Source organism: Tenrec ecaudatus, chromosome 5 (genome assembly GCF_050624435.1).
Source record: "Tenrec ecaudatus isolate mTenEca1 chromosome 5, mTenEca1.hap1, whole genome shotgun sequence".
Lineage (NCBI taxonomy): Eukaryota > Metazoa > Chordata > Mammalia > Afrosoricida > Tenrecidae > Tenrec > Tenrec ecaudatus.
In genome coordinates, this window is record NC_134534.1 from 102,948,449 (window position 1) to 103,068,681 (window position 120,233).

Below are 120,233 nucleotides of genomic sequence, written 5' to 3' on the forward strand. Positions count from 1 at the left end.
AACCACCAGCCACTCATAGGGAGAAAGATGAGACTTTCGACTGCAATAAAGAGCTACAGCTTTGGAAACTCGAGGGAGCAGTTCTACACTTGTCCTAGAGGAGGATGTCCAACTCACTGAAAACGCAGGCCATCTGGTGCAACAGGCAAGATTCACGTGGGCCACATCACGTTTACAAATTTTGTAAAATTTATATTTTGAAGTGGGGATTCAGGACTATGGATAGAATAAAACACTATACGATTGCTTTTATTTAAACATTTATTTTATTTAATCTATTTATGAAATGAAAAATTATTCTTTTTTTACCCAAAACTTGCCAGCACTTTCCTCCTCCTAAATGTTACTTATCTCTTATGTTGTGATTGGAAAATATAACAAAGTAACTAATAAAAAACACAAAACGTCGGACAGCTGACAAACGTGATGCACAATTGTAATGGTTTCAGTCTAAAAATGTTAACTAGCACTGCCGCAAGGTATGATTCATAACAGCACAACCCAGAACGCTCTTTTGAACCTTTTCGCTATTGGGATCTGTTTACATTATGCAACACAGAGTGGCAGATATATCACATCCAAATGTCACCAGAACTGAGTCAGCGCGTTCATACATGGCCATAGGCCCCCAGGAAAGGCACTGGGCCACGTGTATACTTGTCTTCAGTAGTTAAAGGGTTAGCAGGGGAATTGTGTGTATGGAATTGCCTCCATCTCCCCTAAGTGCTTTTTCCCTTATAACAATTTTTTTCTATTTTCATTTTATTTCAGAGCATCGCGGGGCAAAAAAAATTACCGCAGGGGCCTCATGGGGCCCGCGGGCTGCCAGTGTGACACCCCCGTCCTAGAGGGGCATTATGAGTCAGAACTGATTCAATGGCAATAAGCTGTGCGTTTTCTAGTGATTAGACTTTGCTAGTGAAGTGTCCGAAGTGAATGTCTTGCTTCATTCTGGTTGCAGTTCTTCTAAGACTTTTGGCAGTATATGGTGGATACCCAGCAAATATCATCTCAGAATGATGAAAATTGAATGAGAAATGGTTGCCACGCTGACTACAATCCCTTCTTACCCTGACATTTCCACCTAAAGTCAGTGGGGTCTCAGGTCAACTTGAGAACGCTTCCTGACTTCACAGGACAAATCTTAGACCTTGTTCTTTCTGAATCACTTGGAACGGTCACAGGGAGCTTCAAACTGCTTTATACCTTAAAGTCCCCAGGACCAGGAACCAGCCAGCACTTATGCCCAATTACTGACCCTGTAAAAATTTCTGGGATTGGACAGGCATCGGTAGCCACTTCGATCCTTGTCCCAGGAGGTCACCTACAAGTACCTCTTGCAATGCCCAGATACCACCAGGACTGGGGAAGGGCTCATAGGAAATCCTTACTAGCCATGAGCTGGCTTGTTCAGTTTTAGGAGCGTTAACCCATAAAGAGGGTTTAGGACTTCAGCGTACTGGTAACAAGGCAAAAACCCACCCTGGTTACACACAGAGATTAAATACTCAGGAGCTAACCAAAAGATCCACAGTTGGAACCCACGAACTGCGCTGCTCGAGAAAGGCATAGGACTCTTCGTTCACATAGTTTACAGGCCTTGTCACCCTATGGAGCAGTTTAATTCTGTCCTAGAGCGTGGCTTGAGTCCAAATCATGTAAATGGCAATGGGTTTGGGAGCAGGAAACGTTCCCACACCAACCTGAGATCCCATCAATGAGCAGGTATTAGATCCCCAATTTGTAGCCAAATTGGAAGCAATTTTTCCCTTTAATCAATAATAATCAGATGACAATAACCAATAAGTTGCAATGATACTTACTGACATATACTACATAAAGAACAAATAAAACATCTTAGAAGAGATACAACCAGGATGCTCCTAGATGAGAGAATAGTGAGACTGGAATTTGTGAACTTACAATATATTCACAAATAGCAAACCCAAGCAAATTCACTGTCAGTGAGACAATTCTATAGGGCAGAGTAGAACTGGTTCTTCAGGTATTTCCAGATAAGGAAGGCATTTCACCTTCAAACTCTATATACATATGGTTACTAAACAGAGGGCACTGGCAAGATGGCTACAGAAGATCAAAGGGATAAGCCTGACTTCAATGGTTAAAACCTTGTCAGTTGATTCCCCCCTCTGATGCATGCTAGACCGGATCTGGTTTTGAACATTTTTTATTTGTTCATATAGGGAGCTATTTCAGATTTATCATATCATTGGGAGCCACCCTCTTGTATTTGAATTTTTCTGGTTTTCAGTATATGAAACCCAGGATTGATGAACCTATAGGGACAGCAAGTAAAATAAGAGTTTCAGGGGGTGGGGAGGGGGGCAAAAAAGCCAATGTCAAGGAGTTCAGAAAGGAAAAAGAATATTTGGAAACTGATTGTGGTAGCAACTGTACAATACTGCTTGATGTGACTGAACTATGAATGATAAGATATATGTATTAACTCATAATTTTAAGAAAAAGAACAATGAAATTTTTCCACTAAAAAAATCCCAAAATATTTTCTTGGGTTTTATTAACTATGCAAAAGTGTTCAATTGTGTGGATGATGGCAAACTATAAATAACATTGCAAAGAATGGGAATTACTCAACACTTAATTGTACTCATGTGGAACCTATACACAGAACAAGGGTATACCCACCCCAGAAAACAAAACAAACAATAAAACCTCCAACTTCACTGCCATCAAGTTGATACAACTCTTGTTGAGCTGTAGGATAGTGTAGAACTTCTCCCCTGAGTTTCAAAGGCTGTAACTCTTTATGGGTTTTGAAAGCCTTTCTTTCTCCCATTGAGAAACTAGAGGTTTCAAACCACTGATCTTGTGTTTCACAGCCCAACCATAGTCACTACACCACCAGAGTCCCTAAGGAGAGACTGCAAAAGTTCAAAATCAAGAAAAGTATATGTCATGGGTATATGCTTTCACCATATTTTTCAATCTGTATTTTTAACAAATAAATAATCCCAGAAGTTAGGCAATATGAAGCAGAACATGGCATCAGGAATGGAGGAAGGATCATGAACAACTTACAATAGACAGATGATACAACCCTGCTTACTTGAAGCATTGCTGATGAAGACCAAAGCCTACAGTTTTCGTTATGTAATGAATACAAATATCTTCCCACTTGGGCCAATAGATTGGGGGAAAATGGAAATCATCAAGGATTTCATTTTACTTATATCCACAATCAACAGAGTAACAGTCAAGAAATTTAAATATTTCTGAGGGATAGATAAGATGGCTGCCGGATAACAAGGACAAGAAGATTTCCTCAACAACTCCCAGAGAAGATCAACTAGGAGGGATATCCAGCACTTCCTGACAGCTGGAATCTCAACATAAAGCTAAATAGACCAAGTTTCTTTCTTTTTTTAAAAATCATTTTTATTAGGGACTCATTTAACTCCTATTACAATACTATTACAATACATCAATTGTGTAAAGCACATTTGTACATTCATTTCCCTAATCATTCTTAGAACATTTTCTCTCCACCAAAGCCCCTGACATCAGGTCCTCATTTTCCCTCTCCATCCCCCCTCCCCACTCCCTCATGAACCCTTAATAATTTATAAATTATTTTTTGTCATATCTTGCTCTGTCCCACGTCTCCCTTCCCCCACTTTTCTGTTGCATGTCCCCAAGGGAGGAGATCACATGTAGATCGTTGAAATAGGTTTCCCCTTTCCAACTCACCCTCCCTAGGCCCTCCCAGTATCACCACTCACACCACTGGTCCTGAGGGCATCATCTGCCCTGGCTTCCTTGTGTTTCCAGTTCTCATCTGTATCAGTGTACATCTTCTGGTCTAGTCAGACTTGCAAGGAAAGATTCGGATCATGACAGTGGGAGGGGGAAGAGGGAGGAAGCATTTAGGAACTAGAGGAAAGTTGTATTTTTCATCGTTGCTATATCGCACCTTGACTGTCTCATCTCCTCCCCAAGACTATAAGGGGATGTCCAGTGGCCTGCAGATGGCCTTTGGGTTTCCACTCCACACTCCCCCACTCATTCATTATGTTAATATTTTTGTTCTGATGATACCTGATCCCTTGACACCTTGTGATCACACAGGCTGGTGTGCTTCTTCCATGTGGGCTTTGTTGCTTCTGAGCTAGATGGCCTCTTGTTTACCTTCAAGCCTTTAAGACCCCAGACACTATATCTTTTGATAGCTGGGCACCATCAGTTTTCTTCACCACATTTGCTTAAGTACCCATTTGTCTTCAGCGATCATATCATGGAAATGAGCATGCAATGTAATGATTTTTTGTTCTTTGGAGTGGGAGAGCAGCAACTCATGCTGTCAAGCTCACCTTTACCATTGACCAGTGACATGATCAACTTCTGGGAGCTCTGCTCCTCCCCAGCACAGCTGATTTTTCCTGGGCCCTGAGACAACCCCACCAGCCAAACCTCTTACTTCCCAGGCTTCTGGGAAACAGTTCTACAAGGGCATCTGGATGCAGACCTAGTAAGTACTCAAGTTAAACTTTTGCCATTTTCCCCCAGTTGCCCCACCTCCTCTACACAGCTCACTTGTTAAATAACACTGTCAAGAGAAGGACTCTGTACCCACAAGGTTGTTTTAGCTTCTACTTTTATATTATTTTCTTCGGGTTTTTATTTTTGAATTTTTGTTCTATTACAATATTCTCATTGTATTTTTGTAGTCCTTCTGGTACAGCCCAATTCTCCTAAGAAGATCCATTCAGCTCAGGAAAAACAGACAGATCGCAAAATCCTGGCACATTCACCAATAAGGGCTCCACATACACACATTATCTGCACTGACATGCCCCCATTCAAGTTGCCATAGCAATGTAAATTAGCAACAGAAAATGGGCCATACTCAAGACTTTTGTCTCCTGTTCCCCTGCACAAATACCCATATATCTTTCTTCACTACCTCTTTTTCCTCATGAAATATATTTCAGTGGAATTTCTTAATTTTGTTTACTTCTCTTAAAATACATTTCCTCATTTTAAACATATTTGCCAGCCTATCCAGACAGTGCTTATTACTACTATCATTTATTTTATCCCAGCTCTTCTTCCTCCCATCTTCCCCACTTACCCATCTCTCTCTTCTTTTCTCCATTTCACAACTGTATATTTTCCAGCTCCTATTAGATCTTTACCACATGATTAAACAGAGCTAAATACTTCTAAAGGACCCAGAAGCTCATAGACCACTAATAGCTGTACCATGATCCTGGGGAAATAGCTGTCAACCACAGTAAACAAAGATAAAGAAAACCAAACATGAATGACTGAAAACCACGCAAACCCAACTCTGAAGAAAAGGCCATGAAACTAGCAGATACAGAAGAATGGTGTTCAGGTCCTTTCAAGAGATGTGGAAAGCACTCTTGAGAACAATAGAACAAAGTGAAAAACTAAAATCCGTAAAACCAAAAGGATACTCAGAAGACAAACAATGAGATAAAGAATTAGACAATATAGTAAAATACCTGAGAAATAGAATGGAAGAAGAGGAAAATAAATTAGGGCTCTTGAAGAGTATCACTCTGACTACAATTGATGAGAGAAACAGTCAACAACAACAACAAAATCACGAAGGTATCAGGGAAATAAAGACTAAGAATGATGTGGGACAATATGAGGACAAACCACCCTACATCTCCTTGAGATCCCAGAACAAGAAGAAACAAACAAAAATCTACAGAGAACTTAGCACACAAAATCATAGAAGAAAATGCCCTCTATATCACAAAAGACGAGAAAATAACAATTCAAGAAGTTGAGAGAAGGCTAAAGAGAATAGATCCACAAAGAAAAACATCATGACACATCGTAGTCAAACTATCCAATTTCAAGGAAAAAAGAAAGTGTCTTGAGTACAGCTGGAGAAAAAGAACCATCATCTACAAAGGGAAACTTAGAAGGATAAGCTCAGACTTCTCAGCAGAAACTCTTAAGACAAGAAGACAGTGGAAAGAGGAAGAAAACAAAAGCCAGTCAAGAATCCTGTATCCAGAAAAAATATTCCTCAAGTATGAGGGAGAAATAAAGGTATTTACAGACAAGGAAAAACAAAGGGAATTCATAAAAACAAGAATGGAGTTACAACAAATATTAACCGGATCCCTAAGGACAGTGTCTCAACAACAGCAGCAAATAGAACTAAAAGTATCAGAAATGATTTAAAATAGCACAAAAATAGAAGAGGGATGAATATACTAATAACCCCCCACCCCCCCCACCCCCCCCACACGGAATAGAAACTAAACACAAACACAGCAAAATGAAAGCAACAAACTGGCATGTATCAGTGACACTAAATGTCAATGGATTAAGTTCACCAATCAAAAGACAGAGAGTAGCAGATTGTATTAAAATACAAGACCCATCTCTATTCTGTCTGCAGGAAACACACTTCACAGTTGACAAGAAAGTTAAAAAAAAAAAAAAAACCCCAAAGGATGGCAAAGTTGATATGTGAGGCAATTTTTTACAACTTTGGACACATTGTCAGGAGAGTCTAGCCCTTGTAAAAGGACATTATGCTTAATAAATTAGAGAGTCAACAAATGAGAGGAAGAACCTCAAGAAGATGAATAGACACAGTGGCTACAATGATGAACTCAAATGTATAACAATTGTGAGGATGACAGAGGACAGGGCAGTGTTTGGTTGTATTGCACACAAGGTAGATATGCGTGGAAGCCAACTTGATGGCACCCAATGATAATAATAAATTGAAATAAATCTTTGAACACCAATATGGTCTCATGCTAAAGATGTCATTTTTCTAGATGATTGACTTTTGTCTTGTCTTTTTCCTGTTTAAGATTTTATAAAGGAATGTATATAAAATGTATTAGAATTTGGGTGCTTTCTCCACCCTAGAACATAATTTCACTGTTCTCAAACCTTCCAATTATTATTAAAACATTTTTCCTTCAACTAATTTATTGAGCTTGTTTTAAACTGAGGAAGAGAGGAAAAGATGCATAACATATTTCCAATGCCTTTGGACTCACTTAATCCAGACAATTTCCTCTTAAACCAAGAGACAGGTCTGGACTGGCTGTACTGTACAGCTTTATCTTAGAACCAGTTGCATCCCATTCTCAAAGTAGGAGATAAAGGCTTGTCCTTAGACTCTGCATTCTTACCCGGGGACAGTTTTTTTTAACCTAACAGGACTGACCATTCTGAAGATTACTTGTTCTCAACCCTCTAGGAGTTTTTTGACTAACACGCTAGGTAAAATTATTCTTGTCGTTAGTCTCAAATTCCATTTGCAGTTCATTGCAGCAGACATCTTTGAAGTGTTTTCCGGTTGAACCTAATGGGGTGCCACGCCTGGCCCCAAAGTCTATTTTTGGTATTCCCTGGGGACTTCATTGTTCTGTTCCCCTGCTGTTCTGTTGCACCCCTTCAGTGTTTTGCCTCAGTGTGGTGGGGTCAGATCGAGCACAATTCCCACACTGTGTCTCCAGTGTTGTACCCTGTAGGATTATGGGTCAGTGAGGGATGTCGTGTCTCATAGTGGGGCCAGCCATATGGTCCTCCTGTGAATTGCCTGCTCTGAGCAGGGATATTGTCCTCAAGGATTGGTAGACCAGGATGTGCTCCACTCTTTTCCTCCCCTTCATTTGCTCCCATGTGCTCTGATCAGACATGTCCCTCACCTTGAGCTGTAGATTGAGTGCTGTCCTCTGATGTGAATTTTTCTGGGTTGAGGGGCAGGTGTCCACGTAGCTGGGATTGGGGCTGGCCCCTCAGACCTCTCTATGGGTTCCCTGCCTCATGCCAGTATTTTGCATGCACATCTTGGAGCACCGGGTGAAGTCTAGTCCCTCTTTCCCTGTGGAGATATAAATAATATGCTTCCTTGGGTGAGTTAGTGCCCTATTCACCCCTCTATCCATGACTTTTTTTACCCCTCCTTTTTAGTTGGCTACCATATGTATCCCAGGATTTAGTCTGGCCCCTGCCATGCTCCCTGGACCTCACCCCAGGAAAGTTTGTACAGAGTAACTTTTCCCCTATGCCCCTTTTGCATTTTTTTACGCTTACCTCAGTGGACTCATATTGTATTTGTCCTTTTATGCTTGGCTTACTTCACTTAGCCCAATTTCCTCCGGTTCTTCCTATGTGGCAATGTGCTTCATGCATTCATCACTGCTTTTGAGGGATGCATAGTACTCCATTATATGTATGTACCACAGCTTTTTAATCCATTCATCTGTTCATGGATATTTGGGTTGTTTTCAATTCCTTGCAATTGAGAATGGTGCCGTGGTGAACATTGGATCACAGATGTCTGGCCATGGTTTGTTTCTTGCCTCTTCTGAGTATATGCCCAATAGGGGAATTGCTGGGTCACATGGTAGGTCAATTTCTTTTAGTTTTAGATATCTTCAAATCAATTTCCATAGTGGCTGTACATACCTACAGGTCCACCAGCAGTGGATGAGAGTTCCTATCTAACCACAGTCCCTCCAACACTTGATGATTTCTGTTTTTCTGAATTGAGCTATTTTTGAGGGCATTAGGTGGTATCTCGTTGTTGTTTTAATTTGCATTTCTCTTATGGCTAATGATCACAAACATTTTCTCATGTTTATTGACCATTTGGATTTCTGCCCCCGTGAAACTTCTCTTCAGGGCATTTGCCCACCTCCTCCCTGGAAAATTAGTTGTTTTTTTTTTCTTTTTGGAAGCTAGCAGAGTATTGTAGATTTTAGTAATAAGGTCTTTGTCTACTGTGTCATTGCTAAAGATATTTTCCCAGTCCTAGGGCTCTCTTATTACTCTCCTGGTGAATTCTTTCAATGTACACAGGTGTTTTATCTTTAGTATATCCCACTTGTCAAGTTGTGACTCATCTGTATTTGTATCCTTCCCTATTTCTGATAGCCTATATATTTCCTGTACCAAAGTCCTCAGGTTTGTCCCAATTCACTCATTGATGGCCCTAATAGTTTGAGGTTTTACCTCAAGGTCTATCTTGAGTTTATACTTGTGCTTGGAGTCAGATAAGGGTCTTGCTTCATTTTTCCGCAGGTAGATATCCATTTTTTCCAGCACCACTTGTTGAAGGGGGCATCTGTTTCCCATTTAATGGTTTTGGGGTTGTCTGTATGTTGATGATTTTATTTCTGGGTTTTCAGTTCTCTTCCATTGGTTTGAGTATCTGTCATTATACCAGTACCATGCAGTTTTGAACACTTTGGCTGTATAATATGTGCTAAAGTCAGGTAAAGCAAGCCCTCCCACTGTGTTTTTCTTCTTGAGGAGGTAGGTCTCTGCTAATTCTGGGCTTCTTCCCTCTCCATGTGAAGTTGGTCATCATTTTTTCCATTTCTTTGAAGAAAGATGAGGATAATAGTATTGAGATTGCATTAAACTTATATAGTGCCTTGGGCAGAACTGACATCTTTACTCTATTGAGTCTTCCAGTCCACAAGCATGGGATATTCTTCCATTTGTTGAGGTCACTCTTGGTTTCTTGTAATAGTGTTCTGTAGTTTTCCTCATATAGATCTTTTGTTGTTTTAGTCAGGTATATCCCTAGATATTTCAATTTTTGCTTGGCTATTGTGAAGGATACCACCTTTTAAATCTCCTCTTCCGTGGTCTTCTCTGATGTGCATAGCAGTCTGATAGACTTCTGTTTGTTGATCTTGTACCTTACCACTCTGACATACTCTTCTATTGCTTCCACTACTCCCCTTGTGGTACTTTTGGGATTTTTCCATATATAAAATCATATCATCTGCAAATAATGATAGTTCACCTCTTCCTTTCCCGGGTGATTACCTTTGTTGTCTTTTCTATGCCTTATGCTGTTAGCTAAAATCTCCAGTATGGTGTTAAATAAGAGTGGGGACAAGGGACATCCTTGTCTGGTGCTGTTTGTCAGTGGGATAGTGTTCATCTTTTCTCCATTGACTAGCACATTGGCTATTGGTTTTTCATATATAGCTTGTATTATCTTGATGAATTTTCCTACCATTCCTATCTTCTTGAGTGTCTTAAACAGGAATTGGTGTTGGATGCTGTCAAATACTTTTTCTGCATCTATCAATATTTTCATGTGGTTCTTGTAGGTTTTCATGTCAATGTGGTGAATGATACTAATGGTCTTTTGTATGTTGAACCATCCCTGCATCCCTGGTATAACTCCCACTTGGTCATGCTGTAATATTTGTTTTCTATACTTTTGTATTCTATTGGCCAGTATTTTGTTAAGGATTTTTGCATCAATGTTCATTAGGGATATTGGTCTATGGTTCTCGATTATTGTGGGATCCCTGTACACTTTCGGCATCAGAGTTATACTAGCTTCATAGAAGGAGTTTGAGAGTTTTCCATTTTTCCCTATGTTCTGGAAGAGTTTGTGTTGGGTTGGTATCAGTTCTTCCCTGAATCCTTGGTACAATTCTCCTGTGATGCAATCTGTTCCAGAGGATTTTTGTTGGTAATCCCTTGATAACCTTGTCTATTTCTTCTATTTCTGTGGGTCTGTTGAGATTCTTGACATCCATTGGGGATAGTGTAGGGAGGGATTGTTTTTCCAAGAATTTGTGCATGTCTTCCAAATTCTTGGATTCATTGCAGGAGAGTTCTTTGTAATACTTATCCTTTTGATTTCATTGGGGTCTGTTGTAATGTCCCCTTTTTCATCCCTAATCCTGGCTATTGAAATTTGTTCCTTCTTTTCTTTGGTTAGGTTTGCCAGTGGTCTCTCAATTCTGTTTATCCTTTCAAAGAGCCAACTTTTTGTAGCATTAATTTTTTCCATAGATTTCTTATTTTCCCTCTCCCAAATCTCAACCCTGATTTTTATTATTTCTTTTCTTTTGCTATTAGTAGGATCATCCTGTTGACTCTGCTCTAGTTGCTGTAAATTTTGTGCCAGCATGTCAAACATAAGCCTCTCTTCCTTCTTTATGTGTTTATTTATTGCTATGAAACTTCCTCTGATAACTGCCTTTGCTGTGTCCCATACGTTTTGGTATGTCGTGTTCTCATTCTCATTGGTTTCTAGAAATTTCCTAATTTTATCTCTGATCTGGGCCAGTATGCACTCCTTTTGCAATAGAGAGTTATTCATCCTCCAATTGTTTTCTCTTGTTTTCTTCATTTTCCTTTTGTTGATTTCCAGCCTTATGGCACAGTGGTTAGAGGGAGAGGTCTGTATGATATCAATGTGCTTTAATTTGTGTAGATTTGTCTCATGGCCCAGGATATGGTGTATCTTCAAATAGGTGCCATGTGGGCTTGAAAAGATTGTGAATTTTTTGTATTTGGATGAAAAGCTCTGTAAATATCAGGTCAAATTGTCTAATTGTAGTCGTTAGATCTCTAGCCTTGTTCAGTTTCTTTCCCTGTGATCTTTCTTAGAGAGCTTTGTTTGTAGTCACCTACTATAATTGTTGAGCTTGTGGGTTTTTTTTTTCTTTTCATCCTTTAGAGTGTTTGGTTGGTATATTCAGCAGGTCTCTCATTCCAGGGAATATAAACTTAAAATGCTTATGATTCTTTGTCTACCATTCCCTTGAGCATTCTATAGTGTCCCTCCTAATCTCTTTTTATTGTTTACACTTTGAGGTCAATTTTAACCAAGATTTGGATTGCAACCCCTGCTTTTTCTGAATTGCTGTTTACTTGCTATGTTTTTCTCCAGCTATTGATATTCAGCCTATATTTGTCTGTACTCTTCAGATGTGTCTCCATTCTTTTAATGCCTGAATTAATTCTATTGATATTCAGGGTTATTACCTCCATCTGTGGACTCTGATGTCATCTTATATCTCTTGTGTTGGGTGTTTTCCTACTTCCCTTTTTAACAGTGTGTTGTTCATGAGTGTGTGCATGTGTGTGTATTATTCTTGACTTCAGTCCACCCTTAAGTCAATGCTATCTTTGGGTCTGTTTTCTTTTTGTTGCCCTCTGGGTGGGATTGTTCTATGTTGCAGTCTCTTATTTATGCTTGGTGAATGCTGTTCTTCTCCCCTACATGGGGAGCAAGATTCTTTTGTAGGGCTGAGTTTCTTTTAACACATTGTTTGAGTTTCTCCTTGTCTGGGAAAATTCTTACTTTTCCATCTATCTTGATAGATAATTTGCCTGGGTAGAGTATTCTTGGGTTTGCAGTCTTTTCCTTCAATTTTTGGAGTATATTACTTCACTCTCTCCTCTTCTTCATAGTGTCTGCTGATAGGTCTGAGCATATTCTTATTTAGGAACCTTTATATGTGATTCTTTTTTTCCCTAGCTGCTCGCATGATTTTCTCCTATTCCTCAAAGTTGGATAGTTTAACTATTACGTGCCTTGGTGACTTTTGGGGATTCAATCTAGCTGGTGTTCTTTCAGCCTCCTGAAGCCTGGGGAAGTTTTCCTCCAAGAATTCGTTCACTCTTGTTGCAGATGACTTCTTTGTTGTGTCTTCCCCCAGTAATCCAATTATTCTGATGTTGTTCCTCCTCATAGCATCAAGCATAGCTCTTAGATTTTCTTCAGTTTCTCTGATGATCTTATTAGATTTTTATTTGCATTTGTTAAAGCCTGCTTGACTGTCCTCTAGGACACTGATGCAGTTCTCTGCCTCCTCTGGTTGGCAAAGTCCGTGATTCTGCTACTGGTTTTTGTTAACTTATTTCTAAGCAATTATATTTCCCTTTGGTGTATGGATTTTATTTCCTCTATAATTTCATCCTTTTTCTGTATTGTTTCCCTCACATCCTGTATGACTCCAAGCAGCATTCTGAAAATTTCTTTCCATGGCAGATCAATGATCAATGTCTGCTTCTTCTATGCATGTTTTTAGGTTCAGGACATCTTTGCAATATTGACTTTTGTTTCTCCTGGTTTTTCATTGAGTTCATTGAAGGCTGATTGCTGTTTGCATTGCATTGTTTTAGAGCAGGGGTGTCAAACTAGGGGCCCATGGGTTGCATGTGGCCCCCAAGGTAATTTTTTTTTGGCCAGCATACTTTGAAATAAAATGAAAATAGAAAAAATTGTTATGAAGAAAATAGCACTTAGGGGAGAGCAAGGCAATACCATACACACAATTCCCTCATTAGCCCTTTAACTACTGAAGACAAGTATACACGTGGCCTTGTGCCTTTCCTGGGGTCCTGTGGACGTGTATAAATGTGCTGACGCTGTTCTGGCCTCTTTTGGAAGCGATATGTCTGCCACTCTCTGGGTCACGTAATGGAAACCGACTCCAATAGTGAAAAGGATAAAAAGAGCACTCTGGGTTGTTCTGTTATGAATCATACATAGTAGACACTCTAGCTAATATTTTTAGAGGGAAGCCATTATGATTGTGCATCATGTTTGTCAGCCCTCCAACATTTTGAGTTTTTATTACTTACTTTATTATATTTTCTGGTCACAACATAAGAGGTAAGTGAAAATTATTAGGAGGAAAGCACTGGTAAGTTTCGGGTTAAAAAGAATAATTTTAGTTTTATAAATACATTAAATAAAATAAATATTTAAATACAAGGAACTATATGGTGTTTTAATGATCCTAACCATATTCCTGAATCCTCACTACAATATATAAATATAACCAAATTTGTAAATGTGATGTGGCCCGTGTGAATCTTGCCTGTTGCACCAAATGGCCCATGTTTTAATTGAGATTGATACCCCTGTTTTAAAGGAGCGCGGTGCCATTTTTCCAGGGAGTCGAAGAGCACTGGCTCTCTTTGAGAGATTCGTAGGAAAGCTTCTTTAAACTGCCTGCAGCTAATTGCTCTTTCCCTTGTCAAGTATTCTATATTTTGGAGGGCAAGTTGGATGGTCTTCCCAGGGGAGCATGGTTAGGTGGTTGTGGACCCGCGAGCATGGTGCTGTACTGGGTGATCTCACAAGAAGCATGATGGTGTGGCCCACAGCAGCTTGAGCGCAGCAGAGGGTGTGTGGGGTGCCTGCTGCAACAGGAGTGCTACCGAAGACTGGTGGGTTGCTCGCTTTGGTGTAGAGCACCATTAATGGTGAGCAGAATTTCCCTGGTGAGGTGGATTGCTGCAGAGCTTGAGCAGAGATTCCTGCAGCAGCATGGAACATTGGCGTGTGTTTCCGAGTACCTTAGACTGTGTGAGGCACTACCGCTCCTCCAGCCACCCAGGCAGGATTTCACCAAATTTTTTTTTGCAGAATTTCCCTAGCCACATGTTAAACACTGCAGAATGCAGGTGGGCAGAATTTTCCCCAGAATATGTTGGATGGGATATCGCCTGGTGGAGTGTAGACAGGTTTTCCCCAGCCTTGGGTTTCTCTGCAGAGGGTGGAGCTCTCCCAGCTGATTGGAGGGCAGGTTTAAATGCCCTAGGCTAAGGGGAGTGGTCTGGAGGTTGGCAGTGGCATGTGAGAAAAAGGAAAAGAAAAGAAAGAAGAAAGAAAAATGAAGCCCACTGGGACATTGGGGGTACAGAGAGAAGAGAGAGTTCAACTGGTGAACTTCAAGAACAGATGTTCTGGAAAATGGTAGACTTGTCCTACTCAAGGAGCATAACCTGGCGGACTGCTCTGGTCCAGATGGCCGTAAGGGCTGCAATGGTGGCCTTATGGATAATGCTTTCCAGGATGTTAAGGTCTGGATTCAGAAGAATCCTAACCATATCTTGGAATGGTAAATAGGATTTGTGATCCAGTTGTCATAGCAGCTTTTTGGAAGGTTGGACACATTCAAAGATGAGAAAATTTGTTTAGCACTAACATATCAGATGATAGAGTCATTCCTGTAATTGTCAGAACTGTCGCTATAAATTCTTAGCGTTTGCAGAGTTTTCTGATTGGAGAGTTACCATAGAGCCAGCTGTTCTTTGATGTAACATGGAAACAAGTTTCTCCACAGAAAGAGCAAAGGCAGTATTTGGGGGCCAGGCACCAAGGCTTAGGGTAACACACAGCTCCCTTTTCACAAAATCCTTTGTAGAAAAATCTCACTGAGAAAACACCAGGTGATTTTCCCCCCCATTTTAAAACAGCCATGGCATTGCATTTCTCAGGCTACTTGATAACAAAATTGGGTTGAAAATCACTAAACTGAAAAGTGATTTAGGTACTAGACACATCTTCACTCAGCAGTTGGTATTATCCATGTTTGTTTTATTTCCTGTCTACCTATAAAATGATGCAAATTGTCACTATAAAACCTGAATATTCTGCTGCCAGTGTCACTTTATGCCATCAATCCGGTGAAGAAGGAATTGATAAAGGCGGTGGCATCTCTGGGTCCCACCTCTGTTAATATTAATGCAAGCAATGAGAATTTCCAGTTCTACAAATCAAGTAAGCATTTTTTTTCCCCTGAAATGAGGCAGAATGTTTGGAGAACCATCTTTATGTACCAGTGTGTTGCTTTGGCATGTAGAATTCAATGTGGACTGTTCATTGAGGACATTGAACTTTCTGTAGATTAGATATTTGTATCTGATGTTTTCATTTACCATTATTTTAAGTATATTCCCATGATGATAAGTACTTTTGAAATGGATACATGATCCATACTATAATTCTGTTACTGTTTAGTCAATTCTAAGTCATGGGATCCCCAAGAATGTCAGAGAAGCTCTTTGGCCCATTTTCAATGGCTATCTTTTCAGAGTAGATTGTTAGGCTTACCGTCCAAGTTGGCTCTTGGTGATTGGAAGCCAGAACCCTATAATGTTTGGTACTACGCAGGGACTCTCTATATTAATCTCTATATTTGTTCTATAGTTATATAGTTTATTTCATTTTTCCTACAATCTCCAGGTCTTTAGGATTTTTCCAAAGGATTTTAGTTTTGTAAATAAGTCTGAAAATCTCTTGCCTAAAGTATTTCTATGTTCCATGATGTTTCCTTAAACTAGCATAGTAGCAGTACAATGGTAAGATTTCAAAGACTTGTTTGTTATACCTCTTAACAAGTTTACAGAGGGATTCTGTAATTTGAGTTTCCACAAATCTTAGGCTGCAGCATAAATCCACTGAGCATTGGTAACATTACATCTCATCTGGAATTATGATGTTTCCTTGAACTTTAATATGCCTCCCTTAATGTGACTGATAGGGTGAGTTACAGATATAGGTCACTTGGAGCTTCTCAGCCCAACATCCACTTCTCCTCCAGACATTTATTTCAATCCTGACTGCAGCAGCATCCATGTGGACCACACTGTCTTGGTGGTTGTCTATCACTTTGAAGGAACTGTCTCAGATGACAATAAATATTGGCTTGTCAAAACAGGTAAACAACAACAACAACAAAACACTATACATATAATAGAATATAAAGAGGGAATTCTTGTTTGGAATCAGTCCTTGAATATATGTCCACAATTTCATAAGGGTATTTCTAAGAATCTCAGAATTCTTTCTCTTGATTAGGGTGCTTTTCTGAGGGGGTGGGTATTTTTGATAGAGCAACCACAGATCATTAAGATATTGAGTGAACACCGCAGCATCAATATTTGATTATAAGATTCTCTCCCAACTTGCTACCATATGAACATGGTTTTCTTAACATTAGATTTCTTTGGTCTAACAGACTCTGGTCCTAAGAGTTTTCTCATTCACAGTTCTGAAAAAGATCACTATTTGAAGTTAGCTATATAAGATTTTTAAGTTTCAACATTTTATGCTTAATGAACACCTGCCTCTCCTGATTCTCTTAAGTCTGAAAGATCAGTGGTTTCTGGCACACTAGGTATTGGCTACTGTGATTAAAGCCCTCAAATATACTTGATTTTTTTTTTTGTAACAAGGAAATCTTGTGCATTTTTTCTTTAGCTGAGGCACAGACTGGGGCATGGATGACTACATAAATATGGCCAAAGACCGGAACAACAATTGTGGAATTTCTACTTCAGCCAGCTACCTCACAGTGTGACAGGGTGTGCTGGAATATTGAAGACTTAAGGATGACTTCCCCTAGAAATGTTATCTTAAAACTGAAAGACCCTTATTGTCTGGGATAAATCACTTAAATCATTTGAGATTTATATTGTGGTTTGAATTCTGGGATATTTAAAAAATGATAAAATGTTACTTCTACTTTAATTGCTGCTGTAAAATGATTTCTAATATCATTATATTTCTTAATCTTATGATTTTTGAATAATCCTTAAAACATGTTTGTGAAATTTTACCTTTCTCAATAAAACTTAAATTTCAACCTTAGAGGAGGAATTTCTGTTTCATTGCATTGACTTTTTGTGTCATCTGAGATGTCATTGAGTTATAAAGACATAACTGAGTGTGCCAATATTGCATTAGAAGGAGGATACTGATTGGCCTCTGGACTTCTAGGTATGAATTAGCATACTTTCCCAGCTCCTCATTGGCTATGCTGACCCACCTCTGGAATGGAGCACATTTTGATTGATTTTGTATAAGGGCCATGGTGAATAGTTTAAATAAAGAAAATAGAAATGTTTTTAGAAAATTAGAAATAAAATTTTAAGTACAATGGACATTAGTACCAGAAAGAGGCTCAGAGTTAAACTTCATTTGACATAAAATGATCCTAACCCTTAAAAAAATACACCCAGTTTCTGGAACATCTTCCTAAATTGATAGTTGGTAAAGACCAAATGGTTCTATTGAGGTTGAATAAGGGCTAGACATTGGTGGATTGTTGAGGCTATTTGGTCTCTACTGATAATAGCTGAAATAATGGATTCAAGGTCCAGAAGGGTGGAAAGATAAAATTTCATCTTTGAGGATGGTATTCAAGAGAAATACTGTGGCTAAAGAGGGAAGCTGGTGGGAGGGACAAAGTGAAGCCAGATATGAAATGCAGACCTCACTACTTAGCCTTAGGAGTCCTTCTCACCATCATTGAGTTAATTGTCACTCATAGGGACCATTTAGGACATATTGGAACTGTCCCTGTGGGTTTCTGAGACTGTAATTCATTAGATTAGCAGAAAACCTCATCTTTCTCCCCCAGATGGCTGGGGATTTTGAACTGCTCACCTTGCAATTATCAGCCGAAAGAGTAACCACTAGATATGGTTGCACATTGAGCTACTAACCATGGAATGTTGGGGGGTTCAACCCATTCAGAGACACCTCAAAGGATGAGCTTGGCAACATAAGAAATTCCATAGGATAATTTTTAAAATCCTGTGGAATGTACGTTCTATGTATATAGAGGGTTGCCATAAGTAAAAAATAATTCATTAGCAATTCACTACCTAATCCCTCAATTGCAATGGAAAGAAAGGCTACTCATATTCTGTGTGCTTTTAAAACTCTCTTTGCGGCCAGTAAGAAGAAAGCACAAGCACAGGGTGAGGTATTCCAAATGGGATGTTGGTGTTATTAGTTGTCACCAGGTGGGTTCCAGTTCACAGTGACTGAAATATTGGCCAATTATGCACCATCCGCACAATCCTTGTTAGGTTTGAGCTCATTGTTGAAGTCATGTGTCAGTCATCACTTTTCTTGTCTTTGCGTCAGATGAAACTTTCCTGTACTGGATTCCAAGAATCATTCTGGCTGTACTTCCATGGCATATTTGTTTGTGCCTCTCTAGTAGTCTATGGTACTTTCAGGATTCTTCACCAGCACCATGTTCAAATGCATGGATTCTTTCATTTTCCTTCTTCTGTGTCCAGCTTTCTTTCTTTCTTTTTTTAAAAATCATTTTATTGGGGGCTCACACAACTCATCACCATCTATACATAAATCAATTGGGTAAAGCACATTTGTACATTTGTTACGCTCATCATTCTCAAAACATTTGCTCTCCACCTAAGCCTCTGGCATCAGCTCCTCATTTTCCCCCCTCCCCCATGAACTCTTGATAATTTATAAATTATTATTTTGTCCTATCTCACACTGTCTGACATCTCCCTTCACCCACTTTTCTGTTGTCCGTCCCCCAGGGAGGAGGCTATATATAGATCCCTGTAATTGGTTCCCTCTTTCTACTCGATCCTCCCTCCACCCTCCCGGTATCGCCACTCACACCACTGGTCCTGAAGGGATCATCCGTCCTGGATTCCCTGGGTTTCCAGTTCGTATCTGTACCAGTGTACATCCTCTTATCTAGCCAGATTTGTAAGGTAGAATTGGGATCATGATAGGAGTGGGGGTGGGTGGGCGGTGAGGAAGCATTTAGGAACTAGAGGAAAGTTGTATGTTGCATTGTTGCTACATTGCAAGCTAAATAGGCTTTGGTCCCCACTTGGCACTCCCCCTCATTCACAATGATAGGATTTTTTTGTTCTTTGATGCCTGATAGCTCATCCATTTTACATCTCCTGTGTCCAGCTATCACATACATAATACTATTGACAGTATCATGGCTTCGATCAGATGTACTTATGTCCTCAAAGTGACAAGATTTCTCTTCAACACTTTAAAGAGGTCTTAGGCGGTAGATTTGCTCAATGCAATATGTCTTTAATTTCTTGACTGCTGCTTTCATTAGTGATGATTGTGGAACCAGGTCAAATGAAATCCTTGATGACTTTTCTCTGTTTATCATGATGTCTATTGATGTAGTTGTGAAGATTGTTTCCTTTACATTGAGTTGTAATCCATACTGAGAACTGAAGTCTTTAATTTTGATAAGTAAGTGTTTCAAGTCTACCTTGATTTGAACAAATAAGGTTGTGTCATCTACACATCATAGGTTGTTAACCCTTTCTCCAATACAGATGCCACATTCTTGGGTATATAGTCCAGCTTCTCAGATTAGTTGCTCAGCATACAAATTATATATATATGTGTGTGTGTGTGTGTGTGTGTGTGTGTGTAAACCTTGAAACACACCTTTCCTAATTTTGAACCTTGCATAGTCTTTCATCCGCTTGAAGGACTGCCTTTTGAGCTATGTATAGATCCCTATGAGTAAAGGACATGTTCTGGAATTCCCATTCTTTTCAATGCTATCCATAGTTTGTTATGATCTTCGCAGTTAAATGCCATTGCATAGTCAATAAAACAGAAGTAAGTATATTCTGAAATTCTCTGCTTTCAGCCTAGATCCCTCTGACATCAGCAATTATATCCCTTATGTCGCATCTTCTTTTGAATCCAGCATGAATTTCTGGCAGCTCCTTTACAATATTCTGCTGTAACTGGTGTTCAATGATCTTCAACAAAATTTTACTTGCATGTGAAATTAATGATGGCATTTGATCATTTGTGCATTGTGCTGGGTCACTTTTATTTGTCATGTGTACAAATATGGATAATATCTCCTATCAGTTGGTCAGGCAGCTGTCTTTCTAATTCCTTAGTATAGGCAAGTGAGTGTTTCAAGTACTTCATAAAAAACTTGTTATATATTACAATTGGTATTCTATCAATACCCAGAACCTTGGTTTTGGCTAATGACTCTAGTGTAGCTTAGACTTTTTCCTTCATTGCCATTGGTTCTTGATCATATGTTATTTCTTGAAATGATTGAATCCGAAGCAAGTTCTTTTTGGCAATTGACTTTGTGCTTCCCTCACGTTCTTTTGATGCTTCCTAGATCATGCAATATGTGCACATAATCTTTCTTTTATAAATTATTTTATTGGGGGTGCCTAGAGTTCTTATAACAATCCATACATCAGTTGTATCAAGCACATTTGTACATATATTGCCATCATCAGTTTCAAAACATTTTCTTTATCCCTGAGCCATTGGTATCAGCTCCTCCTTCTCCCACCCTCCCACCCTCATGACCCTTTGTTTAGTGATACATTATTATTATTTTCATATCTTACATCGTCTGCAGTCTCTCTTCACCCACATTTCTGTTGTTCATTCCCTGGGGTGGGGGTTCCTTATGCATCAATCATTGCGATCGGTTCTCTCTCCCCCTTCTCCCCTACCTTCCCCCTACCCTAATGGTATCACTCCCATTATTGTTCCAAGGGGCGGTGGGTATTTTTCCTGGATTCCCTGTGTCAAGAGCTCTTATCTGTACCAGTGTACATGCATCAGTCTAGTGGAATTTGTAAGCTAGAACTGAGGTCATAATAGTGAGGGGGGAGCATTAAAGAACTAGAGGAAATGTGTACTTTGTCAGTGCTACACTGCACCCTGTGTGGCCCATCCCTTACTTGTGACCCTTCTGTGAGGGGATGTGCAATTGTCTACAAATGGGCTTTGGGTCTCCATTCTGACCCCCTCCCCATTTGCATTGATATGATTGTTTGTTTGGGGTCTTCTGATGCATCATATATGATCCCTTTGACAACTCATGATCACACAGGCTGGTGTGCTTCTTCCATATGGACTTTGTTGCTTCCCTATTAGATGGCCACTTGTTTAACTTAAAGCCTTTAATACCCCAGACATTATATCTTTTGATACCCGGGCACCATCAGCTTTCTTCACCACATTTGCTTATGCACCCACTTTGTCTTCAGCGATCGTGTCAGAGAATGCCAGCTTATTAGAACAAGGTGTTCTTGCACTGATGGAGGACTGGAGTAGAGGCCCAATGTCCATCTGCGTTGTTAACATATAAATATGTGTACATAGAGCTATATTCCTATCATTATATATTAATATATTTATATATATTCATGCCTATACATACATATATTGATACCTCCATAAATGTCCTTTGCCTCTTAGTTCTTTGCTCTATTTCCTTTTACTTTCTTCCTGTCCCACTATTTTGTTCAACTTCATTCAGCTCTTAGTTATACCTCTCAGCTGCATTGCACTTGATAAGACCCCACCCGGCATTCTACACCCTCCTTGCCATTGATTTTAGATCTCTTGTTGTTCCTTTGTCTCTGAGTTTGTTGGCTCCCCTATCCCTCCCATTTCCCCCAATGGCCCTCTCTCCTTTTCCCGCTGGAACCATTGGGCCCATTGTTTTCTTCGGGATTGTTTACCTTGCTTATCTTATGTAGATGGACATAAAAAAGGAGGAGAAGAAGAAAAAGGGCTGATAAATAGTTCCAACTTTCTGCTGACCCTTATGTAGGTTTTCCAATAGAATCTGATGAGGTGCCAAGACCTGCCCTCTGAGTCTAAACTCTATTTTGGGGATTCTTCAGGCACTTGTTGCTTTGCTTCCCTTGCTGATCTGTTGTGTTCCCTTCATGCTTCACTCAGTGTGGAGGAGTCAGACCAGACACAATCCCCGTACTGTGTCTCCAGTGTTGTCCCCTGAAATGCTGTGAGTCAATGAGGGGATGTCATGTCTCATGGTGAGGCTTTCCTTACAGTTCTCTCTGTGCCTTGGCTGCTCCGAGCAGGAGTATCCGCCTTTGGGCTGTGTGGGCCAGGATGCAGTCCACCCTCTACCTCTCTCTCCCTCTTAGTTTGCTCCTGTGTGGTCTGGGCAGACGTGCCATTCTCCCTGGGCTGTATCTTCAGTGCTGTTCTTTGTGGGAAGGCCCATATACATTTTCAATACTGACACTCAAGATCTGAGATTTTCTTCAGTTCTTTTAGCTTGAGATATACTGATTATATTTTTCCTTTTGGCTTTCTAATGCCAGGTCTAAATACGTTTCTTCATAATACTTTTCTTTGTCTTCTTGAGCTTCCCTTCGAATGTTCCCGTCAGTTCTTTAATTCATCACGTCTCCCACTTGCTTTAGCCCCTCTGCAAACAAGGGCAAGCTTCAGAGTCTCTGATGACGTTCTTTCCTGACTTTCTCAGTTTCTTGAATACCTTTTGTTTCTTTATGCCTTGACGTCGTCCTACTCACCAGCAGGCCGATGTGAAGGCTGAGTTTTCTAGGAAAACAAAAATGAGCAACATTTATGTATGTCTAAGAAATAACCTTTTATTGTGAAAGAATGTTATATCACAAAATGTCTAATATAGTTATAGGAGTGGGTAATTCTACTCTGGTTCAACTCAAGTCCACGTGTCCAATGCTAGCTGGAGTCCCCTTAAGACACACAGCTGCTGGCCAATGAAGCAGGAAGGCTAAGCAGGAAGCTGGGAGATAACAGGCTAATGGGTACAAAATCATGCTGATCCAAGCTGGGAGATAACAGGCTAGTGGGTACAGAATCTTGCTGCTCCAGGGCCTGCCAGAACATGATAGCATGCCAGATTGGGACTCCCAGAGCCAGATGTAGTATCCAAACAGGCAGGAATGCAAAGAGATGAGTGAAAATCCAAACAGGCATGCATGCAAAAGGATGAGGGAAACAGCAGTTCTCTTCTTTATCTTTCTTATACATATATATATATATATATATATATATATATATAAAAGGATATACATCCAAGGAAACCTCACCAGACTAAGACTTGACTGAGAAGTTGGACTCCACACTTATCTCCACACAGGTACCATCAAGCTGACATAAAATCTTACCATCACACTGTTTTATATGATTAGTATTTAATGTGTTATATCTATTCTACATACTTTCTGAAACTTCAGGTGGAATATATACTCAAGGTCATCTGGTGAGCCAAGCACCTAGAGAGGCAAAACTGGTGACATTTCAATATAGTTATGGATGGATTAAGACAGAAACTACCTTAGTTATACTCAAAATAGTAATTATGAATACTTTTGTAAGGCTTTATAGCAAATTTAATTAATCTGTAACTAATTATTTTATTTTCCTCAAAATTGTAATTAATTATAAATTGTAAAACACATTTTTGTAAATCTTTATAACTAATCATTGCACTGGCTATCTAATTCATCTAGAATATATACTAGGGGTCACACCCTCAACATCCAGACAATAGCTCCGCTGGGGGAGCTTTCATAATATACATTTTTCCCACTCGGTGAGCATTCAGCAACTCATTCTGAGTTTGTGCACCCAGTGGCTTCACCTGGGAAGGTTTTCTTTGGGCACAGTGAATGTTTTCATAAAAGTAATTTCACTGAACCTTGTTTTTTGTGATGCCAATTTAAGAGAACAGCGTGTAGCTGTGAAGTTTTGTTTCCTGCTCAGGAAAAATGCTCAGAAACTGTTGTGATGTTAAAATCATCTACAAGAACTGCGCTATGGGAAAAACTCTAGTGTATGAGTGGTTTTCTCACTTCAAAAAACGGGAAATGCCTATTGATGACAAACTGTTCAGGAAGTCCGTCAACTTCCCGAACAGATGAAAATGTTGACTGCATTAGGAGTTACTTCCATCAGGTCACGCTGTTAATCAAGTTCTCTATTTAGAGGTTCTGAAAAGATAGCATAACAGTGTAGATAAAAAAGGTCTGATTTGTGGCAGACAGGGAACTAGTTTTGCCACCATGACAATACACCTGCTCACGCAGCCAGTGTGCCAGTTTTTGGCAAAAATAGCATGCCTCTCTTGCCCCATGCACCTTACTCACCTGACCTTGCCCTGTGCGACTTCTTTTTTTTCTTTTCCCTGTGAATGATGAGAGACATGAAAGGGCAACGATTTGATAACATAGAAGAGGTGAAGAAACAAAGTGAAGGAGAACTGATGAATTTGAAAAATGTTTCCAAAAATGGAATAGAAAATTTGACAAATGTATTAAGTGATTGGAGAGTACTTTGAAAGTGATAAGGCTATTTTGTAAAAAAAAATTTTTTTTTAAATACATAGCTTTGAAAAAAATTCATTTGCGGGGATACCCCCTCGTATTCTGGTATTATCTAACAAATAAATTTATTTGTGTGTGTGTACATTCAGTCATTTCAGGAGGCAGCATATGAGCATATGAGCAAGAACCAATGATGTGCAAGGAAGTTCAAGCTGCACTGAATGCATTTGTCATAACAAATGGCTCCACTGATGGAATCCCAATAAAATGTTTCAGCAAGCTGATGAAGCCCTGGAAGCACTCACTGGTTTGGAAGACAGCCACTTGGCCAACAGACTGGAAGAGATCCATATTTGTACCCATTCCAAAGAAAAGTGGCCCAACAGAATGCTCAAACTATAGAACACTGTTATTGCTAGCACATGTAAGTAAATTTTTGCTCAAGATCATCCAACATTGACAGGAGTTGCCAGAGGTTCAGGCTGATTCAGAAGAGGAAGTGCAACAGGGGATCTCATTGCTAGTGTCAGAGGGATCTTGGCCCAAAGTAGAGAACACAAGAAAGTTGTTTATCTGTGTTTTACTGACTATGACCAGCAATTCCACTGTGTAGACCGTAACAGACTATGGAGAGCCTTGAGAAGAATAGGAATTGCAGAACACTTCTTTGTGCTTTTGTGAAACTTGTGCATGGAGCAAGAGGCAGTTATGTAAATGGAACAAAGAAGTACTTCACAGCGTAAAATCCAGAAAGGTGTTCAACAGGATGGTATCCTCTCACCATAATTATTCACACTGAACACAGAAGATCCTCAGATGAGCTGGACTATCTGAAGAAGAATGTGACATCTGCACTGAAGAAAGCCTTAATAACAACCTGAGATATGCACACGACACAACCTGGCTGCTCATATCACTCATGGTTCTCTTTTCATTGTCAGCCTGTGCCTGGGGTTTGAAGTTTGGGATGCGGCTCTTCTGGCTGCTCCTTGCACTTCCAGCTCCACTACCTCATGCTGCTCAGCACTCCTCATCGCAGCATCCTCACCAAGAGGAGGGTCTTCTGTTGATCTTACCCATTGTGCAGAGCCTGGACGAAGGCCAGCAAGGAAAAGCTACCACTGTACTGGTTGTGGAGCCACAGGTTAGAGTCGATGTGTCCTTTTTAAAAGAGCTTTGGGATAAAATTACAATCCTCAAATGAGGGTCTTGAAGTAACAGTGTAGTATTTCAATGATTGTATGGGGTTATTCCAGGAGCCCTGGTGGCGTAAAGAGTTGCAAGTCAGTCTGTTAACAGCAAGATCAGTACGATGAGATGACCATTGCTCTGAATGAGAAAGATGAGACTTTCTAGTCCTGTAGATCTGGTCTTAGGAACCCACAAGGGCTGTTCTAACCTGCTCTTTAGGGTCACTATGAGTTGGAATCAACTCAATGACAGTGAATTTGAGGTGTTTTTAAAAAATCATTTTATTGGGGGCTCATGCAACACTTTTATTTATCTATCTATCTATTTGTTTTTCAATCATTTTCGTAGGTGCTCATACAACTCTTATCACAATATATACAATACATTGTGTCGAGCACATTTGTAAATTTATTGCCATCATCATTCTCAAAACATTTGCTTTCTACTTGAGCCTTTGGTATCAGTTCCTCATTTCCCCCCCCCCTCTCTCCTCGCCTCCCCTCCCCCATGAATCCTTGATAATTTATAAATTATTATTATTTTGTCATATCTTACACTGTCCAACATCTGCCTTCACTGAGCCTTCTGTTGTCCATCCCCCAGAGAGGAGGTTACATGTAAATCCTTGTAATCGGTTCCACCTTCCCTCCACCCTCCCAATATCGCCACTCTAGCCAGATTTGTAAGGTATAATTGTGATCGTGATAGTGGAGGGGGGCGGGAGAGGAAGCATTTAAGAACTAGAGGAAAGTTGTATGTTTCACCGTTGCTATACTTTACCCTGACTGGCTCATCTTCTCCCCACAACCCTTCTGTAAGGGGACGTCCAGTTGCCCACAATGGGCTTTGGGTCCCCAATCTGCACTACCCGTCATTCACAATGAAATGATTCTTTTTGTTCCTTGATGTGTGATACCTGATCCCTTTGACACTTCGTGGTCACACAAGCTGGTGTGCTTCTTCCATGTGGGCTTTGTTACTTCTAAGTTAGATGGCTTCTTGTTTACCTTCAAGCCTTTAAGACCCCAGATGCTATGTCTTTTGATAGCCGGGCACCATCAGCTTTCTTCGCCACATTTGCCTATACACACATTTTTCTTCAGTGATCATATCAGGAAGGTGAGCACAAACCAATATGATTTTTTGTTCTTTGATGCCTGATATCTGATTCCTTCAACAACTGGTGATCACACAGGCTGCTGTGCTTTTTCCATGTGGACTTTGTTGCTTCTGAACTAGATGGAAGCTTGTTTGTCTTCAAGCCTTTAAGACCCCAAATGCTATATCTTTTGATAGCCAGGCACCATCAGCTTTCTTCACCACATTTTCTTATGCATCCATTTGTCTTCAGCGATTGTGTAGGGAAGGTGAGCATCATGGAATGCCAGTTCAATAGAACAAAGTATTCTTGCATTGAGGGAGTACTTGAGTGGAGGCCCAATGTCCATCTGTTACTTTAATAATTAAACCTATAAATATACGCACATATATTTCCTCATCATCATAAATAAGTATATTTACATATGTACATACCTGCATCTAGACCTCCACAAATGCCCTTTACCTCCTAGCTCTTTCCTCTATTTCCTTTTACTTTCCTCTTGTCCCACTATCATGCTCAGCCTTCATTTGAGTTTCAGTATTTCCTCTCTGTTACATTACACTTGCTTAAGTCCTACCAGGCCTCTTACATCCTCCTCGCCACCGATTTTGGACTACTTGTTGTTTCCTTGTCCCCAAGGTTGTTAACACCACTTCCTTTCCCCACCTCCCCATCTCCAGTCTCCCCCAGGATCCATCGGTCTGCTGTTTTCTCCTCCAGATTGTTTATCCAGGTATGTTTCCTTCTTGATTTGCTCCCTTTTGGGGGATTCAGACTGCGCTGCTTCCCCACCATGTGATCCCAGAAATGTCCTCTGCCATAGGCTGCTCGAGTAAGGGGCAGCGTGACACATGCTGTTGTCATTTGCCCAGTCCTCTCTGTGTCTCATTAGCTCCCAGCAGGGGCATCATCCTCTGAGCATTGTGTGCCAGTGTGGGACCCAGGCTGACTCTCTTTCTCTTCCTCCCTCCCAGCATGCCTCCATGCGGTGTGGCATGCTGGGCCCTCTCCCCAACCTGATATCCTCCAAACCCACTTCCAGGGAGGGGATCAGTTTGGCTCTGGTTGAAGCCAGCCCTGTAGCTCTCTCTCTTCATGCATCCTTCCATGTGACCATACTGTCCTCATGGTCTGGTGCTTCATGGTAGGGTCTGCATGCCCATTCCAGGTTCTGTGGAGACAAGACCAGTACTCTCCCCCTTGGTCAATTAGTGCTCCTTCCGTTATCATTTCACTTTCTACCTCCCTCCCTTTTCCTCCCTCCCCACTCCATCCTTTTCCCATTTCGGTGTTGGACCAACATGTACCTCCTTGGGTTTGGTTCAACTTCTTCCCACTTCCTTGTATCTCAACCCAAATGTTATGATATAGGTGGCTTCTCTTCTATACCTACCATGCTGATTGCACTTACCTCAGGGGACTCATGCTGTACTTCTCCTTTTGTGATTGCCAGACTTCACTTAGCATAATTTCCTCCAACTCTTCCCATGAAAAGACGTGTTTCATGTGCTCACCAGTGCTTTTTAGTGGTGCATAGTACTCCATTGTGTGGATGTGCCAGAGTTTACTGATCCATTCATCTACCAATGGAAATTTAGATCGTTTCCAACTCTTTGCGATTGTGAATTGTGCTGCACTAAACATTGGAGTGCATACAACTGGTCATGGTTTATTTCTTACCTCTTCTGGGTATATACCCAATAGAGCGATAGCTGGGTCACAAGGTAGCTCAATTTCCATCTTCTTTAAGTATTGCCAGACCGTTTTCCATAGTGGCTGTACATATCTACAGGACCACCAGCAATGTGGGAGAGTTTCTATCTTGCCACATCCCCTCCAACATTTGTTGCTCTCTGATTTTCTCATTTGGGTTAGCTTCAAAGGTTTTAGATGGTGTCGCCTGGTTGTTTTGATTTGCATTTCTCTGATGGTTAATGATCAGGAGCATTTCCTCATATGTTTATTGGCCATATGGATCTCCTCCCTAGTGAAACCTCTTTTCAGTTCTTTTTCCCACTTCTTCAAAGGGTTAACTATTTTTCTCTTTTTGCAGGCGAGAAGGGTATTGTAGATTTTTGTCTGTTGTGTCGTTGCTAAAAATTCTCTCCCAGTCTGTGGGTTGCCTTGTTACCCTCTTGAAAAAGTCTTTTGATGCACACAGGTGCTTTATCCTTAGTAAAACCCATTCATCAATTTCAGATTCCCCTGCGTGTGTACCCTGCCCTTTGTACTACCCTTTGTATACCCTGGGCTAAGGTTCTTAGGGTTGTCTATTCCTTCGCTAATGCTCCTGATGGTTTGGGGTTTAACTTCTAGGTCCATGATCCACCTTGAGTTTGTTCTCGTGCATGGGGTGAGGTAGACATCCTGTTTCATTTCTTTATATGCGTATTTCCATTGTTTCTAGCACCACATGGTGCTTTTGGGATCCTTGTCAAAGATCAGTTGTCTGCATGCTGATGGTTTTATTTCTGTGTGTTCTATTCTTTTCAATTGGTCTGTGTATCTGTCATTATGCTAGGACCACACTGTTTTGACCACTGTGCCTTTAGTAGTAGGTGTGAAAGTCAGGTAAAGCGAGCCCTCCGACTATGCTCTTCTTCTTGAGGAGATCTCTGCTAATTCTGGGCTTCTTCCCTCTCCATATGAAATTAGTGGTCAGTTTTTCCAATTCTATGAAGAAGGTTGTTGGTATTTGAATTGTGATAGCATTAAACTTGTAAAGTGCCTTGGGTAGGATAGACGTCTTTACTATATTGAGTCTTTTGATCCATGAGCATGGGATATTCCTCCATTTGTGGAGGTTGCTTTTGGTTTCCTTTAGTAGGGTCTTGTAGGTTTCCTTGTATAGGTCCTTTTTTTGGGGGGGTTAGATATATCCCTAGATATTTTGGTTTGTTCTTGGCTATTGTGAATGGTACTGCCTTCCTGATCTCCTCTTCCATGATCTTTTCCAATGTATACAGCAAACCTTGTATCCCACCATTCTTCCATATTCCTCTATCACTGTCAGTACTCCAGTTGTAGAATTTTGGGGATTTTCAATGTACAGAATCATGTCATCTTCAAATAATGGTAATTTCATCTCCTCTTCTCCCAGTTAGATACCCTAGATGTCCTTCTGTTGTCTTATGTTGTTAGCTAGGACCTTCGGTACCAAATTGAATAGAAGTGGGGGACAAGGGACATCCTTGTCTAGTCCCCTTTTTCAGTGGGACTGATTTAGTCTTTTCTCTGTTGACTATGATGTTAGCTGTTGGCTTTTCATAGATACCTTATATTAACTTAAAGAACTGCCCTTCCATTTCTATTCTCTTGAGCATCTTATTTATGAATGGGTGATGGATATTGTCGAATGTTTTCTCTGCATCTATAGATATTTTCATATGGCTCTTATACTTTTTCTTATCAATCTGGTGTATAATATTGATGGATTTTCAGATGTTAAACTATCCCTACATCCCTGATATGAATCCTACCGTATTCTGATGGATGATGTGTTTTTATATACTTTTGTATTCTATTGACCAATATCTTGTTGAAGCTTTTTGCATCTATGTTCATTAGAGATATTGTTCTATAATTCTCTATTCCTTAGAGAGAACTGGAACTCTATACCTTAGAGTGGGATTGTAGCCCTGTTTGGGTATCAAAGTTATACCATTCTGTTCTATTCTCTGAAATACTTTATGGAGGATAAGTGTCAGCTCTTCCGTGAATGACTTGTAGAATTCTCCATTGAAGGAAGCCATCTGGTCTGGTAGTTTTTTCTTGTTGTTGTTGGTAGCTTCTTGATAATCATGTCTATTTCTTCTTTTGCTATGGGTTTGTTTAGGTTCTTGACCTCTATTTGGGATATTCTAGGGAGGGATTGTTTTTCCAAGTATTTGTCCATGTCTTCCTCATTGTTGAACTCATTAGGGTGCAGACTTTCATAGTACTTTGTAATTATCCTTTTAATCTCATTAGGGTCGGTTGTGATTACCCCCTTTTCATTTCTTCATCCTGTCTATTGTTGCTTGCTCTTTTCATTCTTTAGTTAGGTTTGCCAACGATCTGTCGATTCTGTTGATCCTTTTAAAAAAAACAGCATTTTGTTGCATTAATCTTCCACGTTGTTCTTTTGTCTTCCCTGTGGCTCAATTATGCCCTGATTTTTATTATTTCTTTTCTTTTGCTGTTGGAGGGATTGTTCTGTTTACTCTGTTCTTGTTGCGGGAGGTTTTGTGAGAGCGTATCCATCATAAGTCTCTCTTCCTTTTTCATATATGTTCCTGTTGCAATCAAGCTACCTCTGATGACTGCTTTTGCCGAATCCCATAGGTTTTGATACGAAATATTCTCATTCTTATTAGCTTCTATAATTTTTTTATCTCCCCTCTAATGTGGGTCAGTTCCCACTCATGTCACAGAAGATTATTATTCATCCTCCAATTGTTTGCCCTTGCTTTTCTGGTCATTCTTTTATTGATCTCTAGCTTTATGGTATGGTGATCCAAGAAGGACGTCTGTGTAATCTCTGTGTTTGAATTTACTCAGGCTTTACTTATGTCCCAGCATGTGGTCTATTTTCAAAAATGTGCCATGCACACTTGAGAAGAATATGGCTTTTTTGCATTTGGATGGAAAGCTCTAAATATGTCTATCAGATCCAGTTGCCTAATTGCAGTGTTTCGCTCTATAGACTCTTTGCTGAGCTTCCTTTCCAGTGATCTATATTTTTCTGAAAGTGCTATATTAAAGTCCTCGACTACAATTGTTGTGTCTGTGATATCTTTTTTCATTTTCTGAATAGTTTGTTTGACAAATTTCACGGGTCTCTCATTTGGAGCATATATATTTACTATGCTCACAGGTTCCTAATAAAGTGATCCTTTGAACATTATAAAGTGCCCCTCCTTATCTCTTTTCATGTATTGAACCTTGAGATCAGTTTTGTCTGAGATTAGGATTCCGATTCCTGCTTTTTTTGAGTCACCATTTGCCTGGTATATCTTCCTCCTGCTTTTTGCATTTAATTTATTCTTGTCTGCGAACATAAGATGTGTTTCCTGCAGTCAACAGATTGATGGGCTATGTTTTCCAAGCCAGTCTGCAAGCCTTTTATTTTAACATAGGAGTTAAGGCTGTTGACATTTAAAGTTATTCACACAATCTGTAGATTCATTGCTGATTTCTCATGCCTTTTGATTTGGGTATTTTCCTATCACCCTTCTTATGACTGTGCTGTCTTTGTGGGGGGTTTCTTTATTGCTATCCTTTCTCTCTGTGGTGATGTTATATTAGTGATTGGTATTGGCTTGACTTCTGGTTGGAGTTGGGCTATATGGTGTTCTCCTGTTTGTGCTTGGTGGATGTTGGTCTTCTGGCCATAGTTAGTTGGCAAGGATCTTCCTCAGGGTTGGGTGTCTTGCAGTGTATTCTTTAAGTTTTTCTTTGTCATGGAAAACCCTTATGTATCCTTCTATTTTAATAGATAATTTGGCAGGGTAAAGGACTCCAGGGCATGTGCTGTTTTCTTTCAGCTTTTGGAAGATATTAGTCCACTCTCTCCTCCTCTTCGTGGTTTTTGTTGATAAGTCTGAGCATATTCTTACCTGAGAGCCATTGTAAGTAACCATCTTCCTTTCTTTTGCTGCTCTCAGGATTTTCACATTTTCCACAAAGTTGGATAGTTTAACTATTATATGCTTTGGCGAGCTATTCCTGGGGTATAGTCTACTTGGTGTCCTCTCTGCTTCCTGTGTGAGTGACTGATTCTCATTCATTAAAGTGGGGACGTTTTCTTCCAGAAATTCCCTTGTTAATTTAGTTGTTAACTTCTTCTCTGTGTCTTGTTCTGGTAGGCCACTAATTCAGATGTTGTTCCTTTTCATAGTATCAGTCATGGATATCAGGTTTTCTTCCACGTCTTTTATTATCTTGTTTCTCTTTCTCATTTACTGAGGTCTGCCTGATTGTCTTCGAGATCACTGATACGGTTCTTAGCCTCAGCCTCCTCTAGTCTGTTCCTGAGATCAGTGATCTTGTGTGCAGCTTCTGCTACTTCGTCTGTTAGCTCCTGTATTTCCCTTTGGTGCATAGATTTCATTCCCTTTATCGTGGACTTCATCCCCTCTATCGTGGCCTTCATCCTCTCTAACATTGCACCTTTAGTCTGTGTAGCTCCCCGCATCTCCTGTATTACTCCAAGAAGCCATCTGAAAATTTCTTTTCATGGTAGATCCACGTCAAATTCTTCTATGAGCATCGTTAGCTCTGCTGATGTGGTTTGTCATTCTTGTTTACTTGTTGGGAGTGATGTAGTATGCTGTTGTTTACATGATGATTTAGAAGAGGTGGGAGCCATATTTCTGGGAGAAAAAGAGGCCCTATGTACTTTTACTGTATGACTGGTAACGGTGTTTTCAAGGGCTGCCTTTGCCCTACTATGGAGTTTGGTCAGGCTGCTGTGTAGGCAGGTGCCTTGGTGACTCAGTGGCCAGCACTGGTGGGGACAGCTGTGGGGAACTCAATTTGACTGGTAGGGTGGTAGGGCTATAGGGTCCAATGGGCTGGTGGCAATGCTGTTGGGTCTAAGGTGGTGTGACCCATGTGGGCTGGGAGAGCTTCCAGAACTGGATCGCTGGTCCCCTATATTCAGAATTTAGGCTAGGTTTGAGGCAAGGATGATCTCTGGTCCTGGGATGTACTCTCCACTGATCCAATCACTGCTTGGTCTGGGCGCAGACAGGGCAGCAGAGATCCCCAAGATGCGCTAGACTCAAGTAGTGCCTATCTGAAGCCCTGGGGGCTGGGTGCTTGCTGGGAAGGCCTCCAAGGACCTGGTCTGCGACTCTCCGTGGGTCCAGACAAGGTGACGCACAGTGGGCCTGCATAGACCCAGTCCTCGGCACCAGGTGAGGCAACCCGAGACGGGCATGAAAGACTGGTCTGCATCTCTGCTTTCCCGCAGCTCAGGCTGCAGCAGTGCACAGTGGGCACGCAAGGCCCTGGTCCATGACTCTGCTACCCCGCAGCTCAGGTCAAGGTGGTGTGGCACAGGCCTGCAAGGCCCGCATCCCCAATTCAGACTCCCCACGGCTCTGACCAAGGTGGTACTAGGCAGGCCTGCAAGGCCTTAGTCTGAGACTTAGACTCCCGCTGCTCAGGCAGAGGTGGCACAGTGCTGGCCTGCAAGCCCCCATTTGTGAGTCCCCTCGCCCGTGGCTCTGGGCGCAGTGGCAGTAGGTGGTGGTCTTGCAAGGCCCTGGTCCGCGTCTCCTCTTCCCTGCGGCTCTGGCTCCGGTTCCGGGAGTGGCGGCTGTAGGCAGCAGGCTCGCTAAGCCCTGGTCCACGTCTCCACTTCCCTGCGGTGGGCTGCGGGCAAGTAAGGCCCTGCCTGTGTCTCTGCTTTCACAAGGCTCGGGGCGACTTCCCGCAGCACACGCGATGGCAGGGTGTAGCAGTTTGTTGGGCTGGGAGAAACAAGGGCTGCCGGAAGCCTTCGAGCAGGGGAAATGGAGGGCGGCAGTGTGAGTGCCGCTCCTTGTGGCCGGTGAGACATTGGGAATGCAATAAACGGAGGCACCCTTGAAATGACAGGGGTTGGACCACGCTGACTGGGCAGGTGTGACCTGGTGGGATTGGAGGTGACCTGAGCACTCAAACCTGCTGCGGGTTTGGCCCTGGGGTCCTGGGCGACCACCGCCGGAAGGAACCAGAACTTGCAGGCGGAATCGCTGCTAGCAACGTGGAGGGAGGGGAACCTTGGGAGAAGGGTGCAGCTCCCCCAGGTGGAAGCTGCTCGTGGACAGCTGCTATGTGGTGGTCAGGCCCTGACTTGGGGAGCTCTACAGGATAGTTGTTCTGTTCCTGGCGCAGCAACCAGGTCAGGTGGGTGAATGGGGGGAGGCATTGGCTGGTGGCAAGGCGCACCAGGGTCGCACAGCCGTCGGGAAAACCCTGATACATGGAGCCAGCTCTCCAGGGCTTGAAATAAAAACAGACTCGGGGAAGGACCCCCTCCTGGACAAGGACCCCATGTAGGGACCTTTCCACTCACCAGAACACTTCCACTTGACCTCCCGGACCCCAGACTCACCGGAGCTCCCGAATGTGCTGCTTACTTGGACGCCATCTTGAGCAGAACTTCAGAATTTGAGTTTTTTATGTTTTATCTTTTTTTACATGTTTTGAGAAATATTCCCCAAAGTTTTATTATGTAAGAGGCAGTTGAGAAAGTGCCATAGATCTTCTGAAGACAGGCACCATCATATAAAAAACTTATTGATTACTGAAACTTTAAATACTAATAAATTTCAGTCTTGTCAGCTGTTTATAGTCAGTGCCTATCTTCCCCTGACCTGGCAGACAGCAGGGTCCAGAGCCCCTCATCCTTGGACCACCCTGATAGGAAATGCCCCTGTCCATAGCCGAGCTACCAGCTGACTGCCAGCAGGACCAGGCAGGTTCCTCCCTATTATAATGCTCTCTGGCCGCTTGGGAGGACCACTGTGACTGTGCTTGACAATGCTGCTTTTAGGGGTAGTCCCTATTTCTATTCTTTTCTGTCTATCAGATGTGTCCATAGCAGTAATAACTCCATATTACCAACGGAACCGTGTCCCCAAAGACAAATGTGGAAACCTTAACCCTTGTGTCTATAAATGTCACTCTGTTTGGACATGGAAGTATTCTTTGGTTTGTACTGATATCAAGCTAGAGTAGAATGGGTTCTAAACCTGATCACTTCTGAGTGGTGTCTAATAAAAATGGCAGAATGGCAAAAGGAAAAAAAAGAAGACAAATGCAATTACAAGCCGAGGAAAGCCTATGAATGACAGCATCTTCTAAAACCGGAAAGTGTTTGTTTACTAACCGCAAGTTCACTGGTTCAAAACCACCAGCTGCTCTGCAGATGAAAGATGAGGTTATTTGCTACTGTAAAGATTCCAGCCCTGGAAAGCGCAAGGAACAGTTCTACTCTATCCCATTGGGTCATTGTGAGTCCAAATTGATTCAATGAAAGAGACAGAAGAAATTTCTCCTGAAACTGAATCCTGAATTCAGACCTTTTAAAAAACCATTCTCTTGTGGCATTTTTGTTACAGCACCAATAGGAAACTATAACACTCCTTGTGGTTTCAATCCACACACCTGCAGCCTCAAATTAACTTCCTAAAAGTCTACTACCTCCTGCTACCACACAAACATAAACCCTGCTTTGATTTTTAAAGCCTATCTGCAATTAACCTCACCTCAAATCTCTACCTCAAGTTTGCCTCTGCCCCACAGGCCCCTCTCTCCTTGATGTATGACCAATCTAGACCTTGTTGACCAGTATTGGCTTTGGCCGTAACTGGGAACTAGGATATATCACTTAGTCACTTTCAACCTTGGTTTCTTCATCAGAAAATAACAGTGTTGACAGGATAAACAAAAACCTTCTTAAATAGAAGAACCCAGTAGGAGGCTTCACCCGCTCTGACCTAAAAGCCTAAAAACGTAGCCATAGTAGTCCAAACAGCTGGTATTGGTAAAATGAGAGATATATAGAACAATAGATCACACCAGAAAACTCAGACATAAGTGGATCAACCTATAGACAACTAATCTTTGACCAAGGACCTAGAAATAACCAATGGGACAAAGACACCATATTCCACAAATAGTGTTGTACAAACTGGATTTCCATATTCAGAAAAATGAAGCAAGATCGATAGATCTCCCTATGCACAAAAAACAAACTCAAGTTGGATTAAAGACGTAAATTTAAGCCCGAGAGCTATCAGGATCATCAATAAGAACATTGGAACACAATTAAGGGCCTTATTGCAGGACACACATAGACCACCAAGTATAATGGAGGAGGCGTGCGCAGTGGAAGACAAAAGGGATGACAGGGACATGTTGAAATTACATCACTTATGCACATCAAAAGATTTCACCAGGATAGGAAAATTAGAGCCCACAGTTTGGGGAAAAAAAATTTTTTTTTACCAATAATACATCAGAGAAAGGTCAAATCACCAACATATACAGAACGTTACAACAACTCAATAAGAAAATAACCTGAAAGCAGGAGGGGAAGGGAGCACTGGAGCTGATCATGATTGAACAGCTCATGTTGGGGGCAAATCAATCAGAGGGGAAGGGAATGCTCTAGGGTGGATGTGGTGATTGTAAAATTCTCCCTTGATATGGTTGAACAACTGAACTATTCAGTTCTATGATACGTAAATTATGTACCAATAAAACTGTTGGGAAACAAAGTAAAAATAAATAAGAAAATAGCTAAGGACCTAATTAACAAGTGGTGAACAGACAGTTCACCCAAAATGAAGTTCAAATGGCTAAAAAAAAAACATGAGAAAATCCTCATGATCACCAGCTATTAGGGAGATGCAAATTAAAACCACAATGAGATACCACCTTACACCTACAATGCTAGCCCAATTAAAACAAAAAACAAACAAAACAGAAGACAACAAATGCCAGAGAAATGTGCAGAGAACTGAACTCATACACATTGTTGGTGGACTTGTAAATGCATACAGTCAGTATGGAAAGCAATATGCTGATTCTAAATGCACCTCAGAATTGAAATCCCACATGATCCAGCAATAACATGATCCAGGCATACAACCCATAGAAATAAGAGACAAAACATGAGTGGATGCATGCTCTCCCATGTTTATAGCAACATAATTCACAATAGCAAGAAACTAGAAGTAACCCAAATGCCTAACAGTGGAAGAATTAATAAACTATGATACATACATACAATGGAATACTGCACATCCCTAAAACACAATGATGAAAGCTTAAAACACCACATGACATGAAAGAACCTGGAGACCATTATGCTGAGTGAGATTAGTCAATCTCAAGAGGACAAATATTGTATGAGTCCCCTACTGTAAGGATAAAATCTATTAAACAAATCCTAGAGACCAATTCTCAAACAAAGGGATAAGCCATGGACCATACATCATACCCCTGATGTGCACTTCATAAGAACCACCTAGGAAGAGGAAACCTCACATAGGCACTCCTTCAAGAAGGGGGGAAAGGGAGAAGAGCATCCACCGGCTGTAATAAATCCACAGGGCCTCCACAGGAAGGAGGAGAGAAACTTAGTGGAAAATCAAGTTAAGACAAGGACAGGGAAGTATTTACATTTCTGTTGGTGGATATGGTGGATAAATGGGAACGAACAACCTCACATCAGAAAGAGAAGCTAAACATTAATTGTAGAAAAACTAAAGGGAGAATAAACTTGGTTCTGTGTTCCTGGGTAGATACTTTAAATAAGTTTCTATCCAACCCTTGGTGAACCAATCCATGGACTAAGCACTATGATGAACTTATAGGGAACATGGCATCCCCCAATGGTCACACCTGAAGGACTTCACATGGAAGCTCAACTGAACAAACTGGGCCCTACTTCAAAACTACCTACAGCCCTTGGATTTATGACTGAAATTCCCTGATTGGAGAAGCAAAAGATGACCACCGCAAGACTGTCAAAATGGTAGTCAATGGATCTTGGTGGGATCCCTGGCTTAGAAGGAGCCCAATGAAAGGGACCACCATATACATAGTATATCATTAGGATTGCATTAATATGATAGGTATTAATCTGATAGGCAACGATTGCCCTTGTAAGAAATGTTACAGTAAATTTTCCCATAGCATCAGTCCCCTTACTCAATGTAAACAGAGAAAAATCAATTAAGAAATCAACCTGTAGAAAGCAACAACTCATAGACTGAAGCTTGAAGTTGAACTATACTCTCATAAATTCATGTCTACAGTACCTTAAATTCTATATTTGGTCCATGGTGAGAATGGATTCATCCGTGGTTTAATCTATGTGTACTTCTTCTTCACTTTTTAAAAAACGTATACAACTTTAAATGGGTCAAAAGAGATATCAAATAAGATATTACATTTTGACCAAATAACATCTGCCACAATGGCCTTTACAGTGCTCACTGCCTAATAACAAGACTATTTATATCTCTTGCTGATGGTCAGAGGGAAGTCATGGAGGCTTAATCCCTGGGAGGGATTTTTGAATTTTTTTGCTTCCACTGTCATCCATAGCCTTCTGCAAACTGCGTGTGTTAGACTGGGTGGACTAAAGAAACAAATCCAGAGACGCTCATCTATGTGTAAGAGAAAACTTTATATTAAGAAGGAATTATGCATGAATAAAACATCCCAGTGGGGCACAGCAAGTTTGATATTAGCTATTAGCCCATAAGTCTGATATTAGTCCATGTCTTCTTCAGACTCACACAGCGCACACAATGATGCAGGAAGATCACCAGCTGGTGGGCGGAAAGCCCTGTGGATCCAATGGTGGTGGAAGCATCTCCAGGACGCTGATTGCCATCAGCATGGCTCCATGTGGCTTGTCAACAGGAAGGTGAAGCAGAGAGAGATAGAGAGAGCATGGCCTGCTTCTTCTGATGGCAGAATCAAGAGAGGAAGTTCCCAGAAACCTCATGGGATGGCCATGCCCACAAGGAGGGATCATCGGGCTGTGACCTGATCAGCAGGCTAGACTCCACCCCTTCATTCTTCTATCAAGTTGCAATTTAAGCTCTTATACCATTCCCTCCTTTGGATTTGAATTTTATTATGTATAATCCTTGAATATCACAGACCAATGTGTTTCTTCCACGGGAACTTAGTAGAGAATTCATTTAGATGGCTGCTTGTTTTGTGAGAAGCTTTTAAGACCCCAGATGCTATTGTTTTTGATAGCTAGACACCATCTACTTTCTTTGACACATTTTGCTATCCAAATCCAAATTCTCTACCATCAAATCAATGCTGACTCATGGCGACCCGATAGGACTAGGTAGAACTGCCCTTGTAGGTTTCTGAGACTGTAATTCTTTATGGGAGTAGAAAGCCTTGTCTTTCTCCCTGCGTGGTTTCAAACAGCTGACCTTTAAGATCACAGCCCAGTGCACAACCACTACACCATCAGGACTCCTCTCACTTTTTTATAGCACTCAGAAATCAGCCATTTCTTCATGAGAGTGATCCTCAAGTAGGGCCATGTCATAAGAATTGTTCTTAGATGGTGGCTACAATTAAGGGTGAACCCAAACTCCATGACAGATCTGTGGTTTGCATATGTCTGTGGTTCACTTTAGAGCAAGGGTACTCAAATTTTTTACATGGAAACCCAATCCTGTCCCTTACAATAATTTAAAAATTAGTAGCAAGCCATAAATATATATTTTAGAACAAATTAAACCATTATCTCAATAAAATCTTTTAACCATTTTATAAATATAACTATGATAGTTTCATTTAATTTTTTGTGGAAAATTGACATTCTTTCAATTTACTTCAAAGCCTCATGTATGTACCAAATAAATCACCTCTGGACAGAGAGCTGCAGTTTGCCAACCCCTGCTATAGAGACATCATTACAATTTTATGTTAGAAAACATTATCAATCATCCCCCAGGGCATAAACTAATTATATTGGTAGTGTCCTTAATTTAGCCAATGGTATAGAATATAAACCACTGTTGAAAAAGGAAATTTATACAAGTATAGGATGGCTACGAACTACACACTATATGAATTATTGATTGGTGCAATTAAACTCTTAATTGACTGGCTATAACTACACAAACAATGGGGGATAGGCAAAACTTTCAATAACATTGATTCACAACGGCAGGCCTTGCCTATGAGATTGATGTATACATGTAATAAAGCAAGGAAGTCATCAAAATAGTAAAAGATGCTAGTCGGGTCGCCATTCACTGGGTAACCTCACAGTATGAAATAAGAATCAAATTCAGCCCACCAAGCCTTGAGGATTATATCCCCGCTCAGAGCAGCCAGTCCACAGAGAAAACCATATGGCCCGCCCCACTATGAGACACAACATCCCTTACTGACCCATAGCCCTACAGGAGATATAGTGTGGGAATTAAGCCCGATCGAACCACACTGAGGCAAAACACTAAGGATGTGCAACAGAACAGCAAGGAGAGAAGATCTATGAAGTCCCCATGGAATACCAAAAATAGACTTAGGCACCAGGGCATGGCACCCCATCACACTAGACCGGAAAACACTCCTAAAGGCCAACTAACAGTTCTTGAACCAATTACAGGCTTTTCTTTTCTTTGTCATTGTTTTTGTTGTTGTTGTCGTCGCTGTTTTGCTTTGTGTTTTGTTCCTTTGCTTTGCTCTGTCTTGTATTTGTGCATGTTATTATCTCTGCAGGGCTGTCTAAATAAAATAGGCTAGATTAATAATCTGGAGGAGAAAAGAATGGGACCGACGGTTCCGGGGGGACATTGGAGAAGGGGATGTGGGGGAAAGGAAGTGGTGTTAACAAACCCAGGGACATTGCCCACTGAGAAGGTGGGAAAAGGACCTGAACAGAAGTTTCATAGGGGCAGAAATCCGAATGACCAACAAACATATGAGAAAATGATCCCGATCTTTAGCCATAAGAGAAATGCAAATTAAAACAACAATGAGGTGCCACCTAACACCCTCAAATACAGCCCAATTGAAAAAATCAGAAAGCAATAAGAGTTGGAGGGGCTGTGGAGAGACAGGAACTCTCATCCACTGCTGGCGGACCTGTAAGTACGTACAGCCACTATGGAAGTCAATCTGGCGATACCTAAAACAGATAGAAATAGAGTTACCATATGACCCAGCAATCCCCCTACTGGGCATATACCCAGAAGAGGCAAGAAACAAACCAAGACCAGACATCTGTGCTCCAATGTTCACTGCGGCACAGTTCACAATCACAAGGAGTTGGAAACAACCCACATTTCCATCAACTGAGAAGTGGATTAAAAAGCTGTGGTACATACATACAATGGAGTACTACGCATCCCTAAAAAGCAGTGATGGACATATGAAGCACATTGCTGCATGGGAAGAACTGGAGGAAATCATGATAAGCGAAGTAAGCCAAGCAGAAAAGGGCAAGTACAACATGAGTCCGCTGAGGTAAGGTTTTAAAAAAAAAAAAAAAAGCAAAAGGGGCATAGGGAAAAAACTGTTATATAAAAACATTCCTGGGGTAAGATCCAAGTATTATGGCAGGAACCAGATCAAATACAGGGATACATATGGTAGCCAACTAAAAAGGAGGTGGGGAAAGGAAAAAAAATAATAAAGAAATTGGTAGCTGGGGGACAGGGCACTAACCCACCCAAGGGGAGGGTATTGTTTATATCTACACAGGGAAAGAGGGACCAGGCTTCAACCCAGTGCTCCAGGATGTGAATGCAACATGCAGGCATGGAGTACGGAACCAGTGGAGAGGTCTGAGGGGCCAGCCCCAATCTCAACTGCTATGTGGACACCTGCCCCACCCCACCCCCAGAAGAATTTATTTTAAAGGACGGCATTGAATCTGTAGCTCCGGGAGAGGGACATATCTCATCAGAGCACATGGGTACAGATGAAGGGGGAGGAAGAGAGAGTGGAGCACATCCTGGCCCACCAAGCCTTGAAGATGATGAGAGCAGCCTGTCCACAAAGAGGACCACACGGCCGGCCCCACTATGAAACACAACATCCCTCACTGACCCATAGCCCTACAGGGGACAACACTGGAGACACATGTGGGAATTGCGGCTGATCTGATCCTGCCACACCAAGGCAAAACACCAAGGGGATGCAACAGAACAGTAAGGGAACAGAGCTGCGAGGTCCCCAGGGAATGCCAAAGGTAGACTTTGGGATTAGCGCATGGTGCCCCAACAGACTGGACTGGAAAACACTCCTAAAGACCAACAAACAGTCCTTGAACTAGCTATGAGCTTTTCTTTCTTGTTGTGTTTTGTTTTGTTGTCATTGGTTTGTTGTTGTCTTGTTGTATATTGTTGCTTGCTTTTGCTCTGGCTTGTTATTGTGCATGTTATTATCTCCACAGGTCTGTCTAAATAAGATAGGCTGGATGAACAATCTGGAAGAAAAAACAACGGGACCAACAGTTCCCGGGGGAACATGGGAGAGGGGCAAGTGGGGGGAAAGGTAGTGGTGTTAACAAACCCAGGGACAAATGAGCAACAAGTGATGCAAATCGGTGGTGAGGAGGGTGTAGGAGGCCTAGTAGGGCATGATCAAGGGTAATGTAACCAAGAGGAATTACTGAAACTCAAATAAAGACTGAGAATGCTAGTGGGACAAGAGGAAAGCCAAAGGAAATAGAGGAAAGAGCTAGGAGGCAAAAGGCCATTCTAGAGGTCTAAATAAAGGCATGTACACATGCAAATATATTTATATATGAGGATGGAGAAATAGATCTATAGGAATACAGTTATAGATTTAGTATTAACGTAGCAGATGGACATTGGGCCTCCACTCAAGTATACTTTGCAATGCAAGAATACTTTGTTCTATTAAACTGGTATTCCATGATGCTCACCTTCCCTACAGGATTGCTGAAGACAAATGGATGCATAAGCAAAAGTGGTGAAGAATGCTGATGGTGCCCGGCTATCAAAAGGTATAGTGTCTGGGGTCTTAAAGGCTTGAAGTTAACAAGCGGCCATCTAGCTCAGAAGCAGCCAAGCCCACATGGAAAAGCACACCAGCCTGTGCGATCACGGGGCGCTCAAGGGATCAGGTATCAGGCATCAAAGAACAAAAAATCATATCGTAGTGTGCTCACCTCCCCTATATGATCACTGAAGACAAATGCGTGCATAGGTAAATGTGGTGAATAAAGTTGATGGTGCCCGGCTATCAAAAGAGATAACGTCTGGGGTCGTAAAGGATTGAAGGTAAACAGGCAGCCATCTAGCTCAGAAGCAACAAAGCCCACATGGAAGAAGTACACCAGCCTGTGTGACCATGAGGTGTTGAAGGGATCAGGTATAAGGCATCAAGGAAAAAAAAATCTTATCATTTTGAATGAGGGGTTGTGCAGATTAGGGAACCAAAGCCCATCTGTGGGCAACTGGACGTCCCCTTACAGAAGGGTTGAGGAGAGAACGTGAGCCAGTCAGGGTGCAATACAGTAATAATAAAACATATAACTTTCCTCTAGTTCCTAAATGCTCCCCCCTGCCCTCCTGCGCACAAACACACTATCATGATCCCAATTCTGCCTTACAAATCTGGCTAGACCAGAGGATGTGCACTGGTACAGAGAGGAACTGGAAACACAGGGAATCCAGGGCAGATGATCCCTTCAGGACCAGGGCTGAGTGTGGCAATACCGGGAGGGTGGAGAGAAGGTGAGGTAGAAAGGGGGAACCGATTACAAGGATCTACATATAACCTCCTTGGTGGGGGATGGACAACAGAAAAGTGGGTGGAGGGAGATGTCATACAGTGTAAGATATGACAAAATAATAATAATTTATAAATTATCAAGGGTTCATGAAGGAAAGGGGAGTGGGGAGGGAGGGCAAAAATGAGGAGCTGATTGATACCAAGGGTCAAGTAGAAAGCAAATGCTTTGAGAAAGGTGATGGCAACAAATGTAGAAATGGGCTTGACACAGTGGATATATGTATGGATTGTGATGAGAGGTGTATAAGTCTCCAATAAAATGATTTTTTTAAAGAAAAATATCTCACAGGATGTAATTACAAAAAATACATTAAAGAAGGAGACTTAGAAACCTACATCGTGATTTTAGAGTTTCAATTTGAAAAGTCAAACATTTTGAATATTTTAATTTTTCCCTTTTTACCAACAAAGAATTCCTCACTTTTTTATTCATTATACGGCATATAATCTTTAAAATTTTATAACATGTATCTATATAAAAGAAAACTTAAAAAAATAAAATTCAATGGCTGCTCATTCTATAACTTTTCCCAAAACTTACAGCAATTAGTACAAGGGCAGCAAAAGAAAATCTTAGCCACGAGAATAAAGGAAATAATAATGATTAGAAGAAAAATTAATGAACCAGAAAACAGAAAAACATAAGAAAAAATCAGCAAGACAGGAAGTTACTTCTTTTAAAGGATTAATAAAATAGATAACCCCTGGCAACTTTAGCAAAGAAAAAAAAGGAGAAGGACAAAACTAAGAATAAGAATGAATCTGATGATTGAGAACATCACAACCGAACCAACCGAAATTAAAAAGCACTTAGGTGCAGTGATTCTTCTTTTAATACACAATAACATATTTTAAATATATAAATAAAAGAGAAAAATCTGCGGGTGTTAATTTTCTCAAAATCAGTTGTTCTTCTTGTAAGAGAAGTATGATGCGCTTTGAAAGTGTAAAGCTGTAGAGAAATACACAGAATATGGTGCAGCTTAAAAAATACAGACAGACATATCCACTATCATCATGTGGATTCCAACTGAAAGTGAACCGTATGGAACAGAGCAAAACTGTACACCTTTACCAGAGCAGACAGTCTCATCTGTCTCCTACTGAATGGCAGGTACCGTTGAACCACCAACCTCATGGTTAGGAGGCTCAAAGCTTAACCCACTACATCACCAGGACTCACACAGAGAGATCTCTTCCTACGTGTGTATAGAAAACACTTATAGTAGATGGTGCTACCTTCCCATGCCCAAGCACTGAGTCAGTAGAAATTTCTGGGATCAGACAGGCTGTGGCAGCCATTTGACTTCTTGTCCCAGGAGGTCACCCACAAGGACCTCTTGCAGTGTACTCATGAACTGCAGGAGTCTTGCAGTGCCCAGATTCCACCGGGAACCTGAGGAAGGAGCCGTCACGAACCTTTACTAAGCATGGACTGCCTTGCTCTGGTTGTAGGGACTTTAAGAAAGGAAGCATTTCTAAATTCATGGTGACATATCTAGGTAAGTATTTAAAGAAAAACAAGGAGGTTTTAGAATTTCCATATAATAATAACAGGACAAAGAGCTATTCTGGTGGCACCGAGATTAAGCACTCAGGGGCTAGCCCAAAGATTAGCAGTTTGAACCCACTAACCTTCTGAGGAAGAGGTGGCAATGTGCGTCCATGCAGATTACAGACCTCGATACCCTATGGAGCAATTCTACTGTGTCCGAGAGGATGGCTGGACTCCAAATGCCCCAGGTGGTGATGAGAGGCGGAGCAGGAAACGTGGAATTCACTACCATATACACTCTAAGGACAGGATTAGAGGAAAAACAACCTCTTTAATGAGAACACAGTGAGACTTCAACTCATACGGTACAAAAGGGATTCAGCCACACCAATGATGATGAAGATGGTGCCAAACCTGGCCTTATTGTGCTGTCGTACAGAGAAGAGCGCCAGGAGCCAGAGCAGAAACGACAGCCACTAGGAATGTCCCTCTGGGAACTCTGGGGATTCCAGTACTATAAAGTAAACCTTTTCCCTACACAGGCTTTGCCTCTTTGTGTACCTAAGATCTTTCCCTTCCATTTAAAGTATCACACAGTTCTCTTTGCCTAGGTGCTCTTGTAGAAAAAAACCAACTAATCTTGTTTTCCAACTAATCTTGGATCTGATACCACTCACGTTCTCTACAGAGACACACGTCAAGAACTCCCACACTGAGCACATGGAAATTCAGATGGCGAGGAGAAAGCCTATGTGAGGGGAGGCAGACTAACGAGGGGTGGGGTAGATTCCAGGCACTTCATTACAGTTTGTTTTCGTCTGGAAGCTCTGTTGAATGCTGTCAAAATCTTGGTAGAATAGATATGCAATATTTGATATTAGTATTTTAACTCCTTTGTATTTGAAATACAACCTTATATGATGTTGGAAGCTAGGCCACTTATTAGTATTTGACATACAAAGTCATTTGAAATATTAACATGTGGCCCAACTTCCAACATCATATAAAGCACCGGAGCACAAGAAACTGACAAGTACTAAATTTAGCTATCACACCAAAAAGCAAAAACAAAGTCAATGACATCACATCCAGTCTTACTCACAGGGACCCAAAAGGGCAGAATAGACTGCCCTGTGGGTTTCCAAGATGACATAGAATGCTTCATCTTTGTAGGTGTAGAAAGCTTCATCTTTCTCCGTGGAGTGATTGGAAGTTCCAAAATGCTGACCTTGTCGTTAGCAGCCCAGTGTGTAAACAGTACAGCATAGGGACCATAATAATCAGCAGCAGCATAACCAACATCTTAGGCGTCTTTTCTGACACTAGACTTTATTTCAACAGTAGAAAACGTTCCCATATTGAGCTGCCCCTTCACTGGAATAGCCCTCAAGGAAAGCTGAATCGCTTAACAGCAGAAATGTTTTTTTGTGTCTTGACTGTTTACAAAACTGAGTTTTACTTATGCCATGTGCCGTAAATATACAGAATTTATAAATTAAAATATATTTCACATGGTATTTACCGTTTTAAAGTGGTCTGGGATCTATTCACAATTGTTGATGTCAGATGAGTCTTGGCTGAAAATTGAGAGTACCAAAAGATGTTATCTTCTGTTTTATTTACTATGCAAAGACACTCTATTGTATGGATCATAACAAACTGGATAACGTGGCAAAGAATTGCACATCACTGCATTGTGATTATGTGGAACCTATACGCAGAACAAGAGGATACTGCATGGCTCAAATTCTGAAAAATATATGTCATGGATATATTCTTTCAACGTACTTTTAAATTTGTATGCTTAGAAATAATTCCGGAAGCTTCACGGTGTGATGAAGAACATGGTATCAGGATTGGAGTAAAGCTCATGAAAAACCTGCAATATTCACACGATAGGACTCTGCTTGCTGAAAGCCAAGAGAACTTGAAGTACTTGCTGATGAAGACCAAAGTCTGCAGTCTTCATTATGTTAAAAATTATAAAATACTTCACACCTGGACCAATAGATGGGAAAAGATGCAAATTATCAAGGATTTCACTCTAATTATATCTACAATCAACACTCATGAAAGTAACAGCCAAGAAATTGAAAGATACATCGTACATGGAAAATCTGCTGCACAAGCCCTCTTTAAAGTGCTAACCAGCAAAGATGCCACTTTGAGGACTAAGGTGGCATGACCCAAGCCATGAAATTTTCCATTTGCCTCATATGTACATGAAATCTGACAAATGAATGAGGAAGCCTGAAGAAGAACCAATGGATCATATTCCAGTCAATGCTGACAAAGAACAATGAAAGTGCCAAGGACTGCCAGGAGAGCCAATGAAGATGTCTTAGAGGAAGAATAGTCAGAATGTTCCTTCAAGTGAGAATGTTGAGGCTACCCATCACATACTTTGGACACATTGTCAGGAGACACCAGTCCTTGGAAAAGGACATCGTGCTTGCTAACCAGAGGGTCAGCAAAATAGAGGAAGATGCGCAAGGAGATAGACTGAGTCAATGGTTAGAACAATAGACTGTATTGTCCTTATGCATTGACATTTCATGTAGTAAAATGCCATTGGGTTATACAGACATAACGGAATGTGCCAACAGTACATTAGGAGGAAGACATTGGGAGGCTCTGGACTTCTAGTATGAATTGACCCAACTCTTGACATGAGCAAATGTTGATAAATTTTCCAGAAGGACTAGGCTGAAATTTTTAAATAAAGGAAATAGAAACTTTATTAGAATTTTAGAAATAAAACTTTGATAATGGATACATCTGTGGTTTCAATATTAGAAAGGAGGCTAGAATTCATCTTGATTTGACACAAAATGATCATAACCCATGCAAAAATTCACAATTATTTTCTGAACATCTTCTCAAATTAATGGCTGGTAGAGACCACATCATCACGATAGATTTGCGTAAGGATTAGAAACTGGTAGATTGACAAGACGGTTTGGTCTTTGTTGGTAATAGCTGGTAACATGGGTTCAAAGGCCACAAAAGAGTCCGGATCAACTCCCATGTTTGTGGGTGGAATACAAAAACAGCAACGTGGCTGAAAGTGGAAGCAGGTGTGAAGGACAGAAGTGAAAGTTAGAGGCGAAATTACACCTCAAGACTTAATCATTAGGCGTCCTTAGCTAGAAGACAGGGCTGAGCATTCAGCTACTTAGCATGACTTGTTGATGGATAAATTCACCCAGAGACACCTCAAAGCACCAGCTTGCTGATCTTCTTCCAAAAGATCCAGGGGGGTCGAGTTCTATGCACAGATGGTATTGTGCATGCCTTTGAAAATCTCTCCACTTTTGCCATTATGAAGAAAATGCAAAATACAGGATAAAGTATTCACAAAGGAGATGCTGTTGTTAGGTGCCATGAAATTGGTTCTGACCCTCTGTACACAGCTTCAGACACTGCCCAATCCTGCACCGGCCTCACAGTCCTTGTTACGCAGCCCATTTGTGCAACTACTGTGTCAGTCCGTCTCGTTGACAGTCTCCCACTTTTCACCGAGCCTGTGTTAGTAGACACTATGTCCTTGTCCAGGCACTGCCCTCTCGTGAGAACATGTCAAGGTACTTGCTATCCTCAAGCCCAAGGAGCATGCTGACTGTACTTTTTTCTTCCTAGTGTCTCTGATTTTTATTTAGAGATGTACTGATTAGCCTTAAAGAAACTCGAGCTACAAAATGATGAGTACCACGGAGACCTGATATTTCCATTATATAAAGTTAGATAGGAATTGTTGGGAACACTATGCCCCAAGATGTCAGGTTCCACCATAAGGTAAAGCATGACAGGGGGTTGGGGAGGTGGAGGGGGAAAGGTACTGAATTTTATTAACCATTTTATTGCTGTCAAATGCATATGTGGTTTCAAGCACTGGATTACTGTGATGATCTTCCTGTGAGACTTGTGGCTTGTTATATTACGTAACATCATTCCAGTTGGGCCTTGGTTCTTGGAGGTGGGCAACATCTTTAGAGTTCTAAAGATGGTAGATCAAGCTATTACATTGTTTGGGGACTTCTCCTCTAATGGCCTCATCAAAGTAATGAGTCTGATGACAATGTGTCCAGTTGATCAATAGGTGGAATGTCTTATTCCTTGTTTTTATTTATGGTGATGGGTAAGCCTTGTAGAATCATTCCTCACAGATCATTTCCTTTTGTACAACAGAGTCAATCCTTCCTAGGCTTGCACTATCTTCCCCATGCTCGACATGATTCATTCCATTATTGTGCTATTGTTCAAATACAGCTATTGAAATTGGTTCCATTTTTTCCTTCACTCTAAAATTTTTTAATAAAAATGTTTCCCCCCCGCTCCTCCAGACAATTCTATTCCTGTAACATGTCCCATGTATGGGGGAATGATACCACATCATCCTTGCTTTTTAATAGCTTTTGACCTGTACTTCTTCCAAGAGACAAAAAGCTGATCCCAAAAGTACAAACTCTATGCCATAGAAGTGCTTCTGACACATAGTAGCCTTAAACTAAGGAGTAGAACTGTCCCTGGAGGTTTCTTGCAGTGTAACTGTGGATGGGCATCGAACACCTGTCTTTCTCCAGTGAAGCAGCTGGTAGTTACAAGCTAATGACCTAACTTCTAGCAGCTCAATGTGCTACCACTGCTCCATCTTCCAAGGTAGATTTGTTTCCTCTTCTTGCTGTCTGTAGAATATGCTGTATTCTGCATCAGTACCACAAAATTCAACATTTGGCCACCATTTCAACTCTTGGACCTGCTCCACCATCCCGAACACTTCCTCCAGACCTGCACGTAGTGGACTCTTAAGTTCACTTTGTTGCTGTGAACAAGTGTCTGGGATCATTTGTCACTGTTTCAGTCACAGACAGAGACCACATTGATTCAGGAACCACCAAGTTTATTCGGCAAGCAGGAGAAAAGGAAACAGTGGGGTTTGTTATGGGTTTGAAAATCAAGCACCTTGAAGTAGACTCAAACTGGCAACCTTTTTTTTAAATTTATTTTTTTAACAATTTATTGGGGCTCATACAATTCTTATCACAGTTCATACATATACATACATCAATTGTATAAAGCACATCCATACATTCCCTGCCCCAATCATTCTCAAGGCATTTGCTCTCCACTTAAGACCCTTGCATCAGGTCCTCTTTTTTTTCCCCCTCTCTCCCCATTCCCCCCTCCCTCATGTGCCCTTGGTAATTTATACATCGTTATTTTGTCATATCTTGCCCTATCCGGAGTCTCCCTTCCCCCGTTCTCTGCTGTCCCTCTCCCAGGGAAGAGGCCACATGTGGATCCTTGTAATCAGTTCCCCCTTTCCAACCCACTCACCCTCCACTCTCCCAGCTTCGTCCCTCACACCCTTGGTCCTGAAGGTATCATCCACCCTGGATTCCCTGTACCTCCAGCCCTCATATGTACCAGTGTACAGCCTCTGTCCTATCCAGCCCTGCAAGGTAGAATTCGGATCATGGTAGTTGGGGGGAGGAAGCATCCAGGATCTGGGAGAAAGCTGTGTTCTTCATCGATACTACCTCACACCCTAATTAACCCATCTCCTCTCCTAAACCCCTCTATGAGGGGATCGCCATTGGCCGACACTTGGGCCTTGGGTCTCCACTCTGCACTTCCCCCTTCATTTAATATGATATATATATATATACATATACACATACATACACACACTTATATCTTTTTTTTTTTTTGCATGATGCCTTATACCTGGTCCCTTGGGCACCTCGTGATCGCACTGGCCGGTGTGTTCTTCCATGTGGGCTTATTGGCTTCTGAGCTAGATGGCCGCTTGTTCACCTTCAAGCCTTTAAGACCCCAACACTATCTCTTTTGATAGCCGGGCACCATCAGCTTTCTTCACCACATTTGCTTATGCACCCATTTGTCTTCAGCGATCCTATCATGGAGGTGTGCAGTCAATGATATGATTTTTTGTTCTTTGATGCCTGGTAACTGATCCCTTTGGGACCACTCGATCACACAGGCTGGTGTGTTCTTCCATGTGGACTTTGTTGCTTCTGAGCTAGATGGCCGCTTGTTTATCTTCAAGCCTTTAAGACCCCAGTCACTATCTCTTTTGATAGCCGGGCACCATCAGCTTTCTTCACCACATTTACTTGTTCACCCACTTTGGCTCCAGCCGTTGTGTCGGGAGAGTGAGCATCATAGAGTTCCAATTTAATAAAAGAAAGTATTCATGCATTGAGGGAGTGTTTGAGTAGAGGCCCAAGGTCCTTCCGCCACCTTAATACTTGACCTATAAATATAGACACATAGATCTATTTCCCCATCCTCCTATATATATTTGCATGTACATGTCTTTGTCTAGACCTCCATGAATGCCCTTTGACTCCTAGCTCTTTCCTCCATCTCCCTTGACTTTCCTCCTGCCCTACTACCATGCTTCATCGCCACCTGGGCTAGAGTATACCTCTTCTCTAAGCAACCTTACCCTTGATCATTTCCCACCAGGCCTGCCACTCCCCCCTCTCTACCATTTGGGGTCCCATGTTTTTCCCTTGTCCCTGTGTTTGTTAACACCACTTCCTTACCCCCCCCTGCCTCCCCCACCCCAAGTCCCCCCGGAACTGTCGGTCCCATTGTTTTTCCTCCAGATAGTTCATCCAGCCTGTCCTATTCAGACAGACCTGTGGAGTCACTAACATGCACGAAAACAAGACAGAGGAAAACAAAGCAACAGTATACAACCAGACAACAAAACAACAAAAACAAACCACTGACAAAGAACAGAACAAAACAGTTCACAAGAGAAAAGCTTGTAGTTAGTTCAGGGATCGTTTGCTGGCCCTTAGGAGCGTTTTCCAGTCCAGTCTGTTGGGGCACCACGCCCTGGCCCCAAAGTCCACTTTCAGCATTCCCTGGGGACCTTGCCACTCCATTCCCTTGCTGTTCCGCTGCACTCCCCCAGTGGATTTGCCTCGGTGTGGTGGGATCAGGTCAGGTGCAATTCCCACACTGTGTCTCCGGTGCTGTCCCCTGTATCGCCCTTAGTCACTGAGGGGCATCATGTCTCATAGTAGGGCCAGCCATGTTGTTCTCTCTGTGGACTGGCTGCTCTACTCAGGAACATCATCATCATGGCCTGGTGGGCCAGGCTGTGCTCCACTCTCTCCTCCTGCCCCTTCATCTTCTCCCGTGTGCTCTGATCAGATATGTCCATCTCCCAGAGCTGCAGAGTCAATGTCGTCCTTTGGAACAAATTCTTTTCGGAGGAGGGGCAGGAATCCACTTAATTTATGGTGCTGGCAACCTTTTGAGTAGCAGCTGTGGTAGTTACACGATTTCATGTCAACTTGATAAAAGACTGAAGAACTGAAGTCTAGCCTATCAATCAGCCAAGGTCCATCTAACATCGGCAATGATATCCCTTGTTCCACATTCACTTCTGAATCTAGCCCAAGCCTCTGGAAGCTCCCTGTCAATGCACTGCTGCAACTGTTATTGGATCTTCAGCAAAATTTTACTTGCATGTGATGGAGGACTTGAGTCTGACTTTAAGAGAAAAGGTGCCGGCTGCCCTCCAGTGACAAGGCTTCTTCTGGTGCTTCGCTCCCAAGCAGACCTTGCTTCGAATCGCACAAGTTCACGACTCCAATCCCTCTGAGCAGCAGGGAGTTTCAGACGCTCTGAGACTGTGTAGGGCACAGGCACAGCAATGGCCCAGAATCTGACCCCAAGCAGGTAGAAGAGTTCAAGACTGCCTTCTAGAGAGATGACGGGGATGAAGCCATCGAAGCCTAAGAGCTGGGCCAGGCATTGCGGGCGCTGGGCAAGATTCTCACCGGGGAGGAGTTGAAGGCTGTGATCGCCAGGGCGCACAAGGATGGCGATGGCCGCATCAGCTTCCAAGAGTTCCTGGAAATAATAGCCCCATATGTGAAGGACATGGGAGCAGCAAGCAAATGCTACAGTTGGTCTTCCGAGAGTTCAACCTGGACAGCGACGGCCAAATCACTGTGGCCGAGCTCAAGGTGGTGATGAGCAAGATAGGGGCCAAGGTCTCCGAAGAGGAGCTGGACCAGATGATCGCGGAGGCCAAAGAGGACCAGGACAGGCAGGTGAACTTCGAGGAGTTCAAGCACTTACTCTCTAAAAAGTGAGCAGCCCTGCGCCCAGGGTCCTGATCTCCATCTGCTTGTAGCCTGCATGCTTGTGCACTGTCAGGGCCCCTGCTTTTGCGGTGTGATGATAAAGGGGACAGTTTGGTCAGTGCCTGGGACATTAGCTCACGAGTAGGAAAGACCTGGTGCTCTTGGCTCTGGACTCATCCAATGCCAAGGCTACTGTCCAGCGGCGCCCCGCTCTGCCCCCATGAGACCTTGGACAAAAGGCAGCCCTCCCTGAGCTTGAACCTCCCTGCAGAGAAATGGGGGCACGCCCTACCTTACAGGGCTATTGTGAGGAGTCCCAAGTCGATGTGATGGCCTCAATAAAAAGCTAAGCACTAAAAAAAAAAAAAAGAGAATATGAAAAAATGACTAGTGAAGTTCAAAGATTATAGCATTGAGGATTGATTATAGCATTGTAAAATGAAAAAAAATCCCCACAAATGATTTAATAAGCAACAACACTCAAACAATTTGAGCATAATTTTTAAAAAAGATTTATATTTTACGTGGATCCATAATGGATATCCTTGGAAGAAGCTGTCACGAGATCAAAATACATTGTATTTCACAATCTTCTGCAAAGGACCTACTTAACGTTGTGAAATCAAAGATGTCACTTTGGTACTGTGGTAAGCTTGGCGCAAACCATGATATACATTCATCATCCCATATACATTTTTCGCTGACTGTACATTTTTTTAGTTATGTATATTGTTTTTATTGATTGAATTGGTTGATACATAATTATATTTATATGGTTATATATGGTAGGTGATTAAATATATAAATATACAGTTCAAAGGGTTTCATAGAGTATAAATCTTTTTTAAAATCATTTTTGGGTCTTTTTTTAAAATTAAGGGCTCATACAACTCATCACAATCCATGCATACATCAACTGTGTAAAGCACATCTGTACATTCTTTGTCCTCATCATTTTCAATGCATTTGCTCTCCACTTAAGCCCTTTGCATCAGGTCTTCTTTTTTTTCCCCTCCCTCCTCGCTCCCCTTCCCTCATGAGCCCTTGATAATTTAAAAATTATTTTGTCATATTATTGGGAGCTCATATAACTTATCACAATCCATACATACATCAATTGTGTAAAGCACATTTGTACATTCATTGCCCTCATCATTCTCCAAATATTTGTTCTCCACTTAAGACCTTGGTATCAGCTCCTCACTTACCCCCTCCCTTCCTGTTCCCCTCTCCCTCATGAACCCTTGATAATTTATAAATTATTATTTTGTCATGTTTTACACTGTGATGTTTTCCTTCACCCACTTTTCTGTTGTCCATCTCCCAGGGAGGAAGTTATATGTAGATCCTTGTAATCAGTTCCCCCTTTCTACCCACCTTCCCTCCACCCTCCGGTTTGCCACTTTCTCCACTAGTCCTGAAGGCTTCATCTGTCCTGGATTCCCTGTGTTTCCAGTTCCTATCTGTCCCAGTGTACATCCTCTGGTCTAGCTGGATTTGTAAGGTAGAATTGGGATCATGATAGTGTGAGGGAGGAAGCATTTAGGAACTAGAGGAAAGTTGTATGTTTCGTTGTTGCTACCCTGCACCCTGCCTGGCTCCTCTGCTCCCAGGACCCTTCTGGAGGAGGGTGTCCTGGTGCCTACAGATGGGCTTTGGATTTCCACTCTGCACTCCCCTATTCACAATGGTAAGATTTTTTGTACTTTGATGCCTGGTACCTGATCCTTTCAACACCTCATGATCACACAGGCTGGTGTGCTTTTTCCATGTGGGCTTTGTTGCTTCTGAGCTAGATGGCCGCTTGTTTACCTTCAAGCCTTTACGACCCCAGATAGCTGGACATCATCAGCTTTCTTCACCACATTTGTTTATGCACACATTTGTCTTTAGCGATCATGTTGGGAAGGTGTGCATGATGGAATGCCAATTTAATAGAACAAAGTGTTCTTGCATTGAGTAAGTACTTGAGTGGAGATTCAATGTCCATCTGCTGCCTTAATACTAAACCTATAAATATCTGCATATAGATCTATTTCCCCATCATCCTACATAAATATATTTGCATATGTACATGTCTGTATTTAGACCTCTATAAATGCCCTTTGCCTTCTAGCTCTTTCCTCTATTTCCTTTTACTTTCCTCTTGTCCCACTATCATGCTCAGCCTTCATTTGGGTTTCAGTAATTCCTCTCAGTTACATTGCCCTTGTTGAATCCCTACCAGGCCTCTCACACTCTCCTTGCCACTAACTTTGGATCACTTGTTGCTCCCTTGTCCCTGGGTTGGTCAGCACCACCTCCTTTCCCCCACCTCCCCCTCTCCCATGTCCCGCTGGAACCATCGGTCCATTTGTTTTTCCTCCAGGCTGTTCATCCAGCCTATCTTAACTAGATAGACCTGCAGAGATAATAATATGCACACAAAAACAAAGCATAGCAAGACAAGGCGAGAAAAGGAAACACAACAACAGCAGCAACAAAGAAAACCAATGACCATAAATAAATAAATAATTTTAAAAGAAAAGACTAAAAAGGAAAAAAGGAAAACCGCTTTCCCCTGGCCAGCAGCGCGGAGGTACAGGACGCCTGGAGGAGTTCGTCATAGCTCTGGCAGCCCCCCTCCAAATGTCCGGGAAGCTGAAAGTCACTGAATGGGCAGACACGGTCAAGGTGGCCGAGCATAAAGAGCTTGCTCCCTATTACGAGAACTGGTCCTACACGCGAGCTGCCTCCACAGCACAGCACCTGTACCTTGGGGTGGCGCTGGGGTCGGCTCCATGACGGAGATCCACTGGGGCGGCAGAGGAACGGAGTCATGCCCAGCTACGTCACACAGGGCTCCAAGAGCGTGACCCGCTGGGTCCTTCAAGCTCTGGAGGGGCTCCACGTGGTGGAGACGGACCAAGATGGTGGCCACAAACTGGCATCTCAGGGACAGAGTGATCTGGACAGAAACACTGCACAGCTGGCAGCTGCCAACAAGAAACATTAGAACAAATGATGCTCCGTTAATAAATTGCCTCATTCATAAAAAAAAAAAAAGAAAAGAAAAACTTGTAAATAGATCAAGGTCTGTTTTCTGAGCTCTAGGAGTGTCCTTCAGTCGAGTTCTATGGGGTGCCATGCTCTGGCCCCAAAGTCCATCTTTTGCACTCCCTCGGGAGCTCCCTGCTCTGCTCCCTTGTTGCTTTGTCGCACACCCTTAGTGTTTTGCCTCGGTGTCGCAGGGTCAGACCAGGTCAGTGTTGTCCCCCTTAGGACTATGGCTCAGAGAGGGACGTCGTGTCTCATAGTGGGATCAGCCATATGGTCCACTCTGTGGGTTCAGCCATATGGTCCACTCTGTGCATTGGCTGTTCGGAGCGGGAATATCGTCCTCCAGGCCTGGTGGGCCAGGATATGCTCCACTCTCTCTTACTCCCCCTTCATTTGCTCCCATGTGCTCTGATCAGACATGTCCCTCGCCCCTAGCTGCAGCTTCAGTGCCGGACTCTAAAGTAAATTCTTCTGGGTGGAGGGGCAGTTGTCCAAGTAGCTGGGATGGAGATCAAGCCCTCAGGTCCCTCCACTGGCTCCCCTCTCCATGCTGGCATGCTGCATTCGCACCCAGTAACACCGGATTTAAATCTGGTCCCTCTTTCCCTGTGGAGACACAAACAATGCCCCCCCTCCCTTGGGTGGGTTAGTGCCTTATTCCCCGGCTACACATTTCTATCCTCTTTTTTCCCCTTTCCTCCCTCACCGCTCCGTTTTAGTTGGGTACCACGTGTACCCCTGGATTTGGGTTTGTATACAGTAGCTTTTTCCCTGTGCCGCTTTTGTATTTCTTTTCTTTTAATATATTACCCCAGCAGACTCCTGTTGTACTTGTCCTTTTGTGCTTGTCTTACTTCATTTAACATAGTTTCCTCCATTTCTTCCCATGCGGTGATATGCTTCATGTGTTCATCCCTGCTTTTTAGGGATGCATTGTATGTACATATCACGGTTTTTTAGTCCATTCATCAGTTGATGGAAATTTGGGTTGTTTCCAACTCCTTGCAATTGTGAACTGTGCCACGATGAACACTGGAGCACAGAAGTCTGGCCATGGTTTGTTTCTTGCCTCTTCTGGGTATATACCCAGTAGGCATTGCTGGGTTGTATGGTAGCTCAATTTCCATCTGTTTTAGATATTGCCAAATCGATTTCCATAGTGGCTGTACATACCTACAGCAACACTTGTTGCTTTCTGAATTGGGCTATGTTTAAGGGTGTTAGGTGGTATCTCATAGTTCTTTTAATTTGCATTTCTCTTATGGCTAATTAATTATCAGGAATATTTTCTCATATGTTTACTGGCCATTCATATTTCAGACTCTGTGAAACTTCTTTTCAGGTCTTTGCCCATCTCCTCAGTGGGCAGTTAGTGTTTCTCTTATTGTAAGTTTGCAAACTATTGCAGATTTTAATAGTAAGGCCTTTGTGTGATGTGTCATTGCTAAAGATATTTTCCCAGTCAGTGGGCTCTCTTACTCTTGGTGAATTCTTTCGATGTACACAGGTGACTTATCTTCAGTATATCCCATTTGTCTCTTTGTGACTCCTCTGTATTTTTTTCCTTCCCTATTTCTGATAGCCTATGTAGTCCCTGTGTCAAGGTTCCCAGGTTTGTCCCAATTCCCTCATTAATGGCCCTAATTGTTGGGGTTTTATCTCATGGTTTGTGATCCACCTTGAGTTTATTCTTGTGCTTGGAGTGAGACGTAGAGCTTGTTTCACTTCTCCTACAATAAACTGGCCTATGGAATTTTTGAAAGGGTTCTATCTCTGAAAATAAAACGGAAATTTCTTTGTCTATTTTTGAGTTCTATGATGTTTACTTATAATGGCATAGTAGCAATAAAATCCCCGGATTTAAAAGAATTGTCTTTTATACTTCTTAACAAGTTGTTTACAAAAGGGATTGTGCTAATTTGTTTTTCTGTAAATCTTAGAGCATAAACTACAGTATAAACCCATTAAGCCTGGATAAAATGTAGTATCATCTGAAACTATGATGTTTCCCAGAACTTTAAGATACTTCTTCCCTTCATGAGATTGATAGAGTGAGTTATAAATAGAAATCACATGGAGCTTCTAGGCCAACAGCCACTTCTCTTCCAGGTATTTATTTCAATCCTGAATGCAGGAGTCTATTTTTGGCCCATGCTGTCTTGGTGGATGGCCATAGCTTTGAAGGAACTGGCTCAGATAACGATAAATATCGTCATGCCAAGAGCAGTTGCAGAGTACAATGTGAGTCCACTGAAGTAAGTTCAAACAGCAGAACGGGCACAATAGAAAAGACACACAACACATAATTCCTGGGCTGAGGACCAGAAATCCTGGCATGAGCCACACCCTAGCACTTGTGCTGAAAGACATTCCCTCACCCCACACCTTCCTGTCATATGCCTTTAAGGCCCACAGAGGAATGGGAAGAAAAATGACAGCAATGGCTGGGGGTTGGGGGAGTGGGGGTTGGTGTCAGAGCACGAACCAACCTGAGGAGAGGGTATTATTTATATTTCCACAGAAAAGGGGCAGTGAGAGTAAACCTCATTCCACTGTGCCAATCCTTGAGGGCAATGTTCCTGCTCGGAGCAGCTCATTACCAGAGATGACTACATGGCCACCTCAGACCAAGATGTGATGTGCTCTCCCTTGATGACAGCCCTGCAGATACAGCTCAGGGAGAGCAGCTAGTCTGATCTGCCCACATGGGGGCAAATCAAGGGGCAGCTCAACAGACCAGTGATGGGAGACAAGCCATGAGGAATCCTGATCATTGTTTTCTGACACAGGCGGTGGGAGGGTGGGGAAGCACTTGGAACCCCATCTGAACTGAGTGGGGATTACTCATAAAGGGGCCACACTGAAAGCCTAAAGGTGTAACTGTGGGGTGCGGTGGGGGAGCTGGAGACTGCTCCATCCTGAATGCACGAATAGCAAGGGAGCAATGGGGACTTTCCGGGTGCTTGCCTTTCGGGCATGAATGCTGAAGACTAAAAGGGTGTATGTATTGTTAGGTAAGCAGGACCTGGGATATATATAAAACTGAAAGAATTGCTGCCTGGATTATGGTTTATAACATGTCCTGCTCTCTATGTAATAGAGAGATATTCATCTACTCTGTGTCAGAATCCCTGTTAGACTTGTGACTATCTTTACTTTGTGTGTGTGCTTATCTATACAAGATAGGCAGGAAAGGCAATCTTACAGAAAAGGGAATGGACTGATGGCTGCTGAGGGGCATGGGAGGGGAGGAGGCAGGAGAAAGCAAGTGGTGAGCCACTAATGATGGGTACAGGAGAGCAGTAGGGTCCTAAAATTGTTGGCGAGGAGGGTGTAGTTTTGCAGGTTGTGTTTGATCAACCGAATTGTATCCTAGAGGAAAACATGAATAAACATCATAGTAAGGCAGGAAGGAAAAAAAGAAAAAGAGGAAAGAAGAAAAAATGTATATATACAAATACATAAATACATGTATTTGCATATATATGCAAATGCAACAAGGGAGCAGATGGACTTTGGGCCTCTACTTAAATCTTACCTCAGTACAAGAACGGTTTGTTCTGATCGTGTTTTTTATACTCACCTTCCCGACACAATCACTGAAGACAAAATGGGTGCATAAGCAAATGTGGTGAATAAAACTGATGGTTCCCAGCTATTAAAAGATACAGCATCTAGGGTCTTCAAGGCTTGTAATTAAAGAAGCAGTCATCTAGCAGGGAGGCAACAAAACACACATAGAAAAAGCATACCAACCTCTGTGGTCATGAGGTGTTGATAGGAAGAGGTATCATACCAAGCAACTAAATTGGTATGAAGGGGTGTGGATATAGTGGAGACCCCAGAACTACCTGTAAGATAATTGGTCAGTCCTTCTCAGGAGGGCTACACTGAAAGGATGATAAATTCAGGGTATAGTATCAGTATAGCACTGATGAACCATATAACTATCCTCTAGCTCTTTTTAAATATTTCCTCCCCTTACTATTATGATTTTTATTTGTTTAACCTCATTAAGCATGTTAGTTTACGTAGGTCCATTTGTATATATATGATCTTTTGATACATGAAAGCCAAGATAGATAACCCTTCAGAAACAGTAACGAGAGTAACAGTTCCCTGAAGGTATGGAAAGGGAGGCAGGTGGGATAGGGAGCTGATAGCATTGATAACTTTATAACTCCATTTAATGGGATCAAACAACAGAATTCTATATGAATGGATATATTGAATGTGTAACATGTGACCAAAAAAAGGGTTCCTGGGGGAATGTGGGGTGGGGTGGTGGCAAGAGGATAAAGGGAACATCTAACAGGAGTTAAAAACAAACAAACAAGGAGTTCAGAAGAAAGAACATGTTTTGAAACTGATTGCGGTAGCAATTATACAACACTGCTTGATGTGACTGAACTGTGGAATTTTATGATACCTGTAAGAACTCCCAATACAATGATTAAAAAAGGAACAGGCAAAAAAAGCCCAAAATTACTCATAAAATAGAAGAGGGAATTCTTGTTTCATATCAGTACTTGGATACCTACCCACTAGTCCTTAAGAATAGTTATAAAATCCCAGAATAATTTCTCCCAATCAGGGTGGAGAGAGGATATAATGCAGTTCCTCCAAAATATTGGAATGGTTGTCTTTGATATGTTAATGAGGCAGGATTAGTTTAGGGACCATCTGCTTTCAGATACAAAAGAAATTCAGCTAATAAGTCGCGTGCAGATGAGGGAAGAGTGATGCCAACACAGGTGGAGATCACTAGAGAGCAGAAGTTCAAAGAGACAAGGATCATTTTCCAGAAGTAGCCGAGTGAGAAAGTCTTCGGCCAGGGCTGGTACCCTGAAGTGGGTTCACTAGGGGCCTAGACGAGGAGAAAAGACGTTTCTGGTACTCACTGCCACTTGATTGTGGCATTCCTGTTAGAGTAGAACTACATCATTCATTTTGTCTCATGTTGGACTTGGCCTGTGTCATGCCATCCTGAAAGAGAGGCATAAAAGCCTGTCTTTGGGCTGTGCATTCCTGCACACTACAGCCCAACATTAAAACAAAAAAATTAAATAGGACTCCTGACACTGGAGGTTACTTGTTCTCAACCACGTAGGAGTCTTCCCCAAACACCTTCAAGGTTCGTCTGGAATTCCAGCTTTGGCTCACTGCAGCAGACATCTTTGAAGACAACACCTGGCGAACACAGTCAGTTTTGCTTTATCTGCACAGGGTATCCGCTTTACCTGAGCCTTCTAGGCAGTTCTCACGCTCAGCTCTTTCTTTCCCTGACAAGTCCCAGTGTCCTCTGAGGCAGGGATGCCTGCCTGGAAAAATTGAGAGACCCTCAGCAGAGTCTCACCTTGGAGTCAGGTGTCTGTGTCCTAAGGTCTGTGCAGCCACCTCAGGGCAGGAAGGCAATGGGCGGGGCACGCTGGTCTGTAACCTGCAGTTGTATTTCTTACTGCTGCATCTAAGACTCCAACCACAGAGAAGAGAAGCCCCAGTACCTGTTTGTGCTGCCTGGGCCTTCACCAGCCAAGGTCCTGAAGGTGAGGCTGCTGATTGGGATCAAGTTGCCGCAGGGACGGATCTGGGGCAGAGGACCCTACAGGCTAGTTCTGTTCCATTCAGACTGTAGGCTAGCAAAGGGTGAGGCGGTTCTGGCACCCCGGGAGGCTCAATGACATGGGACCTGGGCACAGCACAAGGTTCCAGTCACAGGTGCTCTGAATTTGAGTCAGGTCACACTGGGAAGGTCCGCCGGCATCGGGAACGCTGGAAACCTCAGTATGAAGATGGAGCGAATGGTTCTTTCCCACTTTCCTGGGGAAGGATTTCAGGAAGGCTTCAGTGGGAGAAGGTGGTTGAAGAAATTATCTTTGAACTGTTACAACAAAAAACAAAAAAGCAAAAGACTCATTGCTATCGAGTCAATGATGATTCATCGCCACTCCTGTGGGTTCCTAAGACGGTAGATGATTTCCATTCCTATAGCACTTGTCCTGTGCTATTCGTGTGATGGGTGACTCCAACGCCTCCATCACTGATGAGACCATGGTATGGTCTTTCTCCATCCAGTTCCTGAGTCTACATCCAGGGCCTTGGCATAAATAACCCTTTGCAGCTGAGTCCATTCTGGCTCATAGCCGCCCTGGAGGACCAGATAGAACAGCTCATAGGGTTTCCAATGCTGTAAATATCTCTGGAGACAGACTGCCACATCTTTCCTCTGTGTGTGGGGGGGGTGGGGGGACGGGGTGGGCAGTCATGGTGGTTTACAACAGCTGACCCTTTAGTTAGCAGTCTAGCTCCTAACCACCAATCTACATCTTTGCACAAATATTTGAGAAGATAATTTAAATGTTTCCTCTCCACCCCAGGGGCTGGAACTTTTCAGGAGGAAGTAAGATGGCTGTTGAAAATGATTGGCTAATCAGACACTCATTTCTTTTCCCTTCTTAGCTCTTTGGAACATGAACCCTTCCCTCTTACTGGCTGCCCTGTGCTTGGGAATAGGCTTGCCTACTCCAATCCTTGACCGAGGGTTAGATGCACACTGGGATGTCTGGAAGGGACTATACAAGACAACATATGGCAAGGTTGGTATCATCTGAAACTGCCCAAAGGGCCCTCGGAGGGAATGGGCCATGCTGGTTGGGGGCTGGGAGCGAGACAGGTTCCAGAGGCCAGCACTTACCAAGGCTTTACCTGATGGTGCCCATTCCTGAATGTGCAGTGGTTGGCACACACCTCTGCTATGTCAGAAAGGGAGGAGAGCTCCCAGAGCCATGGAGCAGTCATGGGCCATGGTTTACTTCCATCTAATGCATCACTTGGTGGGAGGGGATGGGATTTCACTATAAGTAATGACAAGTAAACATGGCTGTCTCCAGAGGAGTGATGGCTGGAGGAGAGCAATCTGGGAGAAAAATCTGAACAGGATTGAACAGCACAATCAACACTACAGCAACAGGAAGCGTGGGTTCACCTTGGCCATGAACGCTTTGGGTGACATGGTGAGTGTAGTAACTATGAATTCTGTAGCTCTTTATATTTCCTCTCTAACTATTTAAACAAACTGCTCTCTCTTTCAAGTTTTCATTTACTTTTCTTTGAAGACTAATGAAGAATTCAGGAAGGTGATGAATTGCTTACAAATCCAGAAATATCATAAAAGCTTTCTCTGAGCTTCTCTCTGCTGATATCACAAAGTCAGAAAGGCTATGGAACCCCTGCGAAGAATCAGGTATGCCGTGATTCTGATGTATCTTGATTGAAATCCAAAGCAGAGCAGACCCACTCTCTTTGAGAAAAGACCAATGCCTGAGACCCTATAGGCTGCAACAGGTCTGTTCCACAGGGGCTCATAGACAGCATATCTCTTCAGAAGAAGACAACTCAGCTTTCCCTCAGTAGTGGCTAGTGGGGTTTGCAGCTCACTTTTCAGTTAAGGGTGCCATAACTAGTGCCCAGTATCACCAGAACTAAAGAATTGATCTCTCAAGGCGGGTGGGAGCAGAGACCCCAATCCTATCTGCAGGCAACAGATCCTCCCCTCAAGAAAGTGATGAGTCAACCACGGTACAGTACCACACCACTTAAACACATAATATTCCTCTGGTTCCTTGAGGCTTCCTCACCCACCCACCCACCCACCCCCTACTATCATGTCCCCAATCCTGTCTTGCAGTTCTGGCTAGACCGGATCATGTACAGATAATAGCTCACAACACACAAAATCCAGGTCAGATAAACCTCTCAGGAACAGAAATGGAAGAAGCGATACCAGGAAAATAGTATGAAGACAGGTGTAGTGGGGAGGAAGGGAAAACTGATTGCAAAGATCAGTGCATACTACCCCTTCCCTGCCTCATGGGGATGAACAACAAAAACCTGGGTGAAAGGAGACAGCAATTGGTGTGAGATATGAAAATAAGAATAATTTTTTAAAGTTCATAAAGCAAAAAAAATGCTGAAAAACTCGGCTTACACTCAAGTTTATACAGTACTGTCAATTTTGCTATGTAAGAGTATGTATTACATATTAGAGATTCACAGTGATTCTGCTATTGGAGTTACATGCTAAAGGGTCATGATGTCAATGATTTACTTAGAAACAGCTCAGCCAAAATATATGCACACACACAAATTTTTGCAGAAGGTTAACAATTACTGCACCTAGTTGGTGGGTCCACAGGTCTTCATTCTTTCTATTTTCTATTATATTTGAAGTATTTTTGGTAAAATAATTACAAAGCTGTCATTGGACAATTTATATACCCAACAGTAAATCATTATATTCCTAGTTATCACTAAAAAAACACAATAATTTATAATTTATCAAGGGGTCATGGGGGAGGGTGGAAGAAACTGATACCAAGGGCTCAAATATAAAGTTAATGTTTAGAAAATGAAGGTAATATATGTACAAATATGCTTGATACAAACAATGCATGGGTTATTATAAGAGCTGTGAGAGCCCCCAATAAAATGATCTTTAAAAAGAAAAAGAATTGATCTCTTTGCCACTCAGTGGAGAGATATACAATTTGATTTTTTTTAGATAATGATGAGATTTATGTATTGTTGTCAATCTTTCTGTTTGTCTCACAAACTGACAACTTTTTTTAAAAAATCATTTCATTGGGGGCTCGTACAACTCTTATCATAATCCATCCATCCATACATGTGTCAGGCACATTTGGACATTTGTTGCCCTCATCATTCTCAAAACGTTTGCTTTCTACTTAAACCCTTGGTATCAGCTCCTCATTTTTCCCCTCCCTCCCTCCCTCTCCCCCTCATGAACCCTTGATAATTTATAAATTATTATTATTATTTCGTCATGTCTTACACTGTCCGATGTCTCCCATCACCCACTTTTCTGTTATCCATCACTCTGGGAGATGGTTATATATAGATCCTTGTAATTGGTTTCCCCTTTCTATTCCACCTTCCCTTCACCCTCCTGATATCACCAATCTCACCACTGGTCCTGAAGGGTTCATCTGTCCTGGATTCCCTATGTTTCCAGTTCCTATCTTTACCAGTGTACATGCTCTAGTCTAGGTAGATTTTTAAGGTAGAATTGGGATCATGAGCATGGATGGAGGAGGAATTTTTAAGACCTAGAGGAAAGTTGTATGTTTCATCATTGCTCCCCTGCACCATGATTGGCTCATCTTCTCCCTGCAAGCTTTCTGTAAAGGGATGTCCAGTTGTCTACAGATGAGCTTTGGGTTCCCACTCTCCACAGCCCCTCATACTCAATGTTATGATTTTTTTGTTCTTTGATGCCTGATATCTGATCCCTTTGACACCTCGTGATCACACAAACGTGTTTGTTTCTTCCATGTGGGCATTGTTGCTTCTCTGGCAGATGGCCACTTGTTTATCTTCAAGCCTTTAAGACCCCAGATGTTATATCTTTTTTTAAATAGTTTTATTAGGGGTTCATACAACTCTTATCACAATCCATACATACATCAATTGTGTAAAGCATATTGTACATTCATTTCCCTCATCATTCTCAAAACATTTGCTCTCCACTTAAGCCCCTGGTATCAGCTCCCTTTTTCCCCTCCCTCCCCGCTCCCTCATGAACCCTTGATAATTTATAAATGATTATTTTGTCTTATCTTGCCCTGTCTGACGTCTCCCTTCACCCATTTTCTGTTGTCTGCCCCCCAGCTGGTCCTGAAGTGATCATCCACCCTGGATTCCCGTGTTTCCGGTTCCCATCTGTACCAGTGTACATCCTCTCATCAAGTCAGCCTTGCAAGATAGAATTGGGATCATGATATTGGGGGTTTGGGAGGAAGCATTTAGGAACTAGAGAAAAGTTGTATTTTTCATTGTTGCTACATCGCACCCTGACTGGCTCGTCTCCTCCCTGAGACCCTTCTGTAAGGGGATGTCCAGAGGCCTACAAATGGGCTTTGGGTCTCCACTCTGCACTGCCTGCCTCATTCACTATGGTAATATTTTTTGTTCTGATGATGCTGGATACCTGATCCCTTCGACACCTCGTGATCGCACAGACTGGTGTGCTTCTTCGATGTGGGCTTTGTTGCTTTTGAGCTAGATGGCCACTTGTTTACCTTCAAGTCTTTAAGACTCCAGATGCTATATCTTTTGATAGCCAGACACCACCAGCTTTCTTTGCCACATTTGCTTATGCAACCATTTATCTTCAGCGATTCTATCATGGAGGTGAGCACACAACGATATGATTTTTTTGTTCTTTGATGCCTCATAACTGATCTCTTTGGCACCTCGTGATCACACAGGCTGATGTGCTTCTTCCATGTGGGCTTTGTTGCTTCTGAGCTAGAAGGCCACTTGTTTACCTTCAAGACTTTAAGACCCCAGATGCTATATATTTTCATAGCCGGGCACCATCAGCTTTCTTTACCACATTTGCTTATGTACCCACTTTGTATTCAGTGATCGTGTTGAGAAGGTGAGCATCATGGGGTGCCAGTTTAATAGACAAAGTGTTCTTGCATTGAGGAAGTACTTGAGTGGAGGTCCAATGTCAATCTAAGACCTTCATACTAAACCCATAAATATATGCACATAGATCTATTTTACCATCCTATATAAGTATATTTACATATGCACATTCCTGCATTTAGACCTCTATAAATGCCCTTTGCCTCCTAGTTCTTTCCTCTGTTTCCTTTTACTTTCCTCTTGTCCCATTATCATTCACAGCCTTCATTTGGGTTTCAGTAATTCATCTCAGTTACATTGCCCTTGATCAAGCCCTACCAGGTCTCTTACACCCCCGTCGTCACTGATTTTGGATCACTTGTTCCCTTGTCCCTGGGTTTGTTAATACCACTTCCTTTCCCCCACCTCCCCCTCGTCCAAGTCCCCTGAAACCGTCGGTCTCGTTATTTTCTCCTCTGAATTATTTATCCAGCCTATCTTATCTAGACAGACCTGCAGAGAAAATAATATGCACAAAAACAAGACAGAGCAAAACAACAAAAAACGATGACCATAAAAAGAGAAAAGCCTGTAAATAGTTTAAGGCCTGTCTCTTGACCTTTAGGAGTGTTTCCTGGTCGAGTCTGATGGAGTGCCACACCCTGGCCCTAAAGTCTATTTTTGGTACTCCCTCAGGACTTCCTTGCTCTGCTCCCGTTGCTGTTCTGTTGCATGCCCTTAGTGTTTTCCTCGTTGTGGTGAGGTCAGATCAGGTGTAACTCCCACACTGTGTCCCCAGTGTTGTCTCCTGTAGGACTATGGGTCAGTGAGGGATATCGTGTCTTGCAGTGGGGCCAGTCATGTGGTCTTCTCTGTGGATTGGCTGCTCTGAGAGGGAATATCATCCTCCAGGTCTGGTGGGCCAGGATGTGCTCTGCTCAGCTCCCGTGTGCTCTGATCAGACATGTCCCTCTCCTGGAGCTGCAGCTTCAGTGCTGTCCTCTGAAGTAAATTCTTCTGGGGGGTGGGGAGGGGTGGACAGCCGTGTCATGTACAAACTGACAACTCTTAAAATTACCTTTTCAGGCTCAGTGTGGTTCTTGTTGGGCTTTTAGTGCAACTGGTGCCCTTGAAGGACAGATGTTCCGGAAAACTGGCAAACTTGTTTCTCTCAGTGAGCAGAACCTGGTGGACTGCTCCCGGCCTGAAGGCAATGAGGGCTGCAATGGGGGCCTCATGAATAATGCCTTCCAGTACATTAAGGACAATGGAGGCCTGGATTCAGAGGAATCATATCTGTATGTTGGAATGGAGCTTCTTAGCTGGTTGTCATTTCAGCGCTGTGGCAATGTGAACACTTTCAAGACTGACACACATGATTGCACATCCCCATTTCACATGGTAGAATATATCTGCACTTCTCAGAACTGTCGCTATTCATTAGCAGTGCTTACAAAATTTTCTGAATAGACAGTTAACATAGAGCCAGTCATTCTCTTATGTAACACGGAGAAAAATATTCTCCACAATGAGAACAAAAGCAATATTTCGTGGTCTGGTGGGGCCTAGGTGACACATAACACCCCTTTCACTAAACTCCTTTCTGTGGCAATTTCATGGGGGAAATAACGGGTGATTTTTTTTTCCAATTTCAATCAGCCGAAGGCATTTCATTTCTTAGAATACTTGACACCAACGTTGACTCTGAAATCACTAAATTGCAAACAGCTGGACCTTGAGGTTATAGACACATCTTCACACAGAGATGGGTGGTGGTAATTACATCTCTTTCCTGTTTACCTCTAAAATGACACAAAGGATTGTCGCTAGAATTCTCATTATTCTGCTGCCAATGATACTGGTTTTGTGGACGTCCCTAAAGGGGAGAAGAAATTGATGGAGGCAGTTGCATAGGTGGGTCCCATCTCTGTTGCTATTGATGCAAGTCTGACATCCTTCCAGTTCTACAAATCCAGTAGTCAGTTTTCTTTCCATTGCAGAAGTGAGGAAGGAAGTTTGGAGAACAATTCTTATGTACCAGTGTGGCTCTTTGGCATGCAGAATTCGATGTCGAATTTTGAGTCAGTACATGCCACGTTTGTATCTGATGTTTTCATTTAGAATTACTTTAAGCATATTCCCATGATCATAAGTTCTTTGAAATGTCTACATAATCCATCGTATAAGTCTCTTTCTGTCTAGTCAACTCTACCTCAGAGTAATGCCTTGCTCCACTTTTTACGGCTGGCTTTTCAGAGAAGATCGTCAGCAGATCATCCCAAGGTGCCGCTCAGTAGTTGTTCCCATTCGGGAACTCCATTTAATGTGATGAATATAAAGGTTCTTTTATTTTTCCTATAGTTGCTCAGCCTATACAATTTTACAAGAAAGTTTTACTTCTGTAAATAAAACTGAAAATCCCTTGGCTAAAATATGTTTGTATTCTGTTTCCTTAGAAAGGCATATTAACAAAATTTTAGAGCATATTAACATTCAAATTTCAAAGTTTTAAAAAGGATCTTTTATACATGTTAAGTTATTTCCACAAGGGATCATACTAATATGTCTTTTGGCCAATCTTAGGCATAAATCCTCAGTATCTTGACAGAATACACTTCATCTGATTTCCTGAAGTGTAAGATGCTTCTCTTACTGTGGCTGTTGGAACAAGTTAATGCTATGAACCACTTGAAGCTTCTTACTCAGCCATTCATTTCTTTCATAGGCTTTTTTTTTTTTTCAATCCCAAATGCACCAGCGAGAATCTGAACCATGGTGTTCTGGGGGTTGGCCATGGCTTTGAAGGAACAAATTCAAGTAACAATAAATATTGGCTTGTCAAGAACAGGTAAGTTTAAAAAAATCAAATATTATACATTGAAATTAAAAAGGAAAACAGTACTTGGATATTGGTCAACAATCCTTTAAGAATAGGTCTTCACTTTGTTCTAATAATCTGGAACTCTTTGATACCTTCCCAACATGATCACTGAAAGCATAATGGATGCATAAGCAAATGTGGTAAAGAAAGTGGATGGTGGCTGCTACCACCATCTAGCAGGGAAGCAAATAATCCCACGTGGAAGAAGCACACCAGCCTGTGTGATCATGAGGTGTATCAAAAGATCCCCAAACAAATAATTATATCAATGTGAATGAGGGGGGTTGGAGTGGAGACCAATAGCCCATATGTAGACAATTGGACATCCCCCCACAGAAGGGTTACAAGGAATGGACAATTCAACCAGGACACAGTTTAATTTTGACAAAACACACATCATTCCTCTAGTTTCTGAATGCTTCCTCCTCCCCCCGTTCCCCTACATGACCCAGTTCTACTGTACAAATCTGGCTAATGTACACATTGATACTGATAAGAACTCTGGTACAGATAAGAACACATGGAATTCACAGGACAGATAAAACCCTCAGGAACAGTAGTGGGAAAAGTGATATCATAAGGGTAGGGGATGGTGGGGGCAGGGTGGGGGAAAGGGGGAGAAAGGGGGAAGATTAGATATATAGCCCACCCAAGGGGGACAAATAACAGAAATGTGGATGAAGGGGGACAATGGACAGTGTAAGACACGAAATAACAATAATATATAAATGAGCAAGGATTCAGGAGGGTAGGAAGGTGAGGGAGGGAGGAGGAAAGAGAGCTGATACCAAGGACTTAAGTAGAAAGAAAATGTTTTGGCATGCTGATGGCAACGTATGTGCAAGTGTGCTTAATACAATTGAATGATGGATTGTCATAAGATCTATAAAAGAAAAACAAACAAACAAAAAAGAACAGTTCTAAAATCCCAGAAATATTTCTACCACTTAGGGTGTTTTGAAGGGACTGAATTCTGTCCCCCAAAATATGTGTTGTACTTATTAAAACTCTATATCTGTGGTTATAATCTCCTTTGGGAATTTGTTGTCTTTATTATGTACCGTATATAATTGTATATAAGCCGAGTTTTTCAGCACATTTTAAATGCAGTTTTGTGGTAAAATTAGGTGCCTCAGCTGATATTAGGGTCGGCTTATACTCGAGTATATATGAGTAAGGTAGAGCCGTGTTTCCCAGAGTGGGTGATAACACCCCCAGAGGATGCTGGAATGATCCAGGAGGGCTACAAAAACAGGCACATACTTTATCCTGGATTCTGTAGTTTATTACAAAAGTTTTCATTGTAAGAGGGACACTCAGTAATTATTTATTTTGAAAAGGGGAACAGTAGACCAAATAAGTTTGGGACTCTATGCTATAGGGTGATACTGTTAGTCCATTTCTTTCTTTCTTTTTAAAATAATTTTATTGGGACTCTTACAGTTTTTTTAAATTAATAAATCATTTTATTGGGGTTCATACAACTCTTATCAAAATCCATACATACATTAATTGAGTAAAGCACCCTTATATATTCGTTGCCCTCGTCATTCTCAAAATTCGCCTTCCACTTGGGTTCCTGGAATCAGCTCATTTTCCTTTTTTTCCCTCTCTCCTCCCTCCCCCTCCCCTGTGAACCCTTAATAGTTTATAAATTATTATTTTATCTTATCTTACACTGCCTGGTGTCTCCCCTCACCTACCTTCCCGTTGCCCATCCCCCAGAGAGGAGGTTACACATAGATCGCGAGATCAATTCTCCCTTTCTACACCCCCTTCCCTCCTGGTGTCGCCACTCTCACTATTGGTCCTGAGGGGTTCATCCGTCCTAGATTCCCTGTATTTGCAGATCCCTACTGCACTGCTGTACATCCTCTGGTCTAACTAGGTCCGCAAGGCAGAACTGGGATCATGATAATTGGGTGGTGGGGTGGGAGGAAGCATTTAAGAACTAGAGGAAGGTTGTGAGTTTCATTGTTGCTACACTGAACCCTGAGTGACTCATCTCCTCCCCACTACCCCTCTTCAAGGGATGTCCAGCTGTTTATAGATGGGCATTGGGTCCCCATCATGCACTCCCCTCATTCACGATGATATGATTTTATTAACCCCCCACCTTTGTTGTTTGAAACCTGGTCCCCTTGGCCCTTCATGATCACACATGTTGGTGTGCTGCTACCATGTGGGCTTTGTTGCTTCTCGGCTAGATGGCCGCTTGTTTACTTTCAAGCCTTTAAGTCCCTGGACACTATATCTCTCAATAGCCAGGCACCATCAGCCTTCTTCACCACACTTGCTAATGCGCACATTCGTCTTCAGCATTTATGTGAAGAAGGTGGTCACACAATGATAGTTTTTGTTCCTTGGTGTCTGCTGCCTGGTCCGTTCAACACCTTGTATTCACTTAGGCTGTGTGCTTCTCTGTGGCCTTTGTTGGCTTTTTTGCTTCTGAGCTAGATGGCTGCTTGTTTGGCTTCAAGCCTTTAAGACCCCAGATGCTATATCTTTTTGATAGCCGGGCACCATCAGCTTTCTTCACTACATTTGCTTATACACACGTGTATCTTCAGTGATCATGTCGGGAAGGTGGGTATCATGAAATGATCGTTATTTGGGCAAGGTGCCATTGTATTGACAAAGAGTGCGTGAGGAGGCCCAACGTCCACCTGCTACCCTACTACTAACCCTATAAATATATGCACATAGGACTATTTTCCCATAATCATAAATATATTTACATATGTACATGTTTGTATTAAGGCTTCTATGTATGCCCTTTGCCTCCTACTCCTTTCCTCTATTTCCTTACGCTTTCCTCCTGTCCCACTACCGTGTTCAGCTTTCATTCTGCTTTCATTAATTCCTCTCAGTTACCTCTCCCTGGGTCACTCCCTACCAGTCCTCCCTTCCCCTCCCTGGCACTGGTTTTGAACCACTTGATTTTACCTTGTCCCTGTGTTGGCCAACACTCCTCCCTTCCCCTATCTCTTACTCTCTCATGTCACTCTGGGACCGTTGGTCCCATTATTTTTCTTCTCTCATTGTTTGTCCAGCCTATCTTATCTAGGTGGCCCTGCTGATATAGTAAAATGTGCATACAAATGCAGATGGCTTTGACAGCACCCAAGTGGCACATAAGAACATGGCTTCGACAGCAGCAACACCAGCACGCTGATAGACAAAAAAAGCCACTGACATACAAAATTTACAAGAAAAAAGAAAACAAAAGTACAGTAAAAAAAAATTCTATTAGTAGTTCGAAGTCTGTTTGTTGGCCTTTAGGAGTGTTTTCCGGATGAGTCTGGTGGGGTGCCACGTCCTGGCCCCAAATTCCATCCTTTATACTCTCTCGGAATCTCCTTGCTCTGCTTCCCCTGCTGCTCCACTGCACAACCCCAGTGTTTGCCTCAGTGTGGTGGGGTCAGCTCAGTTGCACATCCCGCACTGTGTCTCAAGTAATATCCCATGTAGGGCTATGGGTCGGTGCAGGATGTCACATCTCGCCGTGTGGCCAGCTGTATGGTCCTCTCTGTACGATGGGCCCTTCGAGCCGGGAGCTTGGTGGGCCCAGGTGTGCTCCACTCCATTCTTCCTCCTTCATTTGTTTCAGTTTCTTTCTGGGTGTGGTGTGGTGGGTCAGTTCCTTTCCCACACCAGACAATCTATTTTCATTTTCTGTGGTACTCCCTTCAATTGTGGGGGTCTGGCTAATTCTGGATGGGGTCAGCATATGGTACAGTCTCTTTGTGGATTCCTCCATCTTTACGTTGCCCTCCTAGTTTGGTGTGTCATGGTGGGGTCCGTATGCATGTTCCAGTTCTGTGGGGACACACCAATACTCTCCCCTTGGTGGGTTAGTGCCCTGTTCCTCCTATACCATCCACTCAGTTTCTCCCCATCCCGCTTCTCCCTCTCCCTGCCCCACTTCCCTTTCTTTATGCTGGGCTCTCATGTACCTCCCTAGGTGTGGCCTGCCCTCCCTCCAACAATCTATGCTTCCACCTGTTTATTGGGAGATAGATGTTTATTCCTCTATTCCTGGCATGCTGATTGTACTTACCTCAGGGGACTCGTGTTATACCTGTCCTTTTGAGTCTGGCTTACCTCACTTAACATAATTCCTTCCAGTTCTTCCCATGAAATGTGTTTCATGTGCTCATCCGTGCTTTTCAGTGCTGCATAGTACTCCATTGTGTGTATGTGCCAAAGTTTACTAATCCGTTCATCTATCAATGGAAACTTAGGCTGTTTCCAAGTCTCTGCGATTGTGAATTCTGTCACAATAAACACTGGAGCTCAGATGACTGGTCGTGTTTTATTTGCTGCTTCCACCAGGTATATGCCCAGTGGGGGGATGGCTGGATAATAAGGTAGATCAATTTCCATTTTCTTTAAGTATCTCCAGATTGCTTTCCACAGTGGCTGTACAAATCTACACGACCACCAGCAGTGGAGGAGGGTTCCTACTTCACCACAGCCCCTCCAACACTTGCTCTCTGATTTGCTGATCTGGGCTAGCCTCAGGCATGTCATGGTTGCTTATATTTGCATTTCTCTTATGGCTAGGGACTTCGAACACTTTCTCATATGCTTATTGGCCATGTGGGTCTCCTAACCTAGTGAAAGTTCTTTTCAGTTCTTTTGCCCACTTCCTTAGGGGGTTAACTGTTTTCCTCTTTTTGCGGGACACGGTGGTATTATAGATTTTAGTAACGAGCCCTTTGTCTGATGTGTCATTACTAAAAATCCTCTCCCAGTCTGTGGGTTGCCTTGTCACCCTCTTGGCGAAGTCTTTCAAGGTGCACAGGTGCTTTTTTCTTATTAAATCCCATTTGTCGATTTCCAGTTCACCTGTGAGTGTCCCCTTCCCTATTGCAGTGAGCCTATGAGCTCCCTGGGCCAGTGCTCTGAGGTTAGTCCCAATTCCCTCCTTGATGATCCTGATGGTTTTTTAAAAAACATTTTAATAGGGGCTCATAGAACTCTTATCACCATCCATGCATATACATACATCAATTGTATAAAGCATATCTGTACATTCTTTGCCCTAATCATTTTCTTTCTTTTTTTTCTTGTTTTACATTTTATTAGGGGCTCATACAACTCTTATCTCAATTCACACATATACATACATCAATTGTATAAAGCACATCCGTACATTCTTTGTCCTAATCACTCTTAAAGCATTTGCTCTGCACTTAAGCCCTCTGCATCAGGTCCTCTTTTTTTTCCCCTCTTTCCCTGCTCTCCCCTCCCTCATGAGCCCTTGATAATCCACAGATTGTTATTTTGTCATATCTTTCCCTATCTGGAGTCTCCCTTCCTCCTCTTCTCTGCCATCCATCTCCCAGGGAGATGTATGTAGTGTGGATCCTTTTAATCAGTTCCCCCTTTCCAACGCACTCACCCTCCACTCTCCCAGCCTCGCCCCTCACACCCCTGCTCCTGAAGGTATCATCCACCCTGGATTCCCTGTGCCTCCAGTTCCCATATGCACCAGTGTACAATCTCTGCCCTATCCAGTCCTGCAAGGTGGAATTGATCCCACCACACCAAGGCAAAGCACTGGGGGAGTGCAGCGGAACAGCAAGGGAATGGAGTGGCAAGGTCCCCAGGGAATGCTGAAAGTGGACTTTGGGGCCAGGGCGTGGTGCCCCAATAGACTGGACTGGAAAACGCTCCTAAGGGCCAGCAAATGATCCTTGAATGAACTACAGGCTTTTCTTTTGTGAAGTGTTTTGTTCTTTGTCAGTGGTTTGTTTTTGTTGTTTTGTTGTCTGGTTGTATACTGTTGCTTTGTTTTCCTCTGTCTTGTTTTCGTGCATGTTAGTGTCTCCACAGGTCTGTCTGAATAGGACAGGCTGGATGAGCTATCTGGAGGAAAAACAACGAGACTGACAGTTCCGTGGGGACTTGGGGTGGGGGAGGGGAAGGGGGGGTAAGGAAGTGGTGTTAACAAACACAGGGACAAGGGAACAACATGGTACCCAAAATAGTAGAGAGGAGGGAGTGGCAGGCCTGGTGGGGAATGATCAAGGGTAAGGTTATGTAGAGAAGAGGTATAGCTGTAGCCCAGGTGGGGACGGAGCATGGTAGTGGGGCAGGAGGAAAGTCAAGGGAGAAGGAGGAAGGAGCTGGGAGTCAAGCGGCATTTATGGAGGTCTAGACAAAGACATGTACATGCAAATATATATATGAGGATGGGGAAATAGATCTAATTGTCTACATTTATAGGTTTAGTATTAAGGTGGTGGAAGGACCTTGGGCCTCTACTCAAGCACTCCCTCAATGCATGAATACTTTCTTTTATTAAATTTGCACTCTATGATGCTCACTCTCCCAACACAACTGCTGAAGCCAAAGCGGGTGAACAAGTAAATGTGGTGAAGAAAGCTGATGGTGCCCAGCTATCAAAAGAGATAGTGACTTGGGTCTTAAAGGCTTGAACATAAACAAGCGGCCATCTAGCTCAGAAGCAACAAAGCCCACATGGAAGAACACACCAACCCGTGTGATCGCGTGGTCCCAAAGGGATCAGTTACCAGGCATCAAAGAACAAAAAATCATATCAATGGCTGCACACCTCCATGATAGGATCACTGAAGACAAACGGGTGCATAAGCAAATGTGGCGAAGAAAGCTGATGGTGCCCGGCTATCGAAAGAGATAGTGTCTGGGGTCTTAAAGGCTTGAAGGTGAACAAGCGGCCATCTAGCTCAGAAGCAATAAAGTCCACATGGAAGAAGCACACCAGCCGGTGCGATCATGAGGTGCCAAAGGGACCAGGTATAAGGCATCATGCAAAAAAAAAAAGATATATGTATATGTATATATGTGTGTGTGTGTGTGTGTGTGTGTATGTATGTGTATATATATACCATATTGCATGAAGGGGGAAGAGCAGAGTGGAGACCCGAGGCTCAAGTGTCGGCCACTGGAGATCCCCTCACAGAGGGGTTTAGGAGAGGAGATGGATCAGTCAGGGTGCGATTTAGTACCGACGAAGAACACAGCTTTCCCCCAGATCCTGGATGCTTCCTACCCCCAACTACCATGATCCGAATTCTACCTTGCAGGATCCTGGTGGTTTTGAGGTTTAACTTCTAGGTCTGTGATACATCTTGAGTTTATTCTTGTGCATGGGGTGAGGTAAACGTCTTGTTTCATCTTTCTACATTTGGATATCCATGGTTTCTGGAACCACTTGTTAAAAAGGGCATCCGCTTCCCACTGGATGGTTTTGGGACCCTTGTCGAAGATCAGTTGTCTATATGCTGATGATTTTACGCTTGGGCTTTCTATTCTTTTCCACTGGTCTGAGTGTCTGTAATTGTGCCAGTACCATGCTGTTTTGATCACTGTAGCTGTGTAATAGGCATTACAATCGGGTAGGGCAAGTCCTCTAACTGTGTCCTTCTTCTTGAGGAGTTCTCTGCTAATTCTGGGTTTCTTGCCTCTCCATATGAAATTGGTAGTCAGTTTTTCCAATTCTTTGAAGAAGGTTGATGGTAATTGGATTGGTATAGCATTGAACTGGTAGAGTGCTTTAGGAAGAACTGTCATCTTTACTATGTTGAGCCTTCCAATTCATGAGCAGGAGGTGTTCTTCCATTTGTGGAGGTCGCTTTTGGTGTCCTGTAATAGGGTTTTATAGTTTTGCTTATATAGGTCTTTAGTATTTTTTGTTAAATACATTCCTAGGTATTTCAGTTTCTTCTTAGCTACTGTGAAGGATACTGACCTCTTAATCCCCTCTTCCACGGTCCTGTCCGATGTATACAGAAAACCTACTGACTTCTGTTTATTGAACTTGTATCCTGCTACTCTTCCATATTTTTCTATCGCTGTAAGTACTGCAGCTGTGGAGCTTTTGGGGTTTTCAATGTACAGGATCATGTCATCTGCAATTAGCGATAGTTTCACCTCCTCCTTTCCTATTTGGACCCCTTTGATGTCCTTCTGATGTCTTATGTTGCTAGCCAGAACCTCTACAATGATATTGAATAGAACTGGGGCCAGGGGGCATCCTTGTCTTGTACCCCTTTTTAGTTGAATTGTTCTTGTCTTTTCTCCATTGACTATGATGTTGGCCGTTGGCTGTTCATAGATAGCTTGTATAAGCTTGAGAAACTTACCTTCCAATCCTATCTTCATGAGTGTCTTGATTAGGAATTGGTGCTGGATGTTGTCAAATGCTTTTTCTGCATCTATGGATATTATCATATGGTTTTTATCCTACTTCTTCTCGGTGTGGTGTATGATATTGATGGATTATCGGATGTTAAACCATCCCTGCATCCCTGGGATGAATCCTACCTGGTGGTGGATGATATATCTTATATACTTTTGTATTCTATTGGCCAATATTTTTAAAAGGATTTTTGCATCTATGTTCATTAGAGATATTGGTCTATAATTCTCCATACCTGTAGGGTCTTTGCCCTGTTTGGGTATCAAAGTAATGCTGGCTTCGTAAAATGAGTTTGGGAGCTTGCTGTCCTCTTCTATGTTATGGAATGCTTTGTGGAGGATCGGGGGCATTTGATTCATGTGTCACAATTTAGTAATTCAATCACATCGAGAAGTGTTGCACAACCATTACCACAATCCATTTTAGAACATTTTTCTTCTTTTTTTCTGGTACTCTTTGTTATTCGTGTAATTTTTTAAAAACGGTGGCAAAATATACACAACAAAGCATTCTCCAATTCAACAGCTTCTACATGTTTAATTCAGTGCCATTGTTTATACTCTTTGTATTGTATAACCATTACTGATATCCTTTTCCCAATTATTCCACCGTCTTTAACAAACTCAATGCCCCCTAAGCAAAAAGTTCCTCCTTCATCCACGGTAGCCACTGGGCAAATTTGGTTTCATATATATATACACATTTTATTGGGGGCTTTTTAAACTCTCGTTACAAACTATACCTCAATTGTATCCAACATATTCGTACATGTATTCCATCGTTCTTTTCTAGACATTTACTTTCCATTGAGCCATTGAGATCAGCTCATCCTTTTTTTCCCTACCTCCTCCCCTCCGCCCCAACCCTCATGGCCCCCTGGTAGATTGTGAATTATTTTCAAATCTCACACCGACCACTGACTCCCTTCCCTCTGGTTTCTGTTGTTCTTCCCCCTGGATGGGTGTGTGGTTATGTGCCCTTTATTGAGATCAATGCCCCCCTCCCTCCACACCTCTCTCACCCTTCCCCCTACCCTTTTGGTATCTCTATTCCCATTCCTGTTCCTGGGTTCCATGTGTTGTGAGTTTAATCTCTCCTGTCTAGTCTAGATTGGGAAGGGCACTGGGGTCATGATAGTAGGGTGGTGAGGAGGCCTCAAGGGATCAGGCGTGTACTGCATGACCCTTTAGCACCCTGATTGACTCACCCCCTCCCTGAGACCCCTCTGTGAAGGGAGGCTCCATTGTCGATAGTTGGGCTTTGGGTCTCCGCTCCAATCCCCTCCATTCTCACCAATACATTTTTGTTTGTTAGTTTATTGTTTGTTTTGAATCTTCTGATGACCGTTGCCCAGTCTTGACATCTTACAATCACACCAGCTGATGTGCTTCTTCCATGTGGGCTTGTTGTTTCACTGTTGGATGGTCACTTATTTAACTTCAAGACTTTGTTTTTTTAAAAACATTTTATTAGGGGCACATACAACTCTTATCACAATCCATGCATATACATACATCAATTGTATAAAGCACATCTGTACATTCTTTGTCCTAATCATTTTCTTTTCTTTTTTTACATTTTATTAGGGGCTCATACAACTCTTATCACAATCCACACATATACATACATCAATTGTATAAAGCTCATCCATACATTCTTTGCCCTAATCACTCTCAAAGCATTTGCTCTCCACTTAAGCCCTCTGCATCAGGTCCTCTTTTGTTTTTCTTTCCCCCTCCCTCCCCGCAAGCCTTTGTTTTTGACTAATGTTTTAAGTGCAACTTGAACTTCTTCCTTTGGTACCACTGGTTCTTGCTCAGATGCATCCTCCTGAAATGGTGGACTGTCGACTAGCTCTTTTGGGCACAGAGACTCTGTGCATTCTTTTCATTTTCTTTTGATGCCTTCTGCATCATTCAATATTTTGCTTATAGAATATTTCAAGATCGCGACAAGGCTAGAATTTTTTCTTGAGTTCTTTCAATTTAAGATATTGCTTTTGAGTTTTCTAACTCTAGGTCTTTGGACATTTTGTTATAATATTTTGCTTTGTCTTCTCAAGTTACCTTTTGAAACTTCTTCCATTTATCTGAGTTATTCTATTATTAAGAGCATGCTTCAGAGTTACTTCTGGCATCCACTTTGGATTTTGGTTTTCCTGTCAATCCATTTCAGTTAGAGCCTGTCCCTACTTTATCAAGCATGATGACCTCTTCCAGGGACTGGTTTCTCCTGACAACATACTTCTGGGTACACATAGTATATTGGGCATTGGTATATTCGACATTCTTTGACAATCCTACAGTTTGAGTGTGTCGATTCTTCTCTCAGCTTCCTATGTCATTGTCCACCTTTTGCACAAATGTGAAGTGATTAAAAGGCCATAACTTGGGTCAAAAGCAGCTTCATCTTCAATGTGATATCTTTGCTTTTCAGCACTTTAAAGAGGTTTGGTTTTTTGTGTTTTTTTTGTTGTTTTTTTTTTTTTTTGCAACAGCAGCAGCAGATGTCCTTAATGAAATGTGCCATTTGATTTTTTCCCCAACAGTTTTCGTTGGCATATAAGTCAATACTTCAACTACATCAAAGAGTTTTATAACTATCACCATAATCAATTTTAGAACATTTCTTCATTATTGTACTCATTGTTATTATCTCCTGATCCCCCCCTCAACCTCATTTCACCAAGGAATCATTCATCCAATTCCTGTCTCAATAGATTTACCTATCCTAAATTCCATATATATAAAAACAATATCAAAGTGAAAAAGATAAAAAGCCTCAATCTCAGCAGAAAAGAAATCAGAAAATATTAAGAACTAGACCAAATTTAAATGGATCATAAGGGAAATCAAATAATAGGGTGCTAAATGTTAACCTGATTGCCTCTGCAACAGTCTGCTTCCCAATGCCTTCTGCATGTTAGCAGGGCCCTTACATCCTCGGTGTGTGGTCAGAGGGGATTCACCAGGGACTTATTCCATGTCTGTTTTCCCTTCACTTAAAAAAACAAACAAACTGTAACAGCTTTAAAATCGGTCAAAAGGGAGAACAAATAATATGTTACATTTTGACCTAACTATATCTGCCATAATCAATTTTTCAATCCTCTCTGTTTGATAACAGGGTAATTCACATCCCTCAGCTTTGATCAGAGGAGAGTCACTGGAAGCTTAATCCATTTGTGGACGCTATAAATGGATTTTGGGTTTCCAATGTCATCCACAGCCTTTGAAAACTAGGTGTTTATAATTTAAGCTCTGATATAATTCCCTCCATTTGCTTTGGATTGTGTGTTAATCTGGGTACTTTAAAGAAATAAATCTACAGAAACTCATGTACAAGAGAGTTTTATATAAAGGTTAAGTGAGCATCAAGAAAACATCCCAACCCAGTGCTGCCCAAGCCCACAAGTCCAACATTAGCCCATATGCCCCACACCAATCCACAAAGTCCTCCTCCATCTCACAAAACAGAGACAATGATGCCGACTACAGGAGGAAAGTCGAGACAGTGAATGTGTAAGCATCTCAGTGCTGGCAGGGGTCTCCACACGGCTGCTCCAGCACCCAGGGCTGCATCAGAGTAGGTCCATGCAGCTTCTCCATGGAGATGTTCTGCAGGAAGTCAGCCTTGCAAGCCGAAGCAGGGAACTGCTAAGGCAGCTGCACCCTGGTCCAATCATCCCAAAGCAGGAGACCCGAGAACTAGAAAGGGAGGCTCACTGAGCCATTTATCCTTCCACCCTTCAATTAACCCCACATGTGTTTATCGGCCAGGCTGGCACAATAAACTAACTCAGATTGTAGTATTTTCAAAACTTGGATCATATAGGCTAGAGTTCTTCTTCCATGTGGACTTAGTTGATACCTCACTTTGATGACTACTTGTTTGAAAACAGCTATTAAGAACAGCAGACACCATTCTTGCTGATAGCTGGGCACCATCTAGATACCTCAACACATTTTGCTTTAGCACGCATATCTTAAGTGCTCTCTTCATGAGAGTAAGCATCCAGTAAGACCATTTATATAAACTTTTATCTTCTTTTTCTTTCCTGTGTTTTTAATGACCTTATGCTTTCTTTATGAATGGTGTTCTTGATGTCTTCCCACAGTTCATCGGGTTTTCTGTCATTAGTGTTGACTGCTGCAAATCTGATCTTGAGATGCTCTTGAAAGTCATATGTTGTTGACTCAAAGCTATATTTTTGTTTTCATAGACTTGTTTTAATTTTCTTCATGTCAACCTAAACTTACCTATGAATAATTATCAATGTCTCTTGATTGCATGTTTGATGAATTTCAGACTGAAGACGTTGGCAGAATTTTTCAATTTCTCATCACCAGCTTTGGTGGTTGGTGCATACATCTGAATAATAGTTATATTTATTGTGTTTTCTTGGAGGTGAATAAATATGATCCTTTACAGATCTACAAATAGCTCTTGAAATTTCCATTTGACCATGAGTGCAAGAAGAATGACAATGAGTGTTTTACTTGTAGAATTTACATTGGCTGTGATTTCCAACACTTTAAACTAATTTGTCGTTTACTGCAACATACGCATACATATAAAAGGTAAAGGGAAGGGGGCTTTAAAACTTTGTCAGTGGCCATCTGAGATGTAACTATTGGTCTCTGCTCATCTGGAACAAAGAAGAATGAAGAAAATCTAAGATACAAGGGAAGAAAGACCTAGTGGACCATGTGCCCTCCTCCTACCTACTGACCACATGGAAAAAGATCAGGGTAGGAAGCCCTAGATAGTGGGAGGAAAGTGTTGAACAAAAATCAAAGACTATAAAACAAGGCTTATGGTTTGATAGAAAGGCAGGCTTATGGTTTGATATAAACTAGTGGAACCCCTGAGTCTATGGTCTACACTCCGGCCACGGAACTGAACTCACCCACATGCCTCAATTTTCAGCCAAAAAGTTGTTGGTTTTGTTGTTGTCAAACTGTCCTTGAGTCAGTTCCAATTCCTATGTAGAACAAAACAACAATTGACAGGCTTATAAAATCAACAATAACACCAGGGGTGTAAGTATAGCTTAGAATAATCAGCTATGTGAAATCGAATGAGTGTATGTGTCCAGGGGATAGAGCTCAGAAGGCAGGAAGGAACAGGAAACCAGGATAAATGGAAATGGTAAACAGAGGGGAAGCGGAAAGAACGCTGGTACATTGAAGGACTTGCAATCAGTGTCACAAATAAAAATGTACATGGATTATTGAATAAAACACCAATTGTCTCTCTAAACTGTTATGAGCCAATAGCCAACATAGCCATGCTGGAGAAAAGCTAGCAAGATTCTTCTAAGTGGTTTGCCATCATACAGAAGGAGTCATACACACAAGGCAGCAAGACATGACAGGACAAGAAGCAAAGCAAAAAGTTAATAAGAAAAGTACACTTAAATCACAGAGCAATTCCCTATGCAATTTGAGAAAGACCCATCTAGGTATTACATCAGGTCTCATAGAGACTGGATAGCAAGACTCTATTGGGCCACTTCAGTTCCAATTTTGCTTTCCCATTGACCCTATTTTTGTATCTTGATTGGTCCTTATTCCAGCATAATAACTGGTCTCACCCAATTAACATGTGAAGCAGTGTCGTGATGAGTTATCCAGATGATGGGATGACCCTGACATGACCAGTGGAATGGATTATGTGAGGCCATTTGCTGACCTCTACCTGACCCTGGCATAATCTTTCACCCAAATCATAATCTGCAATCATCTTTTCCTCTTCAGAGGGTAAAGCCATCCATTTGTATAGTTGAGGAAAGCTGCCAATAAGTCAGCTTTGACTCATGTGACTTTACATATAATTGGGGGAGGGAGGGAAATGTCACCTGATCCTTGCATTGTGCTGAGATGCCAAGGCAATGGATGGGCTAATCAACCATTTAAGATCAAAACGTTTACCCAAGGACAATACCTACCCAAGAACAAAGTTCAGAATGCAGGAAAGGATAGTAAAGAAGGAATAGAAGGGAAAGAAGAAAGATATTACATTATGGGGACTGAAATCAATGCCATTTTTTAAATGTGCATGAATTCTGTGGTAATTTGAAAAAAAATAAATCTGAGTTCTGTGGGAAATTTTTTGACTCTGTAAATATTCATTCAATGCACAATAAACGGTTGAAGCAAAATGAAACAGAAATGTTGCCAAATAGTGTGCATTTTCATGATCTTTGCTATGTCTGTGCCCATTGTTTTGTCTGTTTCATCCGTCCTTAGTCAGCTAATGCTGCTATAGCAGTAATGTCACTAGGGGTGACTTTAACAAACAGGGTTTCCCTCGTAAATCAGGCGCCTAGAAGTCTGGCTCTCAAGAGGGAAGACTTTCCGTCTTGGTTGACTTTTCAGGAAGGGCCTTGCCTTTCATGTTCTGTTTCTCGTGTCCTTAGAGAACTCGTCGCCACATGCTTGCTGAAGGTTTGCTCAGTCTGCGCTTTTGCTATCTAAAAAGAGCTTGATTTAAGACATCTACACTAACACTCCTCATTAACAATGACAACACAAGAACACATCACCAAATAGGATTTTTGCCACAACTGTAGTGACTAGCATGTATAGTTTAAGCTCATACTTTTGGGGGACACAACCCAAAGCACCTACTCACTGGGGTATTTTGAGAAAAGCACAGGTCAGAATGGCATACTTCTTCAATTTAGTTCATGGATTTAGCAATGACCTAAGTCACCATGGATTGAGTCTTTCAAAAACACCCTTTTAAACATGAAATCGACTCATTGACACATGAATGTGTTTTAGCCTCTTGCATTATGCTGATGAATCTTACATGTTAAAGACCCTTTTGAATGTAAGTTATTTCAGTTTTCAAGTGACATGTGGTCAGGTTAATGATCTTGTGAGCTGGCTTAGGGCCTATGTGCTTCTCCCTCAAAGATACAATTTTAAGAAGAGAAAAGAAAGAAAGAAAAATAATAACTTCCTGGATTTTAAGAAGACCACATATTAGGAGTGTTGAGACATGTTGAGAAATATATATTAAAAATGGAATCTCACAAACCATCTCAATTTTTATGTAACTTAATAAATAAAACTTTTACCAATAGCAGTTCCAGTCTTTCATTCAGTTCCACATTTTGAAGTTACCACAGTCATATAAAGTTTTTTCTTATTTATTCAGTCACATATTTGTTGGGCGTCTGATGTAGGATAGCACAATGCTAGATGCTAGGGACCCAGGAGTGAAGCACAAGGTCTAGGTCCTTCCCTAAGGAAGATCAGATTCCATTCTCAAGGGGAGACAGCAAAGCAAACTATAGCACAATTTCATGAGCAATTTGTAATCCTGACAACAGGTTTAAAGGGGGAGCTCAGAGGATAATCAGGGCAAAAATCAGGGACTGGACCAGCTCAGGAATCTCCAGGACAGTTCCCTGAGCAAGAGCCGCCTGACCCAGATTTGGGGATTTCACGAGTTAACCTGGCAGAGGAAGGATGCCATCTGGCCAGGAGGTACTGGGTCTTGGATTTAGTAATCATGGCAAGGTACACAAAATTCATCTAGAACTGGAGAATCAAAATTTAAAATCAGGATTGCAACATTGGCTCAATGGCTAGGGTCCAAATTTTAGACTTCCGGCTTTTATCTCTAATGACAGGTTTGAGGAGGAAAGCTTAACCTCAATCTGAACTTCGCAGAGATCCCTCATGGCTAGGCTCTCAGTACTACCTCTGCTTTATATAAAGGGACTTGAGAAAGTTCATGTACAAATTCCACTATTTTCCATTCCATTTTGTCCAGGAACTTTTTGAGAGTGAATTGGTCACCGTGGCTCCACAGGGCAAGAGCCAGTGTGAGGTCACTGGCTACTATGCTGTCTTTTCTGCAGGGTTGAGAGTAGCTGAATGGTGCATGTCTCCTTCAAGGTTCGACGTTAGTAAGGTTATTTAAATTTATGTAAAGTTTTCTTGTGTCAAGCATATTATGCTCATGTGAACACAGAAGTTGTTTACATTCTTAACATAATTCATAAGCTTCTAAGTTTCTATGTCTAAGTTCAGAAATTTTTAAAATAGCTTTCTTATGACTTATAATTAATGTTAGAGAGTCTCAGAAAGGTCAAAGTATTTCTATATCTAAATTCATAATATAAGTATATATATACATTTTGAAAGAATCATAATGGAACCTTAGAGCATTAGAGAGACAGGCAGAATGCTTCCTTAATGTTCAACTGCTTCCCCGATTAAATAATTAAAGCAATGACATAGCAACTTGTATTCAGAGAACCTAGTGTCTCAGCCAGGATTCAACCAGAGAAACGGAATCAGTGCAGATATCCTTCAGGAGATTTATTGTAAGGACTTGACCAATGGAACCACCAGGACTGCTTCGGTAAGCTTCAGATGCATAGGGCAGGCTGGCAGACGTGTCTGAATGAAGGTGTTTTTTTCTTTCTTTAGAAGTTGCTAAGTGGCACAAAAATCTAAGAGCTCAACTACATGTTGAAAGATTGGGGGTTCATATTCACACAGTGGCTGCTAGAAAATTAGGGCTGGTAATTTGCTTCTGAAAGATCACAGTAATGAAAACCAAATGGAGTGGCTCTACTCTGACATTCAGGGGTCAACCTGAGACAAAATTGTCTTAACAGCAACTAACAACAACAACAAAGGAAACATCAAATCTTCTGTTAGGTTTCCAAGTGATTGAATGAAGTCCAATTTGATTGGGGGCTTTGATTTCATCTACCAAATACCTGCAGTGCCACACAGGAGCAAATGAAGAGGGAAGGAGAGAGAGTGGAACACATCCTTGTCGCGCGCTCAGTCTCGCCAGCAAGAAGGACGCGCCACAACAGGATTCTTCCACAGGCGTTTAATGCGGGTTCGATTTGCAGATGCGGAAAAAGACCCCGAAGCCCCAAACTACTGCTGCTTATATGCTGGGGATGTGCTGTGCATTGATTGGTGCGTTCGCCAGAACCCTTATTAGCATACTCCAGGGTGGAGTTATGACTACGTCATCTAAGCAGTGCTCATGCTCTAAGTGGTTGTTTACCACTTAACTGGGCCACCGCCCTGACTGCCCGGCGCCATCTTGTAATGGCGGCGAGAGCTGCGGCTTCCCACACATCCTGACCCACCAAGTCCCAAGGATGATATTCCTCCTCAAAGCAGTCAATGCACAGAGATAACACAGGGATAACCCTGGGGACACAGTGCGGGAATTGTGCTCCATCTGACCCCACCACACTGGGGGGAAACACTAAGGGTGTGCAACAAAGCAGAAAGGGGAGCAAAGCAATGAAGTCCCTAGGGAATATCAAAATTAGATTTGGGGGCCAGGGCGTGGCACCCCATCAGATTCAATTGGAAAATGCTACTAAAGGTCAACAAACAAACTATTTATAGGCACTTTTTGGTTGTTGTTTTTTTCTTTTGTTGTTTTTGTGTGTGTGTTTATTATTGTCTCTGGATGTCTATCTAGATAAGATAGGCAGAATAAACAATCTGGAGGAGAAAACAATGGGACCAATGGTTCTGGGTGGACACAGAGGGGAAGGCTGGGGGAAAAGAAAGGGGTGTGTCAACAAACCCAGAGACAAGGAAACAACAAGTAATATAAAATTGATGGTGAGGGTGGGCATAGAATTCCTTGTAGGGCTAAATGAAGGGCAATGTACCTGAGAGGAATTACTAAAACACAAATGAAGCCTGAACATGATGGCGGAATGAGAAGAAAGGAAATAGAGGCAAGAACTAGGAGGCAAAAGATATTTACAGAGGTCTAAATACAGGCATGTACATATATAAATATATTCATATATACAATAGGGATATAGGTCTACGTACATATATTTATACGTTAAGAATTAAGGTAGCAGACAGACATTGGACCTCTACTCAAGTACTCCCTCAACGTAAGAACATTTTGTTCTAATAACCCAGCTGTGATGTTCACCTTCCTGACATGATCGCTGAAGACAAAGTGAGTGCATAAGCAAATGTGGTGAAGAAAGCTGATGGTGCCCGGCTATCTAAAGATACAGCATCTGGGGTCTTAAAGGCTTGAAGATAAACAAGTGGCTATCTAGCTGAGAAGCAACAAAGCCATATGGAAGAAGAACACCAACCTGTGTGATCACGAGGTGTTGATGGGATCATGTATGAGGCATCAAAGACCAGAACAAAAAATCATATCAATGTGAATGAGGGGGAGCATGGAGTGGAACCCCAAAGCCCATCTGTAGACAATTGGACATCCCCTTACAGAAGGTTCACAAGAAAGAGACAAGCCAGTCAGAGTGCAGTATAGCACTGATAAAACATACAACTTTCTTTTATTTCTTTAATGTTTCCTCCTTCACCACTGTCATGACCCCAATTCTACCTTACAAATCCAGCTAGATCAGAGCATGTATACTGGTACAGACAAGAGCTCACAACATCGGGAATCCAGGACAGATAAACCCCTCAAGACCAATAATGAGAGTAGTGAGACCAAGAGGGTAAGGGGAAACTGGGGGGAGAAAGGGAAAACTGATCACAATGATCTACAAATAAACCCTTCTCAGGGAGATGGAGAACAGATAAATAGGTGAAGGGAGACAAAGATCAGTGTAAGATATGAAAATATATACATAAATTATCAAGGGTTCATGAGGGATGGAGGGTAGGGGAGAAGGGGGAATGAGCTGATACCAAGGGCTCAAGTATAAAGAAAATGTTTTGAGAATGATGATGGCAACAAATTTACAAATGTGCTTGACACAATGGATGGATGTATGGATTGTGATAAGAGCTGTAGGAGCCCACAATAAAATGACCTCTACTGCATAACCTACATTAGTATCTGAGTATCTTCCTGCTAAACAATTCATTTAATTCGGCTTTCCTCCTGAAGTCAGCATCATTAAGTTTGTTTTGTGAGATGGAGGAGGACTTTATGGATTGGTGTTAGACATATGAGTTAAAGGGTTAATGTTGCATTTGTAGGCTTGGGCAGCACTGGATTGGGATGTTTTCTTGATGCATGCTTAACCTTTATATAAAACTTCTCTTACACATGAGTTGCTATGGATTTGTTTCTCCAAAGTACCCAGAATAATACAGAAGGAGAGGCAGAATGTAAAGCAGCAGGAAAAATGAGATTTGAAAATTGACTGTGCCATGTCTGATAGAGTATAGCATAATGGTTATTTTGGGATGGCATGGAATAACCCAGTGTGAGGAACTTAGGAAGGCAATACCAAGAGAGTGCCGCTCATGGTAGAGATTCCATGCAAAGAACTCCTGAAAGAAACAAAAATCACTCCACAGTGACTGTTCCTGAACTCACATCCCAGTGATCAACTGGACAGACAGACACATCAGCTCATCAACAACTCCATCCAAAGTCTGACAGGTGCCATTTGTATATCTGTTAATGCTGAGCTCAAGAGCCTAGTGGCCTCACCAAATGTCTACCCAGCTGCAAATTCTCACTTCTTATACCCAAACAGTTCCTGTAGGCCTTCTGCACTTGCATTGAAATACCTTGATATAAATTCCTGCCCGTATAGGGGCATTTCCCATTCATCTGAGTTTAGCACTCCCTCACAGTCCATACAGAGATATTCTGCCCTGACCTCCAGGGAACACACAGACTACACACACCAACTGGAAGAACGTCAAGGTCACACAGAATTGTGGAGGAACTCTGACCACTTAACAATTGTCACCCAGAATTAGGGATCCTACTTAGTCTGGTGTGGGAAGACATCTGAGCCTAACCACAAAGGATTTACAGGTGGGTGAGAATCATTGTACTCACTGTTAGCAAATGCTTCAATTCCTCCTCACTTGCAGCAAGCAATGCTGTGTCATCTGCATATTGATGGGTGTTAATAAACCTTCCTCTAATCCTGATGCCATATTTTCCTTCACATAAGCTAGCTTCTCTGATTTTCTCTGTATACAAATCGAATAAATATGGTGACAGGATACAACTGATGCACACCTTTCCTTGGTGCACATAACTTTAAATCATGCAACATTCCCTTGCTCCATCTTTACAACTGCCTCTTGATTCCTGTACAGGTCACAAATGAGCACAATTAAATGTTCTGAAACTCCTCTTCCTCTCCGGGCTATGTTTGTTATGATCCACACAATTGAATGCATAGTCAATAAAACACAAGCAAATACTTTCTGGTATTCTCCGCTCTCGCCAAAATCCATCAGACAGCAGCAATGATATCCCTTGTTCCACAGACTCTTCTGAATCCAGTGTGAACCTCTGGCAGCTCCCTGTCAATGTACTGCTGCAATCATTGTTGGATGATCTTCATCAAAATTTTGCATGTGGTATCAATGATATTGTTCTATAATTTACATATTGTTGAGTCACCTTTCTTTGGAATGGATACAAATATGAATCTCTTCCAGTCAGTTGGCCAAGTAGCTGCCTTCCAAATTTCTTGGCATAGATGAGTGAATGCTTACATTAGTGAGAGGAAACCATATGCAGCCAATGGATACCACTAAAGTGACACATAGACCAGAATCACAAAACAATTAAAGGAATACAAAGGAAAAAGACTCTCTTAAGGAAAAAGAAACAAAGCTCTGGACAAACCAAAACAGACATACATAAAATCAGTAAATAAATAAATAAGCTTCTTAATGGTTCAGAGAAAGCAGACATAACAAATTATATAAAGAAAGAGTATAAAGGGGCTCAAAAAAAGTGACCCGAATAATGGGCCAAATTTTTTTTGAGTTAGAAATATAACAGGACTATTTAAAAAGAAAGACCTCTATATAAAATCTTCAATGAGATTAAGAAAAACAGTGGGGACTGAAGGACTGAATTTTTTAAAAATCATTTTATTACGGGATCATACAACTCTTATCACTATCTATACATACATCAATTGTGTAAAGTACATTTGTACATTCATTGCTCTCATCATTCTCAAAACTTCTGCTCTCCACTTAAGCCCCTGGCATCAGCTCCTCATTTTTTCGCCTCTCTACCCCACCCTTCTCCCTCATGAACCCTTGATAATTTATAAATTATTAGTTTGTCATATCTTACACTGTCCGATGTTTCCCTTCACCCACTTTTCTGTTGTCTGTCCCTCAGGGAGGAGGTTATATGTTGATCCCTATAATCGGTTCCCCCTTTCCAACCTACCCTCCCTCCACCCTCCCAATATTGCCACTTTCACCACTGGTCCTGAAGGGCTCATCCACCCGGGATTCCCTGTGTTTCCAGTTCCTATCTGTACCATTATACATCCTCTGGTCTAGCCAGATTTGTTAGGTAGAATTGGGATCATGAGAGTGGGGGCAGGGAGGAAGCATTTAGGAACTACAGGGAAGTTGTATGTTTCATCGTTGCTACACTGCACCCTGACTGGTTCATCTCCCAATGACCCTTCCTTAAGGGGACATCCAATTGCCTACAGATAGGTTTTAGGTCTCCATGCTGAAGCCCCCCTCATTCACAATGATATGATTTTTTGTTCTGATGATGCCTGATATCTGATCCCTTTGACACCTCATGATCGCACAGGCTGGTGTGCTTCTTCCATGTGGACATTTTGCTTCTGAGCTAGATGGGCGCTCGTTTACCTTCAATCCTTTAAGACCCCAGATGCTATATCTTTTGATAGCCAGGCACCATCAGCTTTCTTCACCACATTTGCTTATGCACCTATTCTTGCATTAAGGGAGTACTTGAGTGGAGGGCCAATGTCCATCTGCTACCTTAATACTAAACCTATACATATATGCACATAGATGCATTTCCACATCCTCATATATAAATACATTTACATATATACATGCCTTTATTTAGACCTCTGTATTAGTCTGGGTACTTTAGAGAAACAAATCCATAGAAACTCATGTATAAGAGAGAGTTTTATATAAAGGGTAAGTGCACATCAAGAAAACATCCCAACCCAGTTCTTCCCGCTTGGGCACAAGTCCAACATTAACCCATATGTCCAACACCAATCCACAAACTCCTTCTCCATCTCACAAAACAGATGCAATGGTGCTGACTACAGGAGGAAAGCCAAGTCAGTGAATGTGTAAGCATCTCAGCGCTGGCAGGGTTCTCCACATGGCTGCTCCAGCACCCAGGGTTGCATCAGGGTAGGTCCATGTGGCTTCTCCTCAGGGATGTCTTGCCGGAATTGAGTCTTGCAAGCTGAAGCAGGGAACTGCTAAGGCAGCTAGCTGCACTCTGGTCCGACCATCAGAAAGCAAGAGACCCGAGAACTAGAAAGGTGAAGCTCACTGAGCCATTTATCCCTTCGCCCTTCAATTAGCTCCACGTGTGTTTATTAGCAAGGTTGGCACAATAAACCTTAACTAATTCAACCTCTAAATATGTCCTTCGCCTCCTAGCTCTTTCCTCTATTTCCTTTTACTTTCCTCTTGTTCCACTATCATGTTCAGCCTTCATTTGGGTTTCAGTAATTTCTCTTGGTTACATTACCTTTGTGAAGGCCTGAATTCTATAAGTCAAAAAAATACACAAGAACAAAAATGATGAAACAATTAGAAACCATACACAACAGCTTAAAATCCAGAACATTAACAATGAAATATTAGAAAGAGATAACTGAGTAGGACGTGATAGTAGAATTGAATCAGTGAAAGAAAGAACCAGAAAAATAAAAAATCCCTTGACACTAATGAGTTTGAGAAATCAAAAGAAGAAAGAAAGAATCCCTATGAATTATGTGAGATACTATCATAATAGAGTTATACTTTGGTTGTCAAGTGACTCCAAGATTGAATTTTCCGTTACTCAAACAGCGAAGTTCAGAAAATCTGCTTTGTTCATAGCTTTGTTCAATAGTCAAACGGAAAATCTGACTAGAAAAAAATCTTTATGGGCTGACTCATGCATCAAGTCTCAAAATGGACACAAATGGGTGACGCTTCAGTCTAAGGCAGTGGTTCTCCACCTTCCTAATACCTCAACCCTTTAATACAGTTTCTCATGTTGTAGTGTCCCCCAACCATAAATTTATTTTCATTCCTACTTCATAACTGTAATTTTGCTACTGTTATGACTCATAATATAAATATCTGATATCCAGGATGGATTTTCATTGTTACAATTGAACATAATTAAAGTACAGTGATTAATCACAAAAACAATATGAAATTATATATTGCAAAATATTTATTTCTAATTACAAATCAATGACATTTTGTCTTGAAGCATGGTGTAGCATGGGTATCAGTCTTTATGCAGGGTACTCCTATGTGGGTATATCTGCATGTGGGCAGTTCCACTTGGAGATGGTTACAGGAGCGGTGTCTTGGTTCCTTAGAGCATTAGAAATATGTTTTCCGATGGTCTTAGGCAACCCCTGTGAAAGGATCATTTGACCCCTAAAGGGGTCACAACTCACAGGTTGAGAACCGGTGGTCTAAGCACTGCTCTTGCTAAGACAACATATAGTGTTTGTGCTGATTTATTAAAACATTCACCATTGTGCTTTTTCTTTTCGCCATTTATTTGTGTAAAATCACGTAGCAATGGCTCCAAGGAGAGTTCGTGACACCAGCAGTAAAGCTAAGAGGAAAAATGTGAGAAGCATGATAGTTAAAAAAGGAAAGCATTGCAAAATTTAGATCAGGTTGCTGCTTATCTGATTTTGGCAGCAGAATGAACTGTGGTTAAGTCAATGTTATCAAGATGGGGGAGGGGTTTGATTAAAGCAGCTAATGTAGTTAAAGAACCCATGAAAGGAAGAACCCAGACCATCGAAGAGATTGAAAAGTTACTGTTCATTTAGATAGCTCAGAAACAACTCAATGGTGATAGCATATCCAAGACTAAAGCATACATGAGAAGGCTAAAGGCTTCCATAGGGATTGAAAGTCTTGAAAAAATGAACTTATACGTGTAATTTTGGGGCCTCAGAACCATTTTTTTGTGTTTCCATGATTTCTTATGGGGGGAAAAGTGTTCAGTTCTCAAACTTTATAATATTCAAACATGAATTTGGAACAGATTGAGTTCAACAATTGGGGTATCACTACATGTGCACAATAAGAATTCCAGAACAGAAGAAAAAAAATAATTATATACAAAACATGTCACGTGAGCTGAAGTTTCCATCCAAGAAACTCAGCAACAGCCATACAAGATAGACTTCAAAAGAATATCACCAAGACTGTCTTCTTGAGAGTATCTTATGCAAAATGGACTACCGGTTACAGAGGAACCCTAGAAGAGTTTCAGGGCTAACTTCTCAGCAGAACCCATACAGGCAAGAAGTCAGTGGGGTGATAGGCATAAAACTGTGAAAGAAAAGACTTATGTACCAACGAAGAATCATACATCTAGAAAAATTTTCTTTCAAATACAATGACAAAACTAGGAAATTTTAGGGAACAACCAGTGAACTAAATCAATGGAGAGAAGAGCATAGGATGCCTAGTGAGACTTAATCAAGGGCAATGTAACAGTGAGGAATTACTAAAACCGAATGAAGGCCAAACATGATGGTGGGACAAGAGGAAAGTTAAAGGAAATAGAGAAAAGAACCAGGAGACAAAGGACATTTATGGAGGTCTAGGTATGGGCATGTACATATGTATATATTTATATATAACGAGAGGGAAATCTATGTACTTATATCTATATGTTAAGAATTAAGGTAGCAGATGGACATTGGGCCTCTACTCAAGTACTCCCTCAACACAAGAACACTTTGTTCTAATAATATGGCATTCTATGATGCTCACCTTCCTGACATGATTACAGGGTGCCTAAACAAGTGTGGTGAAAAAGTTGATGGTGCCCAGCTGTCAAACGATATCATGCCTGGGGTATTAAAGGCTTGAAGATAAACAAGTGATCATATAGTTGAGAAGCAACAAAATCCACATGGAAGAAGCACACAAGCCTGTGTGATCATAAGGTGTCAATGTGATAAGGTATCGGGCATCTAACACCCAGAACAAAATCATACCAATGTGAATGGGGGTGGGGCAGGGCCCTGAGTGGAGACCCAAAGCCCATCTGTGGACAATTGGACATATCCTTACAGAAGGGTCACAGGAAAGAGATGAGCCAGTCAGGGTGCAGTATAGCATGGATGAAACAGACAACTTTCCTTTGGTTCTTTAATGCTTCCTTCCCCCAACTATCATAACCTCAATTCTACCTAACAAATCATATTAGACCATACATGCACACTGCTACAGATAAGAGTCAGCAAGACAGGGAATCCAGGATAGATAAACCCCTCAGGGCCAACAATGAGAATAGAGCTACCAGGAGGATTCAGGATGGTGGCTGGAGAAAGGGAGATTAGATCACAAGGATCAACATATAACCCCCTCCCAGGGGGACGAACAACAGAAAAGTGGGTGAAGGGTGACAGAGGATGATGTAAGATATAAAAAATAATAATGTATAACTTATCAAGTGTTCATGAGGGAGGTAGAACTTGGGAGGGAGGGGGAAAATGAGGAGCAGATACCAAGGGCTGAAGTAGAAAGAAAATGCGTCAAAAATTAGGATGACAACATATGTACAATTGTGCTTGACACAATGGATGAATGTATGGATTGTAATAAGAGATGTAAGAGCCCTCAATAAAAGTATTTAATAAAAAATTTTAAAACTAGGAAATTTCAAAGTAGAAATAAAACTGGCCTGGTTTTTACAAATTACCTTAATTTTTAAAAACATGGCCAACTTTATAAAATATACTGAGAGGAGTCTTTCATACAGAACATTGAATCAGAAATACAGAACAGCGAATCAACAATAATGAACAACAACATGAGATTAAGACCTATGTCATCATCACCCAGCAATTACCCCAGATTAAGAATTCTCAAAAGCAAAATAAAGTTGCAAAACTGAAAACAGGGAAACACAGATTCGATTTATTAATGACAAGTTCAAAATAAAGTGAGGGAGGGGGTGAATAAATGGTATAACTATAGAGTTTCCTGAGGAGATCAGATTAAATCAAGATATAATACATTATTTTAAATTTAGGAAAACAAATGTAGACTTCAGAGTAACCAGAAAGAGAATTAAATCCACTCACCAAAATAAAAAAGAAGAAATAAAAGACCCAGTACACACAAAATCAACATTAATGAAGGAATCAAGGTAAAAATCATTAAGCACAAAAAATAAACCAGTAAGCCTCCCTACTCCCTCCACACAAAGTACAACTCACACTTACGAAAATCACACAAAATGGTTAAATTCATCACCCAAGAGAGCATGACAAAATGGATATTTTTTAAAAGCCCCATCAATATGTTGCCTACAAAAGATACATTTTAGACAAAAAGACATAATTAAAAACCAGAGTTTTTAATATAATATATATATATCAAGCAAAGTATAACCAAGTGAAGATAAGAGTAGCAACAATAATCTATGATTTTAAAAGACTTTAAGTCAAAATCTGTTAGCAAGACATAGAAGGAAATTATATAATGATTAAAGAGTCAATGCACCAAGAGGACATAACTGTAATAAACATTTATGAACTCAATGACAGTTTCAGAGTACATAAAACCAAGAGAATTAAAACGATAATAGACGATTTAAAAACATACCACTTTCAATGATGGGTAGAACTAGACCTGAACACAACAAAGATCCAGGAGATCTGATAACACAATCAACCTATTGGACTTGGGATATCAAAACCACACCAAACTCAGTGCGGTCCAATCAATGCTGAGTCATGGCAACCCTAAAAGACAGAGTTGAACTGCCTCGTGTGTTTCCAAGGTTGTAAATCTTCGTGAGATTAGAGAGGCTTGGATTTAACTGCAACCACTTGGGTTTAACTGCCCCACTTGCAACCTAGTGGGTTCCACCATTCAAAACCTCACTGCCTTGGAGCCGATTCCCATTCGCAGTGACTGCATGTGACAGGGTAGAACAGCCCTTGTGAGTTTCTGAGGAAGCAACTCTGTGCGAGTGGAAAGCTTGGTCTTTCTCTGGCACAATACACATTCTCCTTTTAAGCACATGCTTCATTCTCAACAATGGAGCATATTTTAGACTATAAACAATCTCAGTAAATTAAAAGACACTGAAATAACACAAAGGACCTTCTCTAATAACAATGCTACAAAACTATCAATCAATAAGCAAAGGAACAAGGAAAAAATTAAATATGGAAGCAGCATAACATCTTACTTAAAAACTATCAGGCAATAGAAGAAATTTAAAATAACATTAAAAAAATTAAATAACATTAAACAATTCTTAGAATCAAGTAAGAATGAAAACATAATATACCCAAACATACGCACACAGAGAAAAGCAGTGCACAGAAGAGAATTTACAATTATGAATAGGCACCATAAGAAAAGAAAAAGCTTGCTCCAGGACCAAGTGCCCTTCCCTAACTGCCCCCTGGGCCCACATGAACTTTTTCCACGATGAGACACACTGAACTCAGCTAATGAGAATTCAGTTACCATCTGTGTCAGTAAAATTTTCTTAAAGGACTAGAGGTGCTCTCAGGTACCTTTTAAGTCAGCAGAACCTCTTACAAATGTATAGAACATCCCACTCAACAACAGCATAATACACATTCTTTTCTAGCACAAAAAGGTAATAAGCACGAAAATTTTAAGGTATCTAAAATGATAGACATATGCTAGACTTCAAAACACTCTTCAACATATTTTAAAACATTGAAATAATATGAAACACCATCTCAGATCAAAACATTTGAAAAGGAGATATCAACAACACAAAATCTAAAGGAAAATGCATTGGAACTGAATAACATACTGCTTTAAAACAAGAATGAGTAATACCAAACAATGTATCAACATAATAAAACAACAAAAACAAGAATGAGAACAAAATATACCAAAAGTTTTGTGATAATGCACCAAAACCAATGCTCAGAGGATCATTTATAGCCATAAACTCAAGCCAAAAAATGAATGAGCCAGAATGAACACATGAATCCAACATTTTCAACAATTAGAAAAAGAGCAGCTAAATTAACCCAAGGCCATCAGAAGAAAAGAAACAATACATTTTAAAATAAATAGAATAGAAAAAATAAAACTAGAAAGTTGATTCTTTAAAAGTATTAATAAAGTGGACAACACACTGGCAAATTTAACAGGATAAAAGGAATGTGTTGGTTAGGTTCTCCCCAAAACCAAACTCAGTTATCAAGTCGATGCCGATGCATAGCAACCCTCAAACCCTATAGAACCCTAAAGAACAGGGTGGAACTGCCCTGTGAGTTTGAGACTAAATCTTGGTGGAGTAGAAAGCCCTGTTTATCTCCTGTGGAGGGTGTGCTGGTTAAAACAGCTGACCTTGCAGTTAGCAGCCCAATGCACACATAACCCCTACGCCACCAGGGCTCCTTTGGGTTCTTCATGGCAGTGAGGGAGGAAGGGAGGAAGTGAGGGACGGAGGGAAGCAAAACCAGTGACACTTGTATGTGTTGTACACAGAAAGGAATTAATAGCCAGAAGTGATTTACATAGCTGTGGAAATAGTTAAGGGCTGTCTGGTTCATGTCAGGCTTCTCTTGACTCATGGAAGCTGAGGAACAGGAAGCAGGATGAAGCAGAGACAGCAGAAGGTGAAGGGCCAAAGAGGATTTCACTCTGCGGAGTCTCTCTCGAATAAAAAAAGGCTTAGAACAGCAAGGAGGTATCATCAGGCTGTGACACGAGTGATCATTTAGCTTCCCTTTAGAATTTGCTTCTGACTGTTTTAGTAAAAAGGTGTGTTCCCAGAGAATTCTCTTTGTGGGTCTATGAGTTTATCCTAATAAATTCCCTCTAACATGCAGATTTTCCCAAGCCTTTGGATTCCTTCTTCTATGGTATACCAAAGAAGGTCTGGAACTTCAACTTGACTTAGTCTGGGACCTCTTGCAACCCATGCTTCAGCAAACCAACCAATCACACTATTTGGGAAAGTCATGAACAGATGTACACAAGACAACAAAGTTATTTGAAGAATAGCAGGGATGACCGGAAGGCTGGGTGGGGTGCTGGGGGGGTGGGGCGGGCACTTTCTCAATGATAGGTAAGATCATCTCAAATATCCGTGAAGTCAGAAGAACTTGACCAAAGAAAATAAAGACATTAAGAAGGACACCAAGAAGGAACATTTTCATTAAATGCTGTAACATTACAATTTTGCAGCAACAGAAAATAAAGGAAATTCTGTATGTGGTTATAAAGGTAGATGTGGATGTAGATATAAGAGCAGTGCAAAAAATCCATTATCCTTTCATTTTCCTTTTCCGAAAACTTTTTGTGAGCATCCTCATCTATGTGTAAGAAGGTATATTCAAGGGTAGGTTTAGGTATATCTGTTGGCATATGAGTATATATGCACACGTCTGATTGTGCTGCATAAAAATCCACACATCAAATAACCACAGAAGAACCATGTTTTTGGCAATGTTGGTTTATTTTCTTTCTTTTTAAAAAAATAACTTTATTTGGGGCTCTTACAGCTCTTATCACAATCCATACATACATCAATTGTGTCAAGCACATTTGTACATATGTTGCCATCATCATTTTCAAAACATTATCTTTCTACCTGAGCCCTTGGTATCAGTTCTTCATTTTTTTCCCTCCCCTCAACCTTCCCTCCCTCATGAACCCTTGATAATTTATTAATTATTGTTTTTTTTCATGTCTTACACTGACCGCTATCTCCCTTCACACATTTTTCTGTTGTTCATCCCCCTGGGAGGAAGTTATATGTAGATCATTGTGATCAGTATCCCCCCTACACCCCCCCCGCCCACCTCCCCCTTACCCTCTTGGTATTGCTACTCTCATTATTGGTCCTGAGGGGTTTATCTGTCCCGGATTCCCTGTATTTAGAGCTCTTATCTGTACCAGTGTACATGCTCTGGGCTAGCCGGATTTGTAATGTAGAATTGGCGTCATGATAGTGGGTTGTGGGGAGAGCATTAAAGAGCTAGAGAAAAGTTGTGTGTTTTATCAGTGCTGCACTCCATCCTGACTGGCTCGTCTATAAAATCCACATTTATGGAGGTTTCCTACACACATGCAACCAACTCTTGGGTTGGTTTTCTGGGCCAAAAGAGTTGGGACTATATCACTTAGTCAATTAACAAAAGATCGTTTGCAAAGATACAGTTCTGCATCCTCATTTGGAATCGTATCTGAGATGTAGTCAATTAATATGGTCCTACTAGACATAATCCCTTATGTGCCTATTCCTATAATTCCATTTTGGAGTGAGTTCTTTGCTATACTAATGAACAGGATGAGGATGGAATTACGTCCTGACTTTAGCAGAGGGTGTGAACCAAGTCACACCCTTTGTTTCTTTGGGGATATGGTCTACTGAAGGACAAAACCAAACTCACTGCTACTGAATTGGTGCTAGCTCATATTGACCCGATATGGTAGGACAGAACTGTTCCTGTGAGTTTTTGAGACAGTAGCTGTTTATGGGAATAGAGATCCCTGTCTGTCTCCCAAAGGTAGGCTGATGGTTTCCAGCTGTGGACCTTGTGGATCTCAGCCCTACATGCAACCACTACAGCACCAGAGCCTGGAAGACAAAAGCTATACCTAAAATCCATTCCTCTGTTTGAGAGTCTTCTTGGAAGCATAAAGGAGCCCTAGGACCATTGTAAGAAGAACATTCTCTGACCAGTAACATGATAGAATGCACCAGTTAGCATTGAAGAAACCTTTTGGCTAAAACTCAAGTTCCTGGGGAAAATAAAAGGCCAGATTGGCTCGATAGAGATTAGAGAAATTACTGAAACTATGGTCCTAAATTACCTTTTGAATTTGGAATTGAAGTTATTTCTGAAGTCAACCTTTCAGCCAAATAGTAAATTGCCTTAAAAAATAAACAATATTACTGTGTTAGTCTGGGCACTTTAAAGAAACAAATCCACAGAAACTCATGCATAAGAGAGTTTTATATAAAGGTTAAGTGCACATCCAGAAAACATCTCAACCCAGTGCTGCCCACACTCACACGCTTAACATTAACCCATATGTCCAACACCAATCTACAAAAAGTCCTCCTCCATCTCACAAAATACACACTATGATGCCAACTGCAAGAAGAAAGCTGAATCAGTGAACGTGTAAGCATCTTAGCGCTGGCAGGGGTCTCCACGTGGCTCCTCCAGTACGCAGGGTTGCATCGGGGTATTTCCATGCAGCTTCTCCTTGGGGATGTCTTGAAGGAAGTGAGCCTTGCCAGCTGAAGCAGAGAACTGGCTAAGGCAGCTGCACCCTGGTCAGACCATCAGAAAGCAAGTGACCCGAGAACTAGAAAGGCGAGGCTCACTGAACCATTTATCTCCCGCCCTTCAATTAATCCCACTTGTGTTTATCGGCCAGGTTCACACAATAAACTATCGACCTCAGTCACCCATGAGGAATTATTAGTTGTCTTTGAACTAGTTCCAATTCATAGTGCACCTATAGACATAGAATAAAACCCATTAAGAGTATGTTTCATTTCACAAATAACTAGTTCTGACCAAATAATCATCAATGATCTAAAAGCACAGCTGAGAAGGCAAAGAGGAGAAGAGAAACTAGATTAATGGAAACAGAACAGCACTAAAATAATAAGAATGCAGATACATTGTAAATTCTTAGCCAATGGCATGGAATAATTTGTATAAAACTATTTTGTGTAAGACTGTTAATGAAGTTGGTGACCAAACTGGTTAGAAATTGGTCTGCTGGCAAGCTAATCCATGGGAAAAAGATAAATTGCCACAGAAACCCTTGTATATTTGGTGCAATAAAAATAACATAGACAGCTATACCAACTGCCATCGAATTTTTTCCCACTCATCTCAATCCTTATAAGACAGAGAACTGCTCCTTACAATTTCTGAAATAGTAAATCTTTCCAGGAGGAAAGAGTCTCATCTTTCTCCCACTGAGAGCTAACTGTGTGGTTAGCAGTCTCATGCTTAACCCCGTAGGCCAGCAGGCTCCATCCAGAAACACATACTTCCATAGCAAAGGTTCATCGAAGTGGATCTCACCTCCGGGGCTCAAGCGCTGAGTCAGTGAAAATGGCTGGCATCAGGCAGGCAGCGGCAGCGACTTGGCTTGCTGTACCAGGAGGTCACCCACAAGCGTTTCTTGCAGTGCTCAGACTCCAACAGGACTCGGAGGAAGGACACCATGCTGACATGGGCTGACTTATTTCTGGGCACTTGAAGGAATGCAGCAGTTTTAAACTCACTGTGACATGTTTAAGTAGCACAAGAAGAACAAGGAAGATTCAGGATTTCTGTGCCCTGGTAAGAGGAAAAACAGCCCAAGTGGCACAGAGGTTAAGAATTAACCAAAAGATTGGCAGTTTGAACCCACCAGCTGCTCCTCAGAGAAAGACGTGGCGGTTTGCTTCCGTAACAATTACGGCCATGGCAACCTGATGGAGCTGTTCTACTATGTCCCATAAGGTCACTATGGTCCGAATTACCTAGATGGCAATGGGTTGGGGAGCAGGACCCCACTGAGTTTTAAGGCAGGTATTAGAGTACCCAGGGGGTTGTAGTCAAATTGGCAACAATTCATTCTTATTCCAATAATCATCATTGAAGAAATGGCATTGACCTCCACCGGCTACAGAAGAAAGGAGAATCCAACTCCACATCTACCCTAGGATGATTCTCATGAGGGAGTCCTCAGACAGGCCTTCCCCTTCTCATCTTCTTTATCCTGCTCTGACACCAATCATTCCTCCACAGCACTCGACTTCTCCACTAGGTTCAGCAATCCATTTCAATGGCTACACAATACTCATACACAATACTCACAGTTGTGGGCCTTCACTAGGATGTTACCAGGTCACAATAAGTCAAGATCAGAAAGCATTAAGGAACTAGTCCTTTGGTCAGCAGGAGCACCTCTTCTCAGTCATACGGGCAGGCACATCTTCATCTGATCCTCTTCCTCTCAAACTTTCACCCTCAAGACCTCTGCCCTGTTCATCAAGTGTCACCACACTCCTTTAGCAAATGCTAAATGCCCAACGCAAGTCAGCCTCCTGCCAAAGATACACTGCTCTATTCCTTCTGTGTCAGGAAGCACATGGAGCACCTTGGCTGCTGCCACCAGTTCCCATTGCTTCGTGCCACTTCATGTAGGGAACTCATGTCATTTCATGAAGGGATCTCATGCCACTTCATGCAGGGACATGACACACATCGGAGGGTGGCTCTTCGGTGTTGCTGGCTGTAGGATCCTCAATTCCTGTTTCTGTGATGGCTCTCTCTATTCCCAGAGAATGGCAAAATAGACCAATGTTAGAAGCAAGTTAGAATCCTCTACTTTTTACTTTTATGCTCCACCAGTCATGTAGTGGAAGTTACAAAGACTATGGATGTTGTTAGCGATCACGGAGTTGGTTCCAACCCATAGCGACCTCATGCACAACAGAATGAAACGCTGCCCGGCTCAGCACCATACTTACAAGTATTCTGACATTTAAGCTCATTGTTGCAGCCACTGTATCAATCCATCTCCTTGAAGGTCGTCGTCTTTTATTTTCTCTGCCCCTCCACTTTACCAACATCATGTCCTTTGCTAAGAACTGGTATCTACTGACAATAGGTACAAAGTATATGGAATGGAGCCCTGCCTCCAAGGAGTGACCTCGCCATAGTTCTTCCAAGCCATCTGTTTATCTTTCAGCAACCACAGTACTTTTAATGTTCTTCTAACATGCACCAACTCTTGCTCAGGCTCCTTATTCAATGTCCAACTTTTACATGCACATGAGGCCATTGAAAACATCATGGTTTGGGTCAGAACACCTTCGTCCTCAAACTAACATCCTCACTTTTCAAGACTTCAAAAATGTTCTTGTGCAACACATCTTTTGATCTCTTGACAGCTGCATCCATGTGCGTTGATTATGGATCTAAGCAAGACAATTCTTGACAACTTTGATCTTTTCTTCATTTATCATGATGTTACCTATTGATTCAGTTGGGAGGATTTTCCTCTTCTTTCCATTGAGTTGTAATCCATACTGAGGGATGCAATCCACGTGCTTCAAGTCCTCCTCACCTTCAGCAAGCAAGGTTGTGTCATCTGCATATTTTTAAATCATTTTATTGGGGGTTCATACAACTCTTACCACAATCCATACATATATCCATTGTGTCAAGCACTTGTGTACATTTGTTGCCATCATCATTCTCAAAACATTTTCTTTCTACTTGAGCCCTTTTTACCAGCTCCTCATTTTCTTCCCCTCCCTCCACCAAGTTCCCTCCCTCACGAACCCTTGATAATTATCCATTATTATTACTATTATTATTATGTCTTACACTGTCTAATGTCTCCCTTCACCCACTTTTCTGTTGTCTGTGCCCCTGGGAGGGGGTTATAGTAGATCCTGTGATCAGTTCCCCTTTTCTTCCTGACCTTCCCTTCCCCTTCTGGTATCACTAGTCTTATTATTGGCCCTGGGGGGTTTATCTGTCCTGGATTCCCTGTGTTGTGAGCTCTTGTCTGTACCAGTTTGCATGCTCTGGTCTAGCTGGATTCTTTTTCCCCACCTCCCCTTCTACCATGTTCTCCCCCGAACCATCAGTCCCATTGTTTTCTCACCCACATTGTTTATTCCGCTTACCCTATCTAAATAGACCTATAGAAATAATAATATGCACAAAAATAAAACAGAGAAAAACAGAGCACAAAACAAAACCACAACAACAACAACAAACCAACAACCAAAAAAAGAGAGAAAGAAAAAGAAAAGCTTGTAAATAGTTCATGGTCTGTTTGTTGACCTTTAGGGGTGTTTTCCTGTTGAGTATGATGGGGTTCCCTGCCCTGGCCCCAAAGTCTATTTCTGGCATTCCCTGGGGACTTCGTTGCTCTCTTCCCCTTGGTGTTCTATTGCACAGCCTTAGTGTTTCCCCTCAGTGTGGTGGCGTCTGATTGGGTGCAATTCCTGCAATGTGTCTCCAGCGTTGTCCCCCGTAGCGCTAGGGATTTGGGCCACAGCTCAATACCTCTCCATTGGTTCCCTCCTTCATGCTGGAGTGTCATCTGCATATTGAAAGTTGTGAAAGCATTCCTCTAATCCTTCATATAACTCGCCTTCTGTGATGATTTGCTCAGCAAACAAATAGAACAAGAGTGGCGAGAGGATATAACTCTGAGGCACACATCTTCCCTGAGTTAAAGCCATGTAACAGTCTCTTGTTCTGTTTGCACAACTGCCTCTTGATCCACATGACATTTCTCCATGAGCACAATGAAACGCGCTGGAGTTCCCATTCTTCCCCAGGCTAGCCTTTGTTTGCTAGAATCCACACAGTCGAATGCTTTGGCATAGTCTATAAAACACAAGGAAACATCTTTCTGGTATTCTCTGCTTTGAGCCAAGATCCATTTGACATCAGGACATGATATCCCTTGTTCCTCTTCTGAATCCGACCTCAACCTCTGGCAGCTCCCTGTCATTGTACTGCTTCAATTGTTGTTGCATGATCTTCAGCAGAATTCTACTGGCATGGTATTGTACTATAATTTGAGCATCCTGAAACTATGGGTAGAAGAGCCATACCAAGGTATTTCCCTTCACTGCAGCCATTCTGCTATGGTATCCACTGACATATATTGCCAAAAGAGCAAACAAATTAGTCTTAGAGGAAATACAATCAGAATGATCAGTAGATGGAGGATAGGGAGACTAACTCCCACAGTTAGAACCATGGACGTTAGCATCCCGATGATGCTGAAAATGGAGCAGAATCAATAGCAACTGACGCCAGCATCTTCGTAGGTACATTGGGGTTCCAGCACTGCAGACAAGCCTTTATCCTAGAGAGTCACTATGGAGACAGGATTTGTAACCTAGTCTTGAGTGTCCTCCTGACATAACTGAAACTCTTTTCTTATATTCAAAACGTAATGTTGTTCCATTTCCCTATTTTCACTTGGAGAAAAAACTCTTAGCTTTTTCCATTTCCCAAATTTTCCCAGTCAGAATTTCATTCACTTTCTCCAGATTGTCACATGTTAGTAACTTCCACACAGCACACATAGAAATGCGCATGTGGGGGCAGTGCTCCTGTGGCATAGGATAGAGTGATGAGGTGTGGAGTAGATCACCAGATCTTTCTTCATAGTTTGTTTTTAGATGGAAGCACTGCTGGAACCTCTCAACTATGAGTGATCTCATCAGTATTGATTATTAGTATCGGCGGCGTGGGTTCCAGCATCACACAAGCCACCAGCATATAACAAACTGACAAGTCCTGATTTAGCTATCACGACCATCTTGAGGATCATAATCATAGCCAATATGTTAGGAGATTTTCTGATATTAATTTTTAATTTGACGTATTTTCAACTCAAGGGTGCAAAGCACTCGCATGTGCAATCAAAACCTCTTAACAGCAAAAATGTCTTCTGTGTGTCTTGACCATTTTCCACAATGATAAAAGGAGTGACTTTTACTTAAGTTGTGTTTTATTTATTTTTTTTTTAAATTTTAACAATTTATTGGGGCTCATACAATTCTTTTCACAGTTCATATATATACATACATCAATTGTATAAAGCACATCTGTACAGTCTTTGCCCTAATCATTTTTTTCTCTTTTCTTCTTTTACATTTTATTAGGGACTCATACAACTCTTACCACAATCCATACATATACATACATCAATTGTATAAAGCACATCCATACATTCCCTGCCCCAATCATTCTCAAGGCATTTGCTTTCCACTTAAGCCCCTTGCATCAGGTCCTCTTTTTTTTCCCCTCCTCCCTCCCCCTTCCCCCCTCCCTCATATGCCCTTGGTAATTTATACATCGTTGTTTTGTCATATCTTGCCCTATCCGGAGTCTCCCTTCACCCCTTCTCTGCTGTCCCTCTCCCAGGGAAGAGGTCACATGTGGATCCTTATAATCAGTTCCCCCTTTCCAACCCATTCACCCTCCACTCTCCCAGCATCGTCCCTCACACCCTTGGTCCTGAAGGTATCATCCACCCTGGATTCCCTGTACCTCCAACCCTCATATGCACCAGTGTACAGCCTCTGTCCTATCCAGCCCTGCAAGGTAGAATTCGGATCATGGTAGTTGGGGGGAGGAAGCATCCAGGATCCGGGGGAAAGCTGTGTTCTTCATCGATACTACCTCGCACCCTAATTAACCCTTAAGTTGTGATTTAAATATGTGGACTTTTTACATTGAAGTTTACTTCACATCATATTCGCCATTTTAAAGTGTACGTTTCAGTGGTCAGTGATATATTCACAATTGCTGATGTCAGTAGATATGGACAACACTGCAAAGAACAGGAATTTCAGATTCTTAGTTGTTCTCACATGTGACATGTACACAGACCAAAGGTTAGTTATTCTCGTAGAACAAGGTTCAAAACCAGGAAAGGAGAGTGTGAGGGTTGTACATTTTTTGCCATATTAATTCAATTTCTATGCTTAGAAAATAATCTTGGAAGATGGACTATATGAAATAAAACATGGCGTCAGAACCAGAAGAAAAATCACTAACAGATTGGATGTACAGATGCCACAACCAAGCTTGTTGAAAGCCTGGAGGACTGGTCACACTGACTGATGACGATCATAGGCTACAGCCTTCAGTGTGGAGTACAAATCCATGTAAAGAAAACAAAACGCCTCACAAGTGGACCAACAGAAAACATCATGAAAAAAAAAACAGGGAAAGAATAAATTCATCAAGGATTTTATTTTACTTGGGTCTTCAAAATCAGTGTTCTACCATTTGCCTGTCAGTTTGTCATACTGTGGTGGTTGGCATGTTTTTTGATACTGGAAGCTATGTCCTTGGCATTTCAAATACCAGCAGGGTCCCACAGGTGAACAGGTTTCCACAGAGCTTCCGGACTAAGTAGAGCCTGCAAAGAAGGAATAGGTTGGTTCACTTCTCATGAATTTGCCACTAAAAATCCTATGAAAAGCAGTAGCATTCAATGCATGATTGAGGAATAACTGCCTTCTCAAAGTAAAATCAACCATAAAGAAGTGGATGAAGTAAAGCTTTCAGGACCTTCATTTGCTGATGAGGCATGACTGAAAATGAGAAGAATATAAAAATGACTACGAACATCTATTAGTAATCAGAGCTTTGTATGAAAGTATGAAGTGTTAACTATGAAAAGGAGGAGCCATCAAAAACAAAATATACTGCATAAAGATTGATAGGCTAGGCATTAATGAGCTAAAATGGACTGACAGTGGCCATTTGGAACCAGATAATCAAACATATGATTGACTGCGCTGGGAATGACAAGTACAAGAGGAATGGCATTGTATTCGTTGTCAAAAAGGACATTTCAAGGTCTGCCTTGAAGTACAATGGTGTCTGTGATATGATTGTATCCATCAGCATACAAGGGAATATGGGGAGAGGTCAGATGCTCACAGGCATCCTCCCAGAGGGCAATCAGTTGTCAGACTGTAGTGGGCCCCACTCCCTGCCGTTAAGGACAATGGACGCCTGCAGTCATCTATTTGGTTCCAGTAGGTGGGGTTTACACCCTACTGATAATGGATCCTATGGAGATCCAGAGAGTAGGTCAAAGTTAATGCTGCCATCCTAAATCTAGGATCCGCCCATCTTGTCACATGTATACCCCCAATCCCTCCTCTTTCTATTGTGTGTATGTCCCTAGACCACCCCCTCATTACTGTATTACCAATAGCACAGCCCTTTCCTGTGACGTATGTCCTCACCTGTAATTAGGGGGCTTGCATGTCCCCAGAGAAGACAAAAAGCCTGGGCTAGCATTAAACTCTCTCTCACCCTCCTCGTGGACCATCAAGCGGGGCTGAGGTGAGCATGCTACCATGAATCGTGTCTGACTCCATTTATTTCAATATTTCTATCTCTCGTGCTCTCTATAACTTTACTATGATCTTTACTTATTATCGCTGTACAATTGCGCCTACCGGACCCGTAATGATATGTTAGGGCTGGCTTCCCCGGACAAGGGAATCCATCCAGTCAATATTTTTGAAGATGAGAATGCTTTCCATTCATTTATCTTTTTTAATATTGTCAGTGTAGCTTAGTAGTTACCAGTGTACAAGTCTTGAAAACTTTGGTTAAATTTTTAAATTATATTTGATGCACCTATAAAGGTTTACCTAGTGTCATTTTAAACTTGTCGGTTGCTGTTGTCCGTTTTCCTAGAATGATAGGAACACAACCCAGCTATTAATGGATGTTTGCCAAGGTTCGCATTTTGAGTCAAGTTCCATCAGCAAGTGAAAGTCCCTAAAATGTTGTTCTATCCACGTGTCTGTCACTTTTTAGGGCTGTTGTGGCTTGCATGTGGCTGTCATCCTGGAAGCTATGTCACCTGTATTTCAAATGCCAGAAGAGTCACCCAGGTTTCAGCAGAGCATCCACATTAAAAACAGACTAAGAAGGAAGACACAGTCCATTTCTGGAAAATAGACACTCAGAAAAATTTTATGAATATGGTTAGATCTCTCTGGAGATAGAGTTGTACCTCGGTCCTTGACTCCACACCAGAAAGAATTCACGCCGAAGCTTGGTTCGTGATCCAAGTGAGTTTTATGAGAGAAGTTTCACGGCACCCAAAGGACTCCTCCCGTCCATGCAGCCCGGGGGAAGCTGCTCAGCGTCACTCAGACAAAGTTCTCTCTCTCTCTACTCTAGGCTCCTGCCTTTTCAAGGATTCCATAGGGAGGCGTGGTGGACGACCCCTGATCGACCCCATTGGCTGAATTGAATTCACCTGGCCTAGGTGGGCCAATCCAGGTTTAGCGCCCACCCATGCCTACCTGGGGGAAACCTGAGCCTCTGAGCATGTGCAGTGCACCGCTCCTTGTTCCTGTGCTTGGCTCTCTGGGCATGCGTTAATGGACATCTTTTAGCCCTGCGCTAGTCTGCCTAACAGTATCAGTGGGGCATTTTCTGATCTTTTGCCAGAAGATGAGTATTGGAAGGCATTCAAAATACTGTCAAAAAGCTGCTTCCTCAAAGCAGGGTTAACCTTAGTGACACGGATGGAGCAAAGTTTTCTGAACCTCCATTTACTGATGGTCACAATGAGAAGAAATAGCTGCAAACATCTATTAATAATTGGAACATAGACTGTATCAAGTATGAATCTAAGAAAATTGGATGTCCTCAACAATAAAATATAATGCATAGGGATTGGTATCCTAGGCATAAGAGAGCTGAAATAGACTAATACTGGCCATTTTTTATCGTACAATCATATAGCTTACTATCCTGGGAACAAAATCTGGAGGAGGAATAACATACTCAGGATATTGTAATCTGAAAGAACTGAAGAAAAAACATTCAAGTTGCGATATTTCAGGGTTCTTTGGGCAAAATATTCAATGATATAGCAAGCGTCAAAAGAAGATGGGGAAAAACTCACTGTACCAAACATAATTGGTTGATATTCACCCCTTTCAAGAGCTAGATCAAGAGCTAATGGTATTAAAGGAAGAAGATCAAGCTGTACTAAAGGCACTGGCAAAAAGCCAGGTTCCAAACAGTTGTGGAATACCGATGGAAATGTTAAAAAACCAAACAAAAACTGATGTAGCACCAGAAGCAATCCAAGCCTAGAAATTTGGAAGACAGCAACCTGGCCAATAGACTAAAGAGATCCATATTTGTGCCCACTCGAAAAACAAATGTGATCAAACAGAATGCAGAAAGCATTAAGCAATATCATTAACACCACACTAAAGTAACATTTTCATGAGGATTAGTTAAAAACTGTTGCAACAATACATATACAGGGAGCTGTCAGAAATTCAAGGCAGATTCAGAAGAGGGCATGGAAAAGGGAAATCATTGCTGACATTAGATGAATCTTTCTCTAATTTTGAAAAGGGAAGAGTTCCGTAAATTTGTGTGGTCATCAGCACACATAGTAAAACATAGCTTCTGCATGTACAATTTAGTGATACTGATTACATTCCTGCAGCTGGGCAGCCACTTGCACTCACTCTCATTAACAAACTCACTACCCCATAAAGGATCGGACCTTTCAAATACATATTGTCCATGTGATCCCCCAAAGACCCGCGTTAAAAGAGCATAATGCTCAAGCAGGCCAGCCAACTGTAAGACAACTTCACGGGAGAGTTTTGAGTAAAGAAGAAAAGACTTTAATGCCATTCCAGGGAACTGAGTATCCTTCTTTGATACGACACCCAAACTTGCCAATACTTTTTTATGCTATTATTTTATACCATTACATTAAAATCAATTGGACTCTTTCACTTATAATGGATTTTTAGTAGCAATACTTAAAAGACGCATTGCTTCTAGATGTTAGCATATGACATTGTCACCCTCTCTCAACTGATGACACACTGGTGGCAGGAAAGTGTTGCCCATAATCCTAACTTCCACATAGTAATCTACCTTTTGTCGTGGCAATTAACATGCTCATTGTTTAGTTGAAGTAACAGGCAGTTTATTTGAGAACATGTCTGCGAAATGACTCTATTTAAATAGCCATCACCTGTCTGCTACTCATCTTTTAACAAAAAATGGTCTGTGAATACACTGGGTAGTCCAACTCACAGCTCAAAAGATGGATCTTTTTCTGTATTGATCTTGTATCCTACAACTTTCCCCAACTCATTTATTAACTCTAATGGTTTCAGGGAATTTTGTTTTGCTTTCATTCGTTATATTACTATATATTAAAAAAAATGTATGTTATCTGCAAATAGAGGTAACTTTCCTCCTTCCTTTCCTATCTGGATTCCTTCTATTACTTGGTCTTGCCTAATTGCCCTAGGTAGAAGCTGCAGTTCAATGTGAAATCTGTACCCCAAAGTGCTAAATGGAAAAAGATGAGCACAGGGCTTCAGAGTCACAGCTCACGTGTCACAGAGCAGATCTCAAAGTTGCCACTTGTGCCCTGAAAGAAAGTCTTATATTTTGTAGTAATTTTGGTTGTAATGTGTATGGAAGCGGGTGGGTTCAAATCACCAAGTTGAGGTTCTTAGCCAATTGCAAACTGCTTTTATCACCCAGTCTCCTTAGATGCTGGACATTAAAAGCTTAAGATAAATGATCCACACACATTTCCTCCCGTGCTTTAGGTTGTCTTTCTGTGATAAAATCATTTGTTGCATAAAAATGTTTATTTCTCGATAAAGTTCAACTCATCCATTTTGTCATTTGTTACTCATGCTTATGGAGTCATATTTGAGAATGCATGTCAGAAAGCAGTAATATACTTTTATAAAAACAAAACAAGGACACCACTTGAAGTACTACGATGTGCCTGATCGAAGCCATGGTACTTTTCCCATGTGCGTGTGAAAATCGGCGCTGAGTAAGCAAGACTGGAGAGTTGATGCCTTCGAATTATTTTGCTGATGAGGAATACTGAAGTACCATGGACTGCCAAAGAACAAACACACCTTCCTGGGAAGAAGTACAGCCAGGATGCTCCATAGAAGGATGGTGAGACATCGCCCATGTTCTTTGAACACGTTATCAAAAGAGACCAGTCTCTGGAAAAGAACACACTTGGTAAATCTAAAGCGCAACAAAAAATAAAAGGAAGGCCCTCGACGAGATGGACTGACGCGGTGGCTGCAACAGTGGGCTCAGCATGGTAGCAATGAGGAGGATGGCGCAGGGCAGGGTTGTGTTTTGTTCTGTCGTACATGGCCTCAATATAAGTTAGTATTGACCCAATGCGCCTGACAACTTTTGTAACCATTTAAGTGCTTCAGCTGTTAGGTGTGGCATTTGAGAGAGGACTTTTTACTTAAAAGATCACAAAATGGACATTTAAAAATTATTTTATTGGGGTGGGGGGTCCATACAACTCTTATCACAACCCATACATATATCAATATATATAAATGTATACACCACATTTTTACATTCGTTACCCTCATCATTCTCAAAACATTTGCTCTCCACTTAAGCTCCTGGCATCAGCTCCACATTTCCCCCCTTCCCTCCCCACTCCCCTATGCCTCATGAACCCTTGATAAATTATCTTACACTGTCCGATGTCTCCCTTCACCGACTTTTCTGTTGTCCGTCCCCCAGGGAGGAGCTTATATGTAGATCCTTGTGATCTGTCTGCCCTTTCCACCCCACCCTTCCTCTACCCTCCCAGTATCGCCACTCTCACCAGTGGTCCTGAAGGGGTCATCTGTCCTGGATTCCCTGTGTTTCCAGTTCCTATTTGTACCAGTGTACATCCTCTGGTTTAGCTAGATTTGTAAGGTAGAATTGGGATCATGATAGGGGGGGCGGGAAGCGTAGGAGGAAACAATTAAGAACTAGAGGAAAGTTGTATGTTTCATCCTTGCACCCTGACTGGCTCGTCTCTTCCCCATGACTCTTCTGTAAGGGGGTGTCCAGTTGCCTACAGACAAGCTTCGGGTCTCCACTCTGCACTCTCCCTCATTTACAGCGATATGATTCTTGAGGACAACATACTTTTGTAACCATTTAAGTGCTTCAGCTTTTGGATATGGCGTTTGAGCGAGAAGGACTTTGACTTCACAGATCACAAAATGGGCATTTTCATGAAACTGGAGGTAAAGTCCAGTCCCAGGAGCAGCATTCTTCCGTCATAGGGCCCGCCTTTGCTTTGGGCTGAGCATCCCTGCGGAGCCCCGGCGGTGCAGGGCTTCTGTGAGGATCCCACGTCAGCACGCTCGCAGGTGGAAGGCGCAGGCTGCTCCCCTCCCCGGAGACGGGCTGTCTACCCCAGCTCTTTTTAGTTTTCAGAACTGCCCGTGAAGTTTCCAAGTTTGTAAAGGGGGGAGAGGAGGCATTTTCCTTCGGTTCCCAGCAGAGTTTAACCAATGAGCCACCCGGGCTCCAGGGTTTGGGCCCTCCGGGAGTTTTTCGTCAAACGCTCTAGAATAAGGAGACGGGCGAGTCCCGCAAGCTCCCAGCTGGCTGCGTGGAACAGGACAGCGCGGGCACGCTAACCTCGGCAGCAGCGCCCACTGCCGGAGCGTCCCTCGGCAGGCCCCCGCGCCCGCCGGGCAAGGTGGGTCTAAAGCCGAGTCACGCGCCCCGGAGTCACGGTGCCCAGAGGCCCCGCCCAGGCGCCGGCACAGCCAATCGAGGCGTAGAGAGGCGGGGTGGAGGCGGGGCCGGACGGACCGCGACCCCGAGCTTTAAACCCGGCTGAGCCTGGGGCCTTAGCTTACAAGCTCCGGCTCCGGCGACCCTGAACGTCTGGTGCGGACTGCGCCTGCGCTAGCTGCGGGCCCTACAGGTAAGCGCGTTGATTGGGGGCGAGGGGCGGCTGGTCGCCTAGAGGAGGGACCCCTGGAGGTACTCTGGCGGGGCGGCCGGCGCGCCTTACGGGACGAGAATTCAGCCTAGGGCTGGTGCTGTCGGCTTCTGACTGCCCGCGTCCTGCGGGCCCCGGCAGGGGCGGAGGGGAGGCGGGGCGGGCGCCCGGGATGGACGAGCCACCCCGCGGGTCCCCGAGCAGTCTGGGCACGGGCTGGCCTGGAGGCCTGGGCGGCGCTGGATGCGGGCTCCCGCTCTGGGCTGCGGCCGGGCGGAGGGCCGGCGCTTCCTGCGCCGCGGTAAACATCCTGGGAAAAAGCGGGTGGGGCTGGGGCCCGCGGGCAGGCCCTTCCCTGCGACCCTTGGTGTGGGCCCCGGCCCCGGGAGGTGCCCTGAATCCGGGAACTGTCGGCGGCACAGGCCCTCCAGGGTGCCACTTGGTGGGAAAGCAACATAGATTTCGGAGGAGGTTGGAATGGACACATTTTGCGTTTCTTCCAATTACTATAACACTCGTCCGTCTACTATTTGGTGGCTGAATCAAATGACTCTTCAGAAATCCTGGGCTTGGTTTTTCTCCAGCCAAGTCTTAGCTTTCTTTATCTTTGCATAAGGACTTGGGGAGATAATTTAAATAGTTCCTCGCTACCATGGGGGCTGTAACTTTTCAAGTGCGAGTAAGCGTCTTAAAATGATTGGTTAGTTACTTATTTTTCTTTCCCCTCCCTAGATTTTGAACATGAATCCTTTGCTTTTTCTGGCTATCATTTGCTTTGGAATAGTATCGGCTGCGCTACAACACGATCAAAATCTAGATGCAAGGTGGCATCAGTGGAAGTCAACATACAAGAGACCATACAGCACGGTTGGTGTCGCCTGAAACTGCTGAAAAAGGCCCTCAGGGAATGGTCCTTGCTGGTTGGGGCCTGGGAGCGAGACAGGTTTCAGAGGCCAGCACTTGCCAAGGCTTTACTTGATGGTGCCCATTCCTCAATGCGCAGTGGTTGGCACACGCCTCTGCAATGTCAGAGAAGGAGGAGAGCTCCCAGAGCCATGGAGCGGTCATGGGCCATGGTTTCTCTTCCATGGTGGGAGGGGTTGGGATTTGACTCTAAATAATGACAATCAAGTATGGATATCTCTAGAATGAAGAAGATTGGAGGAGAGCAGTCTGGGAGAAAAATGTGAAGATGATTGAACTGCACAATCAAGAATACAGCCAAGGAAAGCATGGCTTCACCTTGGGCATGAATGCTTTTGGGGACATGGTGAGTACAGCACTTACTGATTTTGTAAATCTCTGTATTTCCTCTCCTCACCACTTAAGCAAAATACTCTCTTGTTTCTGCAACATTTTATCTTTTCTTTGAAGACCAATGAAGAGTTCAGACAGGTGATGAATGGCTTTCAAATCCAGAAACATAATAGGAAGACATTCCATGAATCTCCTTCTGATAATATCCCCAAATCTGTGGATTGGCGTCAAGAAGGTTATGTGACCCCTGTGAAGAATCAGGTATGTCATCATTCGGATTTATTTTGAATAGTAAAATCTCTTGGCTAGTTATTGAGCAGGCAGTTTTGCCTTTTTTTTTCTTGTGAGAACGTTGAGATCTATGGATCGTTACCAGTCTTTCTGTTTGTCTTATAAACTGATGACTTTTAAATCTGTCTTTCAGGCTCAGTGTGGTTCTTGTTGGGCTTTTAGTGCAACTGGTGCCCTTGAAGGACAGATGTTCCGGAAAACTGGCAAACTTGTTTCTCTCAGTGAGCAGAACCTGGTGGACTGCTCCCGGCCTGAAGGCAATGAGGGCTGCAATGGGGGCCTCATGAATAATGCCTTCCAGTACATTAAGGACAACGGAGGCCTGGATTCAGAGGAATCCTATCCGTATGTTGGAACGGTAAGTGTAGCTTTTTCCCTGGTTGTCATTCAAGCTCTGTGGCAAGTGGAGCGTTTCAAGGATCAGACCCTTGATTTAGCATTCACATTTTGCTTGGTAGATTCTTTCTGTAGCAGTCAGAACTCTTGGAGAGTTCTCTGGTTTGTCTGTGTAACACAATTTCAGAGATAACAACAGCAACATTTGGAGGCCAAGTGGGGCTCATGGTAGCATATCATTCCTCCTTCACTAAGTCTTTTCCAGAGAGATCTCAATGCAGAGCATCTGGGGGGTTTGTTTGTTTGTTTGTTTTCCGTTTCATAACAGCCAGTGACATTTCACTCTTTGTGCTGCTTGATACCAAAGATTGACTTGAAATCACTAAGCTGCAAACTGTTGAGTCTCGAGGTCCTAAAACTCATCTGTAATTGGGGTGAATGGTACTAATTATGTGTCTTTCCTGTTTACCTCTGAAAGGACACGGGGGATTGTCACTACAATCCTCAGTATTCTGCTGCCAATGATACTGGCTTCATTGACATCCCTCAGCTGGAGAAGGAACTGATGAAGGCGGTGGCAAGTGTGGGTCCCATCTCTGTTGCTATTGATGCAAGCCTGATGACCTTCCAGTTCTACAAAAATGGTAGGCTTGCTTCTTTGTATTGCAGCAGTGAGGCAGAAGGTTGGGAGCCCCATCCTCATGGACCAGTGTGACTCGCGTATGCAGAATGTTGGGTGTGCATTTAACATTCAGTGTGGGCTATGTTTGCTTTTGCTTTAAGCGGTCTCATGATAATAAGCAGTTCATAAATAACTTTAAGTGGGTACATAATTCAATAGAGATGTTTCATTTACTTTGTCTTCAATATTGGGGGACCAACCTTTAAGATATTCCCTAAGATTTATATTTCTGCAATCCATGCTTGGTTATGTATTTTTGCATCCTTTGCTTCCTTTGGGGTAATCTCTCGGTGATGCCAATGAAGTGGGCTAGACCACTAGCCTTAAAGTAAATGAACTCACTTCTCGGCCATTGAAGGAACTTCAGTGGCCCAGTGGGTGGTAAGTATTGGCACACTACAAGAACAGACCAGAAGTTCAAGGTCATCATCCGCTCCAAGCCATAACAGCCAATGACATTTCACTCTTCTGGGGGAAAAAAAGATGAGAAGATGTTCCCATAAAGAGTTGCAGTCTTGGAAAATCTGAAGAGCCAGTCTACTCTGTCTTATAGGGTTACAGGATCAATTTGATGACTGTGGGTTTGGTTTAGTGATCTTGGAAGAAGGATCTGATCATCTCTTTCCATAAAGAATACAGGTATAAAAAACAAACCCACTTTAAAAGTCATTCTAACACATGAGTTTGTTATAAGTCAGAATCAACTGTAGGACATGTTTGGGTTTTTGTTCGTTTGGTTATTTTGTTCTGTGTACACAGTTTCTGTAGATTGTTATCCATGGTCTAGAAGGCCAAGGTTTTAAAATCATAGTCTTCTAAGTTGTTTACAAAAAGGATGATGTTACTTTATATTTCTGCTACAGGAGATACGGGTCTAGATTGTTGTAACTTTCAGTTTAGAAAGCTTGTTAAGTCTCATCTGTAACGTTTCCCTGAACTGTGAGGTGCTCCCTTTAATGAATTGGTGAGGTAGATTACTGCCACGAGCCACTTTGTCGAGCTTCTCACTCTGGTGACGATTTCTCTTCCAGGAATTTATTTCGATTCAAGCTGCAGCAGCAAGGACCTGGACCATGGGGTTCTGGTGGTTGGCTATGGCTTCGAAGGAAAAGAATCAGACTCAAACAACAAATACTGGATTGTCAAGAACAGGTTAAAAAATTCAAATAATATATTTGAAATTGAGAAGGGAATTCATGTTTGGAATTACTATTTGGATACAGACTCACAAAAACCTCCCAAATGCAAAATCTAGCCTTGTTCTGCTTTTTTGAACATAGAAGTAGCATGACCTGATTAAGAGCTTTGGTCCCAAGCTTGCTTCCATTTTAAAATGGCATCTGTAGCATTACATTCTGAATATTGAAAAACTAATTCTGCAAGGTGCCTGGACCTCAGGGTTGTTTTCTCCTTTATTTGAAGTCGCGATGTAGAATTAGATGTATGTTAAACACCCTCTACCCCCAAACAAGAAAATCACCATTATTTGACCCCAACCCATAGCGACAGCAAGCATGCACAGTTGTGCTCACCAGGGTTTTCAGTGACTAGTTTTCAGGAAGTGATTACCAGGCAGCCAATGGGATTTGAACAGGCAACCTTTTGGTTAGCTCTGAAGAACTTAACTGCTTATGAGATGAGGGACCCTACTGTGTAGGTTTAGGCCTCAGAAATGTATAAATAATGAACACCTGCCTCTTTCTCTTAAATCTGAAAGATTATCCACACTGGCCTAGGAGACCATGGGCCTCTGACACACAAAGAATTGTTATTAATAAGATTTAAATAGAGTATCATGAATTCTTTGTATAACACATAACATTTTTTTTTTAAGCTGGGGCACAACTTGGGGTGCAGATGGGTACATAAAGATGGCCAAAGATCGAAACAACCACTGTGGAATTGCCACGGCAGCCAGCTACCCTACCATTTGAGAGCAGATGCACTACTCGGACAAGGAAGATTCCTGGATGGCTTTCCCAGAGGGATGTTGTCTTAAAACCAACCAGTCCTTATTATTGGGATGAAGCACTTGAATCATTGAGGATCCAAGTTGTGATTTGAATTCTGTGACATTTTTACACTGGTAAAATGTTACCACTACTTTAATTACTGCTGTTAACAGTTTTGTAATATTGACTCATTGCTTGATGTTAAGACTTGAACTTCCATTAAAAAAGTATATAAAGCCTTACCTTTTTAAATAAAACTTAAATTTCCTGTGTAAAGGAGGGACTGCTGTTTCATTGCATTGGGTTTCCATGTAGTTGAGATGTCATTGGGATATAAAAACATAACTGAGTCTGTCAGTCGTGCATTGGGAGCCGGCCACTATAGGTATGAGTTGGCATCCTTTTTAACCTCCTTATTTGCTCTGATCCACCTCGGGAAGAGCAGATTTTGATAAAGATTTTCTAGAAGGACCAAGGTGAATTGTTTTAATAAAGAAATTAGAAACACTATTATACATCTTAATGAATTAGAATGAGCATGCCAATGATTTAAGTATTAGAAAGGAGCCTGAGAGACCATCTGTATATGGTACAGGATAATCATAACCCATGAAGAAAACCACTTTCCGGCGTCTCAGCCCTGGTAGTGTAGTAGCTACAGGTAGGGCTGATAAATGAGTTCAAGATCCATAAGGCAAGAAGGAAATATCTGTTCAAGGATGAGATTAAAAAACTGCTGTGGCTGAAGGTAGAAGAGAGAGTCGAGTGAAAGAGGCCAACTTCAACCCTAACTATTTAATCCTATGAGTCCCTCAACAAATAGAAACTCGGGTGGGGGCGGGGTGGAGCTATATATATATATACATTCTGATTCTGAAGGTCAGCCTTTAAAACTCCAAAAATACAGCTCTACTTTGACATTAATAGGTTAATAAGCATGAGTCCAAAGTGACATAATCCCTTAATTTTAAAGAACATGTATCAAAATAAGAAGAAACAGCTGTGAAGGCCACCAGGGCTCAGGGCACTAGACAGCTGGAACAGACTGATTTTAGCCATTTTAAATGGACAAACGTGATAGATTATGACAAAATGAAAAGGAATGGCATCACATTCCTTATCAAAAAGAACATTTCAAGATTTACATCGAAGTATAACACTCAGATAATATCCATGTACATACAA

The 120,233-nt window shown here is 42.0% G+C and overlaps 1 protein-coding gene and 2 pseudogenes across 1 annotated transcript; all 3 read left to right on the plus strand.

Annotated features, from left to right (window-relative positions):
- Window positions 1-53,497: 53,497 nt before the first annotated feature.
- On the plus strand, window positions 53,498-56,681 carry LOC142449209 (small ribosomal subunit protein eS19 pseudogene; annotated as a pseudogene).
- Window positions 56,682-63,195: 6,514 nt separating this feature from the next.
- LOC142449210 (procathepsin L-like) lies at window positions 63,196-114,425 on the plus strand (annotated as a pseudogene).
- LOC142448185 (procathepsin L-like) lies at window positions 114,355-119,324 on the plus strand. Its single transcript, XM_075549787.1, has 8 exons — window positions 114,355-114,512; window positions 115,263-115,397; window positions 115,678-115,800; window positions 115,905-116,048; window positions 116,212-116,436; window positions 116,893-117,058; window positions 118,128-118,248; window positions 118,931-119,324. The coding sequence occupies exons 2-8, from the start codon at window positions 115,272-115,274 to the stop codon at window positions 119,028-119,030; spliced, it is 1,005 nt and encodes a 334-aa protein (XP_075405902.1). The 5' UTR covers window positions 114,355-114,512; window positions 115,263-115,271; the 3' UTR covers window positions 119,031-119,324.
- Window positions 119,325-120,233: the final 909 nt, after the last annotated feature.

Excerpts from the sequence above, each read along its gene's own strand:
- LOC142448185 (XM_075549787.1), top strand. The coding sequence starts at position 115,272 with ATGAATCCTTTGCTTTTTCTGGCTATCATTTGCTTTGGAATAGTATCG. Across the intron at positions 116,049-116,211 it reads TGACCCCTGTGAAGAATCAG|GCTCAGTGTGGTTCTTGTTG; the intron begins GTATGTCATCAT and ends TCTGTCTTTCAG. Across the intron at positions 116,437-116,892 it reads CCTATCCGTATGTTGGAACG|GACACGGGGGATTGTCACTA; the intron begins GTAAGTGTAGCT and ends TACCTCTGAAAG.